The 106,955-nt window shown below is 39.2% G+C and overlaps 4 protein-coding genes and 1 long non-coding RNA gene across 6 annotated transcripts; 2 read left to right on the top strand and 3 right to left on the bottom strand.

The window, feature by feature from the left end:
- Positions 1–4,871: 4,871 nt before the first annotated feature.
- Positions 4,872–25,495, bottom strand: hoga1 (4-hydroxy-2-oxoglutarate aldolase 1). The gene is made up of 7 exons (XM_088074979.1): positions 24,965–25,495; positions 23,551–23,679; positions 20,664–20,791; positions 19,159–19,293; positions 13,680–13,776; positions 7,107–7,240; positions 4,872–5,616 (listed from the first exon to the last, which is right to left on the bottom strand). The coding sequence occupies exons 1-7, from the start codon at positions 25,176–25,178 to the stop codon at positions 5,467–5,469; spliced, it is 987 nt and encodes a 328-aa protein (XP_087931105.1). The 5' UTR covers positions 25,179–25,495; the 3' UTR covers positions 4,872–5,466.
- Positions 25,496–28,902: 3,407 nt separating this feature from the next.
- Positions 28,903–52,046, top strand: LOC121965614 (metal transporter CNNM1-like). Its single transcript, XM_088074974.1, has 10 exons — positions 28,903–30,435; positions 40,070–40,213; positions 40,310–40,450; positions 41,459–41,628; positions 41,729–41,819; positions 43,131–43,276; positions 44,592–44,874; positions 46,625–46,729; positions 46,859–46,963; positions 48,041–52,046. The coding sequence occupies exons 1-10, from the start codon at positions 28,995–28,997 to the stop codon at positions 48,118–48,120; spliced, it is 2,706 nt and encodes a 901-aa protein (XP_087931100.1). The 5' UTR covers positions 28,903–28,994; the 3' UTR covers positions 48,121–52,046.
- LOC121966597 (aspartate aminotransferase, cytoplasmic-like) lies at positions 32,538–67,482 on the bottom strand. Of its 2 annotated transcripts, none has more exons than XM_088074978.1 (9): positions 67,241–67,482; positions 62,522–62,703; positions 62,206–62,329; positions 61,838–61,950; positions 60,719–60,823; positions 60,337–60,487; positions 59,936–60,101; positions 58,760–58,902; positions 32,538–32,606 (listed from the first exon to the last, which is right to left on the bottom strand). In XM_088074978.1, exons 1-9 carry the CDS (start codon positions 67,347–67,349, stop codon positions 32,545–32,547), a joined length of 1,155 nt encoding a protein of 384 aa, XP_087931104.1. In that variant the 5' UTR covers positions 67,350–67,482; the 3' UTR covers positions 32,538–32,544. The 2 variants fall into 2 exon arrangements, with proteins under 2 accessions (XP_087931104.1, XP_087931101.1); XM_088074975.1 differs by lacking the exon at positions 32,538–32,606 and adding an exon at positions 53,370–55,150.
- A 4,705-nt stretch (positions 67,483–72,187) lies between these two features.
- LOC148190062 (uncharacterized) lies at positions 72,188–102,742 on the bottom strand. The gene is made up of 9 exons (XR_015776089.1): positions 102,298–102,742; positions 102,037–102,090; positions 101,685–101,760; positions 100,933–101,007; positions 86,639–86,725; positions 83,630–83,785; positions 80,355–80,554; positions 75,598–76,788; positions 72,188–75,382 (listed from the first exon to the last, which is right to left on the bottom strand). It is a non-coding gene; the product is annotated as an uncharacterized LOC148190062 (long non-coding RNA).
- A 166-nt stretch (positions 102,743–102,908) lies between these two features.
- Positions 102,909–106,432, top strand: LOC121941493 (homeobox protein Nkx-2.5-like). The gene is made up of 2 exons (XM_042484289.2): positions 102,909–103,546; positions 105,417–106,432. Exons 1-2 carry the CDS (start codon positions 103,120–103,122, stop codon positions 106,058–106,060), a joined length of 1,071 nt encoding a protein of 356 aa, XP_042340223.2. The 5' UTR covers positions 102,909–103,119; the 3' UTR covers positions 106,061–106,432.
- The last annotated feature ends 523 nt before the right edge of the window (positions 106,433–106,955 follow it).

Genomic DNA, 106,955 nt, shown 5'->3' with positions numbered 1-106,955 from the left:
TATTGTAGTGATGTTCCCAAATAGATTAATTATTAATTTGTGGGTTAATGTCACACAGTCACTGGAACCACTGTTAATAAAAGTCAAAGGTATAGTGAGCACACACAGATTTGTCAAAAACTCTGTATTTTTCGACCCTGTTTTGCCGTGTTTACTGATGTAATAAAGTATTATTTAAATAGGTTCGGTATTGGGCGAGAGCACTTGAGGCAGCTTAGATAATTATCTTAAGTGTCAGAAAACTTATGAAAAGGATCCTTACAAAATATCATGCATTTATTAAACTAAACAAAATCTCTCTGTAGAGCCCTCTGAGGCACACTGTGATTTGTTATAAAGGGCTTTATAAATAAAATTGAATTAAACAGTTTCAGTGAACTATACAGAAATTTCAACTGGAAAACAAACCAAAAAAGCATGAAAAACTACAATATATTCAATGAAGTACTATGTATGTATGTATAATATTTGACTATGTTTCTCCCCTATTTTTCATGATGGAAAATTTTAGTCGCTGTTTAGAAATAAAATCAGTAAAAAGGATCTGAAAAAGTGGCACAATTATCATTTTATTTTGATCATCTTTTTTTTCGTTTTCATAATCACTGTTATTGTAATAATTGTAACTGAAAATAAAAGTTGATTAATGTCCCTGCCCTACCTACATTTACTTATTAGCTGCAAAACTCCAAATTTTGACTGAATAACTTCAGTGTCCTTAACCCTCAGGGACAGTTTGGTGAAATGTACGCACTTTTAATCCTTAATTTTCTATCATTTTGGCTGTGTTAATGCATATGGCATACATTTTAACGAGATTGTGTATTTTTGTTTGATCTTATAATTTCAAGCTCAGCTCCTACAGTAAGTCGAAAATGCACCGTGTAAACTAAATTGTTACATTAACAGTGTTAAGTGCAAAAAATGCTCCATTGAAACCCATTCAAATTTTACCACAATCAATGTTGCTGCAAATCACTGACATATGCCAGACCACAATAAAAAAAAAACTTAGCATGTAGTATATTGAAAATATATTCTACTTTCATTGACTTTGTTAAAAACAAAGTCAATGAAAGTAGAAAATCATATTAATGTATAATATTTTTTCAGCCTGATTTCAGAAAGTGCATATTGTGTGCAGAGTGAGTGAGTATTTGAAACTGCACAAAAAATAATAATGTATAAAAATCAATGTTGCTCTTAATCATTGACACATCCTAGGCTGTAATGATAATAAAAATAATAAATCATATAAATAATAAAGAATAATAATAAAAATTAGAGGAAAATCATTAATAATAATAACGATCGACTTATCATGTAGTATATTCAAAATAATTTATTTTTTTGTGTTTTTGTTGACTAAAAACATTGGCATCATGGCAAAAAAAGGCATTTAAAGGGTTAAGATTCTGCAAATTAATGACTTTTTTATGATTAGGACTGATGTTGGTTAAATTAATTAACTCAATGAAAGTAGAAAATAATAATTAATGTCTAATATTTTTTAAAGCTTGATTCTGAAAAGCAAATTTTGCGTGCACAGCGATACAAGTGTGAGTAATATTAAAGTGGGCCCGAAGGGTTAATGAAAGTTACGGCCCTGACCACAGCTGATATTTATATCATTTTGTATGTCAAAACATCCACAATAAGTAAGGTCAGACACAGTGAAGGAGCCTGTATTCAAACATGGATTCGAAATTATCTTGTGGATTTAACGTGAAAGGGTCGGAAAATTAGGAGCAAAAAATCATTTCAGGCCGGTGTCGTCCTTTGAAAAACAGAAACTGGGTAGCAGGTGATCTCAACATACTGGTTGTAAAGTCCCTCAGGAGCCTCCTGCACACATTCATCCTTTCTTTATGATCCAGAGCGTATTTTTGAAAAAATTTCCTGCGTAAAAAGGTGCTAATTGGAGTCATGGTTAGATAAAAGCACGCTGAAGGCTCTCACTGCCATGGCTACCTGCAATGCTTGGCTTTAATTACTGCAGTAATTACGGCTTTTAACTTTTCCCCCTCATCTAAGAGCGCTCTGACACGTTTGTTCGGCTGCAAAATGTGAATGTGACCTTCAGTTCTGCCTCCCGCTGAACTCTGGTTGATCTGAGATCTTTTAAATCTACCAGTGGAGACATTTATCACGACTGTATCTTAAACAAAATCAACCTCTAACCCTTCCTGTCCACTGGATTACCCATTAGAGATCCATAAATCGCTGCACTCGACCATCTTCGAGGAAATGCACCCAGAGAGGTGGTTTCAGGTCTTCTGGCTGATCCCTGCTCCAGTGAAGCTCCTGTTGTCCTATTAATTCACTTTATTAACTGTGTAGTTGGTGTCAGATTTGTGGACTGCACAAGACTCTTTAAATGTCTCCAACAGAAAAAGGAGAATTACTGCCTCGCTGTTATGAGTCCATGAGTGCAAAATTTGTGGACGCTTCACACATACCGTTTCTTTTCCAGAGAAATAAGACATCGAGGAATGGCTAGGACACGTGTTTTTGGAGATTATGTCATAGTGAAGATGAAATTTGACCTTTTCAATATAAAATGTCATTAATTCATCATTTTATCCTATTAAACATTTGTGTAAAATTTTGTCATGATTAGAGTATTAATTGTTTTTTTTTTTACTTTTTGCCTTTATAATGTATAGGAAAAGTGAAGAATGAAAGCGGGGGGCACACTAAAGGGCCATTATGTTAGTTATGGCCAAAAACAATTTTTTACAAGGTCAAGGTGACTCTGACTTTTGACCTTCGACCACCAAAATCTAATCGCTTTATACTTGAGTCCAAGAAGATGTTGGTGTGAAATTTGGAAAAAAAATCCTACAAGGTTCTTGAAATATTGTGTCCACAAAAATGACATGAATGAAAGGTCACAGTGGCCTTGACCTTTGACGACCAACACCTAATCACTTTATTGTTGAGATAATTGGACGTTTGTGCCAAATTTGAAAAAAATTCCATCAGTGTTCTGAGAATATGACGTTCACAACAATGAGATAGATGCAAGTTCACAGTGCCCATGACCTTTGACCGCACAATCTAATCAGTTCATTGATGAGTCAATGTAAATGTTTGTGCCACATTTGAAAAAAATTAACCTTTACCTTTAACCTTTGACTCTCAAACCTAATCAAGACATCGTTGAGACAAGTGGACATTTGTGCCAAATTTGAAAAAAATCCTTCAAGATGTTCTTGAAACATCACGTTCAGGAGAATGAGACAGACAAGGTCATAGTGACCTTGACCTTAAACCTTTGATCATCAAACCTAATCAAGACATAACTGAGAGAAGTGGACATTTGTGCCAAATTTGAAAAAAATCTTATAAGGTGTTCTTGAGATATCACATTCACAAGAATGAGATGGACAAGGTCACAGTGACCTTGACCTTTGAACACCAAAACTGTATCACTTCATTGTTTAGAAAAGTGGACGTTTGTGCTGAATTTAAAAATAAATCCCTTAAGGGGCTCCTGAAGATATCACATTCACAAGAATGAGACCAATGAGGTGTGTATCTGATGTAGTTGTAATTTAACTATTACCAACAAAATAAAAACATAGAATCAAAATATATTCACGTTTTGAGGCTGTTGGCTCTCAAAATTAAAATGTTTTTTAGGGAGTGTGATTTCCGTTTCCATGGAAATACACAGTCTGACTAATACTGGAAACCAATCAGTCACGTCAGTAGAGTCCTGTATGTGATGAAACCTAGTTTACTGCTCCAGTAAGTCGGTCGAACCTTCGTAACGACCTACGACACATTTTCTAGACCCTGCTGAGTCCAGCTTGTGCTTGTGCTCTCAAGAGTTCGTGAGGTTTCCCAAACTTAATACGCCAGATATAAATACAGAAATTATCAACTTGCTCAGTCTTGTAATGACTAAGATATCAGCTGACAAAAAAATCATTTTCCATCAACAGATTTAATCGCAACATTCGCATGTGTTACTCGTATTTTTGTCACAGCACATCTGATGGAGGATGCCAAACATTTCCAAAAATGTCCAAAAATTGAAATTCATGAAAAGATCATGATAAAAAGATAAATTCTAAAATTCACATGTTGTTATCTTACAAAATATTCTGCTTCAATCCATATTTGATGGTGTTTAGCCTGTTAAAAAACACTATTTTCCCTGCAGTCCCAGTCACTTAGACTACATTTCCCATCATGCCTAGTGCATGCATTGCAGTGAATTTTGCTGTTTTAGTTTTTATAATGTGTTTGTTCAGTGGTGGTGGATTATTCTGGTTATTGTTCATATTTGTGTTAGTTTATAGTTTACATTAGTGAGTTTGGCAGCTACTTTCATAATTTTTAGCAATAATTCACTGTTATAAATAATAATATATAATTATCAATAAAGTATGAAGCTGTCCTGATATGCTCCTTGTCACCTAATTGATTAACATTTCCACAATTCTGATCATTTGAAAAAAAGCGCAGTGCTAAAGAAATGGCGGAGTAATAATATAGTTATAGATGCTGTGTGACATACATTGGGATAATTGTCTTCCAATTCTCTGTGCACACTGTGTTTGTCCCTATCAGAGCAACGTTAAATGAATAAATTAAATGTGTCAATTATTTATGTTGCTCTGCATGTATAATTGATGTGAACAGAAGTAGCTTTCATTTATTGCCTGTACGTGAATTATACTGTGCAGCTGTACTCGATAAATATTACAATATGTGAGTTATGAAATTTTGAATTTTGTTGTCTTCATGGCTCCACTTACCTGTGTGACCACTAACATTAACACCAATCTGCATTGTTTTTTTACACAAAACAATGAAACCAAGTTTTTTTCTTCACAGTTCAAATGAACGCAAAACATATATTTAAATAATATGCAATTTTATTGTTGGAAAAAAAGTGCATATACAACATTTTTCTAACTTTTCAATTTAGTAAATTTTGATATGTGCTGTATGTATGATACTGAAATGCAGCAGAGAAGCAGCTTGATGGTACGACAGCGATTTCTTTGAGTGTAAACAGATGAATTAATGAAAAAAAGAACAAGTTGTTTTTTAAGATTGTTTTCAACATTTGGCTGTAATAGTTGACCTTGATTTGACCTTCATGGATGTGTTGTTACCCAAACTTATTGATATATGTCATGTAATCCGTAGCTTTTATTTTATTTTAATGCTTGTTTTTTATGTTACTTCAGAAAGAAGTTGTATTAATATGTTTGCATTTTTTTTGTTTTTTTTTATGTGACATTAAACAGTCGACTGTAGTATTTTTGAGACAAAGCTTAATTATATAATGCACTATATATGAACCTGGTTTGTGGTATTTTTATGTGAGGCAGCAACAGATGGATTGTCTTGCTGTGTTCCCCCTCCGTACCACGTCACACTGACAGTTTCCAGGTAAAGTGAAGACACACACACACACACACGCCCACACACCCTGCCCGTGTCACCTCACAGCCAGCCGTCGGTGGAGAAGTCCCGCCTCAGCTGCTGAGCCTCGGCCTCTGTGAGCGGCTGCAGGGGTGATCGACAGGCACCGCCGTGGAAACCAAACCACTCCATCGCCTGCTTGAGGGCGGGAACTCCCAACTTCCTGGTCACCTAGCAACACAGAGCACCAATCAGTCTCCACATGCACCCCGAAAGATAACCGCAGTGTGGTTTCAAAGCTTTATCAATAAAAAAAAATAGACATGTTTACTATTTGTGATCAATATTTAGCTGCGGAGCTGCATCCGCATGGACGGTGTGTGGCTTGATACTGAGAGTGAAGCTGGATTCTCGTGGTGCAGCGTGTGGAGGTGTTTGCGTGGTAGATTGATGCTGTGAGGGCAGCGACATTTAACACACCTTAACAGACACATTTGTAGCCTGCAGCAAATTATTCAGAGCAGTTCCCTCACACATCTCACGGCTCCGAGAAACACGCAGCACACAACTCTCACATTTAACTCTGCCGCTGTCGAGAGTCTCGTTGTCATCCAGCATCGTTATCTGTAGAAGTTCACTCAGGGCTCAGCAACAAAACGCACAACTTTGTCTTAAAGTAAACTTCTTTTATTCTGTGTGTCTGACACATTTAGATGAGAATTATGGAGGATTAAAACTGACAAAATCAAAAATAAATAAATGCATCAATAAATAAATGAAAATGCCAAAAATGAGCAGGTGGGCTGTGTGTAAAATAATTCATAAATAAATAAGCAAATAAATATATAAAATAAATAAATTGATAAATAAAGGGGAAATTAAAATAGAAAAATGACAAAATTGATCAAAAAAATTGGAAATTTAAATAAATATTTTTGGCATTTTCATTTATTTATTCACACATTTATTTATTTATTTTTGATTTTGTCAGTTTCAGTCCTCCAGAGCGAATGGCCCGACTTTCTTTTGCGTATTTAATATAATATGATATGATATGACTTCAAGTCTTTAAACTTAACCCTTAGGCACCATTTGGGCATTTCATGCACTTTTCAATCTTCGTTTTTTGATAAGTTTGGCTGTCTTAATGCATACAGTATTGCATACATTTTGGCAAGATTGTAAAACACGCTGTTACATTCAGACTTAAGTGCAAAAAGATGTGCCATTGAAACCCATTCAAACTGACATTTTTGATCCTGCAGCCATCAAAGCACAAAAACACTATTATTTCTGGGTGTCATTCTGAACTTTTGCCTTGGAAATGTAATTTTTACTATTTTACACCCAATGAAATAATTTTTTAACCATATTTTGCATATGCAGAAAATACATGTTATTTCCACTAGGCGCGCTGTCTGTTTTTGCTTATCATTGACATCCCCCAGGCTGTGATAATCAAGCGCAGCTAATGAATACAAATCTTTAAGAATGCAGATCTTCATGGCAAAATATCCAACAAAAATTGAGTTTTTAGCCCAAAACAGCTGTGAATTGTCTCCCCCCTGAGGTGTAACGCAACCAGTGAGGTTATTTTTGGCTCCGGATCAGTTTTTTCCCTCTAAGAATTGTGACTAAACCTCCAGTCTGTCACTATTTGTGGGAGTTGGTTCGGTGGCGCGGCAGATAAAAGCGTCCGCTGTGCAGCAGATGGTACTCACGGCGGCGTTGGGCTCGATGAGACGCTGCTGAAGGGCTCTGGCTTCCTCCCAGCGACCGGACACACACAGACGCTCCAACTCACACAGCTCCCGGCCCAGCACGTTAGCGAGCGCACACACTCCGCCGACCGCACCTAGACACACAGATCACAATCGAGAGTTGAAGGATTAAGATAAATGGTTTTCTTTTCATCTTTTCTACCTTATTATATTGCTTTACAGTAACATAAGATCTTCACCTACTGAACCTCATCATCCTTTCTTTGTAAGACAATCTGTCTCAATAAAAGAGATTATTATAGAAAACAAGACTAAGTGCACAAGCACACACACGTGCACACACACACACACACACACACACACACACACACACACACACACACACACACACACACTGTGCACAGTGGTGCTTTGAGCTAATGTCAGCATGCCAACATGTTCACAATCAGTACGTTTACATGATGTAAGAAAACGTTGAATTATCGTGATAGTCCGACTAAAACCAGGCTTTTAAAATAAATGTAAACATGTAAGACCGACTGAAATCTTGAGAGAACACATTCATGAGTATAAAACGAACACAAAGTCACAGTGATGGTGACCTATGACCACCAAAATGTAATCAGTTCATCATTGTAACAAGTGGCTGTTTTCACAAACATTGAGGGAACTCCCTCAAGGCATTCTTTGAGATACCGCGTCCACAAGAATGGGACCGATGAGGTCGGAGTGACCTTAACCTTTGACCTATGACCATCAATATCTAATCAAGTATCTTTGAGATGAGTGGAAGTTTGTGCCACATCTGAAAAAAAATCCGGTGCTCAAGAATGAGATAGACAAGGTCACGGTGATCTTAACCACCAACTTCTAATCAATTAATCATTGAAACAAGTGGGCATTTGTGCCTAAATTGAACAAATTAATTCAAGACACTCTTCAGATATCAGATTCAAGGGTATAAGATGGACACAAAATCACAGTGACATTGACCTATGACCACCAAAATCTCATCAGTTCATCATTGAAACAAGTGGACATTTGTGCCAAATTTGAGGAAACTCCCTCAAGGCATTTTTGAGATATTACAAATGATATAAAGATGGATGCAAGGTTGTAGTGACCTTGATCTTTGACCACCACAATCTGATTAATCTATCACTGAGTGCAAGTGAACATCTGTACAAAATTGTACGAATTCCCTCAAAGCCTTCTTGAGATAAGGCATCCAAAAGAATGAGATAGATGATGTCACAGTGACCTTGACCTTCGACCAAATTCTAACCATGAAACAAATGGATGTTTGTGCCTAATTTAAAGAAATTCCTTCAAGTTGCTCTTGAGATATAAAATTAAGATAGACACAAGGTCAGTGATGTTGACCTATGACCACCAAAATCTAATCAGTTCATCACTGAAACAGGAGGATGTTTGTGCCAAATTTGAGGAAACTCCCTCAGAGACTTCTTGAGATATTGTGAATGATGTTAAGAGAAATGCAAGGTCATAGTGACCTTGACCTTTGACCACCAAATTCTAATCATTAAAAAAGTGGATGTTTGTGCCTGATTTAAAGAAATTCCTTCAAGGCGTTCTTGAGAAATCACATTAAGAAATACACAATGTCAAAGTGATGTTGACCTATGACCATCAAAATCTAATAAATTCATCATTGAGTGCCAAATTTGAGGGAACTCCTAGGCATTTTTGCGATATTGCAAATGATATTAACTCATCTTTGAATGCAGGTGAACATTTGTGCCAAATTTGAGTGTCATTCCCTCAAGGGGCGTCTTGAGAGAGCAGGTCCACAAGAATGAGACAGGCGAGGTCACATGGACTTTGACTTTTGACCACCAAAATGTACTTACTTCATCACTGAGTCCAAGTGGACGTTCGTACCAAAGAAATTCCCTTCCGCATTATTGAGACATTGTTTTCACATGAATGAGACAGACAATGGAAAGACAGACCTACAGAGGTACAACCAGAAATAAATGCCTCTAGCCATAGCTATTGCCAGCACAAAAGGCAAAAAAAATCACATTTTTCATCAATCTAAAATAAGAAGTTCTCATTTTCACTTGAAGAAAGATGCTATAAATTCACTGCATTTGTCTGAATTTGTCACCAATCAGAAACTATAGTGAGCTCTGTCCACTGAGAACTGGCCTCACCAACGTTTAATCCCTCTGATTCGCTTGGTTTCCTTCGCTATAAAGCGTCAGATTTTGCTAAATACTGACCTTCAGTCATCTCAGATGATTTCTCAATAATGAAGTTCATATATCTGTAAACAAACCAGCTCCGGTTTTTAAGGCTTCTAACTGTTGTTTCCCAGCAGGCGTTAAAACGTGGTTTCATATCCATGTTAAGTTGAAGGAGGTGACCTGATAAATCACGTTTGATCAGTTCACTGTGTGCAATCACTTCACTCACACCACGTTTAGAATATTAAATGATCCACCCACCAATCGTGCACAGCACGCCAAAACATTAGCATGCACCACGGCGAAGTACAAAGAAGCACTTGAGTTGCTAAGAGGTCGGAGAATTTCCTCAACCAGCAGAGAAGCACGAAGCTTAAGTTTCCACGTGACGCGTCAACAGAATTTTTAAAAATGATGATGAAACGGAGCATAAAGGACGGAGGTATGTTTTCTGCCTGATGTTAAGCTGAACATATATTCCTCTTGAATAAAAAAGCCATCCATCAATCTCCTTGTTTGTTTTCAACACAGACATAAATGATTCACTGATGACAGACATGGTTTGAGATACACGTCCAGCGTTTCAGCCTCCTGTCCTGTTCTTTTTATTCCCTGCCAGATCAGCCAGCAGCTTCATATGATGTCTGTATTTTTATGTACACTGCTGGATATACACATATATTCTCCAAGGCAACAAGATACCATGGCCTTTCAGTGTGACATCTCATTGTCTGCGTCTGGTGGAGGAGAAAAGCAGAGAGTCAGCCTCCGTCCGTGGCCTTGGAGTTGTTGTTGCGGAGAGATGAGCCGACGGCTGCTGATGGGCGGATTTTTCTGTATGATTTATGTTTCTGTGGCCCACCGCCGCTCAGATCACACGGCTGACAGCAGCAGCTTACCTAACGCTGCTGACTGACAGGCGAGCTGCTCCGCGAGTGACAGCTCGTGAACAGAGACGCTTGAAGGCTGGCTGGACTGAGACAGGAGATTCAAAATGTCCAGAAGACAAGGGAGAGCAGCGAGGCCGGGAGCAACACCACATGGAAATGAACACTTATTATTAATTATAACAATCAATTAACTCTTTAACAATCAAATATCAAATATATTGTCTATTGTTTGACAGACAGATGCTTGAGATGAAATGTAACCCTTTGAAACCTTAGCAAATTGGCTTGATTTCATCCATAAACATGGGAAAAGGGCAATGATCATCTTTAAAAGAAATTACCCAAAAATTGGTGAAAAATTTGAAAAAAAAAAAACAAAACAAAGAAAAACAAAAATAACTTGAAAATAAGCCACAAAAAAATCAGTATAGTAAAAAAAAATGGAGCTCAAAAGACAATAATTTTGCAACATAATCTGAAATAGTTATAATTATAAATGTAGTTTTGAGGACATTTTTTCCAGATTTTAAAAAATCGAAAACTACATATTTCTTGGAATTTGCAGAACGTTTCTCTCCAAGTTGCTTCCCCCAGCAGCAAAACAAAACTAATGACAATCCAGGTTCTAAAGAGTTAATGTCCTTGCATAACAGTAACCTGAAATGCTGGGTAACACTTTGGGCTTCACCTTTTTTCTGCAGACAAACAGGAAAAATCCTGCAGCCGGACGGTTTGGCTCAAATCTCTGACCTTCCCTTTGACAACCTTACAAAACAGCCACGAGCCAAGTCTCCAGATTTGGAGACTTTACAGAGAAAAGAAGTAGACGTGAGTGAACGAACGCTCTGAACTTTTCCATCACAGCTGGTTGTCGTGGAGATCTACGAGATTTTGACTGACAGGCTGACAGCCGGCCCCTTTCAGTGCTACAGTGGTTGGTGCTGAGAGCGTGAATTCGGACATCAAAACTCGAATACGCACTCGCAGCGAGAACACATTATCATATCAATCACTCGGTTACCTTGCTCTGCATTAGCTGTGTCAGTCACACACACACGCACACACACACACGTACTCACATACGTACACACATACGTACACACATACGTACACACAGCCAATTACTTCCATATTTCAGTTATGGAGATGTGAACATGTCAGGGAGCAAAGATCAGAGAGCTGTGTGTGTGTGTGTGTGTGTGGGTGTGTGTGTGTGTGTGTGTGTGTGTGTGTGTGTGTGTGTGTGTGTGTGCTGGGCAGGCCTGGCAGTGGGAGAACATGACTCATTAGGTTCTTGAGCATCATATTGATGCCTATCCCCTAACGTGTTATTTAATCCAGGCTCACAGAACACCAGCACGCTGCACGTGGCCGACATACCGAAAAGGTAAAGACATCGTTTTATAACGCCGCTGCGAAAAGGTTACTGATCTTTTATGATTTAACACAACTTCTAATGACAGATTACACGCTTCCCCGCAAGATGAGACAACTCTGTTAAATTTGGCTGATAAAAAGACGCATTTCATTCATTTTGGACATAGGAAGAAAAATATTTTTAAAGAGATACCTAACCCTCCAGATGACTATTTATTTATCTATTATTTTCAACTGTATTTGTTGAATTTGTGAAGGAAACTTTGGTTTTCTTGCATGCTTCCACCGTGTAATAACAGCAAAACTATGACATTTGCTGAAAAAGGTTTTTTTGCAATGAAATTTATCAAGCACACAACCTTTTCATCCTCAGACCTTCATCGGATACATTTCTTTGAATTTCAGCCAAATTCCCAATTTCCTCTCAACAAGGTCTATATTTGCTTATTATTGTCTTTTTGTCAACCTCATAGCTCATGAAATCATTATCTATGTCAAAAATCGCATCAACTGCACCACCAGCGAGAGTTTTGCAACATAACTCTGCAAATAAGAGTTGATTAAATGTGTTTAATAGATTTGGGAAGTCGTTAATGTAGAATGTGAATGTATATTTAAAAGACTAAATAAATAAATGTTCTTCCGACTCCTTTTCAAACAAGTGATATTTAAGTTTCAGTGTTTAGAGCATTTGTTGTTGAGACAGATGTAGGTTTGGTATAGGACTTTGTTTTTGTTCATTGTATTTGGCCGTAAGGCTTGTTTGGATTTATATGTGCATTTTGTTTTGTTTTGTTTTCACATGTTTGAAATAAAGATTCATTCATTCACTTAAGCAATATCACGCAAGAGGGAGTGATGTTGGACTGTATATCGTCACGGCTGCGATTCAGTCATAGGCACGAAGCCGCAGGCCGGAGATAATCACAGTCGTGATGATACACAGTCCAACATCACGACCTCGAGCGTCATATTACTTTTATACAACGGTTCTACAAGCGTCTTTTATTAGTTAACAGTAAGAAGCGAAGACAGATTATGATTTTTTTTGTTTGTTTGATGATTTAGTTTTTTGGCTTCGCTGAAACAAATAGTTCCACAACCGCTGGAAGTGACAGCTGTTGCCTAGCAACGTATAAACATTTTCCTGCACGCTGCTTGCTAATCCGTGTTAGCCCCGGTCTGCATGTTCTGCACGGTGCAGCTGCCGAGTATCATGAACATTTATCTCTGTGTCTTTGGTGAAATCAGAGTCTGTTAACAGACTGTGGGATTCAGATTGTGTGTGTGTGTGTCGGTGTCTCTCAGGTTAATGTGAGACGAGTGTGTCCCTGTCTCCCTGCACATCCTTAGAACATTTCTGACAGCTGCTTTACTCCCGGTGAACGGCAGTTTACCAAAATCTGTCTGTCACAGCTGCTCCCCTCCTGGGCTGCAGGTGGAGAGCTTTTGCATCAGGCAGGATTTTGCTCAGCTAGTTTATGTGCAATGATGCCGGTCAGATGGGATTTCCTCGCTCTTCAAACATCGATACAATCTATGGTAACGTCAGATAACTACCGACCGTTCGTGGGAGCCTAATTAACGGTCTAGAACAGCTGTGAAGCGGAGCGATACATGCAGAGTTAACAGTCCCGGTGATTTTGCACTGTATATCAGCACTCATGGGACGCCTCTCGACCAATCAAACTGCTTGGTTGGAAATAACTGTTGTATAATCATAGAGTATTAAAAGCTGCTTAGGTTGTAAAATTTGTCTGAAAACGAGGACATGTGTAGGACATGTAGCCTGTGCAACTCAATATCAGGACGATGTCCCTAAAAATCTGCACATTCAGTAGACGGCGACACATGATCCCTTCAGGGAGCTGAACTGCTCGTGTGGAGTGTGAGCGAAATCTGAAACAACAGGAAGTGCGAAGGTTTATGGGTAGGGAGAGGAAGATGCTGATAAAAAAAAAATATTGAGGATTCGAAATGAAAGAAATCCGAAAAAAGACAACAGAGTCAACTTGTCCACTTTGGTTGGAGATAAAAACAAAGGGAGACAGCGGCCGCTCCCTGTGAGGAACAACAGCACTGTTAGTCCTTCTTACCAACACAATACGCCGCCATGAGGAACCCCGCTGAGCCCGCCAACACCTGGAAATCCTGTGTTTTGGTTTTGTGAACAATCAGGCCAATCCGTGAGATCTGAGGAACAAAAAAGAGAAACAGAGAGAATGAGGTAAAAACAAAATTTAAAAATCAGGATTGTTTCATCGTCATCACTCCTCCCTGCTGTCACCACTAATATCTGCTGTAGTTTTTTTTTTTTTTTAAAATCCCCGGAGACGCCGACAAATCCAACATCTCACAATGTAAACAAATCGCTCAAATTGAGACGAGCATCGACTCCTTAACACGCTGCTGGTTTTGGGATCATTCAAGATCCCAAACAGGAGAAGAAGAAGGAGGAGGAAGAAGAGAGAAAAAACAGACAAGTCCCAAGTGGGAAAAAAAAAAGGAATCAACTTCAAAAGGAGGTGGAGGATGGGGAAAGGCTCATGAATAATTGATAAGCTCTCTATTTTGTTTTGCCTCTTTTAATTCTCTTTTGTCAATCCGGATATGAAGCGCAGAATCCAAATAAACCTGAAACGTTCAAAGGAGACGTGAGACGACTCCACGGCTGCTCTGCACATGAAACTGAAAACTCCGCAGGGAAAACCTGCAGCCTCCGGTTTAAGTCTCCATCACCGGCACCCGTGAGGGTCTATTTTTAACCGCCGGGTGTCAATCAGTTTCCCCATATCAGTCATTTCAAACACGCAGGGCTGTAATTGATCAGTCAGTCAATCAGGTTATAGGAGCTCCCGCTGGTCTCCTGAAAAGCTCGAGCACTCGGGCTATTTCGATACAGCTCCCCCAGCGGGAAAATAACATCGCAGCGAGAGAACTGTCTGCCCCGGCAACAGAAAAACACTCATTAGCTTTTAGTTTTTAAGTCTCATTATTGTCATTAGCCTGCAGTGTGAGACTTGAGTGCACAGGGGAACCTAACCCTCCTCTGAAGATTAGGATCCTATAATATAATGCATCAATCAGAAAATGGTTCACCAACCCAGATACAGTTTTTGGTGCCTCAGGGCAACAATAGGTGTATAAAAACACAGAAAAAAAGATGGAAACTCACTAGGTAACAAGCAGCATATGCATTAAATATGCATGTATGCATAAGTCGTATTAGAACTATGGCTGCGATGCGATTAAGGTACATAATTAATGTGTTAATTTTTTTAAATCACGGTAATCGCCGGCTGACATTCCCTTCTTTAAGAGGTTGTACTGCACTGAGTTTTAAAGCTGAGTGATGATATTGGTAACATAAAACTAGAAGACTTGAGAAATCACTGATACTAACCCGTCATGCTAGCTTATTAGTGAGAGGGAAGAGTAATGCTCTGAATTTAGGCTAAATTTTGGCAATGGAAAAACAGCATGGCAATTTCACAGGGTCAAGATATCTGAATAAAAATGAATTCTGTGAGTACCTGTGAGTCTCCGCTCTGCATACATGCCCCCTTTATGCTGGTCACATGCAGGTTTTGCTGTAATTTGATTCCTAATCGAGGCCATCCTGTAAGAATTGCTTCACCTTGTCAATATGGACTTTATAACAGTTTTGCAATGCAAAATAATGTAATTTTAAACATGTGATTAAACAACTACAAATAAGTCATCTGATAGCCCTGTTAGAACGCTAATAATGTATGTAACATTGAATTAGTAGCCATGCTGCTATTATATATATATATATATACACACACATATATATATATTATATATATATATATATATATATATATATATATATATATATACACACACATATATATATATATATATATATATATATATATATATATATATATATATATATATATGACATAAAATGTGAACGTGAAGACATTATCATTAAATTCTATAAACTTGTCAGCTTAATCAACACAATGTTTTTGTGACAATTTAGTGAAATTTGTGACATCATTTCGAGTGTCACATTTTAGGTGTTCAGGACCCGTGCCTCTCTTGCTGGGAATAAATGATGGTAGGCGTTGTAATTATTTCACTTTGGAGACGATGATTGTTGGATGAACAGAGAGGCTGGTTTGGGTCGGCGCGGAGAGGCGACGATGCCTCGACATAACGCTGGATTCACACGTCTGACACATGCAGGAGGCGCACAGACGTCAAGTAAAAACACAACATGTGTGTGCAGCAGCGTGGGCAGGAGGAATCAGATTACAGGAGGTGAGGGGAAACTTTAATGTCCATGAGTAGGGAATTGTTAAAGCAGCAAATACACTGAACAAATGACGAGGACATTAAAAGCTCTACAGATGAGCAGAGCGCCTTTTTGAAAAAAATTTTCTTTGCTTTTTGGCTTTTCAGAGAGTTCAAATTAGAGACTGACAAAACATGTTTTTACCCTAAGTATGTCTTTTTTTTTTTAAATAAATGACCAGTCAGATGTGACTGCTGTCCTTCTCTAAAAATCATTAACACTTTGAAACATGAGCAAACTGGCTGGGTTTCTTTCAAAAACTGGGAGAGCAGGCAATGAATAATTTAAAAAAAGACCCCAAAATTTGCAAGAAATTAAAAAAACTACAAAAAAAATACGCGAAATTAACCAAAAAAAAGAAGAACAGAAACAGGACAAAACATGAGAAAAATAGCTAAAATAAAATAAAAATCGTAAATATAAATACTAATATTTATTTATTATAATATTGTGCACACAGACACACAAGCAGTGAAAAGGAAAAAGACTAAAGAAGCTTTTCCACAGAAGAAAACAACCAATCACATGCTATTTTAGATCAATCAGAGACAATCAGGAAGTGAGAGACTGCTGTGGGACAATTTAAACTTGGACTACAAGCCTGTCCACACCTGAATCTGCTGCTAAAACACCTGTTTCTTCTCTGGAAATATATCTCCTCTTGTGTCCGTAAACATTTTTCAAATTTACTTTGGCCAAAATAGAACAAGATTCAATTCCAGCCCCAATCACGCTGAAAATGTCAGACATTTTTGATGAAGTAATCTGTCACATAGCAGGAGCTGGCTGATGTGGGAAAAATCTGTTCTCCACTCTTTTTCTGTATAATCTTTCTGCAACTTGTCTGCCTTCCTCAAATTGACCCATCACCTCTTGTTTTCTGTGTTTGGCCTCTTCACGCCTACTATTGAGCGGGGCCGCTCCGTGCTTGAACTACGCCCACGCTCCTGTCTCCCAGCAAGTGGACAAACATGTTATTTCCCAAATCAGAAATCCATTTGCAACTTCTTGCAAACGCTTCCCACACACACGAAAAAAGGTATTAAGGGCTCGACAAGAGCAAACTGTTCTTTTTTTTTTTTCCAACAAGTAACCCTGCAATCAACCCTGAAGGATAAAAGTACCCACACTTTAGTTTTCGGTTCTTCAGCAGTCGCCACTCTCTTCTCTGCAGACACCAGTTTACTGAAAAGCGTCTGTTAAAGGAGGAGTACGGAGCTGTTCCTGCTGATTGTGCAGCAGTATAATGCATTTTGTCATTGCTGCAAAATTAGTTTTAAGCTTCATGCATATGTTAACGTTCAAATTCTAAATCATCATTTAAATGCTGCACAGATTCTCTTTTTTAATTTCTATTCATTCTGTTTAAATCTGATATTTGTTGCAGTTGCAGACAGGGAAGGACTTAATCACGAGGGCTCACAGTGGAAAGTGGACTTGCAGTGGGGCTGAGCCATAAATCGATTATATATGAATGCAAATGTGTGGTTTAGGACAATTTTTAGATTTACAATCTAAATTTTCTCTTTAACTTCCTCCGCCACTCTCTTTGGGCTTCCGTAGCTCACATTTCCCCCCGCGCTTACCTCCTACAGATACACACACACACACACACACACACACACACACACACACACACACACACACACACACACACACACACACACAAGAACATCGCAGCAAGAGTTAACAAACAATGAAGAGCATGTTCACAAAAAAGTCCCGTTAGTCGTTAGGAACTGGCTCAGTTTTGTGGTGACAGATCTCGAACGAACCACAGCCCGCTGCACAGTTTGTTTACAGGCTGCTGCAGCAGCACAACCGATTTATTTCAACATCTCAGACAGAGACATGCAGCCGAGTGGGAGACGTGTCTCACTGCGAGACGCACACGACCGCGTCACACAAGCGGCCGTAAAAAGCAGCCGACATTAGTGGAGTCATTTTCCCGTCATGTCCCGTCTGACAGGAAAGCCGCCCGCTGCAGAGCTGTTACTGCTGCAGTCGCGCTGCATATCGCTAAAGATGCCGGGATGACGGTGCCCTGGAGCGCCGGGTGGCTCAGTTGGTAGAGCGGGCGCCCCATGTACAGAAGCTCATCCTCTCTGCAGCGGCTGCGGGTTTAATTCCAGCCTCGGCCCTTTCCTGCCTGTCATCCCCTTTCTCGCTACCTTTCACACTATAGCTAAAGCCACAAAAAAAATCGTAATGTCATGTTGCCTAAATACACAGTGGCAAAGCCTGCAGGTTTATCCACACGCTGAAAAATATCCACCCCAGGTACGAGCAACCAGCCATCCCGCCTCGTCTGTACGCGTGAAACGATGGACAGAGAGCAGGAGGGGACGTCGTTTTACTCCACTACAACAGATGGTCCAATAATCTCAACACAACCAGCCACATCATTTCTTAACATGGATCTAATGTTGGACGACAGTTGAATGATTTCAGAGTTGATCATTTTCAAAACTCTAGTTTTTTAACTGCCGAACTGAACAACATGCAGTACTGACATGAAGCCTTCTACATTTTTCAGTTTGTCACTGTTAATTTTTATCACTAAAATCAAAGCAAAGTGTGAAAAACAAATATAGACTTTATTTTTAGGCTATTTTATTTTAGATGAAACCTTTGGGGATGTATTTGTAATATTTGTATTTGTATTTTGTGCATGGATTTAGTATGCAGGTTTACATTACATTATTAAATTGAAAATGCAATAGAAAATATGCCTAATTTTTAAAAAAGAAGAAGTTTTCGCAAAGAAGTTTTTACGCTCCCATGGGTGGTATTTCAGACGATTAAAAAAAAGCCACAAGCCAACGCTATATTCATAACATCTTATCATTCAGCTTCAGAAGTTTTTAATAGTCTTTAAATGCTCCTGTTGCTGGCTGGGTTGGAAAATCTATTGAATTCTCAGCATTTTTCAGACTCTTGATGCGAAAACTGAGAAGTTGTCTAACTTTGTCCGGTTAATATCAAATCGCTGGATGTAAACGAGAATCTACGCCTGATGCATTACCTGGAAATCTGCAGGTCAACTGAGCATCAGTGTGGCTGCCCAACACACACACACACACACACACACACACACACACACACACACACACACACACACACACACACACACACACACACACACACAGATGATGTTTCTTCTGCAGGCTGCACTGACTGCTGATCAGGATTTCATCATGACTCACTGATTATACAGAGAAATACAGAGATGTGGGAGTGTTGCTTACGTCTCCTCCGCTGTCTTTAAGGCCCAGGATGTTCGGATGCTGAGACAGCTGCACCACAGCGTCCAGCGGCAGCTCCAGCCCCGTGTTGGCCGGCACGCTGTACAGAACCACCGGCACCGGGCTGCTGTCCGCCACCTGCAGAGGAGTCGCTGACAGATCAGCCCTTCAAATACATTTCATTTACAAAACACGTAACAACTCGGGTTTGATTCCAAACTCAAACTTTTTTTTTCTCATTTAATCATCCTCCCTTAAACATCTCATATTTAACACATTTTCAGGTCATAATTCTGACAATAAAATATTAAATTACATGTCACTCTAAAACTTAAATATTCAAAACCAAAGCATTTAATGGCTGCGCTCTTCTGTCCGATAGAAACACTCTACGGCAGATCAGTGATTTTCAAACTTTTTAAAAAACAACCACCCTTTATAATGGTGACATTTTTCATAGCACCCATCCGTCAATAACTGCATATTTAACCCCTTAAAACCTGGACTGACAGTTTTCTTGTACTGTGTTCATGGCCATTTTAAAGGCTACGTGACCATTTGAAACCTAAGCAATTTTTTTTTAATCATCAGGAAAAAAGGCAATGACCAACTAGGCAAAAGAAATGTCCCACAAACTGCAAGAAATGAATACAAGATGACAAAAAATTACCTAAAAATTAGTTTTAAAAAAGAGAGAAGGATTATTAGAAAGTTATTAATAAAAGGGTAAAAGTAATCCAGGAAATTATATGTATAATCAAGATGATTTCATATTTAAATTTATGTTACAGGAAAATATATATAATACATATACATCTTTGATTTTAAGCACTTTTTTAAAGTTGGTTTTTATAGGTTTGTTTTTTTAATTTCATTATCATTATCATCATCATCATCATTATTATTACTATTATTATTATTATTATTATTATTATTATTATTATTATTATTATTATTAATAATAATAATAATAATTTTCAGGTAATTTTCTTGTAACTTATTTACTAATTTTTCACAAATTTTAAGATGCTTGTTACCTTTTCCCAATGTTTTTGAAAGAAAGTAAACCAATTTGCTCAGGCTTTAAAAGGTTAACGGGGTTTTACACAGTGATTTCCATGTTTATTCTGTTTTTTTGATACTTTAAAAAAACAAGTAACAAAAGAGGGTTCGCGCATATTGTCCTCTTACTTGCAATAAACTTAATTCAAATAGATAATTATTATTTAGAAATCCTTAAAGACTAAGGACCAAATTTTCAGGTATTTTTCAGGTACCTTTTTATGAATTTCTTGCAAATTTTTGGGCCATTTTTTTGTTAGGTTACTTATTGCCCTCTTTCCATGTATTTTAAGAAATCAAGCCAATTTGCTCACGTCTCAAAGTGTTAAAAACCTTCACTAAAATTTCACTGTTCTGTTTAAACATATGAGGCAATGCATTATGTTAACTGGGGTCCTCAGAGTACGAGTGTGTGTGAGACTGTGTGTGTTTGCGTGTCAGCTGACCGTTGTGAAGTGCTGGATCAGAGCGCGGCTGTCCATCTTGCCCTTATAGAAGCACGGCGTCACCACGAGGACGACGTCGGCTCCGGCTGCCGCCATCCTCTCTGTGAGCTGGACCGTGGCTCTCGTGGCTAAAAAGACAAAAAAGAAGGAAAAAAATGACTTTATGACTCAACTTTATTCTGCACCTTTCTCACATTGCGTCTGTCAAAGTCTGTCTTATCGTTTGGCTTTTAATTGAACTTTTTCATTTTGATTCTGTTTTATTTTTATTTATTTATTTATTTATACAGTTTAATCTGTTTCAGTTGTAATCTTCATGTATCATTTTATCATTTTAACACATTTTCTTATTTTACTTTGTGCTGTTATCTTGTCATTTGCCTCTTATCTACAGTATGAGTATTTTAGTTATTTATCTTTTATTAGTACTATTATCATTTTAACTATTTATTAACTTGTTTATTTATTTACCTGTTTATTTACATTTTCTTTCTATTCATAGGTCCATTCTGCCTCTGGTGTTTCCTCACTTATGGTAGCGTCTCCTCAGTTCTGTGATTTCTGGTTGTAATGAGTAATACATAAAAATAAATTAAATAATAAAGTTGCATAATGTATCGTGTATTTCCTATTTTTATTGTGCATCTATTATGTTGATTTCTTTACACATGGTATTGTCTGTTCTAACATTGTATGCTCTGGACTTTTCTGTGTCCTTAATAAACTCATTATAATTACAATTATTATTATTATTATTATTATTAAAAAACCTTTTATTGAGCGTTAAAGGACTAAAAGTGAAAATAACAGCATAACTAACGGCTGCAGGAGGTTTTACAATTCTTCATTTCACACTTATTGTGTCTTTGTTCCCTCTGTTCGATGCTTTTCTATAGTGTTTGTATTTATTTTTTATGACACCTTCTATACTTCACACTGGAGGCATTGGATGCGTGCTCTCACATACAAGGTCTCCATTTATCCACCGTCTCCTGTGCATCCGTCTTCTTTCTCCTACATAAGACACTAAACTTAACTGTGGCCTCGATTTTCATGCTCAGAGTTTATACAGTAAACAGGAGGTCGGAGGAGAGACAGACGGAGACTGAATATCAGGGAAATGAGAAAAAAGAAAAAAAAGAAGAAGATAAATGTAACAAGTGACCCTGGATTTAAAATCACTTCCTCCATTAGCAGCGTATTAGTGAATTAGGCCCAAACAGTTTATGTACCAAACACATCGCTTTGAATATTTATTGAATAAACATCTGTGGAATAATTGATGAAGTGAGAGTCCGGGAGGTTTTTATATCATCAGTGAATGGAGGAAGAAAAAGGAAGTGGAGGAACTATAGAGCGAGTTAATGCGCGTCTCTCCTCTCTCTGAATGTTCATTATGGAAGTGAACAGGCAATAAAACTGTTACAGACTCCATTTGACTTCAATTATCAGCCCATAAGAACGACTGACACTGTCGGCCCGTAATGAGCTTAAAATCAAGGTCGCCCAAATCTGAACCGGAAACACACGAAGAGTCAATTTCAGCTCTCAGCACTCTGCACGCGAAGGAGCCCGAACCCAGTTTTACTTCATCTTTTAAAGTGCAAACGTTTGCAGCTTCGAATAAACGGAGATTCGATTAAAGGCAGATTTAGAAAACAAACTGATCTCAAAGTTAGCAGGTGCACTAAATCCGAAATCTCTGACGCGCCTGTTCTGCAGACCGTTCAGCGTGGACGTAGCGCCGTTCATTTATGAGTCATCCGGATAATTTTTTGGCCGACGTATTTGCTTCCAGTGGAAAAACAGCCGACCTCTAAACCTCTGATTACGTAAACCTATAGCGGGGGCATTTATCGGTGCAGTGCATTCTGGTAGTTGTAGGACTTCTATATCTCACGGCCCTTTTACTCTGTTTTTTTGTGTTTATTTGGCACCAATTTCAAAAGTTTTTGCGTCTCTCTTCTGAACCAACAGGTTAGTTTTGGGAATAGACCATCTTTCCACCAGTGAAACACTTATTTACTGCTCATCTACTTTTTTAAAGTCTTTGCACCTCTTGTCTGCACTTTTGCTATGTTTAATGTTGTTTTATTCGTACATTTTTTAATCATTTGGTAATTAATTTTACTTTGTTCTCTTTGTTCTTTTGTTTTTAAATCTGTATCCTTTATTATGTTTTCATTTTTTAATGGTTTCATAGTTTTTACTTATTCTATTTTTAAAGATCCATTTTTGCTCATTTCATATGTTGTTCTTGTTTTTTCAGTCAAGTTGTAAAGCACTTTGAATTACATTTCATATGTTTGAAAGGTGTTATATAAATAAAATTTGATTAACTGATTGATTCATTAGGGGTCAACCGATATTGGTTTTTCAGGGCCAGTGCCGATACCGATTATTGGTAGTTAATGGGACCGATAATTGATATTTAGAACCGATACGCATTTATAATAACAAAGAAAATCTTTCTGTAAATATTTATATATATATATATATATATATATATATATATATATATATATATGAAATGTAACAAACTCCAACACAAAACTTTGTTAAAACGCCTTCAGCAAATGTTAAATCAAAACTGAAACTTTCATCATATACAGAAAGTTTCCTGCAACTTTCTTTCATCAAGTCAAGTGAACATTTAAATAACAAAAATAATAAATAAAAATAGCTCCCTGAGGTTTTACAAAGTAAAAGTCCCTCCCATGCCGACACTTTCTCTGCACGTTTTTTGTGAATTAATTTCATAATTATTAAAATAAAAGGCTGGTACAGATTATCGTCAAAATGCCAAATATCTGCCCCAATAATCGTCCAGGATGATAATTTATCGACCCCTAGTTTTCATATTTTATTGCTCCGTAAAGCGACTCACATTCACAGCCTGATCCGGCCATCAGCAGTTTGTCTTTCGGCAGTGATCCTCTGACCGCCCGCACCACCTCCACCCGCTCCTCCTCGCTCAGGTACGGATACTCGCCGTTGGAGCCCTGAACCACCAAACCTGCAGCAAAACAAGTTAATTCAGTTATTTTTAAAAAGCCCATTATCACAAAGCACAATCGCCTCAGAGGTTTTTACAGCGTCCTTTTGTCCTTGGACTCTCACAGCGACTGCAGAAAAGAACACACTTAATTATTTTCCTTTTGTTACCTCAAGTTTTCCTCTTCTGTTTATCTATCTGTGCACAACTAAAACCTGTGTGCAGGGAGGCTTTACATTTATGCTTCCTTTGTGTTTCTTTGTTGCACCAAAACTATTCTGTCGTCTGCCAACAACAATACTGACTGCGACAGTGAAGCTCATCTGGGAAAATCAGGCCAATCCTCTCTTCTATTTCCCCTTAAAAAAGCATAATGAACAACTTGGGGAAAAAATATGCCCTTTGAACCGAAAAAAATGAAAAGGAAATGACCTGAAAATGAGCTGGGGCATATTATTAGATATTATTTTAAAAGAATAGGTAAAAATTTTATGAGGAAACTATATTTAAAAATGATATTAAACAAATAATGATAAAATTGTATTTATTAGGATTTCCTTCAGTCATTTTCCTGTATTTTTCTTGTAACTTTTAGCTAATTTTTGGGCCGTTTCTCATTAAGCTGCTTATCAGCTTTTTTCCCCATGTTTTTGAAAGAAATCAAGCCACTTTGCTACCATTTTAAAAATACTTTTTTTTTCAAAAAGTAGCAGCATTAGAAACAATAGAAGAACTTGTAGCAGCAACAGCAGCAGATATACAGACCATAAGTCCTCTCTGCATTACTGACAGTATTAAAATAACTTAAAATCAGATGTTAATACTTTAGCAGAAACACCATCAGAGGTAGCAGCTGTTGTTTCAAATAGTTATCTGCAGTTTTATTGGAAAACCACCAGAGGGTGAGAAACAGCTGCGGGTGGTTTTTCGTTTTTTCCACCGTCCTGAACTTTGTCCTCTCTGGCAGATCCCTCAGCAAACACTGATGACTGAACACCAGTGATCCCCTCAGCGAGTTTTGCAAGAGTTCAGGTGATCCTTGTGTCCCACATATTTTAAAGTTTAACCAAGAACATGTGCAGACTACAGTTTTAACTAAATGTTTTCCAAAATGATCTCATCTGAGTCGCACATGCACCTGATTACTGCTGCTATAAACTGTGTAAATCACCTGTGTGGCATTAAATTAAACTCTTATCTCACTGTGGCCCCTCTGCCCCCACTTTAATGACCCCTGCACCACTTTCTAAACTCTCCTGGGCTTCTAGAAGCCAGTTTTGCATGGTTAACGTGCTTCAGGCCTGACCTCTGAATGGTATCTTGTTGTATTTCTGCAGGTTTTCCTCCAGTTTCTGGTAGTCCACATCCTCCTTGGCGGTAAACGGGGTGGCTATGGGTGGGTAAATCCCGCTGAGGTCCAGCCTGGCAGCTGCAGCGTGGCTCTGGGGTCGTCTCCACACCGCCAGCTGACCTCCTCTGCAGAGGGGGCTCAGACCTCTCCATACCCGGGCGAGCAGCATTGTGACGCGGACAAAAGTGACGGAGCTGCTCGCTGTCTGCGTGCTGGGAGTCCGTGCAGCTGCTGCACGCGCGGACAGTTAATCACTAACCCGCTTTTGTAAATATTGACCACAAAATGTGATTTCTGATCGACTTTGAAACTGTCTCAACTCTTCACTTCTTGGTTCACGCAGAAGCGGGTTTCAAATCGGCCACTTTTTTTTAGCTCTGCGCGTAAAAGCCGGTGTGTCAAAACGCGCCTTTTCCTGTTTGTTTTACACGGTTACCTGCAGGACAACTGCGGTTCAAATGTTTGTCAGGTGGTAGGAAACGACGATTTGCACCGGTGAATGTTAGCAGAGCATGCTGCAACAGATCCCAAGCCCCGCCCAGCAGCAGTTAGGGATCATCAAGCACATGCACGTCCCAGGAGGGTGCACGTTTTTACTCCAGCCAAATCCTGCAGTCACTAAATAAACCATTTCATAAAGTCTCTGGTGACATTCATGCTGCGGGACCAACTACGACTTATGTGTCCGTTCTTATTTTGTGGGTTTCATTATGTCTTATTCTAAAATTTAAAAAAGAGAATAAAAGAAATAAAGAAATGTTGACCAAATAAAAGATTAGGCATTAGAGCTCTACAGACAGAGTTATAATACACTCACAAGAATGGATTGGAATGGATATAAAGTATATAGGGTGCATGCTTTTACTCCAAACACATCCTGCTGTCACTAAATAAACCATTTCATAAAGTTTCTGGCAACATTTACTCTACGGGACCAACTATGACTTACAGAATTAAAGAAATAATAAGAGTTATAAGTACTGGGGTATCAAATATAACTGAACAAGTATGTTCAAGACCATAAATAATTTGTACATTTTACTGTCTGAGATTAGTGGTATTGCTAGTATTATTTGTGATGGGTTTTTTCTGTTTGTTTTATTTTTATGTGTTATTTTCATGGGGTTAGGGTCTATCTATCTATCTATCTATCTATCTATCTGTGTGTGTGTGTGTGTGTGTGTGTGTGTGTGTGTGTGTGTGTGTGTGTGTTTTAAAATTTATGTTCACAAGACTCGTGTAGGAGAGTAACATCAACAACACCCAAATAAGACAAAGCATTAAAAAAAACTTAAAAAATAGGCACACAGACTGGAAATAAGATCATTTTGAAGACAGGCTGATTAAATTTGGTTATTGAACAACCTGACAAGTTGTTGCTTTAAGTTTTTGGATGCGATGGTCCCTCACAGCCTCATCGCCTTTACACTGCTGCCATCATGTGTGCAAATGTTTTAATTACATGGCCTCTGCAGGGAGAGCATCATAAAATAGGAAAGAATGAAAATATATTCACCTTATTCGGTGCTGCTGTTTGTGAGCGGCACATGTTGGAGAGGGTAAACTACATTGCCCATGATTCCCTGCAGCTCACACACCTCTGACACCACCAGCAAAGAATCAAGCTCCGAGCCTGAGACCAGCTTTTTGATTTTACTGTTTTGTTTTTCTGCTGTGGAAAGTCTGAAACCAGCAGAGAGGAGGCTTTTACAGCAGCAGATGAATGGTTCCGTAATGAGAAGATCAACAGTTACATATGTGTGCTATGTTTGGGTGTCCACATACTTTTGGCCATGTAGTTTGCATTGTACCTGTATCCACTAATAACATGCTTTTGAAGCACACAGTTCTCAACTCATGCTGATAATTTTGTGTGTAAATTATTAGGGAGAAACAGATGTGAAAACACTATCCGTACGTTTGTTTGTCTGATGTTCAAGGTCTGACTTTTTGAGTTCATTGTTTAGACAAAAACATCAGGATGATGAGCTGCTGTTATCAGACCTGAAGCTTTTGATTCATAATACAACTTAACTAAGGCTGATCAAATGTGAAACTCCCCCCAAGAAAGATCTCTACTGATGTTTATGAAACAATATTTAATATTTAATAATCTGCAAAGGAACTTAATTTTGGACTCTTTTCCACCAAAATGAATTATGTTAGATTTTGTTTTAATTGAGTGTACATGTGTTTAACTCTAGCCTACTTCTACACCATAACATGTTTGTTTGTTTTTTTGTTGTTGTTGTTTTTTTAATTTCTTGGCTGTTTGCATTGCTATTATTTTTTTATTGTTTTGTATTATTTTATTCATATTTTAACTTTTTATTTCAGGGGTTTTTTTTTGCCTGTTGACTGTTTTTAATGTGGGATCACTGAAAATGAGAGTCTTTTTCAACTGATTTCCCAAGTCTCAGTGCTTTTTTGGGCTTTCTTTAAAAAACAGGGGGAAAAAACTTAACTATCTGAATTTTATGTAGTGGTTTCCAAAAGAGAAGCTCTCACACATTTTTTGTTGTTTTTTTTTTAAGATACTGGACTATTGAATACCTCTCGAGCTCCCAGTGAAACAATCGCAGACAAGAAAATCTCTCAATGGTTTACAACTCCAAATTAAGGCCATAGAGGGAGCTAAATTACACATTACTTTATTTATTTATTTTATTTTTTAAAGTCACAAGCCAGAACCACTGTTTAAGGGAGATCCTATGCAAAGAGCCAAATATTTTACAGCCACTACAAAAATGATAGTTTACCACAAAATCTTTGTGTGTAAAATAATACTCCCTACTCTAATACTACTGCCAGTATCATTTTATTATTTCAGATATTTTATTTATATTTATTTTACTTTGTGCTTTTGTCATTTCATTTATCTCTTATTTACAGTTTGAGTATTTTTCTTTTTTTATTACTCTTGTAATTTTATTTGTTTGTTTGTTTATTTCATTAATTAATAAATCATTTAAAATGCAAATATTTGCAGCTCTGAATGAACAGAGATTTAATTAAGGCAGCTTTAGAAAACAGAAACTGTTCTCAAAATGTGTATTTTCATCCCTTTGTGCCTCTAAAAATCAGATTCATGAATGCTGCAAAAGCTTTTTTTTTACCTTACCTTTATGTATTCTATATAGGCATATCCTCCCATCTCTTTATTTTCTCTCTGTCTTTTTTTTTTATTTTTTATTTTTATACAGTTTAGGTAATTTACGTATTTATTTATTTATTTATTTATTTATTGTATTGCTATTATCATTTTATTTTATTTTATTTTATTTTAGTAGTATACTGTTTCCTCAGTTTCTGGATTTAATGAATACTGCTTTTTTCTGGATTTTTTAAAAATTTTATCAGAATCAGAATCACGTTTATTGGCCAAGTTCAACAAATAAGGAACAAGGAATTTTTTCCGGGTTGGCAATGCTCACAGTACAGGGGAGGGAAATAAGTTAGGGATAAGAAAAATAGAAAAAAAAGACAGACATAGACATGTAATTGTATTTACAAAAGGAAGAGATAGAGAATATATACAAATGTACAGTATGTAATTCAAAATTATTTGTGTTTTTATTCACATACTTGTGTGCTTGTATGTGGGTGGGTGGGGATTTTGGTTTTATTGTATGAAGCACTTTGTTTGTTTGGAAAATGCTATACAAATAAAGTCTGGTTTTGAATAATTGATTGATCAAAAAATATTTTCAGCTCGAATAATCATCGAAATTCCATAAACAAAATGTAACTGAAAGTCCTGCGTTACTGAAGTAATTTTTCATTGAAGTCAGCTCGAGGCTATTATTGGAAAGTTACGTCACGGCACAGCGGAGCGGAGCGCGCATCTCTCCTCGGTGCAGCGGAACATCATAATCAGCGCCGTTAACGGAGATGTGATGCGCCCTCCTTCTCCCACATGGACCGGAACCACGCAGCACCACGTGACCCCGGAGCTCTGGACTGAACGAGCATCTCACACCGCATCATGGCTGCGGAGGATGCGGCCGCGCGGTCCCGACCCGGAGCCGTGCTCTCCCGCGGGGCTCCGCTGTCTCCCTCCCGCCTGCTGCTGCTCTCCCTGTCCGCCTGCTCGCTGCTCCCCGCCCCGGCGCGCGGCTTGCTCGGATTCCGTCCGGAGGAGACCGGAGCGGAGCTGTCCGTGGCGGACGGGGTGCTGAAAGCCACCGAGGGGACCCGCTTCATGCTGCGGGTGTATTACTCCACCTCCCCGCAGAGGCTCAACCGCACCGCGTCGACACGCGCCAACAACGCCGCGCCCTGGATCGCCTTCATCGAGGAGCCGACCCCCGGGAGAGAGGGACAAGTTCACCCGAAGCGGAACATGTGCATGGACAAGAACGCCAGGACGTCCGACATCGAGGTTTTGGGGTCTTTCAAGTCTGCGTCCAGTCAGAACTCGGTGCTGGTGGAGCTGCTGGCGAAGGACCTGCGGAGGGGGGAGAAGATCAAGTACTACTCCATGTGCGCCTTTGACGGGTCCAAATGGGAACACTACCGGACTCGGGACTTCTGGGTGGCCGTGGTGGAGCGCTCGGCGGTCCCGGAGCTGTGGCTGCAGGTGTTAGTGTCCGTCCTGCTGCTCGGGCTGTCAGCTCTGTTCAGCGGGCTGAACCTGAGCCTGCTGGCGCTGGACCCGGTGGAGCTGCAGGTCCTCCAGAACAGCGGCACCGACAAGGAGCAAAACTACGCGCGGAAAATCGAGTCTGTGCGTCGGCACGGAAACTACGTCCTGTGCACTCTGCTGCTCGGCACCGCGATCATCAACGCCTCGCTCGCCGTGTGGATGTGCCAGATTTTGGGCATGACCTGGCTATCCACGGTCATCTGCGCCTTTGGCATCTTCTTCATCGGGGAGATCCTCCCGCACTCGGTGGCGTCGCGTCACGGTTTAGCCATCGCCTCCAAAACCATCTGGGTGACGCGGCTGCTGATGGTGCTCTCCTTCCCCATCTCCTACCCCATCAGCAAACTCCTGGACCTCATCCTCAACCAGGAGATCTCCAACTTTTACACCAGGGAGAAACTCCTGGAGATGCTGCGCGTCACGGACCCGTACCACGACCTGGTCAAAGAGGAGCTCAACATCATCCAGGGCGCGCTGGAGCTGCGCACCAAAACCGTGGAGGACGTCCTGACGCCGCTCACCGACTGCTTCATGCTGGCCTCGGACGTCGTGCTGGACTTCAACACCATGTCGGACATCATGCAGAGCGGATACACGAGGATACCGGTGTTTGAGAACGAGCGGTCCAACATCGTGGACATCCTGTTTGTCAAGGACCTCGCGTTCGTGGACCCGGACGACTGCACCCCGCTGAAGACCATCACCCAGTTCTACAAACACCCGCTGCACTGCGTCTTCAACGACACCAAGCTGGACGCCATGCTGGAGGAGTTCAAGAAAGGTGAGGAGGGCGCGTGAGGGGGTTGTGTGTATCTCACGTGTATTGAAATTATGAACTGCAGAAAATTCAGCAAATTGGTGCTATTTCTTGCAAAAAAAAAACAAAACGTGGATATCAGTGAGCAACTTGGCAAGAAATGTTCAGGAATTGCAAGAAATAAGTAGATTTAGAAACGTTTAGAGAATATAGAGAAAAAAAGAAAAAATGGAAAAACTATATTTATTATTATCATGATAACATATTTGAAATTATTATGCAGGATCATTGTAAATTTTAAGCATCATTTTTTGCTATTTGAAGTGCAAAAAACTTTGAGGCTCAATATCTCAAAGCTGCTCAGAATGCAGCTAAAACCTTATAAATGGCATCATTAAGGTCAAAGAGAAAATTATAAATAAAAAGTATTAATTTACAGCCATGTGGGAATATAACTTAAAGAAAAACTAATTGCAAGTTATTTTTAGATGTTATATTATTGTTTTTATTTGAGGGTGCATGGTGCTTCATCATTCATCTTGAGACCTCATGGGCGTAGATTTTGGGGGGGTGCAGGGGGCACATCCCTGTCAGTTTTAAAACATGCATTTGTGCCCTCGAATATAAACACAAAAGTAGAGGAGCACTTTTATTTTCACAAAATTAAAGATATTTACACCACAAATTGGTGCACAAGAGTGGAGGAGGTTAAGTGTTTGATGCTCCCGAATTTTGCTTCAAATTTTTGAGCGGAGGACCCCCGTACACCCCGTTTACTATCTGTACTGCCCAAATTATGCACCTAAACCTACATGCTTTATCTTTTTGTCTGTTGTCAGTCTGTAATCCACGTGTCAATCTGACACCTCCATCATCAGTTTTTAGGAAAACTGTAGCACTCACAGTTGTGTCAAATTTGCAGAACCAGATAAAAACTAGCAAGATGAATAAAAGCCTTTGTTTTTTAGAAACTCAAAAGGCCTGTTTTTATTCCAGCTTTCCAGTCTCATTTGGTTACCTCTACAAATTTCAAGACATCTTTTCAAATTTTCATCCACTGTAAAAAGGACACTTAAAAAAAAAAGTTAAAAAAAAAATGCATGATGCTTCCAAAGCCAGTTCTTAGTCACGTTAACTAAATTTTGATCTCAATAATGCCCTAAACAGCTGTGAGAAAAATGGAGCAGCCCTTATAGTCAAACCGCTCTTGAATTAACTTGAAATACATTTTCCTTGATTTAAAGTACGGATGCTCAATATGGGGAAAAAAACATGATCATACACTAAACATGTATTTACACCATGTTTATAAAAAAGCAAACAAAAAAAACTTTACATTTTGGAAGAATATGGGAGGACTGGCACTAAAACTTGCAGGCTTAAGTCACTGGATGTGCTGGAAAAATCAGCTGAGCAATGTTCTTTAACGTCTTTCTGCTCCTTTAAAGCTGCTCAGTAGTAAATGGTTAAATACTGTGAATGTGTGTCTAAGAGCTGGAGAAGAGCTTGCAGTCTGCGTAGCTCTCCGCTGCATTAAGAAAAAAGAGGAAAGACCCAGTTTGCAGTGCTGCTGCAGCAGAGATTTGCTCCTGTGAGAAGTCAGCTGGCCTCCAGTTTAAAATGGGTGGGGTGCTCACCGGCCAATCATGGGCCCCGCTGACTGTCACTGCCTTCCTGCATGTTCAGGGACCATGCACAGTCAGCATTTTCTTTTTTTTCTGCTGGGTTTGCAGCGAGGACAGGAAGAGACGGAGGTAAACAGAGAAGGACACCTTGACTGAGGCTGCCTCTGTTTACAGGAGACAACTCGTGTGTTTACATTTGTGCTGATTTTGTAAGCAGTGAAAATCTGGTGTCACCTAAACGTCATTTCTCCAAGATAAGTGTTGCATTTAGCTTGCACACATAGCATTTTTTTTGTTCTAAAAAGCACTGCAATGTCTTTGGAAAGACTTTACAAAGGCAAAGATGTCATTCCAAAATTTCTAGTGCAGGGTATTCAGCAGCCCCGTCGGCAGAACAAAATGTTGCCATTATTTGTTTCTGCAAATCCTGCATATGCTATATTTGTTCATTTCATAAGTATGGTATCAACAGTTCTAAGGTGATGTAGTGAATGAGCTGACCTTGTCATCAAGAGGTGGAGGCGATGGTGGATAGCGGGTCACTTAGGCGAGACGACTTCCTGCAGACCACTGTTTGAGACCAACAAACAACAGAAAAACGATTGTTTAGCGAGTCATTTCTGTATTTCCAGCAGCTTTTTAGGCACCTAACCTGGGAGTATTTTAAGTGACCCATCGCTGTGTGTCCACCGGGGATAGTGTCACTAAAATCGTTTTTTTAATTTTTTTTTATTAAGACAACACTGTTTTTCCCAAGATAATGTCATGAAAAGTGTTTTAATCTTTTTTAATTAATAGACATTTAGAGACACTGCAGTGTTTCCTGCTGAGATAGTGTGATGAATTGCAGTACGTTTTACTAAGACATCACTCTGTTTCCAGCTGGAAGAGTGCCACAAAAAGCAGTTGTTTTCTTATTAAGGCATCACTGTGTTTCCTTCCAAGATAGTGCCATGAAAAGCTGTAGTTTTTTTTTTTTTTTAAATCAATACATCGCTGCATTTTTCTCCAGGGTAGTGCCTTGGATAACAATTGTTTTGTTATCAAGACATTGTTGCTTTTCCTGCCAGGAAAGTGGCATAAAAAGTGTTTTTTTTAATCAACACATCATTGCATTTTCTGCCAGGATAGTGTCATGGGAATTGTTTGTTGTTTGATTTTTTTGGCCAGAGACGTTGCTGTATTTCCAGTGACTTTTTTAGCTACCAAAATACAGGTATTTTAATCCTTAAGACAATCTTTTCTTTCCACAACCAAGTGGTTTCTGTGCCTAAACCTAACCACACGTTAACCACAACATTGCAGAAACATGCAGTTTCATTGTATCTGCTACATAATAGCGGACTAATGTTATTGTCCCGTAACTGAGGTCTGCAGAAACGTACAATGCCAACATTTATTCTGGTGATTGGGTTGCATCCAGCCATCCGGTATGATCTACTCCCGTTTGACTTTTTGACTGTAACTTCTGTGTGTGTGTGTGTGTGTGTGTGTGTGTGTGTGTGTGGAGTATTTTATATGAAGCCAGATGCCGTCAGAGTTGTGGAATGAACACAAACATGATTCCTGTGTCAGTGTGCCACAAAGGCATCTGTGTAAGATAATCTACAGACTGGAGGATTAAAAAAAAAAAAAAGCTTTCCTTCTGTCTGTCTCTCCCTCTCTCTCTGTCTCTCTCTCTCTCTCTCTGTCTCTCTCTCTCTCTCTCTCTCTGTCTCTCTCTCCCTGTCTCTCTCTCTCTCTCTCCTCCCGTGCCTCTTTCTCTCTCTTTAACAACACTTCACTGCAGCAGAAAAAACGCAGGTTCACTCATTCATTTCAATGAGGCCTTTTGCTGCAGTGGACGCTGCCACAGAGAGCTCTGGGGGGAAAAGGGAGGGAGTATATACAGTTGCATCATGTTTTAGCGTTTAGTAAATCAAACTGAACTCCCTAGTTTGTGTTTCTTCTGTTGTAAATGTACTAAAAAGAAAATCACTAAACCCATGCTTGCAGGAGGGGGGGGCTCATTAGCTGCAGTAGAAGACGCCAGTAGAGTTGGATAGAAGACGCAGTATCTGGCAAAAGAAAATATTGCATATTTTCCAGCCAAGAGTCAGTAAAATGCTGATTTGATGACATGTGAAGGCACTGCAGAGGTGTAGCGGAGAGCCTCCCGGTCTGCTGAGACCACAGAGGGAGTCTTTGGCCTGAATGCTAAGCAGTGTGTCTGGCACAAAAGACACCGGCCAAGTAACACCTTTCCCCGCTGTGAAGAACGACAGCAGCGGCATGCTGGTACGAGGAGCCTTTCCAGTGCCAGGGGAGGCTTGGTTCAACAGATGGGAAGCTGAACGGTGAACATTACACACAAATCCTGGATGAGAGTCTGCAAGCTCTCCCAAAAATCTGAAAGTCGAGAAGGAATCTGAAAACAAAAAGAGTTTTACCTTCAAAATTACAGGACGGTTCACCCCGAAAATCAAAAGTACATTTTCCCCTCACCTGTGGTGCTGTGTATCAGTCTTTATAGTTTTGCTGTGAGCTGCAGAGTTTTTGAGATATTTGCCTTCTCTCCAATCTGATGGAACTAGATGGCACTCAGGTTCGGGTGCTCAAATCACCAAAAAAATCCTGCACCGAAGGAAGCGTGCATCTACTCGTGTGCGAGGCTCGCGTGACAGCACGAGATGTAAACAGTGACGGCGTCTTCTAAAGCCAAATGCTTTGAAATGCCAAGCTTAGATCGTTATCATCGTAATCGACGTCCAAATCAGTATTCAAATACTCAGGGTATATTTTAATTTAAAAAAATACTTATTGTTTGCTATTAGCCTTTAAAAAATGAGCTGCTTTACCTTAAGTGGGACTTTACAGACACAGAATAAATTTTGTGATACACTATTGCCCTTTACTGCTATTTTCACACCCCACTACCCCTCATATTCTCCTCCTAAATCCTTCTTCTCTTTCTGTCATTGTCACTGTACAGTCTCCCAGGAGGCAGACCATTAAATATTCAGCATGCTGTATTTCCAGTTCGTCTCCCTGCCATCTGTTCCCTGTATTCGTGGGATTTTTTATTTAACATGTTTTAGCCGATGAGCTCTTCTCCAACACAAGTGCATGTAGATCAAGACACTTGATTAAGTGATCTACTGAGTTCGTCGTTCGAGTCAGTCCACATGTTCGAAGCTCTTGCCAAATGAAAGAGGCGGTTCCTGATATGTGACACATTAGAAATACACAGATAAAGGATGCATTTTGTAGAGGGCACTCTGTGCGAAGCAGCCTGTCTAACTAAGCTTTAGCAAAGCTACATTGTCATTTTTCTGGGGTTCGTTTTCATATAGTTTTTATATAATGACACAACCTAAAAAACTGCTCAGGAGTGGCCCGAGGCACTTGACAAAAAGCTCAAGGTGTCGATTTGCCTCCAAATTCCCCAGATTCCAGTCTGATCGAGCATCAGTGGGACCACAGCTCGCAACCCACAGAGCTCAGAGGATCCACTGCTAGTGGCCTAATAGTGGCTATTTACACATAGTTTCTAGGCCACTTAGTCTGCAAGGTGTCTCAGTTTTGACTCATGCTCCAGCTCCATTTTGTAAAATTCAAGTGCTCACGTAAGGCGGGAATAGATTTTATCGAGGTTTACTTTGGAAAACAAAAAAACACAGCAGGCAAGGTTCTTCCATAATCATATCTCATCTGGTCCACTGCCAACTTGACGTCCTATTCCCATCTCGCATAAAATAGTAAAACACAATCCTACACAATAAAGCACTGTCAAAAACTTCTATCAATTCACACCTACGCTGACTTCTAGTCGCCTTTTAGCACAGCGTCATCCTAAATCCTCTTTTGTCACGAGCACTAAACTGTCTTATGGCACCAGAGCTGAAGTCCATAAATTAGCCTAAAATAATATCATACGTTAAGCAAATAAAAAAATAACTTTAGATTAGTCTACTGCCATGCAGCACTCAAAATATAACAGAAACTGCTGCAAAAACTTGGATATCAAAACCTATATAAGTCATAGACCAATATTAACGTTTTTACGAAGTATAAAATATGTGATTAAGTGGCGTTAAGAGCCTTGGTGCATGACACTTCCTTGAACCCCCTGAGGTTCTGTGTCCACACTTCAACAGGTCCGCCGTGGATCAGACTTGGTTCTGACCTGTTGAGGCGTGGTCACAGGGTCTCTGGGGGCATCAGGGCGTTGGCGGCAGGCCCTTGGAGTCCTGTGGGTTGCGAGGTGCGGTACCAGCACTTTCCACAGATGCTTAATTGAATTGGGATCTGGGGAATTTGGAGGCCAGGTCGAGGCACTGAGCTCTTTTTTGTGTTCTGCCGGCCATTTCTGAGCCGTTTCTGTGATGTGGTGTTGCACATTTTCCTGCTGGAGGGGCCGCTGCCATGAGGGGATTTGGGTCGGTGGTGCACAACAGGTGGCATCCACATGAAAGCCAGGATCCAACATCGCATTAAACGAGATGATCACTCACTTCACCTCAGTGGCTTCGAGTTGTGGCTGATGGGTGTCTAGGACTCACAAGCAAACTGGATTTTGTACTTTTTTTTTAACGATGCTTACTGGACACCCGCAACATGATCATTTAATCGTCAAATGTGTCAGGCTGAATTTATAAAAAAAACGTTTTTTCTTGCATGCCTCCACAGTGAGCAAAGAATCCAAACACTAAGGATAGTCTTGATGATTTGGTGTAAAAGGAGACCACATTAAAACAACAGCAAAACTATATCAAAACATCCGTTTACAACTCTAACACAACTCGATCAGTATATTCCAAATCTCCTTTATCCAGGCGTAGACTCAGTACTTCCCAAACACATGCATTTTCACTAAAAACTGACCTCTACCTCCGTAAACGGGCAGCACACCTGGACAAGATACTCATATCTGCCTGAAAAAATAGCTGGTTTTGTTGGTCTCTAATGGAGGTCTGCAGCTCGAGACGAGTCTCGCCTGGTGTCACATCATCCATCATCTGCAGCTCACATACGTGTAACCAAAACTTTCGCCAATTTAGAAACCGGAGGATCAAACACAGAAATGTAACCAACACGTTCCGGATGTTAAATATGTCACTTCCAGTTGTCAAATGGTTAATAACTTTGAGGCAGCTTTAGGGGGGAAATTGGGGAAATTACAGAAAGTTGGGACATTAAAGAAATAGTGAAAGGACTATAATGTGTGAGGAAGACACTGACGGAGAAATAAAACAGAGATTTTGTTCCTAAAAATGCAGATTTGAGCGAGAGAGAAAACATAATAACACATTAGCTGCAAACACTCTCCTCTTTTCAGTCCATTTTGTATGTAAGGCTGACCCATTTAGCTGAATGCAGCTCTGCCAGAATTGTGTGCATTTGTGTGTGTGTGTGTGTGTGTGTGTGTGTGTGTGTGTGTGTGTGTGTGTGTGTGTGTGTGTGTGTGTGTGAAAGAGAGGTAGTATTTGGCAGGCAGAGAGTGTAGAAGCAGGGAGAGAAATTTGATTTGGAGCCAGACTGTCGAGGAGGAGCTACAAACAAGGATCCTCTCTGTTTTCTGCATGTGTATATTTACTGTATGAGTGTGTGTGTGTGTGTGTGTGTGTGTGTGTGTGTGTGTGTGTGTTTCTGTATATTTGTGCAGACTGACAGTAAAGTTGTGAATTATGCAGCGAGTGTCACCACAAACGACTGCTGCTGTCTGCAGTGCGGTGTCTCTCGTCAGCTGGTAAGATGCACGTTGGCATCGGGACAAACAAACAACGACAAAACTCTTCAGCTCCGACCGCTGATCCTCCCACCTTGAATTAACCCTTTGAAACCTGGACTGACATCAGCCTTCTTGTGCAGCATTCAGACAGCTTTCACAAGCATTTAAATCTTTGAAACTGGAGCAAATCGGTCTGATTTTGTTCAAATAGTTTGGAAACAGGGTAAGAGACACCCTGCAAATTGCAAGAAATAAGAAAGATAAGAAATGACCTAAAAATTAAGGGAAAAAATGTTTTAAAAAGATAATTTTCTTTAGAAAATTACTTGAATGGAAAAATGTCCAGAAAAATATATTTTTCTTATAGTTATTATATTTATAAATTGACCTCTCCCAGTTCAAATCACTTATCAAAACCCACCTGTTTAAAACTGCTTTTACTGTCTAAAAAATGTCATAAGAATTTTAATGTTGTGTGTATTTTAATGTACTCAATTTTATGATCTTTCATGACTTTTGTAAAGTGTCTGAGCTTCTTGAAAAGTGCTCTATAAATAAAATTATTATTATTATTAATTTATTTTTAAAAATATTTTTTATTTTTTACATTATTTTTTAATTGATTTATTTTATTTGTCTGTTTTATATAGATTTGTAGGTTATTTTCTCGTAACGTTTTAACAATTTCTTGCAGATTTTAGGTAGTTCCTTGATTAACTGCTCTTTTGGGTAATTGTTCTCGTTAAGCTGAACACAATTTGTTCAAGTTTCAGAAGATTAAATCCTATTTGCGTCTTATTTCCTCCTCCTGTAAAAATCTGCCCCTGTACAACTTTTTCACCCAGCGGTGCGCGGATTATTAATTACTCCATTTCTCTTTGGAAACGCCCCAAGATTTTACCTCCAGAAACAGCCACTCATCATGCCGGAGGTAAACACACAGTGGCGTCTCTGGAGTGTATTGCTGTGATGGATCGTGTTTTTGTTTCGTATCAAATCCTCCCCGCTGTTACACCCACTCCATTCAGCTCCTGCTGCTCCACTTACTGAGCATCAGACTGCAGAGCTCCCACTCACTGTGAGTCATGCGTGCATGTGAGAGGAGACAGCATTACTCAAATCTAATCTCAAGAATAAAGTAGAAAATCATATTCATCTGACAGTATGCAGCCATTGTGGCGAGCAGCTGCCTCCTGCTCTCCAGCTTGTATCATCAGTCAGAGAAAACATGTTATTGGTGATTTATTGGGTTTCTGAGATGATAAACTAATTGATTAATAACAAATCAGTACTGCCAAGACTTTATAGCAACTAATTGCAGCACATTTCATTTTTTAAAATGTTTTTAAATGTCTGAAAAACTGAATAAATCATAAATTTTTGCTTGGAAGAAAACTTGACAGATAAAAAAACCCTGCCCCTGAGACAAAGGGCCCCTGGGTGCAGATGTGCAAAGGGGCCTCACCACCGCTCCTCAGAGCTCATGCACATTTTTACTAATACATTTCCATGACTTTGAGCGAATTTTAAAGACCATACATTCTCTGAAACAACCATCGATACTCCTTAGCGGTTCTTTTTTATTACTATATAATAGCTTTTTCAATCACAATATTATTTTTAAAAATTATGAATTCAGAGCAGGATTAGAGTGGAATATTTAAATATAATTTAATTTATTTATTCAAATATAATTTAGGCATGTCAAATATTTTTAAGCACTGGGGAGGAAAGTGAAACACTGCAGAGATATGAGTGTTCAGAAACCTTTTTTTTACAGGTTTGGAAGTTTGGAAGTTTTGGAAGTTTCCAGCACCTTGCCAAACTTAGCTGGGTTAAGCAGTGGTCATCTTGCATTTAGCACTGGAGAGACACATTATCTATTTATTGTGGGCTTTAGAGGAGGGCGTACACATTTTAAAAGCTGTTTTTTGTTTATGGTTTTTTTGGGCCTTTTTTAAATTTTGGAAATTTTAAAGAAAAATGTTGGTGTTTTTTTTCTGTAAAACTTGGTGATATTTAAGTTGGAAAAATTGTGAGTTAATTTATTTTTTTAAAAAATGTGGGTTTTTTAAAAAAAAAAAAAAGTTTGTTTTTTTAAAGAAAAAAATTGGGAGATTTTCTTTCTTTTTTTGTGATTTTTTTAAGGAAAAAGTTTGGCCTTCATTTTTTTTTAGTTTACATTTTTTTGGCATAACAGTGTGAAATTTCCGCCTTATAGAGCCCGTGTAAAAGGGGCTTTTGTTACTTTTGTCTGGATCTGTAAAATGCATTTTGCATTAAACGTTTTACTGATTCAGGACTCCTTCTTCCCTCCATCCAGGGAAGTCACACCTCGCCATCGTGCAGCGGGTGAACAATGAGGGCGAGGGCGACCCTTTCTACGAGGTGATGGGCATCGTCACCCTCGAGGACGTCATCGAGGAAATCATCAAGTCTGAGATCCTCGATGAAACCGACCTCTACAGTATGTATGCAGAATATCTGGCAGTTTACGCAGAAAGAGCTCAGTGATTTTAAATACACTCCCTCTGTGTGTGTCGGTGTGTGTCCGCCCTTTCAGCTGATAATCGTACCAAGCGCCGCGTTTCTCACCACGAGCGGAAGCAGCAGGACTTCTCCATCTTCAAACTGTCAGAAAATGAGATGAAAGTGAATATTTCCCCTCAGCTTCTGCTGGCGACGCACCGCTTCCTGTCTACAGGTAACAGCCAATCAGCTCGCAGCTGCTCTCTAAAGTTTGAGGAACAAACATCCTCGCGGCGCCAGGAAGGAGAAATCCAAACTGAATTTTCTCCACGTCTTTAATGACAAGAAATGTGCTTTAGACATAATGTCTGAGTTTAATGTGATTATAGAGAGTTAGAGAATGAAAATATTTCCACGTGGAGTCGACGATCCTTCATGTCTGATGCATCCTCACAAGTCTTTTGGAAATCTCAAGCGAGTTTAGTTTACATCCGACAAGCCCTGAAATACGAATTTGGGCTTCATATCCCTTCCTTTTATGAGATTCTTCATGAAAACAAGGATGTTAATGGAGAAGCTTGGCTAAAAAAAGGGTCTTAAGATATTAAAGCAGAAATGGATTCAGAATTGCAGACTGAGTTGAATTATTATTATTATTTTTTTTTACTGTTGTTATTTTATATGTTAGTTTTTATTTTTAACTTAAACTGTTATTATTATTGAATTAATTATATTATATATTTATTATTAATTATGAATATGGACCACCTTTGTTATCCACTTATTCAATTTTTTTTATTTGAGCACAAAATAATAAAAAATGAGTTGTTTTTTTATCATTTTGGTTTTTGAAAAGAATATCAGAAAAACAAGTCATTTGTTAGTTAGTTTTATTTTGAAAAACGGATGATACACGGATCGCTTGTCGCAGCAAACAGGGCGGCCTCCGTGGACGAGGACCCTGTCTCTAAGTAGATATAAACAGCTGATTTTTAAGGTAATGAAAACATTTCTTTTCAGGCGATTATACACTAAATAAAACATAATTCTTTTATTTCATTTCTGATTATATACCCCCTGAAATCCCGCAAACTGGACCTTTAATATAAAAATGCTCAGAGTGGTGATGAACTTTTTTCCATAAATAGATTCTCACAAATGTATGTACGAGGAAATGGCTGTGAAAAGTCTTGTCGCTTGTTTATAACCTCATCAGAGCATTTTGTCATGTCTCCTCTCTCAGAGGTGGAGCCCTTCAAACCAGCTCACATCTCAGAGAAGATCTTACTGAGGCTGATCAAACACCCCAGCGTGGTTCAGGAACTCAAGTTTGACGAGAAGAACAAGCGAGCGCCGCAGCACTTCCTGTTCCAGCGCAACAAACCGGTGGACTACTTCATCCTGGTCCTGCAGGTATTCCTGCTTTGATACTGCAAGAAATACTGCAAAAAGAAACCCTTCATAAACCTACTGAAACGGCGTCAGCTCATGTGGTGTTTGCGTGGTTCTTTAGGGTCGAGTTGAGGTGGAGTTCGGCAAAGAGGCGCTAAAGTTTGAGAATGGAGCTTTTTCTTATTTTGGGGTTCCTTCCATCATGCCAACAGGTACACACACACACACACACACACACACACACACACACACACACACACACACACACACACACACACACACACACACACTGTTGTGTTGATATTCGTATGAGACCCAAAACAAACTGGTCCTAAACATCCAGAACGAATCGGCGTCACTTTGAATCAGCTATTTTTGAGTTATGACAACTTAAATGAAATTACGTACTACAAGCGCATCACATTGAAACAGGGGAATTAGCTTGTCCTCTACAATCGAAGGAATTTTTAAGTAATGCTTATTTAATAATTGATGGTGAAACTAAAGTTTTAATAAGAAAATGTCCTTTGTGTCGTGGTTGTTTGGCCTGCAGGTGCATAACAGAGTCTTCACCGTCTAAATGTTACGTGGTCAGAGGAGGGGACTTAAAATCCTGAACTGAAGGTGGAGAAAAGTTAAATTATCAAGCCAGTTTCATTAGGTTGCTACAACTTTAATTTTTTAAAAAAAAATAAATTAACACAGAAATTTGGGTTTAAATTGCACACAAAATTAAGTTGAGGTGATTATCAACATTATTATGTCAACATAACTCATCAAAAATATGTTTGCAGCTTAAAATGTTTATCTTAATCAATACATTTTCATTTTTATCCTGCAGCAATGCATTCAGTTAGGTGCTGGTGAATTACTTTTTAGAGTAAACCTATTGTCTATTTTAATCTTCACCCGAAACTGAAAAATTACACCTAATCAAACACCTAAAGTGACAGAAAGTCCAAAAACTGCCATTTTTAAAGTTCATAGTGGCTCTCACGAGTATTTAAGTGAAGACGGACACAAAGCTTGAGTTAGCCAACAGACATAGAAAAGCACACAAATCAAATCATTTGATTTGTAAAGTGCTTTTTAATCTAACTGTACACAGATACCCACTAGATTCATTTACAAAGTAACAGTGGCATGAAATAAAAGAACTGGTATGATCTATAAACTGTCAGATAGATTACTGGTTATGAAGGAAAACCTGCGTCTGGCTGCACAGTGAACCTGAACACAGTGTGTGTTTTGTAAATGTGCACTTTAGGAGTGAAAAACCTGATATAGCAGTAATAGCAGCACTCAGGCTCTCCAGAAATCCTCCGTCATGGAGTTTAAATCACCCTGAATGGCTTGAAATATGTGAACATTTCAAAGTCATTTAGCTGTCATATTATAAATGCAGCATTCACCGAGTGGAGTGGCTTAAATTGAATGGAAGCTTTCAGCTGCGAAGCTTGAGCCCACCGTCTTATTCATGTCTTTAAAAGGGCTTAATAAAGTTTCTTTTTTTTCTCCTGTAGTCCACAGATCCCCCTCTCGAAGCAGTGGTTTGGACCGCTCTGAGTCCATGCTGTACGGAGGAAGCATGGGCCAGCTGAACGGAGGGGGGAACGTCTACCTGCCAGACTACTCCGTCAGACAGCTCACACATCTACAAATCATCAAGGTAACACCGGAGCGTCGTGCAACTCAAAAACACTGAGTTTTCAACCTTTAAGACACCGTAATATAAGAGGGGAGAGAAATTCCACCGAGTGTTGGGCCGATGCAGAAGTTTTCAAACCAGTTAGATGTTAAGCCAAACACTGGATCGGGCTGGTTTACAAAATTTTAAACAGGTGTCCCACATTATTCAGCGACGGTTATTTACCTCAGCAGAAACTTTCTGCTTTCTCCTTCCAGCCAGCTGACACTGTGTTTAGTTTTTTGTGGTGAAAAAAGTAGATTTTCTGAATCATCTTCATGAAACAGCTGGTGTCTGTCCACTGCAGCGCTTTCAAAGCGAGCATCAGATATGAATAGAAACATTGCGCCCGACGAAAGTTCAGCTCACAACAGCACCATATGTAGTGGGTTTACCCGTGTTTGAAAAAAGGGAGAGGATAACTCTGTGTCTCTTCTTCTCACCCCAAAAAGTAAACAAACACAGTGTGTGCCACTCTCACCCTTCCCCCCCGCTGAAATTTGATTTTTCTTATGTTGACGACGCAGGTCGCTTTGGCTCAGTAGTAAATTACACATAACACTAGCTGCTCCATTAGTACATTTACAAACTTGATATTGAATTAATGACACTGTAATATTGTTTATTACTAATACAATCTGAGTTGGATGTACCACTGCAATAGGCTACTTTTGAAATTGCCAAAAAGGGACATAATGACATGCAACAGAGGGAGTTGATATTTTTAAAAGCAAACTCAAGACCTACCTTTTTAATTTGGTATTTATTGAACTCTACCTATTTATTTATTTATTTATTTATTCATTTATATATTTAAGTCTGTTTTACTGTTTCACAAAATGGTATATCATTTTATTATTTTAAACATTTTTATCTATTATTATACACTGTGCTCTTATCCCTTGATTTACCTTTTATCTACTATTTATTTTATTTCTTCTCATTATTATTATTATAATTATTATCTTTTTATCTAAAGATTATATTCTGCTTCTGGTGTTTCCTCACTTTCTCAGTTCTCAGTTTCAATGAGTACTCTTATTTTAGTGCTTTGATTAATTATAAAGTCTTGCTTGTGTGTGTGTGTGTGTGTGTGTGTGTGTGTGTGTGTGTGTGTGTGTGTAAAGTCTGATTGATTAATTGATTGATTGATGTCAGTTCAGCCGGTCTGCATAAATCAAACTGCTTTAAGCTGGTACGCCAGCACTGCAAACTGGAAATCGACCCAACTCTACTTTCACCCTAACCTCCTTTCAGCCTGTATTAATACCCACAATCCTCTGCTCCTGTTTTTCAGATCACCCGGAGCCACTACCAGAACGCTGTCACAGCCACCCGCATGGACAGCTCTCCTCAGACGCCTGATGCCGACGCCCGCCTGGCAGAAGGCAACACCCCGACCCCGGAGCCCCCAACCGCAGAGCACGGCGCCACGCTGATGCCCCCCGAGCACACCACCACCACCACCCTCATGCCCCCACCCAGGGAGCCCGGCCGGCCCAGCTCAGCCCGGACCCGAGGACAGCAATCCAGCGTCCCTCACAGCACGTCAGTGCTGAATGAAAAGAACCGCATCGTCCGTGAGTATCATCGACTCCACAGACAGACAGGAAATGACAATCCTGACGCAGTTTCAGGCAGAAATAAATGAGGAGCGCTGCGATCCATCAGACGCAGACAAACAACTCTGGTTCCCTGAAATGAGTTTCTGCAAATTCATTAGGGCGAAATATTCTGAATGAATTGAGTTCAGTGACCTCATCCAGACTGCAAAGAGACGCAGCAGAGGAGCGATAACAGACTGACGGAGGGACGACTGAATGTGAAGGAGATGATAAAAAACACAAAAAAGAGACAGGAGGCTTGTTTGTGCTTGTTAGCAGATCCAACTTCTGCCGGCTGGTCCTCATTTCTGAGAGTGGTCAGTGTTTCATTATGGGCAAAGTTACATTTTAATGGGTTTTAGAGTCACAAAAAGCATGAACTGCTGAGATTTACCGGATATTATATGCACTTTATCTGCCTGCACGCTGTCTCCAACCAATAAATCTTTTCAGTCCACTCCTGCCCTGCTTTGCAGACACGTAGATAAATTTATATTTTATAGTCACCCATAGATGGATTACTGAACACGTTTAATGCAGCACAAAAATGCAAAATGTTACTCAAATTAACACAAACCGACCAGGAAGAGACACAAAAAGACCACAAAGAGATGCCAAATATCCCAAAACACACAGCACTACTCAGAAAAAAACCCCACAAAATTAACTATAAGAGAGACAAAATAACTACAAAATGGGGCAAAACAATCAAAAGAGACACAAAATGACAACACAAAGCTACAAAACTACAAAAAGAGAATTTAAACTACCCACAAAAAACACACAAAAATACCTTTAAGAGACAAAAATGACGACACAAAGGGGCAAAACAACCAAAATGTGACACGAAATGACAACAAGGAGCCACAAAAAGACCAAAAAAGCCTTACAGCTACCTGAACCCAGACAAAATTACCTTTAAGAGACACAAAATGACTTCAAAAGGATTTTCACGGCTGCGTTTCTTTTACTGCAGAACAGAACTTGAGTCATAATCTTCCTCTGAATGCACCACCGGGACGAAGGCAATAAACATGAATATTGATGCATCGCTGAAACTTAATTACTTTGTTCAAAAAGCACTGCGCCAAATGATGCCTCTAGAGGAACAGTGTGTGTGTGTGTGTGTGTGTGTGTGTGTGTGTGTGTGTGTGAAAGTGTGTGTGTGTGTGTGTGTGTGTGTGTGTGTGTGTGTGTGTGTTGACCATTAACAGTGATTATAGCTGAGGATTATTTTATTATTTTGCTGGTTACAGATATTACAGTCAGACAGTGTGAGGGAAGGCCACAGCAAATAAAGCAAAATTCACCTGCAAAAATAAACAATTTAGGAGTTAACCTAAATATAATCTATAAATATTTTTACATCATTCTGTTGTATTCATGTTGTACCCAATGATGGAAGTGTCACAGTGGTAAAGAACGGCTTTTGTGCCGTCAAGTTATAAGAGGATATATCAGTGTAGATTTCTTAGATTTTAAACGTGTTTATATGGTTACAAATAGAGTATTTTTATGGAAGAAGAAGTTCAAGGAAAAAGTTAGATTTTGTGGGCAACATAAGAGACATTTTACAAAGAGACAGTGAAGCCATTGGCAACCAGCTTAAAGTCTCTCGTGATCCTCGGGGTGGGAGACAGACTTTAAAAAGTCACTTTAGGGTTTAAAACAAAAGCATCGCCTTTATTTTAAAGCACGCGTGCGTTTATGTGTGTTTCTGCTGCAGGAAGCAAGTCTGACGGGCAGAAGAGTCCCAGCGATTCAGTGTTTCTCAGGATGGATGAGATTCCCTACATCCGAGAGGACAGACCTGAGACCGACGCACACACTGGTAGGACATGTTTTTAAAGGGACAGTTCATCACAAAATTCTAAAAGAATATATAATTTACCAAACATGCAGGACTTTAATGTCTCCTCCAACAAAAACCAAAGCTGTTCATCATCTCTCTCTCTCTCAGACATGGCCTCTGTTCCCATAGAAACGGACACGTCTCCTTTCATCAGCAGCCTGTCCCTGAGCGGCTCAGAGGAAACACTGGGCAAGAAACTCCTGCTCAAACTCAGTCAGTCTCCACACACACACACACACACACACACACACACACACACACACACACACACACACACACACACACACACACACACACACACACACACACACACACACAAAACACTCATTCACCAGCCTTTTTTGGTGCCTCTTTCTCTCCCTACTTTGCTTTGATTAACATGCAAACTCAACACACTCTCACAATGACAGCTTCCCTCCAAAACCTGCCTCCCACTTAAACATACATCAGTGATTTGGACTCGCCTGCTTTATATTCTGCAGAAGTTTCTTAAAGGGCCATTCCAGTGTTTTTTTATAGACTTAAGAGATGTCACTACAATTTGGAAAGCATAGTTTATAAGCCATAAACTATATATAGAGATTAACCCTTAGGGCACACTTTAATATTACACACACTCGTATCGCTCTGTGCACAATTAAAAAAAAAAATCAAGCTTTAAGAAATATCATGCATTAGCATTAAATGATTTATTATAATAATATATTATACATTAAATAATCAAAGTTATTTTCTGCTTTCACTTTTATAACCTGCATCAGTCCTAATCATAAATATCAAATATTCATTAATTTTCAGAATTTTAACCCTTTAAATGCCAGTTTTTTTTGTGTGTGTTTTGTGTTATATATATATATATATATATATATATATATATATATGTATAAATTTTAAAAAAAAATTATCCTTTTAAATGCTAGGTTTTTGTAATGACGCCATCATGTTTTAGGATATAAAAAACACAAAAGGTGTGAAAAAAAGGTGGAAAATAGTAAAAATGACCAATTCCAAGGCAAAAGCCCAAAATAACACAGAGAAATAACACAGTGCATGTTTTTATGTTGAATGGACTGCATTGGAGCTTTTTTGCACTTAACAGTGCCAATGTAACAATTTAGTTTCCAAAATGTATTTTAGACTTATTGTAGGAACTGAGCTGGAAATTCCAAGCTTAAACAAAAGTACACAATCTCGCCAAAATTCACGCCATATGCATTAACACCAGCCAAAATTATCAAAAAAAATAAAAAGCCCTGAAGGTTAAACTGTCATTTTATCTCGTCTCCTCAGGCCACAAGAAGAGGAAAAAATCCCGAGAGGGAGAAAAGACACCAGAGGACATCTCAGAGCAGCCGCTGGTGAAAACCTAGCAGAGTGAGACGGACCTGAACTCTCCATCATCTGATGGTTCCTTAAAGTTGTTTGTAAAGACGATGTGGTTAGATATCAGAGTTTTATCTGAAAACACACACACACACACACACACACACACACACACACACACACAACTGCAGGAAACTATCAAGTGGGCCCGTCACCAGGAATGTACTGAACACACGGATGGAAGAAATCATTTCATCCAAAACAAACGGGGGACGCAGCTTTGGCAATATGCATCAGACTGTAGCTTCTCATCCTCACAAGTTTTTCACGCCGATGCTTGTATATAAAGGAATGACTGTGAATGTAAAATGTTTGTAGTAAAAATAATAGTTTTTATACTCTGTATACCCTCCTCTCCAGTGGAGCTCATAACAGGAATGGGATGGAAGACACCAAAGATGTTGCTGTTTTTTTGTATATATCGCTCCAAACTGCAGCGGGGACATCTCAGCAGGACAGAAGGAAACTGGCTGCTTTGTGTTCAGGCTTTTAATTTGAAAGGGTGCTTGATTATTGCTTGCTAATTATAGATCTATAGTCTAACATGTTGGTGTAGAAACATATTATTCTTTTTTTGTGTGCCTTTTTTCAATCTGTGAACTGTAATTCATTTCCCTTTCCAAGATGCACAACTAAGCCAAGTACATAATGGCCAGAAGTATATGGACACTCTTGTGTTTCTCTGGTTTAAGCACAATATTTCCAGTGGACAGAAGTGTTAACCCTTTGACAAGTGGTTTGACATTCTGTGCTGTGTTTAGATGTCTTGCACAAGCATCAAAAGCCCCGAAACCTGAGAAAATTGTTTTTCTTTATTTTGAAAACAAGGAGGAACAAAGGCAATGTGGCCAAAAATGTGCCATGAACTGAGGAGGAAGAAAAAGGTAAAGAAGTGCTGGGACAATGATCCGAAAATTAGCTGGACGGGATTTTGTATTATCAAAAAAAAAGGGAAAATGTCAAAAATATATATATTCTTATCATTAAAGAAGATATGTTATTATTATTATTATTATCATTATCATTATCATCATTATTATTGTTGTTGTTGTTGTTGTTGTTGTTGTTGTTGTTGTTGTTATCTTTTTTTAATCTATTTTATCTTTTATATTTTTTAAGAATCTTTTTTAATCTTTTATCGTTTTGGGGGGCGGGGGGTATTTCTTGTTAAGTTGCTTATTGCCTTTCCCCTTTCATCCCTTTTGAGAGAAATCAAATCAATTTTCTCAGGTTTCAAAGGGTTAATGCAATGGTATACAATGATATTTTAGATATTAGTTAAACTTTGCATCAGTGTTTTTTGTATTTTAGTGTCAAGAGTTCAAAAACAGTTTAAACAGCTGCTCTGCATCATCTCAGATTATTATTGTTCAAACAGCTGATCTGAAGTCGCTGGCGTATTGTGCACCTCATTATTTTGTTATTTGTCTCCAATTGCTCTTGTATAGTTTCTATTTTTATTCTATTCTTATTAACCCCTCAAAGGAGGCTATGTTTTCTGTTTCGATTGTTTGTCAGCAAGATTATCGAAAAAAACAACTTCTCAAATTTTAAAGAAACATGGTGGAAGGGTGCAGCATGGGTGTCTGCAGGTCCTTAAAAAGTCTTCAATTCAATCAATTTTATAAATATTAGAATATTAAAATACTATTACATTTGAATTTGTGAGGTCTTTATTTTCACAAATATTTCACTTATCCATCTTTTAATTTTTTTGTCAAAATGAGTTCATCCCGTAAAAGTCCGCATTTCTGGTGTTAAAAAGCTTGTGCTTTTTACTTTATACTTGTATTTAATGTACATAAATCTGACTCACTAACAAACATATTTCTACATAAAATCCACCAATGCGATATACTACCTAGCTTCATACTTGTTTGCAATACTTTAATACTTTAATAAAAGATTATGTGTCCAAAAATTTGTCTTAAATTTGGTTAAAAATCACCTTGAAAAGGTCTTTAAAATAATTATATTTAAGTGTCTGACACCTGTCGACACCCTGCAGGAGCCAAGGAAGAACCCATTACATTTTGGAGAGGATCTGAATCACCAGGTGGATGCACAAATTACTTTTCTCTTGCAAAATAATTGTGAGATGGTGCATTTAGCCTTGGCGGAGGTCTGCATGCTCCGAGGGCCCTTCTAGTTTTAGGTCATGCACCGCTTGTTATTTATTTGTAACTTTCTATATTTCTCTGTATTTCTTTCTTTCCTTGTACCGCTGCCAAAACAGAATTTAGCCGCTGGGGATTAATAAAGGTGTATCTCGTCCTATCATGTCTTAAGAACGATATAACTTTTTTTGTGCTGCTTTCAGATGTATTTTACAAGTATTTAATTTTTGAAAACTGTAGCGACATCTTTCAAAAACATGAGGACAAGGGCAATTTGGAAAATTGTTTGTTTTCTTTATTTTAACTTTCTTTATCTTTTCTTAATCTTTTTTCTCTCTCTTTTTAGACTAATTTTCAGGACTTTTCACTTTTCTTGCTAATCTTTGGGTATTTATTCTTTCTTTGCTAATTACCTTCTTCCCATGTTTTTGAAAGAAATTTTGCTCAGGTTTGCTTCAGTTTGACTTCTCATTCTTTCTTTTTGTTGTTGTTGTTGTTTTTTGCTGCATTTCTAAACCGCCACCCACTTTTCTCTCATTAGGAAACACACCCTATAGTCACCACTAAATCTGAATTAAGAAATATTCACTTTTTTGCTCCAAACACAGGTAGAGATATCCGAAAACTAATAAAGAAATACCTGCTTTTGTTGCTATAAACACAACCAAACAAGTCCAAAACTGTCGCTATAAACACAGCTGTAAATATCCAAAATTCTTTAAAAAAAATACCTGCTTTTGTCGCCATAAACAAAACTTGAAATGTCCCCAACTCTTGTTACTACTACCTTTTGTTGCTACAAATACAGCTGGAAATTTCTTGATGCATCATTAAAAATTATCCGCTTTTGCAGCTGCAAACAGCTGGAAATGTCCCAGACTCTTGTAAATGCATCTGAACTACATCAGTTTAGAAACATTGATACAGATGTATCTGTGGTTTGCAGAAATGTAGAGAAAAAGTAGAAAAATCAAAGAACAAATGCATTTAGATCGCTGATGATCCTGTAAGATGTTATAGTCTGGCGTCTCATGACCATTAATTTTTCACACTAATCGAATATAATGTAATATCAGGCTCTTTGTTACAGGAAACATTTTCAGACTACGCAGTTTGGAGGTTTGCGCATTGAATGATTTTGGATAAAACTACTGAGCACTGACTTTTTGCAACCCATAATCCTCCAGTTTTTTCCCTGTCTGTCCCTGAAGCTGCAGCGCTCTGGACTTTTTGTTTGTCTGCATGGTGTAAGGGGACGGGATGGACGGGCGTGGCTCCATCTGACTGAGTTTGCAGGCTCAGATTTGTGGCACTGCAGCACAGAGGAGCCGGAGGAGCCGGAGGAGCAGGAGGAGCAGGAGGAGCAGGAGGAGCAGGAGGAGCAGGAGGAGGAAAACAGGGAAAGCAGAGTGAGGTCTGACAGATGAAGAGCTGTTTATGGACTTTTAATGCAGTCAGAATATTCAGCATAATTTAGGATTCTGCCTCGACTAATCTGCTGCATCGCTTGGATAATTTGATTTTAGAGGGTCACCTGCATTTAAGAGCATGCGTTTTGTTCATTTGAACCCTTTAACACCTTAGCCATAGGTTTCTATTGCTGTACCTTTCACTGCATTTTAGCCCCTGAACCTTGATTTCTTGCTAATTTTGAGCCATTTGTCATGAAGTTGCTTGCTGCCATCTGATGCTTTTATAAGAAACCAAGCTCATTTTCTGAGGTTTCAAAGGGTTAAAGGTCTCAAAATGTTCCACAACTCAAAGAGAGGAAAAGTTCCTTTGGGAAAAATGCAAAATATTGTCAATAGCTGCGGCTCTGAGCAGCGTCTCCTGATAGTATTGGCTCTGAAACGACTCTGGATCCACGGCAGCCTGTGGAGGATGAGACAGAAGGAGGGGAGCTCTCCAACTCTGCTCATTGGCTAATGTACGAGGGGAGAGGGGGGTGAGGGGGTGAGGGGGGAGAGGGGGAAGCATCCCTCCTGGGTGCTATATATCAAACCTGCTGAGTCACTTTGCTGCAATGGAGCGCCGGCCGCAGCCAATCAGCAGCATCCTTTGAGGTCAAAGACGGACAATAACTGATTCTGCTGCAGGACTTTGTTGATTCGATTGGCGGTTTGACGAACACGTTTTCGGGCTGCAGATATAATTGATATGTGTTTTTAAAGGGACAGTTCACCCTAAAATCAAGAAGGCACATTTCTTCTTTAGTGTCATTTATGAGTTTGGATTATTTTAGTGTCAGTTGCAGAGTTGGGGATGTCTGCCTTCTCTCCAGTATATTGGAACTAGATGGCACTTAGTCCTTTGAGACATAAACAAATTGGCTCAATTTCTTTCAAAAATAGGGGAAGAAGTAAATGAGCAATTTATGGAGAAATTACCCCCCCGAAAAACAAGAAATTGTTAAAATAAAAAATAAAGTACAAGAAAATTACCTTAAAATTAGCACAAAAAAAGGAAATTACCTGAAAAAAAGTGTTTAAATAGTATTTTTTTTCTGTGAAATATGTAATTGTAGTCATTATATATAGAATTATAGCTTAGTCCCAAGCTTTATTTAAAATATTTTTCTAAATCCACTAATTTCTTGAAATTTGTAATACTGAAAAATGGCAACTTGGTAAGTTGCCATTTTTCAGTATTTTTCAGTATCAGCGCAGATCCCTGTTTAGACAATACTCACGATAGATAGATAGATAGATAGATGGATAGATAGATAGATAGATAGATAGATAGATAGTTAGATAGATAGATAGGGTGAACATGTAAAAAACATCACCCTTAAGTGCCTTAACTGTAAGTATTTTTCTTATCTTGCTTAATGAATGAAAATTTCATACACTGAAAAGCATTATATTTCACGTCTCCATCTGCTGGTGAGTCATCACAACAAGAGTATGCATAATATGATGTAAATTCGGATAAAAAAAAAAACCAGGATATATTGATATCGTTACCACTTATCGGTAAAACATTTTCTTATATCGGCAAAAAATCTAATATCATGCATCCCTAGTAATTGTAATATCAAATTTTAGTTTATACACGTTGATATTTTTAAAACTGCACAGCTTTGGGGGGTGTGGGGAGAAAAAAATGGCAGAGAACAAAGATTGAGTTCCTGATTATAATTTATTTCAGCATGAACACACATACTGCCGCGTGTCATTACAAACAACACCACGTAATGGGAGTGTGGCTAACGAGTGTCAGGCTCTGAGGTCAAAACACAACCGGCTTTACGAAGGCGTTCGTAGCACAATAAGGGCACTGCAGGGTGGAGACGACATAACGGCAGAGAGAGAAGAGAGGTGATTTTGTTCACTGATGGCACAAACTCGCTTTGTGACGTTCAACTAACACTATGATCCCCTACGTAGCTGCACAGGTCTGACAAGGCGAAACCGACAACATCAGGCACATGCATTAACCTTTAAACAATAACCGACGTACTCATAATGCCCTTCTTCAAACTTCAGCATCAGAAAAGTCCCGGGTTGAGTTGATTATTTATTAAATACACATATAGTTAGTGATGGAAACCGTAAAATGTGATGGATGAAATGGTGATTTGTTGCGTGCTCAGAGCTGAAGTAATGCAGGACTTCAGTGCTTCTGCAGGAAATCGCAGGACCTCTAACAGTGCTTACATCTATTTACATTAACCCACCTGAACGGCATTTTGTTCTGTACATCATGTTCAATCCCCAATGTGCTTTAAATGACTGAGGAAGCAAAAGAATTCAAGTGATCTTTTGTGGCCAGAAATTATTTGAAGTGTATGGCAGAGGATTGGGGCCCCGTTAAAAAAAAAAAAAAAAAGTTTTCCAGGATAAAATCATATTACGAGAAAAAACATGTAAATTTATAAGTGAAATTGTAATAATATGAGAAAAAATATTAATTTTGTGAGTACAGATCTGTATTATTATAACTAATAAATTAACAAGAAAAAAAGCTGTAATATTATGAGACTAAACTCCTAATTTTCTGGGAAGTGAAGTCACAGATTAAGACTGGAGAGCTGGATAATACAACATAAAAAGAGACAAAGTTTGATGGATGCTCAGAATGAGATAAAACGTTGAAAACATTAGATAAAAAGTGGAAATATGGACGGGGGATCTTTCGATGTTAATTCAATTACATTATATTTATTTGGTATTACCCGAGCTCTCAGGTTTTAAAACAGTGACTTTATTTCTCATAAAATTATTAATCTAATCTCTTAATATTTTGACTTTTTCTTCATATACAATTTTTATAGTTAATAGCTAATATTAAGACCTTTTCCAGTTTAATCTCGTAATATGACAACTTCATTCACATGAATTTACATGTTTTTTTCTGAATAATGTTACTTTTTTTCTCTCCTTGTAATTACGACTTTATTCTCAAAAACTAATTTTTTTTCCCTTTAACATGGCACTAATTCTCCATCATAGAAAAGCACAAAAAAAGGCAAAAACAAAGACGGGACCTGGATAAAAAGACGTTACACATTTGGGTGTGGAGCTCTGCTGACAGTGAGGCCTGATTTTGTAACTTCAAGTGTCTTCCTAAAAACATTGCACCTCCCAAAGGTTTATACCTTCATGTGAGAACAGAAAATCATCCTTCGCCCCCATTGGTTTAATGGCAGTTTAACCAATCGGAGGAGAGGATGAGCAGGGGGAGCGGGTACGGGAGCACAGACGAGACGACAACTTCCTGTGGCGCACAGGAGGCAGGAAGTGGGCGGACAGGCGCAGCCTTTACTGGACCTTAGTGACGGCATCGTGGATGGACTGAGCGACATAGTCGATGTTCTTGGTGGTCAGGCCGCACATGTTGATGCGGCCGCTGGCCATCAGGTACACGTGCTTCTCTTTGATCATGTACTCCACCTGTTTGGCTGTAAGACACGTCAAAACACGGCGACGGTCAAAACCAGAGAAGAAGAAGAGACAGTGACATACAAGTCCGATTGGCTGCGTTTTGTATTTATTTTGCTGCAGATTTCATAAAAAAAATATGTCTCCAAAACCCTTTGGAAGTTTTCTTTTAAGCACTTTTTTTACTTAAACATTTTTTTTGGTGAGTCTTAAAAAAAGGAAGTTTTTTTTTTCTTTTAAAATTTTTGCCTTTTTTTCTGTTTGTTTCTTAATTTTTGTCGGTTTTGTTCATCTTTAAAAATGTGTGGCCATTTTAGAAGAAAATATTTTGGGCATTTTTTTTCATGTAATTTTTTTTGCATTGTTTTTTTCTTTTTAGTAAATTTTATAGAAAACTGCGGGTTTTGGAAGGCATGTTTTCTTCGAAAAAACCACCAACATGACACATTTTTTCACAGCCAGAAAAAAAAAAAAATTGTTGGATTTTCACATTTCTGACAGTCCTTCAACACATCGTGTTATTATAGAGGTTTGTGAAAACAAAATTTAATGACATTTCCAAAACTTTACTGGTTTATTTAATTTTTCTAAAGCCTTTCCAGGCCTGGAAATGGCTATTTTTTTCCACAACCCTACAATCTCTGAATCTACACTTACTAGCTTTTTTTTTTTACGTGTTTTCAACCACATCTGACTGACTCCATTTCCTCATGAGCACCGTGAGATAAGACGAGACAATAAGATAAAACTTTATTAATCCACAGCGGCGAAACACTGTGCAGTTTTAACTTGTGAGTGAAGCTCCAGATAAAGCTCTAAGAAATACCTCACCCCCAAAAGTGACCAGTTGTATGATTGTATTACTCACCACACTGCGATGAATTTGTGAGGAAAACTTTGCTTTTCTTGATGCCTCAACGGTGAACGAAGAATCCAAAAATTTAGAAAATTCTTGATGAACTGAAGTAAAAGGCGGCTGCATTTAACAGCAGCAAAATGTGAAAACATCTGAGAAAGTAATCCAAGTTTCAGATATCAAGTCGAACATCCCGCTGAGCAGAGCTCAAACTCTGTGTTTTAATTTGAAAGGCTCTGGCGAAAACGCATGTTTGAAAATACGAGAAGATACAAGAGATTACTTTGATTTTCTTCACAAATTTAATAGCACAGAGTGAGTTATTGATATACAACTCACTTTTCTGGGTGAAGTAATTCAGGGTTTCCACACCTTTCATGGACAAAATCTCAAAACTTTTCCATGACTTTTCAAGGACCCGTGATAATAATAATATTTTAAAAAATGTTGTCCCACTTGCCCAGTGTTACCAGAATCAAACTGTACTCTCAGACATGAAAAGGAGAGAAAATAAGGAAACGTACATAAAATGTTTTCACACATAAACACGTATTAAGAGCTGCGTTACGTCGACAGCTCCAGAAAACACATTTTGCCGTTATGTTACATTTTGTGGAAGGTTATCCACATTAAATTACCAACAATTTCATTACACACCATAAAAATTCTGACTTCTCCAAACTTTCAATGATGACTTTTCCAGGCCTGAAATGTAACTGTGAAATTGCATCACTTTTCCAGGTTTTCCATGTCCACAACCTTGGAATTAAGGTGAACCTTGAGTTGGAATTGTTTTGTCAAACTACGACACAGTTTTATCAAAGTTAAATTGGGAAATCTTAAAACATGAATAAAAAGAAAATGAAAAGGGCACGAAAAAAGCGCAGTCGGGCAACCAGAAGGCTCAAACTGAGTCAAACTTTGATGTTTGCAAGTAAACAAACACAGCGTGCACCGCTCTCCCCCTCCGACCTCTTCTGAGATCTGACCTCCTTCATGTTGCCGGCCTCGGCTCGGCAGCGAATCGCACACAGCCTGTCACACACCAGTGGCTCCGTTTATGCACGTAATTTAATCACATTGCCATATTGCTTATTACTAATGCAATACAAGCTGGATTTGGAGCCGTGACGCCGTCAGCCTCAGGACAAATGCTTGTTCAGCCGGTTTGCATAAAGTCAAACCCATTTAAGCTCGTACACCGAACCAGACCGGCAAAACCAGACAGACTCAACGTATGCCTGAGCGTTTTCTCAGCCTGAGCGGCTTAGATTATGAACGTCACACTGAGCTCCGTGTATTGGAGTGCATTATGTAGAAATATAGGCGTGGTTTCAACTTCTCAAATACTGCGACCTAACAAAGGAACAAGCTGCACTGAAACTTTGTCTCTGTTATTAACACTTTCCACGCCACTGACGAGATATTCTGACAGTAAGTGTTTTCACTGTTAAACTGTAGGGGGTGCTGTTATGGATGTTGCAGAGTAACGTTTCCGAAAACAAACACGAGACGATCTGAGGGTACGAGGAAGAGACGATTACTAACTTCCCAACTTTATCGCTATTTAGCGGCTTTTGAGACCATCTCAGCAACATTAACTTTACAAAGCAACAAGGGACACATTTAGCAACTTATTCAGATCACCGTGTGTGTGTGTGTGTGTGTGTGTGTGTGTGTGTGTGCGTGCGTGCGTGCGTGCGTGCGTGCGTGCATGCATATGTGTGTGTGTTGGCCTTTGACTTATTTTGAGCCGTTCATCTCTCATATTTGTACCTGATGATTGTTTTGGTATGTTTGTTTCTACTTGTGCATTGTATGTATTTTTACTGATTACTTATTTTGTCTGGTACTTTCGTACAGCACTTCGGTCAACCTTGGGTGTTTTTTGGGTGACGGGCAGGGCGAGAGGAGACGCTGCTCGCAGTGTGAGCTCAGTTGTAGTAAGTTTACAGCCCGGTAATGTTTAATGAATAAAATCAATGTCTGTGTGTACGATTACAGCCAACTCCCAACAAGCCGAATAATATGTAAATATGTAGAGTTTGCAGCAAAGCCGTGTTTTCAGGGTATTTTCCCCCATATGGTTTGGTTGGTTTCTACTACACCTCAAACAGAATACTATTTTCATTTTTGGATAAATTAAGGTGACAGTAGAAAATAAGAGGGAAAACCCCCCAAAATGTGTAATTATAAAATCAACTTGAAAATGACACTCATCGACAAAAACTGGATTTTCTCTGCTTTTTGTCTGAAGGGTTATTTTTTAAATGAAAATACACAAATTCAGGTGTTGATAAAAGAGGAATGCAAGAAGCTAGAATAAAATATTTTTGTGTGTGTATGAAACAGAAGATTTGTTTTTTATTTTGATGTATTCATTGTTTATATACTCAAAGAGTAAAATATTCTGAAGTCTTGAAAGATTAGTGAATATGACCAAAAAATGCCTGCACTGGCTGGCAACCTAATAATAATAATAATAATAATAATAATACTCTGGCACGGAAAGTGTTAATCAACTGTGCAGGCATGAATTTTTTCTGCATGTACGCTGTTTTTTATAGCCGTGCACCTGCGTGATGTGCACATAATTATTCTCCTTCAACACAAAAAGGACGCTGTCTTTATTCACTCGACAACCCTGACAGTCCCAGCTGGACGTCAGGAGCTGCCTCTGTGTGTGTGTGTGTGTGTGTGTGTGTGTGTGTGTGTGTGTGTGTGTGTGTGTGTGTGTGTGTGTGTGTGTGTGTGTGTGTGTGTTTCCACTCACGGTTGAGGCCGGTGAAGCTGAACATGCCGATTTGCTGGGTGATGTGGTCCCAGGTCCCCGGGGTGCCCAGACCCTGCAGCTTGGTCTTCAGCTGATCCCTCATCAGCAGGACGCGGTCTGCCATGGTCTTCACATTACCCTTCCTAGAGAGAGAGAGGGGACACGGGGAGGACAGAGGGGGGGACAAGACAGGAAATTAGAAAGACAAAGACATGTCTAACCTCAACTCTGTAGCTGAGGTAAATTTAGTTCACTGCGACGTTCTCAAAACTCTCAAACAGTCGCTTAAATATTTTAGAAGAAACCTGTAAAAGATTCATGTACGCACACGATCTCACACTCTGCATATCTGATTTTTAGAGGTGCAGATTACAGATATATTAACACTGCACCTGTTCATGATCAATCAAAATCCTCAAAATTCAATATAGTCTGAAACCTCTGCATCATTACACATCGCAGAGTTTCTTAAACTTTCAGAAATAAAGAAAATATCCTAAACACACTTTTAAATGCTAAATATAAAGTCATGGAGTTAACATGCGAAGTGAGTTAACCCTTTAAAACTTGTGCAAATTGGCTTGATTTCTCTCAAAAAACAAGGGAAGAAGGCAATGAGCTTGAGAGGAAATGAGCCCCAAAATAGTATAAAAGTACAAGAAAATTGCATCAAATAAACAAAAACACTAAAAAAAAAACAATTAAAAAAAAAACTACCAAACAAAAAACATGGGAAAATAAAAAAAGAAAGAAAAGACCTCACAAAAAGTGCTTAAAAATATAATAATTCTGTAAAATAATAAATAAATAATTTATTATAATTTACATAAACTTGTTATTATAGTTCTCATTTTTTCTAGCTTTTTAAAAAATATGTTTTTCTAATTTAAACATTTCCTTCGATCAGTTTCAAATATACTTATACTTGTTTCTTAATCTAAAAATTTCTTGCGATTTGTGGGATGTTTTGCTAAGTTGCTCATAACCCTTTTCCCCGTGATGTTATTTTCCCAACTAATTTCAGAGTTCAAATGTTTAAATACTTAAAGAAAGGCGCGTGAATGCAGCACAAGAAAAGTGATGTCGATCCAGGTTTCAAAGGGTTAACTGACACTGACTGGCTCACGCTAAAGCGTCACCAGCAGCTCCGGGACTCGCTGGCTGTTCGGAGCGTACCATTCGGCGAAGAGCTCGGGGCAGTTGAGGGTCTTGCTGACGATGCGCGCTCCCTGAGACGGCGGGTTGGACCAAGTCGTCCTGACAATCTTCTCCATCTGGGACAGGATGCGGGTCAGGTTCTCGTTGTCCTGGGCAACGATGGTCAGGTTGCCGACTCTCTCATCTGATAACAGCGACAGAGAAAAGGCCGACTACATCAGGACACGTGATGAGTGCGAGTCATGTTTCTATGAACAATGTGTCCGAGTTTTGGGGGTTTTAAACTTTTTTTTACTCGTAAATTTTTAAATGTACTTGTCCCTCGGGCCATGTTATGCAATCAAACTCCTAAAAACGTGTCTGTATGTGTGTGTGTGTGTGTGTGTGTGTGTGTGTGTGTGTGTGTCCTGTGTACTCACTGTAAAGGCCAAAGTTTTTGGAGAAGGACTGAGCCACAAATAGCTCAAAGCCCTCAGAGACAAAGTAGCGGATGGCCCAGGCATCTTTATCCAGACTGCCGGAGGCGAAACCCTGATAGGCCGAGTCGAAGAACACAAACAGGTTCCTCCTCTGGAGAACAAAAAAAGAAAAAGATTTGAAAACAGTAAAAGATTAGAGAACAGCGCAAAAATACAGTTCAAAATAAAAACACCTTCAAGCAAAAACGAAGGATTTGACGATGCAGTTACACAACGATGTCATTTTATGCAGGAGCGGAGATCTGGCTGCTTTACGGTACGGAGGAGCCCAAAAACAGCACCAGCATGTGACACACACACCGTTACATGCTTCTGATCTCACCTTCATGATCTCTGCGATCTTCTTCCACTCGTCGGGGGTCGGGTCGGTGCCGGTGGGGTTGTGCGCGCAGGCGTGCAGGACGAAGATGGAGTGTTCTGGAGCTTTCTGTCGACAAAAGAAGAATCAGATCGTCTTATAAGCTGAGCCAACTACGGATAAATAAATGCTACACGACTTGTTGATTCTGTGTCATTGCAGGGCTGGACGCTATTTAAAATAATATTGCATAATTTCAAGGCTATATCGCGACACACAATATATATTTCAATATTTTTTAAATGTCCTCCAAACTACTGTAAACTACTAAATTACTAAATTACTGAATGAACTACAGTTACTATAAAGTAGAATAAAGTTGCTACTGTCATAAAAAGTTGAATACATGACTCTTATGATAACATTTAATAAAATACGGCTTAAGGAAAGTTAAATAATGTACTTTTAAAAAGCATGGTTATCATTAAATCAAAATGGAGCTTTAATTTTGAAGGACTCGTATTGGGCCGTAAGTGTCAATGTTTTTTCTGTGGACTTAAAGCTTCCAGTCAACAGTTGGATTTAAACGTTAGTAGACAGTTTAACAGATGCTGCTGCGCCTTTAAACGTGAGGATTCATGCACTGTGAGCGGGCAACAAACTAACGGCTCTCCAGTTCATTTATTACTAATATCTGCAGGTTGCACTGATCCTTTGTGGTCGCAAAATGTGCCGCAGCAGCGATGAAACACACTGCAGCTCCGTGAGGCTGCTGTCACGCACTGCTGACGCGTGCTGCGTGAAACAAGCCTCATTCTGTGCAAGCCGGAAACAAACGAACAGCTCTGCAGTTCATATATTAATAGTATTTGCAAATATCAGTAGTGCTCCATGGTCGCAAAAAGTGACAGTCACTCCGGAGCTCTGCAAAAGCCCTGCTTTTGTCTGTGTGTGTCTGTGAGAGGCAGAGAGCTGCAGAACCAAACTATATCAACGCTGGCGATATCGTCATTCTATATACCAAACATGGAACAAGCCGCGATACATCGAGTATATTCGATACACCGCACACCCCTTCATCGTGACAACATGATAACGCTGACATCAGGCGCCTGCGATGAGTACAGGGGTCAGTCATCTCACCTCCAGATCATCCAGGAGCCCGGCGAGGTCCAGGCCCCTCTTAGCAGCATCCCAGTAGTGGTAGGGCCGGATGTCTTTGAAGCCAGCATCAGCAAACACGCTGTTGTGGTTCTCTGGTGGGAAAAATATCATTCAGCAGATTATTAGAACCCCAAATCCACTGCACAACTGGCTGTGTGGTTCATTTGATCCTAAAACCAGAATCAACAATGGCAAACTTTGCCAATCACTACGCTGAAAACGTCAGGGCGATCAGTGAGGCGCAGCAGCAAACGTTCATTTAGACATTTTAGGGAATTTAAACTTCTGTTTCCATATTTATATAATCCACATGAACTCAGGCATTTGCTTTCTAGCTGTCGACTCACCCCAGGTGGGCGCTGAGACGTAGACCGGCGTGGCCGTGTTGTTGACGCCGTTGTACCAGCGTCGCAGGAACTCCGCCCCAATCCTCAGCGCGCCTGTCCCTCCCAGAGCCTGGACCCCTCCTACCTGAGAGAGGACACAGCAGGGAAACGGGATGAAACGTGAATAAGATGAGAAGAATTGAGAAATCCGGTCAAAAAACTGCAAACTAAAACACCTCCTATAGTCAGTCAGTGAACTCAGAACAGACCGGGTTTTGGTCAACGTTCAGATAACTACCAGCGTGTAGCGTTCGTGTGTTTCATGTGTGCGTCTCACCCTGTTCTCCTTGATGGCGGAGCTGTCGTCTCCCAGGGCGACCTTGGAGGAGGCGGAGCGGAACTCGGGCAGGCCGAGGATGGGCAGGTACTCGTGGTTCAGGCTGGTGTCCTCCACGATCAGCCGCTCCACCTTCTTCACCACCGGCAGCACCCAGGGCTGGCAGTCATCAGTACGGTAAGCTGGAAAGGACAAAAAGCAGTATAGCATCATTATCAACATGCCACAAGACACTTTTAGTTCCAGCTTTAACACTGGAGACATGCAGAAAGCTAGTGGATCTTTAATCTGGAAAAAATATGCAAATGTAAGAGCTTTCTGCAAAACTCAAATTTTACTCTCATGCACAAAATATGTTTTTATCACAGATAACCCCATAATGTCTGATATAAAAAACAATATTTTTTAATTAGCAAAAACTTTTTTTTTAATTAGGAATATATATTTCCGGATATATTAACCCTTAATACTAGGTTCAGGGCGCCTGGTAGCTCAGTGGATAGAGTGGGCGTCCCCTGTTTAGAGGCTGAGTCCTTGTTGCAGCGGCCGTGGGTTCGATTCCAGCCTCGGCCGTTTGCTGCATGTCATCCTCTCTCTCCCCCTTTCACACTCGTGCTGTCCTATCAATTAATGGCAAAAACGCCCAAAAAAAAACTGGGTTCGACATCAGTTTTCTCTCATGAGTCATTTATCCCTTTGAAACATGCAAATTAGTTTGATTTCTTTCAACAAAAAAAAAAAGACGAAAAGGGCAACGTCCAACATCGCAAGAAATGTCCCAAAAATTGGAAGCAATTCATGAAATTTGACAAAGAGAATGACCTGAAAAGAATGATTTGAAACGATAAAAAACTAAGGACAAATGTCCACAAAAAATTCTCATTAAAATATTTGAAATTATATTACAGAAAAAAAGATTATAGATATATATTTTTTTATTTACTGCACTTTTAGGGGGTCATTTTTCGGGTTTTTTTGTTTTATTTTTGTTTTGCTTGTTTTTAGATTTTTTTTAAAAAACTTTTTTTCTGATTTCTTGCTATTTTTAAACTAAACTTTTTAAAACTAAAATAATAATATATAAAAAAAAAGCTCCCTGAGGTTTTACAACGGAAAAGTTCCTCCCATGTTGACACTTTCTTTGCATGTTTTGCAGACTGCCTTCACTGGTGCTGATTTAGGTTAATACACCCACTTAATTCATTAATTTTATCAGCAATCATTAATAAAAAACGATACAGATAACTAGCAATATGACAAATATCGGCCTTGATAATCATCCAGGACGATAATCTGACAACTAAAGCAAAACATCGTCCATTCATAGCTCAGAAAATGATATCGCCAAACCATAATATACCATTTCTTAAGGCACTGTTGTATTTCAACATGTTTTAATTCAAAGTGTGCAGCCTGAATGTGAGAAAAGCTAAAGAGCGACAGAGGAAAGGTGAGTGTGAGTGCGTGAGAGAAAAACAGTGCTATGATTCAGCGTAACTCTTTGAAGGTCACCATTAATAGCCAGAATACTGTCCGTGTGTGTGTGTATGTATGTGTGTGTGTGTGTGTGTGTGTGTGTGTGTGTGTGTGTGTGTGTGTGTGTGTGTGTGTTGCACATATTTGGCTCCTTAAGAACTCGTGTTCCCTCTGACTGTACGTGTATCAGATATCAGGCCTTCATCCACAGCTGTAGCCTCACTACACAAGGTCAAACCAGTAGCTTGTTGGTTTTGGATCACAGTTTCACGGTCAAAACTGCACCTGACCGCGGCTCATGGCAGTGAGTGTAAAATGTGGACTGGGTTGCAAAAAAGCCCAAAACACTAATTTATCTGTATCGTGTGTCAGTTGCAGCTCCTATTGATTTCTTCGCAGCTTCAACCAGAACATGTATCTGAATCAATGTGTGTGTGTGTCTGTGTGTGTGTGTGTGTGTGTGTGCTGCTTGTGTGTGCCATTAAACAGAAACCAACACCCACGGCTGATGGCTGACTTACACGGGTGAGGCTCTTCTCCGTTGTCCATTATTTACATGCCAAACTGGTTGGTGCATGCATTTATGTTTTGGCAACGAGGTGCAAAAGTGCAGCTCAGGTCCACGTCCATGCATGATGAGACAGGTTAACCTTAAATAACCCTGCATGGGGGGTAACGTCACGAGAGGAAAAAGTCTGATGACCAGATGTTTGCCGTGTTCAAACATTTACTAATATAATATTGATTTCATGATTTAAGAATGCACGTCTTCTGGGATTGTGGTTATTTTAATGTTGAGATACAGCTAACGTCATCTTTTCATGAACTTAAAGGCTTTATTTATATTTTTACATATTATTTTTAATATATTTTATAGATTATAGATCAGATTTTTATGTTAAATCTAGGTCACTCCACATAGACAGCTGTTAACATTAATACCATATTACACCTTACCTGTGATGATAAATTAATATTTAATACGTGAATTGATAAAAAAGTTTCTTACCATTGAACAAACATTGACTTTTGCCCGCTATGTTTATGCATTTATGACATCAGGTCATTATTACTGTGTTATAAAATAACGTTATCAGTGTTAGTGTACTTGTCTGGCTTGCTTTAAAGTTAAAAGTTCACTTTCTTGCTGCAGCTCATAAATCCAAATACTTAAACTGTGATTTCCGCCATTTCTGCTGACCTGAAACTAATAAACAGTTCCGCTCCGAAAATAAAAAAATCAATATCTGGCAGCAGATGTTTTAATTGTTGCGAGCTGCAAAAAATAAATGAATTTGTGGGAAAGCCTGTCGGTGTCCATGCTTGGTACATGGGAGAAATTTCAGCTTGTTGAAAATCTGCGATCCTTACTAAATCCTCCTAAATCTTACACACTGGACCTTTGAACCTCATCACGTTCTATAGACCTGTGATCTTTGAGACGCTGCAGGGCTCTACTGTTATTAAAAACAGTTTCCTGCAGTTTAAGACAAGGTCGAGGTTTTTTAAGAGCCACTCAGACTCTTATTATGTGTGTCAAATGTAAAAAAAAAATCATTTTTAAAGTAGAACACAATGAATATATAATCATGAAAATATCTGTTTAGTTTACCAACAGAAGTGAGAAATATCTGGCATTTGTGGCCTGTTTTCTGGGCAATTTTATGTTTCTCAATCCAAGTCTATCTGCCCCTGCTTGGGATTAAAAATAACAAAAAGATGCACCGCACCTGCAAGTTATGATTCATAACAAACACAAGTGAGACCAAGGAGACGATCAATAAACCTGACAGCATATGACTGATTTAACTGGTCAGAGAGAATAAAGATGATAATATGATACATATCATCAGTCAAATATGTATCATTAAAGACACGTGAGAAATAAGTGGTACACCGATTGTCAGTGGTGAAAGGAGTATTCCATTTCTTTACTTTAGGAGTAAAAGTACTAATGCCACACTGTAAAAATACTCTCTGGTCCTTGACAAAGTCTTATACTAAAAATCATCACTTAAGTAAAAGTAAGCAAGTATGCTCATTACATGTACTTAAAGTGTTAAAAATAAAAGTATGCAATGCAGAAAAATCTGAAAAAAAAGAACACACTAAATCCACAAAATGCATCCCTGCCACAGTGGCCGCGGGTTCGATTCCAGCCTCGCCCCTATGCAACATATCATCCCCGCTCTCTCCCCCTCTCTAGCTATAGCTGTCTTATCAATTAAAGGCAAACAAGCCCAAAAATTATCTTTAAACAGTCAAAATTATTTTTAAAAAATCCCCCCAAAACTTAATGTACTGTATTTTAATTATTTTTTTATTTTATACAGTATAATGTTTTAATTCTTGTACATTCGCAAGCTTTCTAAATGTATAGTATTTATTACTTATTTTCCAAGATTTTTTGCTCCATCAGCATTTCACTGTACATGAACAGTGACAATACAAATATCTAAATAATGAAAAAATAGAAGAAAAAAAACACGCTTCAAGACTCAATGTTATTACAAATAAAAATTAAAAAACAACAGCTGAAACTCAAAATTATTAAATACATGTCAAAAATATTTATCAATCAGCTAATTTATGAATCAACCAACTGTTTCAATTTCCTTATATATGTTTTTTCGTTATTTATTTGTAACAAAACATATTTCATAAACTCTTCATGTTTTTTAGTGCAAAATTTTAATATGTAAAGTAATTAAAACTGTCAGATAATCGTAGTGAAGTACGGTATTTCCCTCTTAAATGTAGTGGAGTAAAAGTATATAAATTGACACTCAAATTAAGTAAAAGTACCTAAAAACTTGTACTTCTGCACAGTACTTAAGTACATGTACTTGCATCACAGTCTTTGTATTTCACATCGTGACAAACAGGAAGCAGTGGCAGTGATTTTGGGTGAGCAGCAGTCACGAGACAAGATTCAAATCCCCCAAAATGTAATTTCTTCCGGTATTAAATAATGTAGCAGCCGCGGTTTTAATATTAAACACACATCAATACGAAGCTAATTTGTGCTGCAGCTCGTTAGCTTCGCCGTTAGCTTGTAGCGAAGGTCAAATCAAAGGGGGGCTAATATCTGATAGCATGGTGACCCCCGGCACCGCACCGAGGGGACACCCGGAGCTAAAAGGCTAACAGAGGCTAACAAACGCCCGGGGGGAGGCAGCGTTTGTCGGGCTGACAGCAAGCTAACTTAGCTTAGCATTAGCAGCTAGCATTAGCTTAACTTACCTCCAACTCCCAGATTCACCTTCTGCGGGTGGCTGTCCTCCCTGAAATCCGCCGTCAGCTTGAAGACCGCCACCGGAGGAGCCTGGGGGACATCGCTGAATATGGACATGGCTCAGGACAAGGCGGACGATCCCGGTGCAGAGGGAGGAGACGGGGAGAGGTGCTTCCAGAGACGGGCAGAGACAGAGAGACGGACCGGGGTTCACCTTCAGCCCGCTGGCTCAGGACAGACTGCGATGATGAAGGCGTCAGTCTGACAGCCAATAGGAAGACACGTAAAGCTGACGTTGATCTGAGACAGCCAATGAGAGCACAGCATAGTCTATATGGGGCACAGTGATGGAAATACAATGTTTTGTATGCTTTTCATATTTATTTAATTTTATTCATTTGTCACTTTGAAACCTGAGCAAAGTGGCTTGATTTCTTTCCAAACAAACAAATTAATTTATTTTTTAAAAAGACCCTAAAACTAATAAATAAATGAATAAGTTTAAAAGAAAGTTTAAAAATTAAATGGACAAAAAAAAGAGGAAATTACTTGGAAATAAGATTAAAAATTATAATACATTTGTAAAATAACTTTAAATGTGTAAATATGATAATTAAAGTAATAATTTGATCCTACCTTATTTTTCCTTGGACATTTTTCCCTAGCTTTTTAGAAAAAAAATTTAAATCTACTGATTGTTTTTTTGTTTGTTTGTTTGTTTTTTAAAGAAATCACACCAATTTCAGGGTTGTGAAAGCTATCTGAAAGCAATACAAGAAAAGTGATGTCGCTCTTGGTTTCAAAGGGCTACTATTTGTTCTAATTTAATTGCGGTTTATATTTGTTTTAAAGAAATTTTAAAATGTTCGATCTTTAATATATATAATGCATATATAGTATATATTGCATATTGTCTATGTAAAGAAAAACAAACAATTCTAAACTTTACATACTAGTTTTTGCATTGTAATGTGGCACCAGACTCATATTTTTTATATTTTTACACACTTAACATACTCCACATTATACTTTTTAATTAATATTGTTGTAATTTTAAATCCCTGTATGTATATATTTATATAAAAATGTTTATAAAGAGAGTGTCACCACTGCACAAAGAGCAGACACAGCAAAACATGTACAATATACCAAACACACATTTTCTTAAAAATGTTCAATATGTAAATGAGATTACATTATGTGCACACTGAAAGGATTAAATGAAAGATAGCACAATAATCTAGTTTTAGAGGTTTATGAAGGGGAACCTGTGCTTTATATAAACATTGTGTGATAAGCAGGAGGAGGTGCAGATAAGCAGAGTGTGTTATCAGAGGCATCAGAGGAGACTGAGCGTGTAAAATCAGTTCCTGTGCTCTGCCACGAGAGGTCAGTGCCACCGAGCACAAGACTGATTCTGAGCTAACATGCTTCATCAGCATGACTTTCAAAAAGTCACATTTCACCCTCCTGTCAGAGTCTGCTACAGTGTCTGATGACCTTATTTGGACACTGAAATGTAAATGTGCTGCACTACATCCTGCCTGCACGATTTAAAGAATGCAAAAGATTTAAATTACACACATACTGTTACAAAATATTATTTTTCCAACAGGTTAATCTCCATCTGCACCTCATGTTTAAGCACCAGTGTGGGAGAAAAACTATGCAAATAACTCAATGTAAAGACAGTCCTGTGTTCAATACTTAAGTTAAACCACATCTGTAAAATAAGCTCTCATCAGCAAAATAGGCTGACATTAATTATTAGAAGTGACATAAAGAGTGCCCCCTTTTCAGAATATCAATAAACAGAGAATCTCAGTCTACAAAGTAACAAAAAATCTAGCTTAAAATAAAATGGATAGATTTTAAATAAAAGTACAATATGCTTCTGTAATACAAAAGTAAAAGTAATCAAAAAAGGAATTTTTTCAGGTAAAGTGCATGTACCTCAAATTACTTGAAAGGCATTTTACACTATTATATTATTATTATAATTACTATTATTAAAACTACTTCTTTTATTTATTTATTTATTATCAAAGTGTTATATAAATAAAAGTATTGGATTACAAATTTTACTTAAGTAAAAGTGCAAATGTATTACTATAAAAAATGAAAGTATCAAAAGTAAAAGTACTTTTTATGCAGAAAAGCCAGTGTCAGAATATTATGTGCATTTCCCTGTTTTCTCTCGTCTTTTTAAAAAATATTATTATTTAAAAAATCAGATTAAATTGTAGTAACTATTATATTTCAGTAACTGAAACTAAAGTCTGATAGATGCAGTAGAGTAAAAAGTATATTTGCCTCAAAGTGTAGTAGGAAGTTGGAAATACTGAAGTAAAATACAAGTACCTCAAAATTACAGTTGAGGACAGCACTTGTGTAAATGTATTTAGATACTGCTAACTGCTTTGAACACACACACACACACACACACACACACACACACACACACACACACAGGTGGATTCAGTAGGTGGTTTAAGCTTCTTTTCCTTCTCTTCGCTTTTGAAGAACTTCGTAAAAACATCCAGGTGTGTTTTTACCTTTCTCCTCTTCCTCTTCTTCTTCTCTGTTTGATCTGAAGTGTCTGATGAATAGCCTCAGCTTCACTCCTGTAAGGCCTCCACTTCCAGCCCTCCTGTAGCTAAAGTAGCATGTTTTTGTGTCAGTGAAGTGTGACTGTCTCTCACACACTCTCACACACACACACACACACACACACACACACACACACACACACACACACACACACACACACACCGACACACACACACATATTCCCTGTGAATAAACACTGCAAGTAAAACTCTAATATAAAGATATATATTTTCTCACACTCACCTCACTCCACCTTCCAAAAATGTCTAACACACACACACACACACACACACACACACACACACACACACACACACACACACACACACACACGGTGCTCCCCTCTCACTCTGTCATTGACAGAGATGAGGAGACGAGGCCTCCTCCTCTCCTCCACTTTTTGCTCTCCCTCTGCAGAAACACTCCGGTGAACAGTGTTGGGTTTCAAAGGGGCGAGGGGCTAATGCTCCTGGATGAAGGTGATTGAGTCAATTTGTCGACATGATGGACGTTTTGTGGCCCCGGCTCCCGCTCTCCCGTTGACTGCAGGCTGCGGGGCTGAACACAAGTTTTTCAGGTATTTTTTTTAGGAGTGTTTTTGCTCAGAGAGCAGCGGAGGGGAACGACTAAAACTTAAATGATAAGGGAAGATAAGACTGTAAATCTGGTTTTAAGTGACAGTTGTAATTGTCAAGTGCATTTAAATTTCAGCCACTGAGAGAGTGTGAGGTGTTAATGTGAGTCCAGATCCATTCGAAACATAGAAGATAGCATCTGAATAATGAAGGTTTATCAGAAATACATATTTTTCCAATGGAAACCAGCCATTTAGTTTAATTTTATTTGTGTAGATCCTGAGAGGGCATTATGTATTAACTCACCTCTCTGCTCTAAACAGCAGCACCACATTCACTGATACGTTTTAAACCACCTGAAAAGGATTAATATCAGTTTACGTGGATGGTGTATTAATATTTTCTTTACCTTACCGACAGGGATTTGAAGCTGTCATTTTACTCCACTGAACAGCAGAGTTTCTGATCTACCGCTGCCTCCATCAGCTGTTGTGTTGGTAAAGAGGAGAAAATATTCAAATATTGCATAAACTTGAACTGATACTGATTTTTTAGGGGCTAAAATATGTTTTGCTGCACCCCGTCCACAGCAGGACATCACTTAGCTTCTGTGCTGGTGTTGTGGGACTATACTTTATTTATCAGAGCGGGGTGGCTGGGGTGTGACCTTTTTAAATTAAAAATAAAACTAAAATACTTCATTTTCAAGTTAAATGTTCCTAATTTAAGCCAAAATTAAAAACACAAGCCCATCGTAAGTGCTTACAGTTTTTAATGCCTTAACCACCGAGGGCGGCTGGCGCGGCGACTAAAAGCACACGCAGAACGCCGACTCCGGTTGAAGTCCGACTGAAGTGTCAACATGACGTGTGTTACACCAATTTTGAGAAATTCAATTTAGTCCAATTTCAGTCTGACTAACACAATAATTCGACTTTTTCTAACATCATAAAAACGAACTGAGTGGCTCCATATACGGCAGTTAGCATGTTTGCACCAGCCACCTCAGTCCTCCAACATATTTGGCACACGGGAGACGTTTCAGTCCTGAAACCTCAATGCTGAATGTCATTAAATTCTCCACACTGACTCATTAATGCTAATAACTCAAGAGCTGCTGTGTCGCTCAAGTTCAACCCTCTGTACAACAACACAAACGACACGAACGTCTGCCCTGAACACACAATTACACCAGTCATCCTCATAATAATCTGTCTGTAAACACAGGTAAAAGCAGACGGAGGTGAAAATTAGGATTTACACTTCTCTCATTTGCTTTGTTTTGAAAACCAAAAACCATCCACAGGAGGGAGTGATAAAAATAATTAGTGGAAAACAGATAATCTGTTTCCTCCAGCTTGAAGAACAGAAGTTGCTCCAGCTGCTTTTTCTCCTGCACCAAGGCCCTGTGTGTGTGTGTCTGTGTGTGTGTGTGTGTGTTTGTGTGTGTGTGTGTGTGTGTGTGTGTGTGTCTGTGTGTCTGTGTGTGTGTGTGTGTGTGTGTGAGACAAGGGCATATAGGGGGCAAAGCACCTGCATAGAGACTCTTATACTGTTCCCACCCCACCACACACACACACACACACACACACACACACACACACACACACACACACACACACACACACACACACACACCTCCCGCCAAAACTTTCTTTCAAGCTTCAGATGTTTTCATTCCTCAAATGTTTCATGTGTGAAACATCTGAGGAATGGGCAGAAAACTCTTTGTGTGTGTGTGTGTGTGTGTGTGTGTGTGTGTGTGTGTGTGTGTGTGTGTGTGCGCGTGTGTGTGTGTGACAAAATGCGAGTCCTTGTAACACAACTAAATGACACAAATTTTAGGGTGAAGAAATTTAGGTTAAGGGTCCACTTTGAAGGATTTGGGGGGGCGGGATTATTGGTTGAAATGGTGCATAACGTGTAATGTAAGTTTTCTTTAGTCTATAATCACCTGAAAATAAAAATCGTCGTGTTTTCATTACCTTAAAATGAGCTTGTTATAATCCAGAGGGGGTCCTTGTCAATGGAGATCGCCATGTTGCACCGCCATGTTTCTAAAGAAGCTCAGAACGGACAAACCAAACACCGGCTCTGAACAGGGACACTCACATTTTCACATCAGTCGCCGTACATGTTCGCAGCCCCTCCGCAATAAGCAGTGCCAGAAAATTCAGATCTGTAACGAGAAACTGCTTTCTTCAGTGTCTTTAAATCACCACGTGGCGTCGGCGTGGGGCCGGTGTGGGGCCGGTGTGGGGCGTGTCGTCCATCTTTATATACAGTCTGAAGCAGCAGCTATTTCCTGCCAACGTTTCTCTCGTTCATATCGGTCGTGATAGGAGGAGGAGGAAACATCAAAGAGGCACGCATGCTGTTGCCACAGCTCGAACAACTTGGCCTCCACATTTTCTATCCAGCATCGTGTTGCCGTGGCATTTTCAGATCTGTTTGCCACTTCAGTGCAGGTGCAGTGAGAAAAAAAAGGCACTGACGTTTAGACTCGTGGCTCTGCTTCGACTGTGCGACAGCCTGCGCCGACCGACCAAAACTCTGACGTGAGAAATTCATCAGATCATCTGATGGCTAATCGGGAGCAGATTATTGGTCTTCGTTCCCAAACACTACAGGGAAAACAACACCTGACAAAGCTGATTTTGACTTTAAAATGAGTCATGCGGCCCAAAAACGGGATAAAAATCATACAGTGTAAACTTGTACTCAATCTCACACACTGGACCTTAAAGGTTCAGCCAGTAACGGTTAGGTTACGGTCAGTCCCCAGAAAAAGGAAACATGGCCGTGTGTGTGTTTATCTCGTTTATGAAAACGAAAAGCAAAGGAGGATCTAATGTGTCCTTTCATGTGCGTCAGCCGCTGCAGCTCTGTGTTAAGCTGCGAGACTGTGGAGACCAATCAGCACCTATAGGGGAGGTCTGGACACGGGGGTGTCAGTGGGTGGATGTCGGGGGGGTCAGGGGTGATTCATTGTCAGGTCAGTAATTATCAGATTTGCCGAGGCCCCAGCAGGAACAACACACACACACACACACACACACACACACACACACACACACAGGTTAACCAGCCCGGGGCCAGCCGAGGCGAGGCTGAGAGAGGAGAGCCGTCAGTGGGACGAGTTGACAGGCCGACCCCCAGGGGGAGACGATAGCCAGCGCCGCTCTGACAGCTGCTGCTTAGTGGGAGATTCTGCCTGCTCATGCTCAGAAAAACACACACACACACACACACACACACACACACACACACACACACACACACACACACACACACACACACACACACTGACAAGCTCTGACACACACATGAGGAAACACACTGGAATGCAGATATACACATGTAGATATAAACATGTGTTTTTGTAGCAAATAAACACATAAATACCCATAAAAACATGTATACTCTCAGCAGACGGGGAGCACAAACAAAGAGGTTTCAGGAGGCGAGTTTCTACTAGAGATTTGAGCAAAACTCATTTTTGAAATGTCAATAAAACATAATTGCGAAATGACTGCGTTTCCACTGAGTGTTATGTGACTTCTCTCGGGATAACTTCCCAACAAGCGATAGATGTTTAAAACGTCTACAGCTTTATTTCTATCACAGCCAACGCGCTGGCCGTCATCATTTACAGTCAAAGGTGTCACAAACGTGTTATGGAGCCACAATGGAAATGTGAGCAGCCACATATAAGGGATTTCTGGGAGCTGATAGTCCACGATTTCACAGAGGAATTGCGGATTCAAAACTTCCAGATAATCTGTCAACTTTCTCAGAGTTATGTGAATAAATAACAGCTCTTGTAGCTCCTGCTGCATCGTGAGGGAGCCAGTTCCTCCTGACGAGCTCATAGCCATAGCATAATGTGACCTAGAAAAGACTAAAAAGTGTCTCCATTGCAGTTTTGTGAAATATGGCTTTATTTGAACTGCCTGAAATACCACCTCATGCAAGCGTAAAAACTTTTTTTTCAAAATTTGAGTGTTTCCATCAGGCGTGTTTTATAATCACAATTTCAATTTTTGCTAATTGAGGGTTAATGGAAACCCGCCTTACGACAAGCAAAGGGAAGGCTCATAAGTGTGGAGAGGAAATGAATAACCCATTAACTTCAACAGATACTACTTGTACTGCTTCACTGCTAATTTTACTACTATGAAGCCCCTTTCTCACCGCACAAAACACCCACAAGCAAACATTATCTACAAGTTACAATAATGTTTTAAAGAAAACATTTCAAATATTTTTCTTACAAGATTAAATGCTAATTAAGATGTAATGTTTTAACTGCAATATTCTGGATGTTTTGGTGATGTTGAGAGGTAAAGAACATTCTGGGAACTAAAAGAAAACTTGCCGCTGAAAACGTTACTAAAACATTCAGCGGTGTCATTGTACCGTTGCACCTCATAACGTTTTTAGAACCAAAAATTGCTGGCTGTGCTGTCACCTGTCAACATCATCAATGTTGCAGTTATAACGTTACATCTTAGTCAGCATTTAACCTTTCAGGAACATGATTTGAAATGATAAACATCCTTAAAACGTTCTTTGAACATTAGATTCAAATGTGTTCTTTAAAACATTATTGCAGCTTGTATGTAATGTTTGCCAATGTTGTGGGAACGTTTCCTCGTAGCTGGGATTTCCCATCTCTCACTCCCTTCATTTCCTGTCAGCGCTCTACGATCCACTCTCCAATAAAAGCATAAAAAACGACATTATAGTTTCTGCTGAAGGTGAACCTCTGAAAAAACGGATTAACACCTGCAGAAAAAGCTCTCCACAGGCTGTCTGAGTGTCTCTGAAAGCCTCTGTGGTCCTCATGTCCCTGCACTGTCTCTGTGTCTCAGTGTGTCTCAGTGCGTCTCTGCGTCTCTGTGGACGTGCTGCCATTGACAGTTAATGGCGTGTGGTTTGTCAGCGAGCTGTAGGTCTCATTTCCTGTCAAACGTGTGCACACAACAACTTGTCAACACGGTAATTTAGGCTGCTGTGCCGAGATCAAGACCTTACTGAAAGTTTCGGTTGTGGTGTGTGTGTGTGTGTGTGTGTGTGTGTGTGTGTGTGTGTGTGTGTGTGTGTGTGTGTGTGTGTGTGTGTGTGTGTGTGTGTGTTTGTGTGTGTGTGTGTGTGTGTGTGTGTACTGTACGTCTCACTTCAGCTCCATCTCTGCCTTCTCGTCTGTGTTGAGTCTGGGTGATTTCTGACAGGAAGTGATCCGTGCCGCTGCGTACACATCAACAAACAGGACCTGGGTCTGTGAGGAGGAGGTGGTGGAGGTGGAGGTGGAGCTGGAGGAGGTGGTGGACAGGGTCAGAGGTCAAAGTGGGAGGAGACTGTTGACTGACAGCCTTTAGCGGCGGCGTGTCTGCTGTTTGTTTGACCAGAGGCCTGTCCTGTCATCAGGGCTCCCCCCGACAGCAAAGAGGAGACAAGACGGGAAGGAGACAGGAGTTGTTGAGGTATAAAAAGGAGGAGCAAACTGTTGAACCTCCTGACAGGCAACAACAGCTTAACCAGGCGTATTTAGGGACTGTTTGGCGCATTTTATGCACTTTTCATGCTTGTGTCATACATTTGGGCAAGATTGTGTATTTTTGTATAATATTGAGCTCCTACAATAAGTCTAAAATACTCTGTGGAAACTAAATAGTTACATTCAGACTGTTCAGGTCAAAAAATGCTCCATTGAAACCCATTCAAACTGACATTTTTGATCCCACAGCCATCAAAGCAGAAAAACGTGACTTGTATTATTTCCGGGTGTCATTTTGAGCTTTTGTCTTGGATTGTGTCATTTTTACTGTTTTCCACCTGAGGACGTCATTTGTTTTAACCATATTTGACATATAGAGAACACACATGCTATTTCCACAAAGTGCACTGTCACAATCAGTGTTGCTGCTAATCTTTGACATATCCCAGACTGTGATAAAAAACAAACAAATAAATAAATAAATAAATAATAAATTTGTTTTTCATCCAAAAATATACTGGCATCATGACAAAACCTGGCATTTAAAGGGTTTAAATTCTGAAAATTATTGAATATTTGATATTTATAATTAGGACCGATGCTAATAAAAATATAAACCCAAAAAAAGTGGAAAATCTTATTTTTTATGATATCTTTAAAAGCTTGATTTTGAAAGTGCATTTTGTGCACAGAGCGATATCAGTGTGTGTAATATCAAAGCAGGCCCTGAGGGTAAATAATATTTTAATGTTATTCAGTGAAACCTGTCATTTTTTCACTTTCTGTTCTCTAATTAGCTGTAGTGATCACCTGCTGCTTCACTGTTGCTGTCAGAGAGCTGCATCACTCCACCAGCTTCACACCATCACCACTGCAAGACACACAAAAAGTCTGGATTAAAATCATTTTTTAAAAAAAAGCCAAAAAAAAAGCTCTGAAGAGGGTAGCAAGATCCTGCGTCATAACAGGACAATAGTGCTAAGTTTTTACAATTACTTTAAAAAATGGCAAGAAGGCAACAAGCAACTTAAGAAATGACCCAAAAACTTGAAGCGAAAAAAATTTGAAAATTAGAAATTAGAAAAAACATGTACAAGAAAACTGTCCCCCAAAATAGCAATAAAGTAAAAAACAAAAACAAACAAGGAAATAACCTGCTAAATATTAATTTGCTAAATAACCTTAAAATAATTATAATTTTGTAACATAATTGTAACTCTAAAAGTAATATGATTGTAGTTTTATGAAAAAAATAAAATATTTTTAATGATCATTTTTATTTTAATATTTTTTTCCAAATCATTTAGTAATTAATTTTACCTTTTATATCTTATCTATTAACTCTTTTATGCTTTATATTTATTGCTCTGTATGGCACTTTGAAATGCCCTTTTGTACAAAATGTGCTTTACAAATAAAGATGCCTTGCCTTTAAAATATAATTCTAAAGAAATACTAATTTCTTGCCATTTGTTGGACATTTCTTGGCTAAGTTGCTTATTGCCTTTTTCACCGTTTTTTCAGAAGAAATCAAACCAATCAAAAGGTTTAAAAACTTGTGAAAGGCATCCGGGTGCAGCACAAGAAAAGTGAAGGGTTTCAAAGGGTTAAAGAGCTGTTACCTAAAATATCAAAGGTGCATTATTACAAAAAACATTATATTTATCAGGCAATACGCCTCACCGAGGTTTTTATTTTTGTTTTTAAAGCCACAGCGAGCCTGGACCAGATGCTGGTCTGAACGTACAGTCACACTTCGCCCACGCGGGCTGGTATCCCTGAACTGTCCAACGGGCAGCGTCCGCCCTCGGCTGACTGATGGTCTCATTGTTGCCATCCCAACCGGTGGCTGTCAAGGCTACTGAGCTGCACGATGGCTCGACTCAGGACACAGTCAGCTCCTATTTTTGGCTTTCAGGGCCACTTTCTGAACTGAGAAGGCCTCGCCAGCAGCTGATGGGAACTGGATTGTGTGTGTGTGTGTGTGTGTGTGTGTGTGTGTGTGTGTGTGTGTGTGTGTGTGTCCTCAAGTTGGCATGCAACATTGAGTCACAGCAAAGGCACCCGACAGGAGCGTCAGCAGGATTCTGCAGATTGTCTCCACTAGAGGGCATCTCTTTAAAACACAGCAGGAAGATGCTTGTACAGGAGGAGAATATGAAAACTGACAGATTTGTATGAAAGGGGTTAAAGAGAAAATGATGGAGCCTTCCTCTCACTAGTGATGATGAAGATGCATAAAAATTCCTGCAGCAGGTCAAGACTGAGTCACTGCAGGAAGAGTGTGACTCACAGGAGCACTAGGCTGCATGATGCCACCGTAACACTCAATTTAGTACATTTTTTCATGCAAAATTTAGATCAAATAGCCACTGAGACACAAAAGAAACAGACTTTTTTTCATACGAAAAGAAAGAAAAAATACAGTAAACAAACAATGAAAGAAAAATAAGAACAAAAACAACACAAATACGAAATACTGAAATAAAATAAAAAAGTTCTTAAAAAATGTGCAGCTCTCCCTAAAAGCATAAGATAAGATGGAGCTTAATTTATCCTTAGGAATAAATTGCTGCTTTTGCAATGTAAAGCAGGAAAAAGTGCAAGTATAGAAATAAAAAGTGTCAAAAAATCCTAAATATACGTATATGTTTTATTTTTTGCAGCAGTGTATAGATTTAAATTTTACTTATATTTTGCACATATTATGTTGGGGGGGGGGGGGTTATTTACATCAACTTCTGACATTTATTTTTATTTTTTTCCACCTCCCTGCCCAGAGAGTCTGTGCGGAAAATAACAATTTTGCGAAAACTTGGTGTACTGCATCTCTCCTTTTTTATACAAGGTCAAAGTATTGTGCTCTGTCCCTGTTTAAATAAAATGACATTACACATGCAATGCCGAAAACAGGTTAACAGTAAGGATCTTGCGAGGTTACAAATAGTTACGTGCAATATTAGAGCTGAAGCACAGATAAGTTTACGTTTTTGTGATTATGTTCCATATCTTAACAAACCTAATTATTAACTTTTTTAACTAACTAATTAAATAATAACTTTTAAATTAAGTCACTAAATAAATTTAGAAAATTCATGACACAACTGGGAAAATAAATTAAATGCAAAAGCTACAGACAGTTCGTAATAAAAAATGAGAAAGAAAAGATTCATTTGTTTTATATTCCAGTGAAGTTCCCAAAGTTTCCTACAATACAAAAACTCTCTGACTGAATTTGACGGGAATAATTATAATAAAATAATGCACATGCAATATGGAATAAAAGCTTTTTTATCTGAATCTGAGCGCAGAAACCACCCATTAGTAAATTATCTTAAAAGTCTCCTCTTCCTCCATTATGGCTCATTAATGCGCCTTCGTCGCCTTCCATTGGAAATAATGACGGCTGGTGCGGTGGCTGCAATAGAAATAAAGCTGCTAACGTTTTAAACATCCATCGCCATGGTTACTGGGATGTTATTACCAGAGGAGAAATTGCATAACATAACTCAGTGGAAACGCAGTCATCTTGCAGATGTGTTTTATCGACATTTCAAATATGGAGAAAACCCTCCAACTATGATCTCTGCGTAGAAACCACATAAAGCTGAGACCAGCTCCCGTGTGGAGAGTGACAGTGTCCTGCTGGTGTTCATTTCTACATCAGGAGTCGGAGGCGAGCGTGGTGTTTTGCCTCAGAGACCTTGAAGCCTGCTGCTGCATCCGCAGGCAGAGCTGCAGCTGCAGGAGTGTGTGTGTGTGCCATCGTGTGTGTGTGTTTATGTGAAACACGTTGGCCCATATATTTTTATGTGCAGTTTACTGTCAGAAAACGTTTTTGGGAAAAGCATTTTGTCCAAAAAACCGCACGCCCCAAAGCTTGGCTCGGCGCGCTCTTTATTTACAGCGTTGGCGTGTGATGGAGGAGCCACGCCGTCGCTCCCAATAACAGATTGTCATTTTGACGGCGACGCCACAGGGAGAGAGAGCAACAGCCTGAGTCCATCCTTCTGAAACACTGTTTACTCCCCGCAAGGTCACAAGGCCGCATCAGAGCACAGGGACACACATATCCATGCACACACACACACACACACACACACACATAAAGACTTCATGTTTTTATGCAGATTCATGACCGTTTTTTGTGTTGAATTTTTCTCATTCGGTAGCAAAGATTTACTAATTAATAAAGAGAGCCGCCCTCAAAAGAAAGGAAATATTAACGCTCAATCATCATTAGTTGTCTCGGCTCGTCACTCTGTGCATTTCAGTCCGCCGCAGTGAGGATTCATGGGAGTTTTGAAGTGCCACTGCAGCACGATCAATCATAAACAACGTGGAGTCTATAGATAGATTTGTGTAAACGTGCTCTCATTAGAACACGCAGATACACACACACACACACGTATACACAACAAGACAACTTCCTCTCACATGAGTTATGGCCACTCCACAATGGCTCCAATAATAGTTTCCCATCTCTGCGCTGGTGACAGCGGCGACCCCTCCCTGACCTCTCAGCTCTGGTCGCGGGGGCGCTCGACGACGCTTCTGGTTTCATTCATACCAACGAGGCCGTAAACACGCGGAGCGCTGAGGAGGTTTAAAAAGAGTTTGTCCAGCATGGACGCCACCTGCTTGGACGATAAAGAAGAAAAACAGCGATTTCATCTGAGAGTAAAACAACATTTCAGCATAGAAAACATAACATAAAAACCCCGTTTTAAGGCCCAGTGTGTAGGATTTAGGGGGCTATATTGGCAGAAATTTAATATAATATAATAAGTATATTTTCTTTAGTGTATAATCACCTGAAAATATGAATTGTTGTGTTTTCATTTCCTTAGAATAAACCTCTGTGGATAATTCAGCTCCTGGTAAAAAGAATCGTATTGTAGTCGTCACACACTGCGGCTTTGCAGGTCACTTCTGCATCGACATATTTCGCTTTAGAGTAGAGAAGTAATGAAAAACACGGAAGTCCGCTATCCTTTTAGCACTTCCGGTTCCCTCGTCTTAAAGTCTCTGGGTTTTTGGACGGGTTTTCCGTAAAATGTCTTAAATAAGGTCTAAGGTTAACACAGGCTAAAGATATTTTGTTCTGCAGCATAAAATACGTCCATACAAACCCAATTATTGAACTTTAAAGGTTTTAGGCTTCTTAAAAAAGGCAAAGTGGGACTATAGTGTTTGTCGGCGATGTTAGACGTCATCACAGCGGACAAAGAAACTCATGAAAACTACTTGTCCGCCTTTACAGCTTTACAGAGTCACGCTCAAACTTGTAGATTTATCTGTTTATTATATTTTTCGATCATGTTTAAACGTGTTTTTCGTGTGACCGGGATGTAGTTGGTTTATAGGCTAACAATAGCTTTTTACTTCAGGCAACTTTATTTACGCTTCAAAATACACAAAAGTGGAGTTCATCTGTGAAGATTATCACGCTGAACAAAACGTGTAAGTATCATAAACTCATGTTCGTCACAGAGCTTCTTTTTTTAAGGACATTTTTGTCATTTTAAGACATTTCTAAGATTTTAGGACATTTCTTGGATTGAATGGCATTTCTAAGACTTTCAGACATTTCTAAGATTTTAGGACATATCTGGGATTTTAGGACATCTCTGGGATTTTAGGACATCTCTGGGATTTTAGGACATTTCTGGGATTGTAGGACATTTCCAGAATTTTAAGACATTTCTAGGATTTTTGGACATTTTGGGGATTTTAGGACGTTTCTAAGATTTTAGGACATTAGGACCTCTTTCAGGGGGGTCCTCTGGGACTTTTTATTTTTAATAAACAAGCTTTATTTCGATGCACTTTAATGCACTCTGGCACGTTATGTATACTAACAGTACAAAAACAGTTACCACTGTGAATCATTTTATTTTTAGTGTGAATTAGAAAATGTTATGTGGCCCCCCTGCACCTTAAGTGGGGCTGTTTTTGGCCCGCAGGCTGTAAGTTGAGTATCAATGTCATAGTGCATAAAAAGGCCCAAAACTGAGCTTGTTTATCAAAAAGCTTTGGATAAAAACATGAAACAGTTTAAAACACCTCAGCATACTTTCCTAAAAAATAACTCATATTACCCCCATCATCTTTCTGCCTTACTTCGTAATAAAATAATAATAATAATAATAATAATAATAATAAATAAATAAATAAAAATAATAAATAAATATGAATATTTATAATCAACCTATTCAACCATAATTACCAAATAATACTGTTGTCTCTATCTAAATATGTTGGTGTTACATAAACAAACAGATCAAATAGTTTTAATCACTGAATTATTCACTCTGTCACCATCGCTGGTATTTATTCTTTCATGTCCCAAAACAAACCTCAGATTTCCTACCTGCCTCCCTGCTCACCACACAATGACAAGCCAGTAAAATAAGTTTGGGGCTTAGTTTTGCTCTTTATGCTCGGTCCAATGTGGATTTCCTATTAAAGTCTCCATCGACAGAGACGGTGCATCAGGGATTAAAGTTTCTTTCTTTGTGGACTAAAAGGTGACAAACTGGGAACTGAACTCATCCTCTGTAAAGACGCTGGATTCACCGCAAACTCTGTTCTGTCCTCTGAAAGCACAAGTGGAAATCACCCAGACTGAGATTTACCGTTATCAAACACGCTGTAACTCTGCAGTGAAACTCAGAATCTTCATTTTGCTTTTTTCAGTGTCTCTGCATGCTACAACGTAGTTTTTGACACTGTTCTTCAGTGTCGTAATTTTCTATTTTTTTCCAGTTAGTTTATTATTAAATACATGATGTGCAAAAAAGCATCCTGGAGCACTGAGCATCACTTTCTGGTCCATACTGGAACAACAAAATGAATGATTATAATAAAACCATGATTTATATTTTAATTAGAACCCGGGGAAAAGTGTTTACATGGTTTAGATGTAACAGTTAATCACTCAGAAGTAAATATTACTACAGGTCATCCACAACGTGCAAATTTCTCAAAATGTATTTTCATGCAAATATTTTGTGAATCAAAAAGAACTTAGTTTGTTTAATTTTGTATCATAGCTGTCACTTAAACTGTATTTCTGAATATTTGCATGGCCAGATATTGTTGCGATGCATTTTTTTGCAGTGCATTTCTTCCCAAATTAAAAATAAATAAATTCTGTCAAAATATATGGTGTTGATTCTATATATTTTCTGAGTATTTTTTTTTTATATTATGCTGCACAGAATTCACTCAAAAGTATGAAAAGTAATACTTTTCTTGTGCTAAAAGCATTAGTCAATCAAATGAAAAATAATCAGTAATTGATTTATCACTTTCATCAAACATTTGCTGCCACCAGGTTCTGCTTTTGTGCTGATTTTTAAAAAAAAATTTATACTATCTTCTCACTTTTGATAGCCTAAACAATTGAATAATTGATCTGCAAAAAGCAGCTCAAACAGCTCAACACGTTGTCGCTCTTTGTGTTTTCTGTACATAAAGCATCCTGTAATACAGCGATTTGTAGCATAAAATTCCCTTCAGTGCACAAACTGCAGAATATGAGCCTCCGTGAGGGAAAAATGAGATGCTCTGTTTGATCTCGAGTGCAGCAGCACAAACACTCTGAGTACTATCAACACTGTGGTCCTCCTGGCTGCTGATACACACCTGCTGTGTTTGTGAGTGTGTGTGTGTGTGTGTGTGTGTGTGTGTGTGAGTGTGTGTTTTACTGGTAGGTCCTGGGAGAGTCCTGCGGTTTCCCACATCCTGCAACAGCTGAGCTCCCAGGTGCCTGAATTCGGTCCGGGGGAGCAGGAAGTGTCAGGACATTTTTCTCCTCCAGCAGAGAGTCGACGGCGAAATGATCCATCAAACAGATGGAAGAGCTGAGAGAGAGAGAGAGAGAGAGAGAGAGAGACACACACACACACACACACACACACACACACACACACACACACACACACACACACACACACACACACACACACACACACACACACACACAGGGAAGAGTCAGATTCAACTTTACGTTGTGATTTTATGTAGTCTAAGATTTTATAAATTCCCAATATGAGGAGTTTGCTTCATGTGGAGGTCAGAGGTCAAAGTCAGGTACAGAACAGCAAACCAGGAGCTGGAGGGAGCGTCGTGTCTTGCTCAAGGACTCCTCAGCAGGCTGCATGAACGTTGTCTCAGGCAGCTGAGGGACAGCTGTCCTCCTCATGCTGCTGCACAACACGTTTCAGGGACACATGGAGATTTTTCTCCTCCTAAATTACTTACTAAGAGAGAGACAGATGCTCAACATTTTGGAAGTTTCTCTCAAATGGACCTCAGCTATCACTTTCCAATTTACTGTAATCACTCAGTATGATTATATGATGATAGAAAAGGTCCAATTATCATGTTCGTTTGACTAAAACTGGACTTTCAAAATACGTGTAAACATGTAAGTTGGACTGAAATCGGACTAAATTGAATTTCTCGAAATCGGATAATGCAACTGGAAGTCGAGCAATTCCATCATTTAAACACCTAAGTCGGACTTTAACTGGATTAGGTGATCTCCGTGTCGATAGTGGCTGCATCAACCTGTCACTGCTTTACTAAATGTTTTTAAAGGTTTTGATAGAAAGAGTCGGATTCGGGTGTTTTTCTGTATTAGCAGGTGAAAACACTTCTGTAAATCAACACAGAGGGCTGCGCTTTGGGGGATGTTTTGTTTAATGTACAGCTGAGACACGAAATATCATCCAGGAAGTCCAGTTTGAGTAACAGACACAGACACCAAAACACTGCACAACAGTTTATAGCCCTGTGAGATGAATTTTCTGGATGGTAACCATGTGGCACCCATTACATATCTTTCAAAACGACAACCGCGAGATAAACAACAGAACCAGTGATCTACCAGGAATGTGAACTTAAGGTTCGTTGGACCAAGTTCAACATTTTTTGGCAGACGACCGTGCTGTTCTTTGTTGGAGCCCCGTATGTTGGCACCTCTGCTGTTCTCACTGAAATGAATGAGGAAGAGGTGTTTTTCTTTCATGCAGCACTAAAGTCAGTTTGAACGGGGTCTTAAAGACTTTTGTTGGGAGAGTTTGGACAGATAGTGGAGGCCGTTTCGACCAACAAATTTCCTGAAAAAATGTTGGCATTGTACATCTCTGCAAACCACTCCTCTGTTACAATTGCACGCTATTATGTAGCAGACACGGTGAAACTTTCTTTGCATTTCACTAACGCTGTGGTTAACGTGTGGGTAGGTTTAGGTACAAAAAGCATATGGTTATTGTTAGGAAAAGATCGTGTTTTGGCACAATCCTAGCAGGAAACACAGTGATGTCTCAGGAAAAAAAAAGACTTTTTGTGGCACTATCCTCGCTAGAAAAATAGCATCAATGGCGAGAAATCAGCCGGAAAAACAGGTTGCTAAAAAAACAACCAGTTTTGGCAGTCGTCTCGCCAAGTTGTTGCACCACCCACCGTCATCTCCACTGCCCAATGACAAAAGCCCTAGACCAAAGCTGCATGTTCAAGACGGGAATGTTGCGCCGTTACGTCGCTTCCCCGTTCTGTATAAAAGTTGTTTCGCCTTTAAGCCTCCATAGGCGGTATTAAAGGCGCCGAAACGTGTCTGTATGAACAGGACAGCTTTCATATGAATGCCATATAGACACAAAACGACCAAAAAATACGCAAAATGACTTTAATGAGAAATAAAATGAAGAAAAACACTGTAAAATCAGCTCATGTACTACCTCACATTAAAAACATTGATACAAATATGAAACGTGCAAATATAACAAATTCCTGCTTTGCAGAAACGTGGCTGGCGTATCGGCTGCCAGCAAACACATCAAGTTTGTGAAATCATGCTCGAAGACTCAAGATGATGCAAACAGCCTTCAGTACACACAGTCCTATGGCAAAGAAATAAACTCATTGTACTTGTTTAGGATCTTCAGATCACTTATAGAAATATATATTTTTCGCTGAATTCTTTAGAATTTGACAGTTTGAGAGTCTCATCAGCTCTGAAGGGCCGACGTCCGGATCCATCTCACATGCTGTGCAGGAGAGGAAACGTCAGCGTTTTATATTTTTGGCTGATTTCATTATGCAGATTGATGACATGCAGCTCTGCATGTCAGAATGAAACGTGACTGCAGGCGGCTTCACGCCGTCACATCACAGCGTCAGAACGCCGCCGACACTTCCCCACATTCCTGTCAGCGCTCAGATGCAGCAGCAGAGAGAACTTCATGTCATGTTTCCAGCTCTCTGATCTGTTTGCCAACACACACACACACACACACACACACACACACACACACACACACACACACACACACACACACACACACACACACACACACACACACACACAGAGCAGTGAGGACAGGCCTGTACATGACGTGAGCACTCCTGCATTGCTGAGGTGTGTATTTGTGTGTGTGTCATTCTTTCTCCGTTAGGCCGAGGACTATTTCAGGGTGTGGACAAAGAAGTAAGAGAATGTGCGTGTGTGTGTGTGTACATTAAACCCCACCCACTGCATGCTGGCAAACATGTCAATCAAACCATCAGCACTACAAGACCACTGGCTCCTGTCAAGGCCTCAAACAACACAGCTCCTGTTTGTTTGTTTGTGTGTGTGTGTGTGTGTGTGTGTGTGTGTGTGTGTGTGTGTGTGTGTGTGTGCGTGTGTGTGTGCACAGCAGACACCTTACCTCTGCTATGATTAGACCTGCAGAATCATTCCACAGATATATTAGCTGCTTAATCCAGCGCAGGTCAACGAGGTCACATGCAACCTGCTGCCATGATGAACACACACACATAAACGCAACACCGTGAGTATATACATGCACACACACACGACATACACGACATGCTAAGTGTACGTAGAGCCTGACTGATAAGGAACATTTCTAACGATATATATGTCCTCTCTTACTGATGTGAATTTATACATTCAAAACATGTTTATTTCATTTCACGACGGGATTTTCAAGCGTCACACATCATATATGTGAATTCTTCTTCTCTCACATGTGATGAGCTCACAGAGACACTTCACATGTGCAGGGTCAAGGTTGTCCCTGTGAGACCTGAACAGAGTGGCTCTATAACTTTTGTTAACATGGGAAGAAGATACGAGTTATGAGATACAAGAAAATTACCTGAAATTTAGGGAAAAATTAAAAGAAAAAAATGTTAAATGATGATGATTAAATGTTAGAAAACAAAAAACAACACAAAACCTCAAATGATAAATAAATATGATTCAATATTATTATTATATAACTTTCTATACATTTTAAACAATTTTTAATAATCATTTTGCCTATTTTCATTCACTTTTAATAATTTTCTCTTTCTCTATCTTTCTCTTGCTCCCTTTTTTAAAAATGATATTTTTTAAGTCTTTTTGTTTTTTTCATTTCTTGTCATTTGCAGGACATCTTTGCCAAGTTGCTCTTTGGCTTTTCATCCATATTTCCAACAGAAATCAAACCAATTTGCTCAAGCTTTTAAAGGTTTAAATGCATGTAAACAGCGTCTGAAGGCAGCACAGGAAAACTGACGTCTTTCTATGTTTCAAAGGGTTTATTCAAAGTTTTCTCGCAGTGATCCGTCAGATATGATTATTAAAATGTGAAATAAGGTCAGATATTTTGCAGTTGTGTAAACTTACTATTAAAGATGACACTGACTGTCAATCTACACATTCACCTGAAAGAAGTCAACTGAAAGAATAACAAAATCGTAATAATAACACAAAAATAAGGGTCAAAATAACAGAAAATATGTATTTTACATGAATATTCTACAGTTTCTAAATGTAAACGTGGACACATGATTGCTCTTTATGTTGACTTTATCTTGGTCTTTTGGAAGCCACGTTTACTCCGCCACAATATTTCCATATTTTACATTTATGAATATTAGACCACCTGCTCACAGAGGATCTACGAAGCCAAATTGTTGCCTGAATCATCATAAAAATAACTTTTTGAGAGGAAGTTTGGAGGCTGAACTGCTGGCTTTCGCTCCATTAAGAATATTAAGGTAAAGAAACAAAACCCAGGAAGGACGGGACAGTGAAAGACGTCTTTCCTGTGTGTCTCTATAGTGTTAAGCCTGACACACACACACACACACACACACACACACACACACACACACACACACACACACACACACACACAGACACTCATATTAATGAAGTGTCAGATGGAGGGCTGCCAGCATTATTACACGTCTCTAAAGCTAATTACATGTCCGACAGGCTCATTAGTTGATTCACTGGACTGAGTTTCAGCATCAAGTTCAGTTCAGAGGAAACTCGACCCCAAAACACCTGATACACACTCACAGGTACTGAAACACACACACACAGGTACACATGTACTGTACACATATAATACACCGTTCACACACAGCCTGAGGTGCACTAGTGTCATGCCTGCAGGTAAACATGGACATACAAAGCAGAGACACGCACATAAACAAACATGTACAGACACATTTCTCATTTTTTCTTCCTTTTTGAATGTTTTTAATTTAGCTATTTTGACAGAGATAAAAGCACACTTCATCTGTACGCTGTTTGTGTGTTTTAAAATCTGATTTTTTTGATTTCGCAAATGTAATCATAAAGAAACTTAGCATATTATCATTATTATTGTTATTGCTGGTTCTAAGAATATGGTGTTTTGTCCAAGGAGTGTTGCCGTACTGCTGTAGGCTGGTACAGTTAATGTTAACCACAGCACCATCTCTTTCTCAATACTTTTAAACGTACTAAAAAGTGCAAAACAAAAATGGAACATGAGTGGTATGAAGGCTACATCACTGTCAAATGTATAGTTTTTTTTTAAGTGTTATTATCTCATCAAAAAAATAATGAAAAATGACAGTACGGGAAAATATGTTATAAAAAGTCATAATATGTGCACTTTTCCTGTGTGGTTTCTGATCATATGCTTTCTCTCTAAAAGGGCACTCCGTCATCAAAACTTTGGGAAACTCTAATCTACGATTTTGTTTCAAAAAGCTCTAAAATCATCAGTTTAGCTGTTGAGTTTCTGAAGATTTATCCTGGGGGAAATTCTCCCACAGCATTGTGGAGATTTGGGTTGCAGAAGGTGTCAATGAAAACAACTACGAAGAGATACAAAACAACCAAAAAAGACACAAAATTACCTCAAAGAGACATAAAAAGATTTGCATGGACCACAAAGAGATGCAAAAAACAACAACTAAAGAGGCAAAAATCTCCACACAGTCAGTGTGTCTTGTTCCACATATGGGAGAGGTGGTGGGGCTTTTTGCACAGTGGCCTTAAGAGCCAGGGCCCCTCCTGACCTTCACTGCCAAAATATAGCTAATATTAGCATGTACCGATCAGAAAGAGACATAAAATGACCAGAAAGAGACACAAAATAACTACAAAAGTGGGCAAAACAACTGCATAAAATGACTACAAGGAGACACAAAAGAACCAAAAAAGACAAAACTACTCCATAGAGACACAAAAATGACCAAAACACACACAAAATGACTACAAAGAGACACAAAACAACCACAATAGATGCAAAAATACAACATAGAGACACAACAACAAAAAAAAACCATGTCAAATAACTACAAAGACACACAAAAACAACCAAAAAGATGCAAAATTATCTGAAAGAGTGGGGCCTTTTGTGAGCCTGCAGGGGCCCATGGTCTCATAATCTGCCCATGTGTTCACCTGATGATCTAATCATTAATAACTAAATGACATCTTATCAGGCATCACTCACTTTCTCCTCACAAAAACTTTGACTTTAGAGGAATTACTCCATAAAGCAGTTTTAAAGTGCTTTATGTTAAGATAAAAAAATCCATATTTCACTGTGAGTGTGGAAGTCACTGTTCTGGCGCTGTTTCCCGTTTAACGTCCTCTGGACTCCCATCGCAGCTTTAAGTGACCAAATCTGTTTTATTTGCAGTGAAAAGGGGAATTAATGTGGGATTTCTAAAGCGCGGGTTTCGGGCAGATGAAGACCTTGTAAATGTCTCCACTCTGGAAGTGAAAGTGAAAGTTAATGGCAGGAAACTTCCCTGAGAAGCAGCAATAAACATCCTCCAGCCCTCCGCCCTGCTGTCATCCCGCGGGCGTAACGATGACAAACTCCCGAGCAGCGGCGGTGCAGGGGCCCTTGACCCCCCTTCTGTTCCGGAGCCTTCCCAGCTGTGCGCCTCTGCCCGCCCGGCCCCCGGGGCCTCCGGTGGTCGAAGTGATCTATTGCCGGTGTCCGTCCGGCCAGAAGCGGGCCGGTCCCGCCTGCGCGCGGCGCTCCGGAGGCCCGTGTTTAGCCTGGTCCAGGAAACAGGCCCTTCCTCCGCCTAAACACGGAGAGCCGCTCGGGGACCGGCTGCGGCAAGCCGCGGGTAGCGGGGGTCCCCGTCATCCAGCAGAGGGAGGGGGTGACTGGCAGGTCATCGAGAACGCGCGTGGTATGACACGTATGCGCACCAGTCGATACGTGGCCTCCCGTGCGTAATTCAAACCCGTGCGTAAAAGCGAACAAAGTGCGCTGACCGAGTTTAAGTAAACGGACCAACATCAACACTGACTCTTTTAGTTACACTATTTAGGATTATTTTTAACAACAAATTATATTTTTAATAAATGTAATGACATCAAGGCAGAAACTGTGATTCTGAATTTTTAGCAACTAAATGTTTTGAGTGCTTGTTGTTTACTATTCTACTGTTTGGGTGTGGTTTTCACATTAGCCAGTACAGTTTTCCACCACATCCTCACATGCACTTTTCATATGTTTTATCCCCATCGTGCTTTGAATTATGTGAAACAAATAATCTAAACTAATGAAGACAGTTGACATTTGTGCGTCTGATATTTATATCATAAAAACGGAGGCTCTGCCTTTTTATTCCACACAAAAAAGTTTCAAAAAATATTTTAACTGAGAGATTTTGTGCGCACTTGCTTCAGTTGCAACATGTCGCTGCACCGCTTTTGGTTAACAAGTTGCAGAGAATCTTTCAATCTTCGAGGTTAATTCATCAGGGCTGACAGAGGTCGTGTGAGTGGGAACTTTCTCTGCATCTTCTGAACAAGTGAGCTCCTGCAGGACAGCAGAGCAGTTTTCCAGGGGCCCTGGAGCCCTTCAGTACCATACTGGAGAATACTGTATATATTCCAACTTCGTGTAATAATTATTCGTCTGAAAGGACGGCAAAGATGGTTTCGGGTATAGCAAAATAAAATACCAAAAATATTAAAAGGCCGTGCATTAAGGACGAATTCTGCTCCTCTATTAACGTTTTGAAGGTTATTCTTTGAGGGTTAGATACTGGAGACCAAAGAGGAAAGTCCAAAACGTTGGAGCCACTCAGAAAAGTTTAAAAGCATTTAATGGATAATGCATTAAAGATGACGCAGCCTGTGTTTGATATTTGCGTAAAAGACGCAGAGAGACAAAGTGGCTTTTAATGCTTGAAGTTTTGGCCAAAAATAAACAGTTTGTCTAGTTCACGTTTGTTGGACGCAAATGTATCCCATAATGTGCCTGTAGCCAGAGCATATTAAAGCGAAAAAGGGTTGTTTTATTTATTTGTTTGTTTATTTTTGAAGAGTTTCACTCGATTTTTTTAGGATTGCCTGGTGGAAATTTGCACAATATTTCTGTATCTGATTATAGATTTAAAAAAAAATTCTGCTTATACATCTTTAAGAAAACTGACATTTGAGAAAGAATTCATTTCCTAAAGCCTTCGCTTTCTGCTTGTATTTCTTGCTCAAAACGTGGATCAAAAGTTTGTGCGTCTTCTGAAGACATTAAGTTTTTTCTGATTCATTTCCTTCATCTTTAAGAAATTTAACGGAAATTCACTAAAATTTGGGAGAGTCCCCAGCTTTACGGTTGTATTGCATGCTTAAAATGCTTTTAAACCTTTCGAAACTCGAGCTATTTTTTCTTTAACATAAGAAAAAAGCACTGACCAGTTTTGTAAGAAATTATCCTAAAAATTAGTATGACATTTTTAAACGTTACAAGAAACTTTTCTGAAAATTAGCACTCAAAATTTAAAATAAATAAATAAACAAAATCACAACAAAAAAGGAAATAACCCGAAAATAGCTCAATGAAAAACATATAGAATTGTAACAATTGTTGTTTTTTTTTTTGTTTTTTTTGGTCAATTTTCCCTTTTTTGTTAATTTTCTACCAATGTATTTGCGTTTTGCATTTTCAGGGCATGTCTTGCCTGATTGCTCATTGCCTTTCTTCCATCTTTTCACAAGAAATCAAACCACTTTGCGCACGTGTCAGAGGTCTCAAATGCTTGTGAAAGGCCTCTGCACGCAGCACAAGAAAACTGATATCAATCCAGGTTTCAGGGGGTTAATGCATGTGCTACTATCTAAAAAGTTACGCAAATATAGCCTTTTATAGCTGAAAAAATGCGCAGTTAGTGTGCAGTCCGCTGTGACATCCAGAGAAGCGTCCTGACGGCGGAGCAGAGCGCCGGAGCCTCGGCCGGAGCCTGGCGGAGCTCAGCGCAGTGATTGATGGCTGAAGCCCTGTGCAGGTTGTAAAGCAGCCCGGCTGGACGCTGTTTGGGAGATAGAGAGCTGATAAAGGAGACGCTCAGTGAGAGAAAAAAGGGCGAATGGGGCTCTAATGGTGCAGGAGGGGGAATCCGGACTGTCTGCGCCGTGATGGAGTGGTCTGTCTCCCCCCTGGAGGCACTAATGCCCCCCAGTTTATACACAGACAGACAGACTTCTCCGGGAGGAATCATCACGTGGTTTCTGAGTTTATCTGAGGAAATTATTCATCATGAAAATTCTCCACTCGTTGAGAGCGATGAGAAAATTAATCCAGGCGGTGTGATAAGACTAAAGAGCCTTAAAAGCTCTTTTTTTATTTCTGGAGGCGCGCCTCTGCCTCTGCGTGGTTTTCTCATTAAATTAAACCAACAAGCCTCTCTGGAAATTTCTACTTGAGTTCAGAAACAACACGGTCATAAATCTCTGCGCCGTGGCTGTAACGACTTGTTTCCTCTGCAGTAATAACAATGGAAGTGGAGGCTTTAGGAGTCGATATAACTGGGCGGCGGGTCTCCCTCCCTCTCTGCATCCAGCTCAAGTTTATGCCTCCTCCATCGCGCCACAATATGAGAAACAAAATAACAAAACACACATCTATCACTTTGGAGGACTCCTCTCCTCTGGCGCGTTTATATACAAATCTCCCGGTCCTAATGGCTGCGGGGTGGAGATCATTTACTTTATTTGCATGGTTAAGAAGCAGAAAAAAACTCTTTTCGCTCTCGTTTCATTTCCCACATAAATCAGGAATTCCTCTGCCGGTAAAAGTCGGTCGTTTGTCAGCGGAGTCTGGCGTGCCGGGTGACAGAAAACGAGAAACAGAAGTCCCATTAGGTAAACCATTCAACGCCACAATTTATACAGCAGGCCGGGCGGGTTCATAAACAGAGCCGGTTGCGTCATGCAGTGTATTTGGGGTTGTGTGTGAGAGATATAGAGGCCTGTCCCCAAATTTTAACGACTCGGAGCTCTGAATGAGAGCCAAATACATCAGCAGAGAGGAGGTTTAAACTCACAATTGTTTTTTTCTGGTGAAAAAAGTGAAATTTCTTATTTTTCTTTTCTTTTTTTTCTCATTCTTTTTATACATTAATATTAGACAAATAATGTGTAAGGAAATATGTGCTTTCTTGCTCCAATTAGTTCAGTTTCCATGAATCCAGGCGTTGTTTTTTGGGAAACTGAGCCGTTCCTCCTGGAGAGGTGCATGTGGCCGCTGGTTGTGTCCTGCCGGGCGGACATAGACGTTACGGATCACTGAGATAGCGTCTCCCACTCTGCTTAATGGAGCTATTACTGGCTGCAGGCCGAGGCTATCTAAACACACGCGCGCACGCGCGACTGCACCCGTGCGCGACTGGCCTTTAGGCGGTAGGCACCGAGACGCGCGAACTTTTACGCGCGGAGGCAGAGAGGCGAAGAGTGGAAGATCACATCATCTCTGTCAAAAATATACATTTTTTTCTGTTTTTGCTTGGATACAAAAATATTAACAAGTCTTCAAATTATTATAAAAGTATTTCTAAAAAGATAAAGATCCTCTGGCAGTGTTTATTTTAAAGTGTTTCCATCAGTGCTCGTACACGTTGAACACAATGTTTATATAACATTTCGTATTATGCCAAATTTAGGTTTTTCCATTTCAAGACGAGAAAAAAATAATATTGAATATATTTGTGAAAAAAAAATCAGAATTCAAACCACATATCAGTTAAATCTGTATTTCTGTGATTATTCTGGTGTAAAATAGAAAATGATCAGACAGCTGACATCATAACCAAAAAAGTATCAGATTGATATATTACTTTTGTTAAAACCACATTCGTGATAAATTTAGTAGAAACTCTCAAATTATAAAACAGAATCATGCTTTCTGCACGTTTATAATAGAAGAAAATGTATTTTTTAAAAACATTACGTTTTACTAAAAAATAATCTGCAAGGGAAGCGCTTTAAAAAAACCTCGATGACGCGTTTCCTCATCACGGAAAAATGTTGGGGGGGTTAAACTGCCGGAATTTCTCTTAAATTTTGTCATTTCCCCCATTGCTTTACCTTTTCCAAACACTTTCAGAGTGCATATATTTTTACAATCATGTCACCATAGAATTGTTTATATTCAATAGTATAAAGAGATTTTATTGGTGCAATTTACTCCTTCACTCTGAAACTTTATCGGAAACTTTTCCTCATTTTTATTTATTTATTTAGCGTAGGGGTTTATATTTGATTGTATTGATGTTTTTGTGTAATCTTTTTTATTATGTTGATGACTCATGTTATTATTATATTCTTATATTTTTATGCTTTCTATGTTTTCGTATTGTCTTTCAGAGTAAAGCATGCTGAGTTTACCTCTAATTAAATGTCCTATATAAATAAAATTGCAAATGCCATTGTACATATTATATGAAATACATTATTTTATATTCCGCCATAGGTGTTGATGTTTGTATTATACAGAGTTCTATGGCATCGCAACCCGAGCAGCATATTTAGCCCAAAATAAACCGTGTCCTGGTCTCTTTTTCTTGCTGACTGTTGGACGCACATCACAGTCTGTTTGATTACACGGAGCCGAGAAACAGTTTAGTCTAAATGTTTTAACGTTACAAGTGTGTTTTCGTGCTCTTTAGCGTTTAACATAAAGTTTTAGTGTCTCTGTTGCACATCACATCTCTAAAACTGTCCGCTGCACGCACACACTTGCACGCACACGCATAAACACACACACACACACACACACACGCATTGAAGGGGTTGGCTGAGATTATCTCTCCTCTCTCCATCCAACCATCCAGAGCCGCCTGGCGCCTCTGCCGGGCCGAAAATGACAGCAGACAAGAGGTGTAGCATTTCCTATTGTTACCCCCGTTCAAAACACAACCACACACACAACCACACACACACACGCACGCACACACACAGCGAGAGACAGAGAGAAATACCATGCATCCACACTAAGTCTGCACGCTGCTCTCTAAAATCCAATAATAACTAAAATAACAGAAAAGTTTCTGCCTCCAGACAAAAAAAGACCCCTGCAGTTATTAGGAGTAATGTGATAATCTTAAAAATAGGTTATATCCAAGAGAACAACAAGCTCTTACTCCCAAAAACAATTTCCAGGGAACATTAAGGGAGCATTATATCATTAGCAGCATCAGAAAAGACAGGATACCTATGATTTACTTTATATGTTCTGCTTATTGTGCAAATCACCGCATATCATGTCGATTATATAAATACTTTAACTGGCAGTAAGAAAACATAAAAGTAAATACATAAATTAAGTCAAGTACTGGATTTAAGTGGCCTACTTTAAAGGTACTTGTACTTGATCTGAATAATTCATATTCATGGACACCTAACTGAATACTCCACCACATTTCTGAGGGATATATGACACTTTTACTACATTTATTTGATATATTTTGCAGATTTAGAATATTATTACAACATATAATATTGCTTATACTACTTTTAAAAGTATTTTCTTATTTTTCAAATATTCTTTTAACATATTTAATTATGATCATTTAAAATTCAAATATTAAATAATTTAAAAAATAATTTTAATTTTGAAATATTACACATTTATTATATATGAGAAAATACACACTAATGTATTAGTAAATTAAAATAAGCCACAGGTTTACCAGCTGGAACACTTAAAGTGACACTACATTATTCTATCAGTGATTATGATCCAGTAATATTAAATACATTGTTGTAAAAAGTATAATTTGTCTGCATAATGAGTACTTTCACTTATGGTCCTTTTAATATATTTTTAAGCTGATACTTTTGTACTTTCACTATAGGCATATTAAGTAATTCAAGATTTCTACTTGTAACAGAGTATTTCTACACTGTGGTGTTGCTATTTATACTATAATAAAGGATATGACAACTACCATCAGTGGACTCTAAATAAAAGATAGACTAAAAAGTAAAAAAAAACAAAACATATTAGACATTTTATCTTTAAATTTAAAGAAAAAAGACTGTTGTACACTTTCAGTAAACTGAGGCTGAGTTTAAGGTAATGTAACCCTTCAAAGCTCTGAGATTTCACTGACTTATCTCTGTTTGTGTGACAGATAACAGGACAAACAGAAGCTGCACAGAGCTCACACTCTTCCTTCCAGCTCTGTCAGCAGCAGTCACGTCGCACAAACTGAACAACCTCCTTCCTCCTGATGGACGTTTATCTGAGTCTCACTCTGCAGTTTGTTGGATATAAACTCACAGTCCTCTGCAGGCCGTCCTGCAACACGATAAAACCTCAGAGGTCCTACTCATGACCCCTGAGGATCACCCACGCAAACAAAGAGCTAAAAAAAGGCCAAAAAAGGTTTTGTAAAGCAGCAGGATTTTGGGGACAATTACAAAATCAGAGTGTATCTTCCTTTAATTTCAAAAACATATATGTTTGTATCATTGGAGACATTTTCATGTTAACCTGTCCTTTTTAATGCTTTCATGTGTTTGCAATTAAAAATAACAACCGGAAGCTCATGAGTCTTTTCCCCTGTTAATCCAAAAGCAGAAATATTATTATGTTATTATACAGCAATGAAGTTTGTAGAAGGAGGACGGCTCAACAAAACCTCGAACTTCATCACCGAAGAAAGCTGCTTGTTTTGATTTTTTTTGAAGAACATGGCTATGATCGTTCCCTAACTTTGACCAGGTACTTATTACTGTAACCATGACGATGAGCGGCCCCTAACCTTAAAGGAAACCCTCGGAACTTTTCAACCTGGACCCTGTTTTCCCATGTTTTTGAGTCTACGTGACTAACGGGAACAATAGTTTCAGAAATTGGTCTGGTATTGAGCAAAACAGACTGCAACGTAATCGTCAGGCTATAGCGCACTGTTAATTTACATCCACTAAAAGTGCTTGTTTTTGCTACTGACAGGCTCAGATCGTTATTATAAATGTCTGACTAGAAAAAAAAAACGTTTTCTTTACCATGAACTTCTGTTTGTCATGTCTGCCTGTAACAACTCGTATTGCAAGACTTCAAAAGCAGATGTCTCCTTGCACGAGACACAATGACAAACAGACTAGATTGAGTGAAAGTTAAAACGTTTTGTTTTATCAGACACTAACTGGAACAATCTGAGCCCGTCAGTGGCAAAAACAAGCACTTTTATTGGACGCACATTGAAGGTGCAACATTGTGCTGAAGGTTATATTGCAGCCCGTTTTGCAGTGAATTAGTAGAGATTGAAAAAAATATATATAAAGTTGGGGGAAAATGTCTAGGGGAAAAAAGAAAAACTATGTTTATAGCCAATTATTATACTTATATGTTTTAAATTATTTTACACAATTATTGTAATTTTTAAGCACCATTTCCCTTTTTCATTTTTAATAAATTAATTGATTCATTTATTTATTGATAGCTAATTTTCAAGTAATTTTCTTGGACTTTTTACTAATTCATTGCATATTTTGGGGTCATTTTTTCCTTTTGTTGCTTCTTCCCATGTTACACATATTTTGTTGTATATCTGGGAGCATTTCAGGCTCTTTAGGGAGTTTTTAAAAGTTTTCAGATCTAAGCCAAATAGACAATAACAAAAAAAGGGAATATCACCCATTTGTCTCCTCAAGAAATCCCATTTAAGCACTTCTGGTTACACTGTGGACTGTGTAACATGACAATATGTCGTAATGAGTGCATAATCACAGGTGACGTTACTATTAAATTATATTTTTATTTAATTAAAAGTGCCATGCTGCCAATTTTGCTAGTTTATTTTGGAGGGTTTACAATAAGATGAGCTTATTTTACTCAATAAAAATACTTAAGTTGACGTACTTGCATGATTCTTGCATTTTTGTTGTTGGAACCAAACATTCTGCTTTTGTTTGCATGTGACAAAAATATGAATATCAGCCAGGAAACATTTTGGAAATCCAGGCAGAACACCCTTCAGTGACTCCTGGTGATTCCCCAGTTAGGAAATCTTGTCCTAGGATGACCAATCAAAGCCAACTGTCTCGTCACTTAACTTCAACTGGAGCTGTTTTATTTTTTTCCAAAAGCGGCAGAAGAGTGCTGGCCCACGTGACACAGAAAACACAGCGCTCAGCCTGGCGTCTTTGGATTTAATGCTTATTTAAAGTAAATGGAGGCGTCTGTGTGCCAGTCTAAACACTATCTGGCCTTGTTTGGCACTTTTTTACGAGGACGCGCTGATGATGATGTAGCGTGAATTGGAGAGAGTCGCCGGGGAGTCTACAGGGACAGCCACACACGCATACATGTGTCTGATTCCAGCTTCCATAGATAGAGCTGCACATCAGGATATTTACTACCTGCAGGAGCGGAGGGGACACCCAGCTCAGGTCTGTGAGGGGCCCCATCAGGATTCAGCTTAGACACAAATGTGCACAATATGAAAATGTGCACAGCAAGAGCTGACTCACAATTCATCAGAATCATGATTTCATAGATAAAACTGTTAACCCTTTGAACCCTGAGCAAACTGGCTGAATTTTTTCATAAACACGAGAAGAAGGCAATGAGCAACTTCAGAAGAAATTACCCAAAAAAATGAAAAAAAAAAAAAAAAGAGTAGAAAATAAATAAATAATTCAGAATTTTTTTAAATTTAAAAAGTACAAGCAAATTCCTTTTAAAAAAAGGAATTTAAAAAAAGGTCAAAAAGTAAAAACAGTAAGAATCATGGAAATAAATGTAATATTGATTACAGTAATCCTGTGAAACCTCAGCAATGAGCAACAATTAGACATTTAAAAAAATGAAGAAAAAAAATATCTTAAAAATAGTAATAATTCTGTCAAATAATTGTATTGATTTATATATATATATATATATATTTATATAATAATAATAATTCTTAAGTTTTAACACTTAAGTGTCTCGTTAAAGCTCATTGTTTAACCAGACATGTTAAATTAAATGGGCATTACATGAAAACAGAGTTAAGTTTGAGTTATAAAATAAAAATCTTACTTTTTGTTTTTCTTTTTTAAAATTGCAGGCTGTTTGTTTTCAGAGAAAACACCTGCAGGAGGAGTGGAGGGAGCAGGGTGACAGGGGCGAGGGGTCCCGCTGCAAAACGGAAAGGGGAGCTGATAGCAGCAGATTAGTTCGAGCTAAAAACGTCAGTCAGTTTTTCCTGGAGGAATCTTAATTGCCCGAGGGGCCCTGCTTATCGGCCCAGGGCGGTTATTAATACAACAGCCGCGATAAAGAGCCGGAGAGACACCGAGAGCAGCCGGCTGCTGCTGCTGGACGGCAGAGAGACGAGAGGAGGGAGAAACTTAGACTGAGGTTAGAAGTTTATGTGACAAATCATTTTCTATATTATTGCCATGTTATATATATATATATATATATATATAATATTCAGCTGTGCCTCAAGGTAGTGTTTTAACACCAAGAAGATCCATACCAAAGGGGCCACTGCCAGACTTGAAATTAACCCATTAACACTTGAACTGACATCAGTTTTCTGAGTTCAAATGCCTTTTACAAGCATTTAAACCCCTGAAACCTGAGAATTTCTTTTGAAAATGCAATGAGCAACCCAGCAAAAAAATGTCATGCAAATTGCAAAAAAAGGTGTAAAAAAAAAAAAAAAGCAAAAAAACCCAACCTTTTTTCATAATTATATATTTAAAAATAAGTTGCAAAAAAAATCCAATACATAATTTTTTTAAATATTCTTTCCATGTTTAGCACTTTCTGAGTCCATATTTTTGTGGAGTTTTATAGACCTTTTTGTTGCCCAATATTAGGTCATTTTCTTGTAACTTTTCAGTCGTTTTGTGCAATTTTTTGCCCATTTCTTGTGAAGTTGTTCATTACCTTCTTCCCCAAGCTTTTAAAAGAAATCAAGCCAATGTTCAGGTTCCGATGGGTTAAATAAAATATCACTCTGAATGATATTTGATGTTAATTACTAAAGCTAATTTGCGCAGGTTTCAAAGGGTAAAGAAACTCAGATGTAAGTGGAAACTGAATTTTCTTAGCTTGACAAATTCAACATTTTAAAAATTATTTGAACCAGCTTGTTCTTTTTTTACAGTGCAAAATTCATAGCTACAAATGACTGTTATTTGACCTCTTGACCCCTCAGATCTCCCCTTATTAAAAGTGACAAATCAGAGCCGATTCTTTATCTGATTTCACTGTTGCCTCATTAGCTCTCAATTACCAAGATAAGAGTGAGAGTCAGGTTTTAGTGTCTCCTCTTTCATAGAAAATAGAGGAATTATCTCTATTTTCTGAAGTATTTTATACACATTTCACTGTTTTGCAATCCGACAGTCCATGAAAACTCGCACATCTCGTCTCAAATCAAAAGTAGCTAAACATTAAAAACTTTGAGAAATCCAACTAACCTCAGTTTCCAGTTTGGAAGGAGCCCCCGATGGGAACGGCCTCAAGAAGAGTAAACTCAGCAAAGTGACGTCTTTCTGGAAATATAAACGCATCTTTCAGATCAATTTAGTTATTATGAGATCTGTTTGTTTATAACACTCTCACTATTTAACCCCTTGAAACCTGAGCAAAATGATTTGGTTCCTTTAAAAAACATTGAAATACAGGCAATGACCAACTTGGTGAGACATGTCCCATAAATTGCGAGAAATTAGTAGGACCTGAAAATTAGCTTTAAAAAATGGGGATAAATCTACAAGAAAATTAATAAAAATGAGGAAAAAGGGTCAAGAAAACTATATATATATACACACACACACTTTTGGGTCATTTTATTTATTTATTTTTTTGTGCTTACTTTCAGGGGAAAAGGAGTAACTTTGCACTAATTCCTTTTTTTTGGTGGGGGGGTCCCTTTATTGATAGGACAGCCGTAAAATGACAGGAAATGTGGAAGAGAGAGGGGGAATGACATGCAGCAAGAGGCCACAGGCTGCAATCGAACCCAGACTGCTGCAAAGGCCTCAGTATTTGGGACACACACTCTAGTAGCTGAGCTAGAGGCCAGCCCTACTTTTCACTAATTTCTTGCTATTTTTGGGCAATATGTTGTCAATTTGCTCATTGCCTTCTCCCCATGTTTCTAAAAGAAATCAAACCAATTTGCTCAGGTTTCAGTAAAAGTTTTGAAACTTTGAGAAATCCAACAAACCTCTGCTTAAAGTCCTTGTAGGATCCACCGATGGAAACGGCCTCATAACGAGTCAACTCAGCAAAGTGATGTCTTCCTGGAAATATAAATTTGGATTTTATTTTGGCTATTATGAAGTCTGCAGGTCACTTTTTTTTCTCCTGCTGCACTGGAGGTTTCCCAGAGAAGAGTGACATTTTTAAACAGACATTTTGATGGCTCCACTTTTGCATAAAATGGGAGAAAAGCCTCTATTTTCTGGTGTCTTTAACACACATTCCCCTGATGTCTGACAGAGTTATGGAAACCTGAGCATCTTTTCTCAAATTAAGCTAAACAGTTAAATTCTGAAACTTTGAGAATTTAAACAAACCTCAGCTTCAAGTCCTTGTAAGGAGTCATCAATGGGAGAGGCCTCAAGAAGAGTCTGAAAATTTAAAAAACGCATCTTTTAGATCACTTTGGTTATTATGAGGACTGCAGATATTCATATTCTAATAGACCCTTAGTAAATCTATGATTCCCTGTCTGTTACAATTTATTTCGACCACTTTAGGACAAGAAAAGGTCACTTAAACTTCCAATTGAAAGATGATAAAGGTTTTTATGCAGATTTTGGTAGCAAATACGTCACCTTTTTATATAACGTTGGCCAAAATTAACCCGTTCGTTGTGCGTAATGATTGCCAACGTGAGGCGATGGGAACATTTTTGGTTGAAGTTAAAGTATAAGACAAAGAGATTCCTCACTCTGCTACCCCTTGACCTGACCGTTGACCTTGACGCACCACCGTTTTGCAGCGAGCGTGCCACATGCTGCGCCTCTCCAAAGAGCGCACAGATTTACGCACGAACGAAAACAAGAACCCAAACGCACTGACCTGCTAAACAGTGCTGAAAACTGCAAATGTGATATTTTAACACACAAAAAAGCAAAGTTAATGTATATATTTGCAGAACAGAAATGCAAACGCGTCTTGTAATATCCTTTTTTGCGTAAAAATGCGAATTTGGAGAATGACAAACACGTTAAATAAGGTGGGGTCTGCCTAAAATTCTCTGTCCACCATATTCACACAAATCCTAAAACAGAACCAGAATATACGTCACGTACGCCCCACCTTCCCGCTCTCTGACTCCCTCTCTCTCTCTCTCTCTCCCAAATACTCTCCTTCGAGCCCACACGCACTTTCCATTTTCTCACACCCCTCCCCCTGACATCAGAGGAGGCAGAGGCGCTCCTTCGCTCCGGCCCAAAACTCCACTTACAAAGCCCGACATTATATCTGTCAGAGGGGAGACCTGCATGTACAAAACCGGGACTTATACCAATGTTTTCCTGCGTTTTACGGCGATGAGGAATTCCAGCGGCTTAGCACACCTCCAATTACCAAAGAAGGGGCTATTAAGCTCAATTATTTGTTAGAAAAAGAGTGGGAAAGGAGAAGGGGCGTGCATGTTACTCGGTGGGCTTCATTTCCTCGGTGCTGCAGAGCAGGAGCTGGATGACATGATGCTGCAGAGCCCGCTCACCTCCACGCCGTTTTCTGTCAAGGATATCCTGAAGCTGGAGCAGCAGCAGCAGCAGCAGCAGCAGCAGCAGTCCGGCTCCCTGGACCTCCAGCACCGGGCCCACACCCAGCAGCAGTTAACAGGGTCTCCTCCTCAGCAGCAGCATTTCCAAACACCGCCGTCCTGCATGCTCGCTGGGGCCCGGGACAGTCCTTCCTTCTCGGACGGGGAGGACAACTTGGCGTACCTGAGCGCACTGGCGGTGCGGGAGGAGGACCGAGGAGACACCAGTTTGTCCCCGGACATGTACGGTCATCCCGGGCTGCAGGGAGCCAAGCTGGAGGCCGCCGAGCTGGACGAGCAGGAGAACAGTGAGTTGAAGCTGCTGCAGACAAAAGGCAACAAAGGACGCGTGTAACAATAATTATTACAGTCATATCTTATAAAATGCTTTACAGAAAAAACATCAAAGTGCTTCTACTTCAAATATAAACGTAAGAAGCTGATTTGAATGTTAAATGTAACATTTTGGTGTTTACAAGATAATTTGCATGTTTGGCCACAAAGACAGTTTAACCTATGACCTGAAAACTGAAGTCACGGCTACATTTAAGAAACGTTACCTCTGTTACGCACAATTTAGTTTACCTTTGCACGTTAAAAAATTAAAAATTAGCAATAGTTTTATAGCCATGAAATATGATATTCATAACGTCAAACACAATGTGAGCCAACTGGAAAAAGAAAATCAGTTTTGCACATTTTCTAAATAAATTTGCAGCTCTTTTGTGGCTAACTGTTTCAGCATTTTTAACCATCGTTTTATTATTTGATCACTTATGTAACTTTAAAAATTAAAACTCACTACAGCTCCAAATACAGGTACAGTGTAAAATCTGATAAGGTTATCTTATTTAAACTTATCTTGGAAACCCTTATGCTTGAAAAAGGAAAGTAAATATAGCTATTAATCATCATTAATGTTCACTTTATAACTAATTAAGTTTACTTACATTTAGCTGCATTTACTTAATGTGAAGTTGCTGAAGTCTTCTGTAAATCAAATTAATCTGACTTAACTTTATTATTGGATTTATCCAGTGATAAAGTAAGGAGATCTGCAATCTTTTTTTGTTTGTTTAAGAATAAACAAATACGATTAGATATAGCACAGAAAACTTGGCTGCTAAAACTGGGAAAGATTGATTTGATCAAAGTTATCATATTTATATTGCAACAACTGTACAAAACTAAGGAAACATGATTAAATTAATTTAATAATTAGACAGCATAAGCATAACTAATAGTTACATTTATTAAGGCATTTCTTCCTCTTTTTTTAACTTGTAAAATCAACTGCTCAGATTTTTAAGTGTACAAAAAGTGCAAAAATAAAAGAGAAAGCCTGTTGAATATAAGGGAGACAAATTGTGTTTCGGAGATATTTTCTACCCTCTGCAGCACAGTATCTGTCCTCAGAGGCCTGTCCTCGACTCGTCCACCTCCAGACACCAGACATTATCCCAATAAAGCGCTATCAAATGGTGGCAGTCTGTATCACCGCGGCCAGGAGGCCTGAGACGAATCCAGTAAAGTCTGGAAATGTCAAACACTTTCTAGTGGTTCAGCTGCGCGCCTGTTATGATGTGTGGACCATAAACCAGCAATTAGTTTAAAGAGGCTTGTAAAAGAAATGACACCGCGAAGTAGCGCTAATAAACACAGCCGCAGTCTGACACGTCCTCCTCACATGCTGCATGTCATTATTCACCACATATAAACAGTGAAAAGAATGAGGTTTGAGGCTTTTTCAGTTCGCTAAAATATAAACTATTTGAGGAAAACTATAAACGGTTGTCTGCATTCCTATTGCTGCGCAGATTATATTTCACAGATCCAGTTCTCCCTGTGTTTTGTAAATGTAATTGTCTTGTTATTATAATTTTCGAGCTTTTTGTTACGTACGTTAGATAAAAGCTTTTGTAACTTTATGGAATATTTAAAATGAGACAAAAGAAATGTCCCATGTTTGATTTTTGTCTTTACAGTGACTGATTTTATTATTATTTTTTTAAGGAGGACCAAAAGTGATGTGGCCTCTGTTCAAAACCTACAAAAAGTGTATTTGTTGTAGGCTGAACGACTGTCCATAATATTCTCCTTTACGCACGGTTGGAAACAAGATTTCATGATTTTAGGCCATGTGTTGACACGTATTTTGTGTCTTTCCACCCTCCCCAGAGAGCTGTGGCTTGGTGTCCCGAGATGAGGCATCGGAGGGCGGGCAGGGAGACTCCGAGCGGCCGGTGCAGAAGCAGAGGAGCCGGCGGAGACCCCGGGTGCTCTTCTCCCAGGCGCAGGTCTTCGAGCTGGAACGGCGCTTCAAGCAGCAGCGCTACCTGTCCGCCCCTGAGCGGGAGCACCTGGCGACCACCCTCAAACTCACCTCGAACCAGGTGAAGATCTGGTTCCAAAACCGCCGCTACAAGTGCAAACGGCAGCGGCAGGACAAGTCTCTGGAGGCGGCGGGGCAGCACCACCCTCCGCCGCCGCGCCGTGTCGCAGTGCCGGTGCTGGTCCGAGATGGGAAACCCTGTCTGGGCGGCGCGCAGAGCTATGCAGCCGCTGCTGCTCCTTACGGATCCAACCCGTACAGTTATAACGGATACCCGGCGTACACATACAACAGCCCCGCATATAACACCAACTACAGCTGCACATACACCAGCATCCCCGCCCTCCCTCCGTCCGGCTCCTCCAACGCCTTCATGAACATGAACTTGGGAAACGTGAGCGGCCTCGGCGGCTCCCCACAGGCCCAAACACATCAAGGGACAGCGGTCACATCCTGTCAGGGCTCCCTGCAGGGGATCCGGGCCTGGTAGCCTCACCACAAACTCTTTTTTAATGGAGCTTTTTCATTTTGGTCATTTTTTTTTAGAAGTGTGTAAACTTGGTCAAAACGCCTCAGAAAACAGTGTTGCTTGTATAAAGGATGTGAGTTTGGATTCACCTGTCAGATTCGATGAAATTTCATCCACATGTCCGGCTAACTCGAGTGTATTACAGCCGAAATTTGTGGGCGCAAAAAAAGCTAAGCGTCAACACAGAGGCACACGAACAGTCACAGCTTGGGTGAAATTTGATTTTGTGGTCCGAATATTTGTTGGTGCTCTAGTTTGGCACTGAAGCGCAGAGGAGGAAATTACGCACAAGATTGCGCATTTCTCCTTATTGAACTCAAAAGATGATTTTTTTTTTTTTTTTTTAAACATTTGTTTTAACATGTTAGGCTCTGGAGAGACTGAATTGCTTTAAATTGTTTTTTTTCCGCAGAAAATAATTGTTTTAGTCTATTTCACATCTATTCAAATAAATCAGAGGAATGAGAAAAGGTGCGTTTGATTCTATTCAGGCAAACCTCTTTGTGTTGTTGAAATAACTGCGGGAACTTTTCACTAATGGAAAGAAATAATAATTCATACTGTATATTATAGCTCCCATGCGGGGTCACATAAGTGAATCAGACGCACGGAGGCAAATTTTGCTCGTAAACATATTAAGGGGAGAGCTGCTGGAGGAGGCCGGGCCACAGGAACTCTTTGTCCCGGTGCCAGGCGACGTGAAAGGAGGAAGTTATTCTCCATTTGAGGTCCTTAAAAGGACGCGATTAAGCACCTAAAATACCCCCGAAGAGCGAGCTGCAGCCGGGCCAGGGAGTGGGAATAATGGCTCTTATTGGATTGTCGGACAAAAGGTGTGTGGTAGGCAGAGCCGGGC

The sequence above is a fragment of the Plectropomus leopardus genome, chromosome 3, assembly GCF_026936395.1.
Source record: "Plectropomus leopardus strain MGB_pleo_1.0 chromosome 3, ASM2693639v1, whole genome shotgun sequence".
NCBI classification, from domain to species: domain Eukaryota; kingdom Metazoa; phylum Chordata; class Actinopteri; order Perciformes; family Serranidae; genus Plectropomus; species Plectropomus leopardus.
This window is presented reverse-complemented; position numbering and strand designations above follow the sequence as displayed.

Coding starts and splice junctions, on each gene's coding strand:
- hoga1 (XM_088074979.1), bottom strand. CDS start 25,178: ATGCTGCTCGCCCGGGTATGGAGAGGTCTGAGCCCCCTCTGCAGAGGA. Junction 23,680..24,964: donor CAACAAGATACCATTCAGAG/GTCAGGCCTGAA, acceptor GTTTTGCTGCAG/GTTTGGTGGTTCAGGGCTCC. Junction 5,617..7,106: donor TCATCGAGCCCAACGCCGCC/GTGAGTACCATC, acceptor CTGTGTTGCTAG/GTGACCAGGAAGTTGGGAGT.
- LOC121965614 (XM_088074974.1), top strand. CDS start 28,995: ATGGCTGCGGAGGATGCGGCCGCGCGGTCCCGACCCGGAGCCGTGCTC. Junction 41,820..43,130: donor TCCTTCCATCATGCCAACAG/GTACACACACAC, acceptor TTTCTCCTGTAG/TCCACAGATCCCCCTCTCGA. Junction 43,277..44,591: donor CACATCTACAAATCATCAAG/GTAACACCGGAG, acceptor CCTGTTTTTCAG/ATCACCCGGAGCCACTACCA.
- LOC121966597 (XM_088074975.1), bottom strand. CDS start 67,349: ATGTCCATATTCAGCGATGTCCCCCAGGCTCCTCCGGTGGCGGTCTTC. Junction 60,488..60,718: donor AGATCGCAGAGATCATGAAG/GTGAGATCAGAA, acceptor TTTGTTCTCCAG/AGGAGGAACCTGTTTGTGTT. Junction 55,151..58,759: donor CAGCTTCACCGGCCTCAACC/GTGAGTGGAAAC, acceptor CGTGTCTTACAG/CCAAACAGGTGGAGTACATG.
- LOC121941493 (XM_042484289.2), top strand. CDS start 103,120: ATGTTACTCGGTGGGCTTCATTTCCTCGGTGCTGCAGAGCAGGAGCTG. Junction 103,547..105,416: donor GCTGGACGAGCAGGAGAACA/GTGAGTTGAAGC, acceptor CACCCTCCCCAG/AGAGCTGTGGCTTGGTGTCC.